General features: G+C 52.6%; 2 protein-coding genes across 7 annotated transcripts in view; both read left to right on the forward strand.

Moving 5' to 3' along the window:
• The window catches only part of RBM17 (RNA binding motif protein 17), a 26,163-nt gene extending 26,026 nt beyond the window's left edge, over positions 1–137 (forward strand). For all 4 annotated transcript variants that reach the window (XM_039240370.1, XM_039240373.1, XM_039240372.1 and 1 more), the window contains one exon: positions 1–137. This exon is cut by the window's left edge and continues 158 nt beyond it. The gene's annotated coding sequence lies outside the window, so the exon portion shown is untranslated.
• A 25,117-nt stretch (positions 138–25,254) lies between these two features.
• On the forward strand, positions 25,255–96,381 carry PFKFB3 (6-phosphofructo-2-kinase/fructose-2,6-biphosphatase 3). 3 transcript variants are annotated; one of them, XM_039240364.1, is made up of 15 exons: positions 25,255–25,345; positions 77,222–77,347; positions 78,368–78,464; positions 79,055–79,121; positions 79,676–79,750; positions 80,069–80,125; positions 82,702–82,826; positions 83,537–83,744; positions 84,002–84,148; positions 84,288–84,392; positions 85,651–85,780; positions 86,608–86,670; positions 86,794–86,858; positions 88,525–88,698; positions 93,928–96,381. In XM_039240364.1, exons 1-15 carry the CDS (start codon positions 25,330–25,332, stop codon positions 93,970–93,972), a joined length of 1,500 nt encoding a protein of 499 aa, XP_039096295.1. In that variant the 5' UTR covers positions 25,255–25,329; the 3' UTR covers positions 93,973–96,381. The 3 variants fall into 3 exon arrangements, with proteins under 3 accessions (XP_039096295.1, XP_039096293.1, XP_039096294.1); XM_039240362.1 differs by lacking the exon at positions 25,255–25,345 and adding an exon at positions 69,861–70,286; XM_039240363.1 differs by lacking the exons at positions 25,255–25,345; positions 80,069–80,125 and adding an exon at positions 69,861–70,286.
• Positions 96,382–141,305: the final 44,924 nt, after the last annotated feature.

Raw genomic sequence — 141,305 nt, forward strand, 5'->3', positions numbered from 1 at the left:
CGAACGGAGAGGAAACAGGCAGCAGTCGGCCTTCGGCATAGACACACTTGGAGGGACTTCTGAGATACACGTTGACTGATCCCTTTTTTATTTTGTGGTTTTTTAAATATAGTATAAAAATCCTTTAAAAAAACCAATCTGTGTGCCTCTCTGGTTGTTTCTCTTTTTATTACCACTTCGAAGGGGATCCCATGTTTGCTAGGATTTCATGGTGATTCTCAAGTGCTTCCGTGAGACACCGTTTCTTGCACTAAAGATATCTAGAACATTTTGGGATATGGGGTTGCTTTGTTATCTTTTTCTTTCTTTTTTGACTCATTTAAATAAAACCTGCAAGTTACTAAACTGTAGCTTCATAAATTCTGTAATAAAGTGTCATCTTGGCAATCTGCCAAAGGTGAAAACGTTTGCTTTCTCTAACAGAGTAGTTCTCGCTGACCCCAGTTAGCCCTGTGACAGGAGCCTCGGCTGAGGCCCTGCCAAGCTGCCGTGATGACCGTTCGGATAAACCACCTGCGGCCAAGTTAGACTGTGGGGTCTGTGGCACGTGCGGGGTAGGCGGGTCAGAAACCATGGGTCTAGCGGGGGTCTTCAGAGACTCCTGCCTGGTCAGAATCGACATGCGGGTTCCAGAATTCACAGGTGCATTGTAAATGCGTGGCTCCTTAGGGGCCACGTTTCTACCGGCAAAGTTCACAACAGTATTAGTTCTCATGTAATTTTTAAATTTATAAAATTCAGCCGCATAGGCCGCTTCAACTGTTCTGACTGTTGACAGAATTCTAGATTGTGAAAAACGGCACTATTGGAGTGTGGTCGTGTATGTGGCTTAAAGGTGCAGCAGGACCACAAAAACAGATACTAGTGCTTGGTACTGAGGTTCATTGCCAGAGCGGGAAGCGCTTCCAGAATATACTGTGCCCGTGTTGTGTTCCTTGCTTGCTCGAATACTGCAGGTGGCCTTTCTGAGGCGACAGCTGGCGGGCGTGCACCCGTGCTGACCCCAGGGGGTCGCCGCTCGGAGGTGTGTTGTGACCCTTCGGGGGAAGGAAACACTCAACCCCAGGGATTCTTTGCATCCCTGGTTTGGACACATAAGGAATATTCTAACCCTTTTCAGAAAAGAATTTTCTCCTGTTTTTATTTAACAAATGGAAAAAACATTCTCTTTGGTGGTAGGTATTACTTTACTGCATAAAACTGAATTGAGACTCAGTTTCTGTGATAAAAGCACGCATGTTCTGGAAAGCAAGTTGGGGTCAGAGCGTATAAGGTAAAGGAATTTACGTAACTGGACATTTTACAGGAATAAAAGTCAGCAGCAGCCGGACTGAACACTGGCCTTGGGCTGACAAGTACCTAAACGTGCTTGTAATGGGTTACGTGCCAGTGGACCCACCATAGGCTGAAGATCCATTGAATACACCTACTTTACACAGCCTGGCCAGGCCTGCAAACGCGCCCACGGCACTCCCGTCAGCCTCCAGGTGGGCAAAATCCTCCGCACAAAGCCTGTCCGATAGCCTGGTATTGACTGTCTCGTGTCATGTACTGAGGACTGGCAGGACTTGTCGGTGGGTCTGTCTGCCCTCGTGATCGCCGGCGGCCTGGGAGCTACGGCTCCCCACCCAGCACCCCAGAGGGCATCGGACCACGCGTCGCTAGCCGCTAGCCCAGGACAAGAAGCATGTTCATATTCAAACTTCCAAGTACAATTTCAGCTGAATGTGTATCGCTTTTGCATCATCGTAAAGTCAAAAAATTTTAAATCCAGACTATCGGTGTTTATTATGACTGCTTAATTTGTGTAATCTCTAATGTTCTCAAAGTAGAAGTTCCAGAATGTCTCTAACAGCTGCACTGTTGTTCTGCTTTATAACAGACGTGGTTTATTTGCATCAAGGTGGCTTTTTCCAATGTTCTCATGATCAACGATGCGAGAAATGCAGGTGCCTTACACTACTTGGGTTTTTGTTAGCACGGGCACATCTTAGTAAGTACTTCTCTCCCCAACCTCTCCGGTTATTACTTGTTAAGTTATCCACGAATGCATTACTCATTTAGTCTGTTACTGGAAAGGAATTTCTGACCTTATGTTTCTAATTCTGCAAAATAGGGCTTGAGAAATTTAATTTCCAATATTAACTTCAATATAGAAATTCCAGCATAAATTAAATCAGTGAAGCTACAGTATAACTAGGAAGGTTCAGTCTAACAGACACTTGTCACTCGGGTGTGCAGGCCCCGCTGTGTGGGCAGTTGCCTACATCCACCTGTCTCCCTGAGGTGGAAACTTGCTTTCCCAGCCTGTCCCAGTCTTCCCATGACCCGTGACAACTCGGAGGCCATTCTCACACCGGCGAGGGCAGGCGTGGCCTTGGCCAGCCTGTGGTCAGTGGGGACAGAGACCTGTCATGTTGTAGTGGTGTGTGTGGTGGGCCGCGTGTGTGGCTGGCAGGCTTCGGAGCGGTTCCGAGGTGTGGTCTGGCTGCACTCTTGCTCTGTTCGAACCTCCCAAGTGTGACTGCGGCCAGTCTGGAGATTTCTTGTTTGCCGCCTAGGTGTGGGGGTGTGTGTGTGTTCCTTTTCTTAGGCCAGAATGTGTTCTCCTTTCACAACTAAGAACAGCTGATAAACAGTTGATATCTAGAATTGCAAATGCAGATCTTAATCTTAAAAGTTGCACAAGATGGGACAGGACTAAGGAGGGCCCACTAGGCTTGGTTAGTTGGTGAAAAATTGGTGAACCTAGTTATTTGGTGGCAAAACATTTTGCCAAACTGTTACTATGCTTTGGCCTGGAGACCGGACTGGTCTTAAGGGAAGGAAGAGGGAAACTGCAGAGTGTTCCCACGTGTTGGTCACTTCTTAGGCAGCTGTGGCTTTGGTGCCAGACTGTGTGGCTTCAGACCCTGGTTCTACTTACTACTGTGTGACCAAGTGCCTTGGCTAAAGATGGAAGTGATCATCGTACCTACTCTGGGTTGTCAGGAAGATGAAGTAAATCATATCTGGAAGGCAGATCCCGGGAGCATTGAGTACATGCAGGCTGCGAAGTCCTACAGAAGAACGAGAAAGACCAAAAGCCTGACTGAGGGGCTCTGGTTTGAAAAGCGAGTGCAGGAGGAAACCTGGCCTTGCTAGGAGAGCTGCCTGTGCCACAGCCTGCATCTCGGTTCCGAGTCAGCCTGCTGGCCTGGGGACCCGGGCCCGCATCTCGGTTCCGAGCCAGCCCGCTGGCCTGGGGACCGGGGCCCGCATCTCGGTTCCGAGCCAGCCCGCTGGCCTGGGGACCCGGGCCTGCATCTCGGTTCCGAGCCAGCCCGCTGGCCTGGGGACCCGGGCCTGCATCTNCCGAGCCAGCCCGCTGGCCTGGGGACCCGGGCCTGCATCTCGGTTCCGAGCCAGCCCGCTGGCCTGGGGACCCGGGCCTGCATCTCGGTTCCGAGTCAGCCCGCTGGCCTGGGGACCTGGGCCTGCATCTCGGTTCTGAGCCAGCCCGCTGGCCTGGGGGACCCGGGCCTGCATCTCGGTTCTGAATCAGCCCGCTGGCCTGGGGGACCCGGGCCTGCATCTTGGCTGGTGGGGAGTCTGAGAACCCGCTGGCGTGGGGGACCCACCATCGCTGAAGCTCAGGTGAGGACCCCACAGCCTCAGCAGTTCTGGTTGGAGACTGTAGTGCTGCACAGATGGAGTTGAAGGTGCAGCTTTCCCACTGGAAAGGATGGGTTTGACCTGCCCAAGATCACAGCCTTACTTCCTCAGTACAGGGGAGGGGACTGGCCGGGACCCCGGAGACCAGCTGCCACAGACCGTGCTCAGCTGAGTCCCTCTGGGTGAGGCCGTCCTGTTCACTCGGATTTGGAACACGCAGCTGCCCTGGTCCTGTCCTGCCTTTGTTCGCCCCGCCCTGTGTTCAGGGCAGGGGACCCGGCCTTTCAGCTGTAGATGTGTAGGGGTGCCTTTCACCCCCAAGATTCTGGGCTGGAATCAATAACTGGAAGAGACTTGGAGTCATCTCTAGGTCAAGGGTGAATATAGGGGAAGAACAGTGGATGTTTTGGGGGGAGCCAGAGAGGTTGGCCAGCAGACACCGCATGTGCCAGCATCTCCAAGGAGCTAAGGTTCCCTTTCCTGGAGAGAGGTATTAGGAACCGAGGTCTGGGCATAGGCGTACTCATGGCGTTCGGATGCTGCTTCTAGGCCCCCTCAGCTCACAGAGCGAGGGAACCTACGTGCGAGGAGTAACCCGTGTGTATGTAGCCATCCGGAAGTTTGGGAAGGTAAACGTGAATTCATACTGGTGTCTCCCAGCTCTGATCCCTGGCCTCACGGATCATTCTAGCCTCCTCCCCTTGCTTACGTGTAACCTCTTCCTCCCAAAAGTGAGAAGCATGACTCCTACCTTCTGCCATCCAGTTACTTGTTTCAATTCCAGTATACATAGAATTTCCAGAATTTGTAATCCAGAGCCTTGTGGGAAATGACTTTATCAACTAGAGTTATGGTGCTTTTGTGCAATATATCATGATTTCATTCTTTTTTTTTTACATTTATTTATTTTTGAAAGACAGAGACAGAGCACAGTGGGGGAGAGACAGAGAGAGAATGAGACACAGAATCTGAAATAGGCTCCAGGCTCTGAGCTGTCAGCACAGAGCCCGACGTGGGGCTCAAACTCACAAACCACGAGATCATGACCTGAGCTGAAGTTGGATGCTCAACTGACTGAGCCACCCAGGCGCCCTTGATTTCAGTCGTAAAGGCTTCACTGGTTTCCAATTACGTTAGTCAACCCTTTATCCCCCACCCTAACCTTCAGTAACAGTCGTTTTTATGTTTGTGATACGTTTAGACTTATCTGTCACATTCTAACCCTGGGATCCCCCAGTCTCCTAAGTGAGTTTTTAAATTTTTATATACATTAAGATTTACTCGGGCTTTAAGTCTTGCCAGGTTTTGACAACTGCTTTCCTGTTTCAGGCTCACCAGTACTGTATCATACAGAATGGTTTCATTGTCCTAAAAACATCCCTGTGCTGCACCTGTTTGTTTGTGTTTTTTAATGCTTATTTGTTTATTTTGAGAGAGGGCAGAAGCAGGGGAGGGGGAGAGAGAATCCCAAGCAGGGTGGGCACTGTCAGCGCAGAGCCCGACTCAGGGCTCAAACTGACGAACTGTCAGACCATGATCTGCGCCGAAATCAAGAGTCTGAGCCCCCCCCCAGGCCCCCTTCCCCTGCTCAGATCTCTCTCCTTTCCCCGGCCTGGCAACGGCTCTCTTTACTGTCTCCTGCCTTTTGCAGAATGTCATAGAGTTGGAGTCATAACGGTGTGTATGTAGCCTTTTCTGACTGGCTTCCTTCCCTTAACATTGCATATTTGAGATTCATATCTTTCTGTGGCCTGAGAGCGCGTGTTCATCGGTGACTGATGCCCCATTTTCTGGACGTCTACACATTCGCCTGTTGCAGGACATCTTGGTCACTTAGGTTTTGGCAGCTGTGAATCAGGTGCTATAAACATTTGTATGCAGGTTCTTTTGGGCCCAAAGTGTGGTAACTAGGAGCGTGACCTGGATCGTGTGGTTAAGTCTGTCTGGTAAGACTCCTTCATAGATTCAGACTCTCTCTGGACTGGCTACTCTTCTGGAGTGTGGAAACATTCTCAAGTTTCTCCGCTCTTTAGGGGAAAAAAGTGAAACCCTTGAATTTGTAGCTAGCTAGCCTCCTCCCTCGTGCCCTGCCTCTTTCACAAGCCCTCTGTGGCCACCTGTTGACTTTCAACACTTAGGGAGCAGGGATTGTGATTGACTACAGGTCACACCTCTGCTGCCACCAGCCCACCTCTTTGCTCTGTTAAAGATCCCAAAGATCTGCAGGAGCCGCATCTTAGGGGGTCTATTCACTCCTCTTTCGTGACCTTTTATGGCTTTCGACACTGTTAACCACTCCCTTCTTGAGACCACTCTTCCTGTTGGTGTTGCCTTATCTCTCACCCTTCACCTTCTCCCTCGGAGATTTTATCTGCTCTCCTGGCCTTTAGTTTCTGCCGTGACTAACACACGTCGTGATCTCAGCCAGTCATTACACAACTTCAGGTCTGCATCCAGCTGCCTGTTACACACGTCCCCTCCCCGCCCCACACACACACGTGTTCCAGCTTCACTCACTTTCCCCCTTTCAAACCCCACTGAGCTCTCTAATTTGGGGAAAAAAACCTCACCTAAGTGAGAAACCTGGGAGTCATCTTCGATTCCTCCTCCTCCGTTAGAGCCCAAACCCGTCTGTAATTGAGACGTGCGGATTCTATTTCTTCTCCATCCTTCGTACTCCGAGGGGAGTGCCTTGCTTTCAGAGCCTCCCATCCCTTGCCTGGAGGAGACGGTGGTCTCCTTGATCTGACCTTGCACTCTTCGAATCTGCCAGAGTAGTGCCTTTGCCGTTTGAGTTTACTCCTGCATCAAAGAATCTTCTGGTCTAGCCGAGCTTCGGCTCTGTCGACTGGTAAACCGGGGAGTTCTGCCCGGCCTGTGCTTGCCCACTTCCCAGCCTGCCTTCACCGGCGAGTCCAGCAGGTGGAAGCGCTGCAAGGGCTTTGCTCACGTTCTTCCCTGTGCCAGGAGGACTGGCCCTTTGCCTGTGTCCCCCCAACAGTTAGGTCGCACCTAGTGAATTGCTACTCACGCGGGGCTTACTGGCACCCCGAGCCTTACCGGAGAAGACGACGTCCTCTGCTCTGTATCCCCCCCACAGCACCTACTTCGAACTGTCTTAGCCGGGTCGCTCCTGGTCTCTGCCTCCTTATTTACAAATACATCCTCATGAGGCTACTTCCCACCAGCCCCCCTGCCCCCATTCTTGGCCTTCCTCTTCCCAGATGCGTGTCTAAGAATAGACTGAACTCCATCTCCACCTGCTTAGTTTCCATTCACTTTTCAACCCTGGATTTAAGGAGAAAAAGACAACACTGACTCAGGGAAACGGGAGGCAACACAGGACAGAAGGAGTCTTGGCCCCAGAGCCGCACAGAAGGCCCGAGAACCCCTCCCGGCGGGGACGGAGGACGAGGGCCCCTGGAAGGAGTGGGGCTGACTTGGTTGCAGGGGAGACTGGACCCCATGAACCCCAGGAAAAGCTGCGTACGAAAGTTAGCCATGGGGTGCCAGTGGCCCAGCCAGGAGTAGTGCACAACATGTTGTAACAACGCTAATACTCGTTTCTGATTGGGCTTTTAGTGTTGCTTTATGACTCACTTGAAAAGACAAATGGGGGGGGTCAGAAGGGGTGTTCAAAGGTTAACTCCTCTGTTTTCTAGGAAGTCAAGGGCTTGTTAACAGTCTGTCTCTCCTGTGTTGGGTTCTTTGTCTTCATTTTCTGGATTTCCTCTCTCTGGTGGAACTTATCCTCTGGTAGTTTCCTGAGAAGACAGATTTGGGAGATACATTTTGTAAGGCCTTGAATCTGAAAATGTCTTGATTCTGTCATCGTACTCATATAATTTGATTAAATACAGAATTCCTGCATAAACCCATTTTCCCTCAAAAATGTGCAGGTATCACACTACACTGCCCTCTTTCTTTAGTGCAATTGAGAAAATGAATGTCTGTCTTTATGATGTTTCTCTTCTCTCTGCAAGGTTTTGTGGATGGGTGTCTTCATTTGTTCTGCTCGGCGTTTGGGATGGACTTGTTCAGGCTGGAAATTCATGTCCTTTGAATTCCTGTCCTGGAAATTCTCCGCCTAATATTTGATGTTTGATAACTCCCTCCCCTTCCATTATTACATCTTCCTTCATTGTATCTCTTCCGGAGCCTTTATTAGTCAGTTTGTTCCACAGTTGGTCTTTCTATCTTTTCTCTTATTTGCTGACCTCTCATCTAAGGCAATAAGATAACAGAAGTGGTTGATTCCCGGACCAGAATCTTAGGAGTTTAGATGTGTCTGAATTATGGAGCTGCATGTGTTGTTTTATTTTTTAAAGCAGTGCATCATAAAGATTTTTATGTCTTTTGAAGAGCAACGAATATAATGACATTTTTATAAATACACATATACCGACAGTATGTGGCCGTTAGCCCAAGTTTCCTTCTAGAAGTACATTCCTCTTAGTACTCAGTTGTTTACAGATTTTATTTGCTAAATAAAGAGAAACACATAGACCTAATTCTGTGAAATGTGATTTAGTTAAGCTTCCTTTTTCACTTATCTGCTAGACATTCACAAAATAGATTTTAGTTTTTAAAGATAATCTAAAATTTTTTTTAAAAGTGGAGAAAGGGAAAGATTAGGGAACTATTTTACATGTAGAATGTCTTGGGTTCATACAACTGTGATAACAGAGAAAGTGTCATTACATTATTGTCCCTTTAAAAGTTATATGGTTTGCAGATTATTTCTTTTTGTTTGTTTTTGTTTTTAATTTTTTTCTTAGTGTTTTATTTATTTTTGAGATAGAGAGAGAGAAAGAGTGTGAGTAGAGTAGGGGGAGACAGAGAGGGAGACACAAAGTCTGAAGTAGCTCCAGGCTCTGAGCCGTCAGCACAGAGCCTGATGTGGGGCTTGAACTCATGGACCATGAGATCATGACCTGAGCTGAAGTTGGACATTTAACCAACTGAGCCACCCAGGCGCCCCAGCAGATTATTTCTAAGGGTACCAGTGACTTTTAAATTTGGAAACAGCTGAGTCTTTTTCTTTAGCAACCACCCTTTTCCCTCCTCTGCACTGTCAAGTGATATTAAAAATACCTCTTACTAAAACTCTTGTATTATCCTCTTCCTGTGATACTTTTCTCCCACTGCTCAAGTGTCCCGTCTATGCAGGGAACACATGGTGTTTTCAAGTTTCTGGTAAGTGAGCCCTTGTCCCTGTGGATGAGTTTGTGACCAGAGCCTGTGGGCGGGTCAGTGGCTTGCTGAAGCCAGAGCCTACGTGAAGGGAGGAAATAGGTCAACGGGAATTGAGTTGCTAAGGGAATTCTATTACAGATTTATCTTTGAAAAACAGAAGGAACAAATAGAATCAAAGTCTGATCATCTGGCAAACAGTCTTCAACTAGCAAAGACACACTTTGCAGTTACTTGGAACACTGTTCTTAGGGCTGTGACCGAGAACTAAGAAAATCACGCGGACACTGTATCATTTGGAAGCAAATGGATAGGCGAGTAATGATATGAGTACTTCACGAGGGGCCAGCTGTGTTGAGTCATTCTTTTTTTAATGTTTTATTTATTCTGAGAGACAAACAGAGGCAGCGTGAGCAGGGGAGGGTCAGAGAGAGAGGGAGACACAGAATCCGAAGCAGGCTCCAGGCTCTGAGCTGTCAGCACAGAGCCCAACGCAGGGCCCAAACCCACGAACCGTGAGATCATGACGTAAGCTGAAGTCGGACACTTAACCGACTGAGCCACCCAGGCGCCCCTGTGTTGAGTCATTCTGACCTGAATTTTGCATAATTATTATTTTTTTAAATGTTTGTTTATTTTTGAGAGAAAGCGAGCAGGGAGGGGCAGAGTGAGAGGGAGACACAGAATCAGAAACAGGCTCCAGGCTCTGAGCTGTCAGCACAGAGCCCGACATGGGGCTCAAACTCCCAAACCGTGAGAGCATGACCTGAGCCAAAGTCGGAAGCTTAACCAACTGAGCCTGAGTTCAGGGATGTTGTTCCTATTCTCAGTTTTTATTTTAATTTTTCAAAATAATATATACACATAATTCTAAAATCCACTGCGTGCTCAGCGGCTCACAACAAATTAGAACATCCCTGAGCCTCACCAGTCTTGTTACCTAAAGGAAAACGCATTCAACTCTTGTAATTGAATTTTTATGGCATTTACTTCTATTTCCAACTCGTTTTCTCATAAGCTATTTCTGATTTATTATTCGTAGACAATTTTCTAGTGATTTTCTGTTATGGGAAAGGAGGATTTGGCTCTCTTAAGCCAACTCCTGTCTCATTTCTCCCTCCAAATCTTGTTAAATATTTATATCAAAATTCTTTGTTAAAGCAATAGTCACTGCAGGCTAACTAGTACATAAATATGATTCACACACTATCCAGGTGGTATATCATGGTTATTTTTTAATATAACCTTTGGGTTTTCTGGAGTTAATAATAATTACCTAGTTTTAAAAAAATTGTTTATTGAATGTACCTATTTTAAGATTTTTCTGATTGCTTGGTGTTTATCTGCCATTTAATACTTTTCCCCCAGGTCAAGAATATCAATTAATCTGCCAGATTTGTATTTTTTCTGGAGGCTTCCCCCCAGAGTTCTCTGGCCTTTGCCCCAATTTGGACTGGTCCCTTCCCAGGCCTGCTGGACATTGTCATCGTGAGACTTCCCTTGGCTGTGTTTCATGTTGGGCCCTAATCTTTAGAGTCTTCTACCTCCTACATTCTTGCCTTAACAGAATACGTCCCCACCAGGCATCAGTGTAACTGAAAATTGAGAGATGAGCAGAGTCACAGACGGTATTGGAAAGGGACGAAGTTGACCCATACATTCTCGTCAGCTCATTGTTGCTGCGACAGGGAGGCCGTGATGGGGCAGGCTGTCGGCAAGGCCTGCATGTGCCCTCGAGGTTGGCAGCTGGCCTTTACATCACGAGGAGAGCAAAGGGCAAGGAGCCCGCCTAGTTAGCTCGACATGGCAATCATCTGACTACAACCCTGGCTGTTGTCTTCTTCTCCGAGTTAATGCGTTTACAGACCTGAGAGCTACACCACCACCACCGGGAGCATTCTGAGACCGTCTCCGGGATGGCCCAGAGGTTCCTCGCGCACAGCGGACGGGTCAGGGAGTGGACAGGCAGGGGCGAAGGGTGCAGTGGGCGACGGGGAAAGACGGAGGGAGAACCCCTGTGATAGGAAGTCTGCTCCGAGCAGCCTCGTCGACCAGGCCATCTTCCAGCTCCACCTCATCTGGCATTTTTACCAAGTTGTGAGGAAAAGCGGGCACTCGGGGCCCTGCTGAGGCTTAGTGAGGGGTGTGGAGAGGAAGGTTCTGGAAAGAGAATGGAGCTGCCCTCGTTCCTTTAAACCAGTGGGAATCAGCCATTTGCCAGCAGAATTTGCAGTTCCTCAGCGGATAGTGACATTTGAGCTGAATGGAAGAGCAGCGCGTTCTGCACAGTTAGGCGTCACCCGCAAACACGACAAAGTGTACCGTGGCCGCGTGCAACCCCTGGGGCCGCCACAGCAAATCCGCAACTGGGCGGCTTAAACAGAACTTGTTTCCTTCTCAGTCCTGGAAGCTAAGGTCCTGAAATTGAGGCGTCAGGAGGGTGATGCTCTCTCCGGAGGCCCTAAGGTGGGCCCCTCCTCGCCTCTTCCGAGCTTCTGGGGATTGCTGGCCATCCTTGGCATTTTCCGACTGAGAGACTTAATTCCACGTGTTGTCACCTACTGTCATCATTCTGTCTCCGTGTCTCTCTTCTGAGGACACCAGTCATACGGGATTTAAGGCTCACTTACTCCAGGACGACCTCTTCTTGACTAATGGCATGGGCAAGGACACCATTTCCAAATGAGGCCACATTCTGAGGTGCCAGGATGTAAATCTGGGGCGCAGGCAGGAGCTTAAATAAGAGTGTGCTTGTGTTTCCCTACAGAGAAGTTCCCAGATAAGCATCCAGGGAACCCTGAGGCTGATGGCTCTGTCACCCTCAGCATGCAACCTCCTCTTCACAGTCTGCAAAGGCCACTAAGTTCCACCCATCACGCCTGCCTTCCACCTGCGAGGAGGAGGGCTGGGGAGAAGGGGGGCTCACGAGGCACGTGCCCACCGCCCTCCCTGCCGCAGTGTGGTATTCGTACTTCCGTGGCTGTGGACGCACCTTGGACGGACGCCCAGCCAGCTGGGACGTGACCCTTTCTGCAGAGAGCTTGGCTTCCCGCTGACACCAGCTCCTTCTCTCTGAGGACGAGAGGGTGAGTGGGTCCCAGGCGGGTGGCCAGGCGGCGGGGCTTACTTCCCGCGACATGTGCAGGGACTAGTTTCCTACGCGAATCTCCAGGAGTCACCGTGCGTGTCAGTGGCTCTCGACATGCCTTGATGGTATGTTCTCTTGAAAAGTGACCTGTGTGTGTGGGACTCACAGGCGGGTGAAGAAGTCCTCACCCGACTTTTCTTCTTTAATGGGACCCAGAGCTGCTGCACTGTCTGTGTTAGAAGGTCAAGGGGAACGTTGGTGCTTCATGTCTACCCCTTTGCAAGCGCTACTGAAGAACAGTCCAGGCCCCCCATCCTGCTCGTTGCCCCCCAAGTCCACAGCCCCCCTTCCCGTCCTGCACCCGGGCCACAGAGCCTTCTCTGACTTCCAAATGTGTCTTCCAAACGCAGTCCCTTCCCTCCCCTTCCCGTGCAGCTTCACGAAGCCTCCACAGGGTGCCTGTAGCAATCCGGGTCTGGACGTTATCTGGTGAAGCCTCGGAGTTTGCTAAAAATAATACCTTGGGCCCCGGAGGAAGGAGGCCGGCAGGATTTTCTCACCGCCCGCCCACCTCGTCCTTCCCCTGGGCCCGTGAGTCGTCCTCTTCCCTCCGCTCACGGTCTCTGAGTCACCTGTGTGTGTCCGCCTGTTGGGGGTGTTCCGGCTGAGACGAGCCTCCCGTCGACCCAGACCGTGCTCTCCAGGTTCTCGCCGTGGTCCCGTCTTCCCCTCACCTCAGTCGTGTGAGCAGTTGCCAGGACCCGCCCTCCCGACCCTGTTAGAGTATCTGTGCACACGTTGTCAGGGCGTCTTCCGGGTAGGAAGGGCAGAGTCGTTTCTCAGCCCAAGTCCAGGACTCGGGGGTGGGCAGGGGCCTGGAGGCGACGCAGGAGGGAGCAGGTGCCCGCGAGGGTCCCTTTCCTTCGCCCAACCTTACCTGTGTATGTCTCTGTTTCACACGTTCCTCGTCTCAGACTAAATACACCCTGAATGGCAAGGCTTGGTCTCTGCTTGAGAGCTTCAACCAAAGCCACCCTTTGCCTTGAGGAAATGAAAACAAATCATCTTCTCAGATTCTCGGCAGACTTCATGATGGACAGCTGCTGACGAAACTCCACCGTAAGGGCAGTATGTGACTTCCACACTTGGTGACATCTCCCCAACTGTATTATTATTTTTTTAATGTTTATTTATTTTGAGAGAGAGCAGGGGAAGGGCAGAGAGAGAGGAAGAGAGAATCCCAAGCAGGCTCCAAGCTGTCAGTGCAGAGCCTGACGTGGGGCTCGATCCCACGAACCGTGAGATCACAACCTGAGCTGTAATCAGGAGTCCGATGCTTAACCGACTGAACCACCCAGGCGCCCCCCACCGACTGTATTATTTTTATAACAAGAAATATATAGGAATAAAGGCCATGCTTTCCCTCCAAGCAATCAGATGCCTGTTTTCTGACATAAATAAACCTTTCAACTACATGTCCTCCAGGTCACCCATACAAGCCCACATTCTGCATAGCAGGCCCCCCCCACCCCTACTAACGACAAACCTTTGGGGCAAACCCAAAAGTTGTTTCCAAAGATCGAAGACATTGCCAACTGGGTGGTGTCCACTGTGCTATTTGGCGGCCCTGAGAGAGCTTACTCGTGTTGAAATATCCCTCTTCCCTGAAGTAAGACGTTAGACTTCTTCATGGGGCAAGTCGATTTGGAAATAGTAGGTGAGGAAGGAACAGGGTGATGGCTTGCTTTTCTCGATGTTAAAAGAGGCCCTCTCTCTGCTTATCTGCGAGAATAACCATTTAAGCCCAGCTGTAATTTGTTTGTTGACTAGAGCAGGCTGAAAAAAAAAATATTTAGGGAAATGATATATTTTTATACCAGGTACATCCATCGGTGAGGCATTTATTAAATTAAAACAAGTGTTTATTAAAATTCTGTTAGGCAGTATGATAAATAGTATACCAGATGTCTCAAAATCATGTTGAAAATATGGGTACAAATACGGCTCTAAGATACATAAAGAATAGCGCTGGCAAACAGATGAAGGTATAATTGGCCCAAAAGACACATTCTGAGCTTAGAGGAAAGGTTATTTTTTCCCCCTTTTTCTGACTTTTAGAGCCATATTAAAACAAAAACTTCCAAAACGCAGACCCTTTCCGGGAACTGCTGAATGCTACCATCCACCCACAACCTCAGGTGTCCACCTGGCGCGTGCAGTCTTCCTTGACTCCTTCTCGGCCAGAGGTGGGCCACACCTGTGGCTCGAAGTTTCTGTCAGTTTCCAGTTGTCAGCGTAGCCCGAGCTGTGACGCCAGACCGCCCCCCCCCCCCCCCCCCCCAGGACAGCATGTCGTCAATCTCTGACCCATCTCGGAAATCTGAAACCGTTCATTGTAGTAAAACATTTAAAAAATCCTCAGTCCGAGATTGGCGCTTGCCTAGAACATTCGCTCTCGGTTTTAAGGACTAGGGCATAGAGAGGAGAAGCCATCGCCCATGGAGGACGCACCACCCGGCCATCACTGGGTCATTCTGAGCAAGACCAGAAGGCCTTCACACCCCCTCCCGTCCATACCGGAGCTCCGTGGGAACGCACACCCCCTACCCCTTCTTTTCACCCCGTTTCTGCTTCCCAGCACCCAAGTTCGAATTCTGCCTAATGAGATGATGGCAGAAATATCTGGGGTCTCTGAGGGAAAGCTTTGCCTTACTGGTAAAAGGGAAAGATGAACTGGTGCCCCCTTCCCACACCCCACCGCAGCATTCAAGCTTGGATGACGTGGACCTGGTGTCCGGAGACGCCGTGGCGGCCCGACCGGGGACAGAAGCCCTCTTGCTGCGTCGGTGGGACGGAAAACGCTATGGATTCACGGCACCAGCCCTGGGCTGCTTACGCGGGACTTCCGATGCCAGAACAGAAGCCCTTCCTTGTTTAGGTCACAGCCGACTGGAGTGTTACCAACGGACAGAAGCACCCGTAACTGATACAGAATTTGGACTCCTTATGTGATTGGCTCCCAGGATTATTTTCTAAATGTACATACAGAGCCCAGGAGGTCCTGCGTATTTAACTGCATACTAACAGATGTGTACCGAGCACCAAGCACCTCTGACGTGCCGGCTACCGCGCAAGACCGGTGATACCGAGAGGGACAAGATGTGTCTGGCGTGTCCAAGCCACACGGGAGTGCGAACACGTATTCAGCAAAGGTAGCTGTGTGGTCGACGCACTCGGTCACTTCAGCAGTCACAGCCACCTGCGGTGACGCGGGCTCTGGGAGCTGAACATGTGCACAGCGGCCGCAGGACTCGGCCTTCCAGGAGCCGCCCTCCGCCCACCCTGGCCGCGCGCCACACAGGCTCCGGGCTCCCGACGTGAAGCAGACATCGTGAGCAGGGTTACGGGGCGCTCCACATTCGGGGTAGTGTCACAGGGATGCGGGTGGGGGAGGGGGACAAGGCCTGAGGCACCTCGGAGGGCCCGCCGGCGTCACGGTCAGGGCCGTCTCCCTGTGCGGGGACGGGGCGCTGCGGGGCCGCCAGGCTCCTCCAGACTTCCTTGTTTCAGGAAGAAATGTCCCCTGTCCGGGGCCGGCGTCCCCTGTCTGCAGCCCTGTCTGTCTCGGGCAGTGTGCTGTGCAGCAAGTGCCTGCACCTCCCGCAGACAGCCAGTGCCCGTGCTCTGCCCCCTCGCTGCCCGGGTGCCCTTCTGCCCCCGTTTGAGAACCGCAATGTCAGGACGAGAGCTCTCTGGCACAACACGGCTCAGAAGGGAGCCCGCTTGTCCCCAGTCAGCAGTTAGTGGGGGCTGCAGTGGGGGCTGGAGCCCACTTCTCCTGGCCCCGTCCCTTCCGGGGAGCCCACTTCTGGCCCCGTCCCTTCCGGGGGGCCCACTTCTGTCCCCGTCCCTTCCGGGGGGCCCGCTTCTGTCCCCGGCCCTTCCGGGGAACCCGCTTCTGTCCCTGGCCCTTCCAGTGACACCGCCCAGAGCCCTGCTCTGGGGAATCGCCATGGCCTGAGCTGCTCCTGTGACCAGGGCAGATCCACTCGCTTCTGAGCAACAGCTCCCTCCCTTGGGAGCCACTCCTGCCGGTTCTGAGCGCCTTGGTTCCTGCGTGGGTGCCTCCTTCTGTCCTCCACGGGGGTGGGGAGGGGAGCCGGGTGGGGTACCCCGAGCACCCCCCATCACTGGAGCCCCACGGAGGGGGCCGTCCTGCCACAGCACAGCCACGTGACCAGGCGGGGTCCTGCTGCCCCCCCTCAGGAGGCCACCCGCCCCAGAGTTTGGGGGCCCCGCCTTTCACTCTGAGTGACGTCAGCACTCTTCCAGACAACTGCCCTTTGGCCCAAGCTCCTTGGAGTCTTGATGCCCATCCTTTCCAGGGAAGCCTTCCGGTGACCCCGCAGCTACTAGTGAAGCCCCCTCACCCCACGGGACTGTGGTGTCCGCTCCAGCCTTCACCGCCCATGTGCTGTCCTTGTCTGTGGTCGTTAGCCGCCCTGGGCCTGGGGACACTGTACTGCGGCCGGCCCGGCCCCCGGCCCACGGCACCATCTAGGGACTCGTTCCCGGGCTAATTCTGGAAGCCATCTGTAAGCAGCAAAGGCCTCGTAAGGGCTGAGAAGCTCTTCTCGGGTCTCATCTAGAAACTCCCCAGCAGCAGATGTATCACTTAGCTCTCTTTTTAGGTGTGAACACTTTATTGAAAAATAAATTGCAAAAACCACAATTCAGAAGGTCTGGAAAACCCTTATTATGCTGTGTGGTTTTTGCTGTCCTGATCACGGTCTTTCTGGTCGCCTGCGGACAGGAGCCTTGACTTGCTAACGTGATGTAACTGTTTCTTCATTGAGTCCTTTTTTTTTTTAACCATGTTAATCAGAGAGAGAGCACACACATGAGCCAAGGAGGGGCAGAGAGAGAGAGAGTGTGAAGCAGGCTTCACACTCAGCATGGAGCCCAGCGGGGGGTCTACTCACAGGACCCTGAGATCATGACCTAAACTTTAAGCTAAAAGGTGCAATGCAATTTTATGAAGAGTGTGAGCAGTGTGGGAACATTTAAAAGAACTTAGGTTTTGCCATATTTAGTTGGTTATTTGGCAAGGCTCGTGAGCAACCCAGAGTGTTCTGAAGTATAAAGTATTTCATAAATGCAAATTTTAACTGACAAGGCAACTTAAATAACTGAATTTCTACATGGGACCAGTCATCAAATTCCCCTAAACAGTGACTGTTAAATTTTGCTATGTTTTTATGATAAGGTTTTAAATAGAATAATGCAGCTTGAAGGTCTAAAAGTCTAAAAGTCTAAAAGCTTAAGGAAATCCTAACATTTTGAATTAGGATAAAATGCATATTAAAAAATAGAAATAGTTCCAAGCAGTCTTTTGTAAATATAGAAAAGCTACTCTCAAATGCAGCAAAGATATATGTTCCTCTAACATTAGAAATTCTCATTTTGGGGGCGCCTGGGTGGCGGTTAATCTTCTGACTTAGGCTCAGGTCATGATCTCGTGGTTTATGGGTTCGAGCCCCACATCTGGCTCTCTGCTGTCAGCATAAAGCCCACTTTGGATCCTCTGTCTCCCTCTCTCACTGCCCCTCCCCTGCTTGCTCTCTCTCTCTCTCTCTCTCTGTCTCTCTCAAAAATAAACTTTAAAAAAAAATTCTGGGGGTGCCTGGGTGGCTCAGTCGGTTGAGTGTCCAACTTCGGCTCAGGTCATGATCTCGCGGTTCGTGGGTCCGAGCCCCGCGTCGGGCTCTGTGCTGACTGCCAGCTCAGAGCCTGGAGCCTGTTTCAGATTCTGTGTCTCCCTCTCTCTCTGACCCTCCCCTGCTCACGCCGCCTCTCTCTCTCTCTCTCTCTCTCTCTCTCTCTCTCAGAAATAAATAAAACATTAAGAAAAGTTCTGCATTCTCTTTTAATCAGTCATTCGGTCCTCACACTGGGCCAACAACTACTGATCTCTGCAGTTTACAGGTGGGAAAACAGGCAGGGGGTGGGGGTGGGGGGAAGAAATGGCGCCGGCGGGTGGAAGGAGGGCCAGTTCTGGAGCGGGTCACGTATCTTCCATCGTGTGGCTTCCACGAGCTTGGTTGTCCACTGTCCAGTTTGCTTCTAAACCGCCCTCTTCACGGGTGAAGTGAGAGCCCACTGCGAAGACTTGCTCTTTTTCTCTGGAAGTGACGACGTGACTAATGTAAATCGCAAGGACGCTTTCGGGAGGAAGGCAGCGGCAGCTCCTGGGGCCAGAGTGGGTGGGAGTCGACAGCCCCCACTTGGCCGGAGCGGCTTCGCCCGACTTCTGGGAAGGAGGCAGCCGGGCCGCTCAGCCAGAAGTAGGTCCCTAAGACACTGAGGTCCGCGGGCCTGGGCTCCCGGCTCGGCTCACCCTGTGAGGACCGTGACGTCCCGCCCGCAGGACGATGCCCGGGGAGAACGCGGCTCCCTGGAGACGGGGTGTGGCGCGGTGAGGACACGGGCATCTGTTGGGAGGCCGGGCCTGAGGTCTCTGCTCTGTCCCTGTGGGGCCAGGCCCCAGGGCAGGCCACTCCCTCACGCTGGCCTCTGCGGGAAGCGGGAGTTGTCAGAGTGCTGAGAAAAGGGGACACGCTCTTTGTGACGACAACAAAAAGCCCGGTCACCTGCTGGTACGGGAGCGAGCTTCGCGGGAGCAGCCCGGTGACACGCCGGAGTCACTGAGGGCTCTGATGTTCTCGGTGGCTCTGTCCTCAAAGCAAGCCCGGCCCTGGGCTCCGTGGGCTTCGAAGGCCCGACTTACACCCTGTTCACCGCAGCCACTCTTCCCTTCCGAAGAAAGGGGTGACCGTCCCCGACTGGGGGGGAACTGGGCAGCGGCAGGCACGCACCCCCAGCTGCTGGCGCCTCTGAGGTGCTGCTGAGCACTCACCGCAGTGCTCCTCCCCTCCTTCCAGCGGGGACAGCGAGGGTTTGGACAGAATCTGTCCCCTAGACGCTGAATCCCGATGCCTGAAACGCCACAACGCGAAAGAGAAGAGATGATCATTAATTACATTCCAGCAGGGGCAGGGGTGTCCTTAGGATCCGGATCAAGCAGGAGGATTCGTAGGAAAGGAGACCCTCTCTGAGCCCGGTGAGACCGACCTGGTGGGCACCGGGGAGCCCGCGTCCTCAGGGCAGGTGGGCCGTGCCCCCCACCGTCCACAAACCTGTTGCCGATTTGCGCCCATTTATTTGGTTTGAGAAGTTTCTCTGCGGCAGCAGGGATCTCACGAGGGCCCAGGATTCCTGGCTCTGGTGTCCACAAACCTTCCCCGGTTATTGAGTCAGACACGACCCCGGTACCGCCGTGAACTTGCAGACAAAAGTGAGATCCCAGATCAGCTGAGCTAACGATGGGGAGACTATCTGCAAGCGCCGGCGTCCCTCCTTTACGGCAGGGAGTTTCCTCCACGGTCCCGGAGAAGGGGGTCAGTGTTCAAGGCCCAAGAAGCAATCCACCTGCCTCGGTCGGTGACCTGAAGACGAGCCATGGGCCACGTGGCAAGGGTGCGGGCGGCCTCTGGGACCCGAGAGCGGCCACGGCCGGCCGCCGGCTGGAAGTGGGGACTTTACTCCTGAACCCCAGGAACTGAGTTCTGCCCTTGGGAATGAGCTTGGAAGGGGCTTTCCCTCCAGTCTCTCATAGGGAACTCCCCTCCCAACCCCCCACAGCCTCGCAGTGATTTCAGCCTCCTGAGACCCTGAGCAGAGAGACCTTGGTCCTGCTGTGTGACTCCCCGACCGACAGGGTCGGGAGTGAATACGTGGGTGGTATTTTAAGCCACTAACTTGGTAGGAAGTGCTCCTGCTCATCGTGCTGCCTGGAAATGAGGCAGTTCCCGTCATTAATGGTAATCAGTAGCTGGTCACACAGCCAACTCAGTTTGGGAATGCTCTCATTTAGCGGTTCTGCAGCCTCTATAATTACTCTTTAGTTTTTTTTAACTTTTTATTCTTAAGTTTTTAACTTCCAAAAATATTGCCGAGAGGATAAAGAGTTCTCAAACGGCCCTCACCCACCTCCCCAGAGGTCACATGAACACAGTACAGGTATCGGAACCGGAAATTAATATTCTTCCTGTTTCACCAGCTGCATCTGGAAGTCCTGTGGTTCAGGAAGCCATCCAGGATCCCACATTCCATTTCCTCTCCGTGGCTCGTGAGCCACCTGTGGAACCCTTCCTCCGTCTGTCTTTGTCTTTCACGATTTTGACTTTTTTAAAATTTCTGAGAGAGAGAGAGAGAGAGAGAGAGAGAGAGACAGCGTGAGCAGGGGAGGGTCAGAGAGAGAGGGAGACACAGAATCTGAAACAGGCTCCAGACCCTGAGCTAACTGTCAGCACAGAGCCCGACGCGGGGCTCGAACCCACGGACCGTGAGATCATGACCTGAGCTGAAGTCAGATGCTTAGCCGACCGAGCCACCCAGGTGCCCCACGGTTTTGACATTTTTGAAGAACTGTTTGCTAGTTATTTTTGTAATGTCCCTTAGGGTAGGTGTCTCATGTCTCCTCAGGATCAAATTCAGGTTATGCGTTTTGGGGCAAGAATACTACCCACGTGGTGTGTCCTTCTGAGTGCATTGTATCCAGAGGCACCTGATGCTGATTTGGGCCATGACTGGTGACATTCACTTTGATTACGTGGTGAAGGTGGCCTCCGGGTTTCTCTACTGCAAAGCCTCCATCTTCCCCTTTGCAATTAATTACCTCGGAGGAGATATTTTGAGACTGTTAATACCCTGTGTCTCACGGCATTACTCCTTGCTCATTCTAGCCTCCACTGAGGGTTCTTCTGTGAAACAATCATTTCTCTGCTATTTGCCAACTGTTGACTTATCTAGTACCGTGATTCCTTCTACATCTATGAGCTGCGATTCTAGTCATTTCTATAAAGCCTAGGACTTGTGAGAAAGAGCTCTCCCTCCTCCCCTGTGTATTTACGCCAGTGTGGACTCACGGGTTCTCACCGTGTTCTCTGGGTCACAGCCCATGGCTGCCATGCCTTGTCTTCTTGCTCAGATTGTTTTGGAGGAACCCAGCACAGGTTGGCCCCTGTGTCTTTTGGATGTGTCCTCGTCATTTGTTGGTAGGTCAGCAAAAAGATTCCTTATTTTCTGGCACAACAAGACGTCCCAGGCTCATCTTGTGCTTTGCCGCTCCAGCTTTCCCAGGCTTTTGGCTCCTTCGGTTGGAGACTGGTATTTAGGAACCAACAGCCGGGAGTTAGATGTGTCCATATAACTGCCCTTAGTATTCACAGTTTTCTCTGATACTGTGGGTTGTCAACTCTTTCATAGTTACGTAGTTAGGTGTGCACACGCGCGTGTGTGCACACACACTCACCTCTTGGTAACGGACAGTTGCTCGTCCCCCAGTCCCCCGGATTTCCCTTGACCCACTCGGCCCAACATTCCTGGGCCAGCCCACACGCTCCTGCCCTGCGGCTCCCCTCCACGCTCCCCGTTCCTTCTCTCGTCTTCTGGGACCCTCCCCTGTCACTACCCTAGGGCCCCTGCTTCCAGCTCTAATACTACTAATATTACTAATAGTGGCAGCCACCTTTCACTGAGCACCTGGGCTCTGGGCCAATATGATTTCACGGAATCTTTACAGCAACCCGTGAAGAATGCATGACGCCCATTTTAGAGACAAAACACTGAGGCTCGAAGAGGCTCTATCATAAGCCTGGCGAGCCACGGCAGAGATTCTCAGCCAATCTCTTCTCAACCCGGCTGGAGGTCTGCTTCTTGGCAGGGCCCCAGGGGCCGGGAAGCTTGAGGCAGCAGGAGCTTTAAACCACCCGGACTACACCGAGGGGCACAGAATGGGGTGGCCGGCAGTGGGGACAGCCGCTGGACTCTCCACGCCGGGGCCTCTGGAGGGGGCGGGGGGGCGGCCCTCAAGTGCTTTATGGGCCCCGCCAGCCCCTGTCCCCAGGCACGCCCCTTCCTTCCTCCTTAACACACTCTTCTTTACCACTTAACCCACTCTCCCTGACCCCGACCAAATGTTCCCTCTTCCTATGGCCTGAATTCCTTCATTGGGGGCCAAACGTCACATTCTACAGCGAGAGAGGAAAGCCTCGAAGATGCACAGAGCTGCTCAGGAAAGGCTGTGGGTAGGGATGAGTTTTTGGGGTGGAAAGTGTTACATCTCAGCTCTTTGAGGGCCACCCTCTCTTTGGAGAGAGCATGAAAGCCTTCAGTTGGGAACTGGAAAAGAAACATGGGAAGGGGCCCTTTTATTGCTGCAGTAAGAAAACCAGAGGCCATGGCTCTGGCCCTTCCCGCTCTGCGGGGCACGGGGACCAGAGAAGGGCGGCTGGTGCCCTGGGAGAGAGGACCCCCCGATTCTGCTCTGGTTTCTGCAGGACCCTCCCCTCCCAGCCGGGTTCCACTCTCCCTGTTGGGTGTCTGAGTGCAGTCCTGGCTCAGAGAAGGAGAAGCCGCACCCTCATCACCTGGGAAGCTCGGGGCCCCACCCCAGGCTTCACTAGATCAGAAACCACCGCTGGGGCCCAGCCCTCGGTTCTTTAGCTTGCTCCCTGCCCGCGGGCTGGAGCAGCTCCGTCCTCAGGCCCGCAGGCCCAGCTGATGCTAGCTGATGCTGGTGACAGCTGGGGCCCTGGGGGAAGCCTGGAGCCTGCCCGGCAACCCGTGGTTTCGTCACCACTCCAGCCATTCGGCTCGACTCTCAGACACGCGGGCGCTGTGCTCAGAGCTCCTCGGAAGAGTGCGGTTCAGTCGACAGTCCGTTAGACCCAGGACAGAAGCTCAGCGGACACGACGAATTCCTTCACCCCGTGACTCACACTATATTGCAGAAAGTGCCTCGAAATACATTTTCGGCTTAAGATCGCTGCGAATCCTGCCTCCACGTCAGACCCAGAGGGCCACGCACCACTACCCCCGCCCATTGCCCCAGGCCGGGGCTGTGATTTGTTCGTAGCTCCTGCACAAATCCAATTTTTCAGGCCGCTCGTTTGTCACTTGTGCGAACTTGCCGAGGCTGTGGCCTCCCTTGTGCAAAGGACAAGCAGAAACACTCTTGCAGTTATGAAATGTCATCGTCAACCCTTGCTGGCGGGCTCTGATTGGACACGAAAGAGCAGATGTCCCCGGGGGTCATTAACGAAATCGCCCAGCATCAGGGAGGGCTGCTCTCCAGAGTGACAGACAGAAACAAGATGGCCATGAGTCCCTGTTCTTGTTCCTACGGGGGATGACGCTCAAGAGTGGAGACAGGGCTCCGTGAGTCTGAACCTGGTTTCCTGACATCCCTCCTGCTGCCGGACGGGGGGACTTACCACACCTATAGGCGCTGCTCTTAGGTGCCCTGCAGTTCGATCCAGTTCTGACACTAACTCGCTGCGCTTGGCCCGGACCCCACAGGGCAAGCAGGGGCTCAGTCCCGCAACACCGCGCCCCACCTCAGATGCCGGGGCAGCTCCTGGGTGCCCAGGTGCCCGCCTTTCCGTCCGACGTGCCACGAAGCCTGGGGGCTTGGCAACTTTCACTCTTTCAGGTTTGATAATTTGCCAGCGCTGCTCACGGAACCCAGAGAAGTGGTTTACTTGTTATCATCAGTTTATTGGAAAGGATGCAGCTCAGGAACAGGCAGATGGAAGAGAAGCATAGGAAGAGGTGAGGGGTGGGGGTGCGTGGGGCTTGCACGCCCCTCCGAACCCGCCACCTTCCCAGCGCCTCCACGCGTTCCCCAGCCTGGAAACTCTCCCAACCCGTCTTTAGGGGTTTTTATCGGGTCTTCATTACATGCGCTTGACTGACCGCTGGTGACCCGGCTCAATTTCCAGCCCCCTCCCCTCCCTGGAGGTGTGTGTGTGTTGGGGGGGTGTGATAGAGCAGAGAGTTCCCACCCTCTGAGCATGATGTGGTCTTTCTGGCCACCAGCCTCGTCCCGAAGCTACCTGAGTGTCCCAGCCACCAGTCATTTCACGAACACGCAAAAACTCTTACCACTCTGGAGATTTCCAAGGTTTTTAGGAGGCATGTGCCAGGAACGGGAAACAAAGACCCAGTATGTGTGTCTTACTGTATCACAATCAGCCACATGAGTCCACAAGGCAGGAGAGGTGCTGAGCACAAGGAAGAGGCCCCCACCCCCTGCCACAGTGCATGTCCTCTGGTTTCACTGTGACTCACTCACAGCCGAACAAATGCGAGATGTGCAGGCTTGCAGTTATCCGGCCGCAGATAAAATGTGCCTCCCTGGGCAAGTGAGTCCAGGGAGTAAAGTGCAAGTGTTACGGCTGTGGTGGGGGAAAGGGCAGAGGGACCTGACTGGGTCTCAGAGCACCGGCCAGCACCCCACTCCATCCCTCACTTCCTGTTCCTCTTACACAAACCAACACACCACCGCTTCAGCTCAGGATCCCCATCTCCAGCCAGGCCCGTGCAACAGTGTCTTTCCAGAAGGTTCTGCGGGGGCATGTTCCGGAGCCAAATGACAATACCTTGTCTGAACCAACACTTGACAGGGGCTCCCTTTTAATGTGGGGGGTGGAGTTTGGGCCACTACCCACAGAAGATCGGAGGCTGGGAACTGCTTCGGATCAAGAAATGATTAAAAACCCACTAACTCCCCACTGGCTCTGACTTTTCAGTGCACCTGGATTTTTCCCCCCACCTACATAGAAAGTGGGGAGTGGCATGGGTACCTTAAATATCAGGTCAGGAGACTGTTCCCAACACCATTTCTTCAAATTGTAACATAAAATAGACTCCATTTCTTGAGGTTACAGTTCCTGAAAGTCCAATTTTTTTTAAAAAATTATTTTTTATGTATTTATTGATCACCGTGTGAGGTGCTGTTCCAGGTCCCGGGGAACAGCGATGCGCAAGGGAGACACAGAATATTTGTCGGAGGTGATCACCGCCTGGGGTAGGGAGCAGGGTGGGGGGTGAAGAGCGCAGGGCGGGAGCCCCGGAGCGGGAAGGGTTTTCAACGCGGGTGGCCAGGAAGGCGGCCAGGGATGCACTTTGCGGGGGCTACTCCCTCCGGCCCTCATGTGATTTCCGTCCAAGGCGGCCAGCGTTCAGTGCCCGCGGGGAGCGCCCCTCGGAGGGGGGCCCCCAAGGCCTCGCCGGGAGAGGGCGGGGCGCCGGCAGCGTCGCCGGGCGCGCAGGGGTTAAGCGGTTTCCGCCGGGCCCGCCCCGGAGGCCGCGCCGCCCGGCTCGCCGCGGTCCCACCCTCCGGCTGTGACGCGCCCCGCTCTGCCCAAATATGTCCCTTTCCCCCCTCCCTCGCCCGGCGCCCGCAGGCGCCCCCGAGCCGCGGGGCTGGCACTCGGACGTCGCCCGGCCTCGGTGTCCCGGGCCGGCCCCGCGGGGCGCACCCTTCCGCGATGCCCTTCAGGAAAGGTAGGCGCCCTCCCCGCGCGCGGCGGCCGGTGCGCAGCCCGGAGCCCAGCCCGCGCCGCCCCGCGCCGCCCCCTGCGCCGCGCAGCCCTGGGACCCCGCGCCGCCCCCGCCCCCCACCCGGCGCCGCACTGCCGCCCCCTGCGCCCCGCAGCCCTGGGGCCCCGCGCCGCCCCCGGCCCCACCCGGCGCCGCACTGCCGCCCCTCCGCGCCGCCCCCTGCGCCCCGCAGCCCTGGGGCCCCGCGCCCCCCTGCCGCCGCACGTGTCCGGGCCGCTGCGCCGCGCGGGCTGCCCGGGGCCTGCGTCAGTCGCGCGACTTTGAACGAGCCCCCAAGTCGCGCCTCATTGAAGTTGAAGGTCGCGCGCGGGCTGGGAGCCCTCGGTGGCGGGCTGAGGCCGCAGGAGGGACTGCCGGGGCGCGCGGGGCTCGGGTCTGGGTGCGGGTCCTGCCGCCGCCCTTCTCTGCCCTCTGACTCTGGGGACGTCGTGTAACCACCCGGGGAGCCTCAGTTTTTCGGCAAAATGGGGGAACAGGGACGGCTCCGTGGGGACCGGTGGGACAGCGCACAGAGAAGCCGACACAGATGGGAGGCGAGGTCGGCCTGGCCCTACAGCAAGACCGCCCCCCTCCTTGCGCCTTGCACGGAGCCGCCCACCCGGGCCACCTACCTGCAGGCCTGGCATTTAGGCTTGTTCACCGGGGCGCCCCCTTGCAGGGGGCGGGGGTGCACAGGCCCTGTCAGCGCGCCCCGGATGCTCCCGTGCACCGCCACCCCCCCACCGCCCTGCGCCGAAAGGGGGATCCCTACTGTATTCGGCGTCGTTTTGCGGGCAGGGAGCTGGAGGCCGCGTCTCTGCAGAGCTCCGCTCGCACCTAAGCTGCCGGGCAGCTCGGAGCCCCGGGTTCCCCGGGAGATTCGGTTTTACTTCCGAGTCCGAGCCGTGCGACTCCTTCCCCTTTTACATTCGTGTGGGGAGGGGCTTGGGCCCTGGTGACCCAAACCCCCAGGCTTCCCCGCCCCGCCCCCCTGGGGGGTAACTCAGAGGACGTCCCCGGGGGCCTGGGACCGGGCTGCATCCCCGTGTTCTGCCCGCCCTTCCTTCCCTCTTCACTCGGGTTCTAGGTCAGTGTTCTGGTCGCACGCGAAGCCCTGTGGCCTTCGTCCCTTTGACAGGTTGCTGAGATGCCCAGGAGGGCTCCTGGGTGCCGGGGGTGGTGAGCGGGGAGAAAGCGCTGTGTGGCCCTCCGTCACCCCGGCCTCAGGTCCCCGGGGCACTGTCCCCAGTGTCTCCTGTGTGACACGGGGCCCTGCCTGGCCGCCCCTCAGGCTCTCACCTGACCTCAGGTAGCTGCGTCCTGAGCGTTGAGAGTCTGCTGTTTACCTTCTCTGCCGCCTGTTTCCTTGTGGCCTCTGTGGGCGACTCCCAGGCGGTGCGTCCCTGCCTTGTCAGCGGGGCCTGGGGGGGGGGGGGCACTTTCACATCAAGGGTTCAGTACCTGCGCTGCTAAATGCTGCGACACGTGCGACGGTGTCCCTCGATGACAGCACTAACCGGTCACACAGGACAGAACATTTGCAAACCGCTGAAGGTTAAGCTTTTCTCACTGCTGCGCGGAGGGGCAAGTCCGTTGCTCTGTCCCGTGGATGCGAATTCCTGAAGGTCCCAGGATGTAGTTGTGGGTTTGCGGAAGCCTCGGTGGTAAGGCAGCTGGGCTGGGGCTGGAGGGTCCCGGGTCCCGGCCGGAACCCCCCGCCTTGCTGGAGCGTGAGCCCCTCCGGAGAAGCAGGCACTAGTGGAAATTACTGGGGCATCTGGTTTGCTCAGTGTCGCAATAGGATGTTATCTGGAGCCTTGGGAGGTGGAGAGGTTCGCCTGTGGGGTGGGCTCAGCACCCTGTCCCTGGACCTGTCCAGATGGGGGACGCTTCAGTGCATCGGTTTTATTTATATATTTTTTGTATTTTGAGCCATCTGAATATATTAACTGCTCAACATAATAATTAAAAAAATAGGAAATGAAAAGCCTTTCCTGCTCACTCCCCCGCCCCTCACCCCAAGATGACAAGAAGCCCGATGGAAAAGGACTTTCTCCTAGCGTGATAACCTCTAGAAAGTTCCTTGACTACTAATTCCCTTCTGGTGCCGTGTTTCTGGGTCTTGACAGGTAAGGCTTTGGGACTGGCTCGGTCAGAGGCCCGTTGAGAACACGAGGTGTGCCTGCTCTTAGGGGCGAACGGGGCAGAGTTTAATAAGGGGCCTATTAGAGTGTTGTGGACGGGGTGTAGGAAGCAGAAAGAGAGTGCAGAACCCCGGCCATTACCACCCCAGGCCCAGAGGGCTGATGAGCCTGTGGCCTGATGGGAGCTGAGACTCCCTTCATGATCCTCAAGATGCAGCCTGGGGGCCCGGGAGCCCCTCCGTGTCCATGCAGGCCGGCCTGCTGGGGCGCAGAGCTGGGCAGACACCTTTGGTGGAGGGTGTATCTGGTGAGACAAACAGGTGACCAGCCCAGGATCTTAGGTGTCGGTCCTGGGCCTTGAGTATGGGAACACAGCTGATGTTTCTGGAGTGCAGAGTTCAGTGATTGCACGCCACGTCATTCCTCCCTCCCTCCCTCCCATCCATCCTTCCTTCTTTCCTTCCTCCCTCCCTCCCTCCCTTCCTTCCGTGGATCATCGCGAGCTGTGTCCCAGACACACGTGTGCACCGTGCTAGCCCAGTAAGACCCCTCCCTGTAGTGAGAGAGGGAGCACCCCTCCCTGTAGTGAGATGCCCGTACTCAGCCTCTCCAGCAAGGGCCACGGGGCTCCCTGAGGTCGGCTAGAAACCACCGGGCCTGGGCGGAGGATCGGAGCTGGCCAGACCTTCCCCACGCACAGGCGGGGGTGACAGTGGCCACGGTGGGGGAACAGCGTGGGGTCCTCTGCCACGTGGCCGGAAGAAGTAGGCTTGGAGATTGGTTTGGGATGGGAGGCGGAAGCCTGCTCGGTGGCGGCGGCAGGGAGAGCTGGGCCAGACCCCGGGAGAAGGCGTGGGTGTCCGGTGAAGGTGAAGGCCGGCGCCCCGCCGCCAAGGGGGGGTGGCTCTTCCTCCGTTACAAATAGGAGATGTGACTGTTCCTGAGATTTAGGCGCGGCTCTGCTAGAGGCTGGGGTCTCCGCGACGCTCCCGAGGTCCCCTTCTGGTTGAGAAGGCTGTAGAAGGGTCTTACAGGCAGGGTCCCAAGGATTCTGGCACAGCCCCGCCTGCCTTCGGGGGACAAGGGGAGAAGGGAATGACGGTAAGAAACCCAGCTAGTGTCACTGAGTGCCGTCAGTGGGCTCGCGGTCCTCACAGCCGCCTGCCGATGCGAGTGGCATCGTTTCCCTGTCAAGGGACAGGACACGCGGCTTACAGGGACCACGCAGCTTGACGAAATTCGCCGCTCGTTGTGTGCTCACCGGGCTGGGACTCTGGGCGCCTGCATCCGGCCTTCGCGGCAGGCCTGTGATAGGCCAGGGAGGAGCCGGCGGGGACGCGGCGGCCACGGGCACCGAGGCTGTGCAGTCCGGGCGGTCTGCCTTAGGAACCCGCGGCTCCTTGCACGTCCGAGAGGAGCCGAGGGACGGACGGAGTTGGTGACGCGCCTGGACGCGGGTGGCCCGCAGGATAATAGCAGCCCGCTGCCTCTCTCAGGTGGCCCCGGGCCACTGCCGTCGTTGGTGCTGATCCCGTCTCCCCAGCCCCGTGACAGGCCACAGCGGCGTGGGGAGCTGACCGGAGCCTGCTGGGCACGGGGCTTGCAGGGACGCTGAGGGAACCAAGGGGAAAACAAGTTAACAGCATCGCAAGGGATGCGACACGCCTGGAATTCCTGCAGCTCAGTCGCTTGCAACAGGAAATCAATTGCATTTCTTGCGGCTTTGCTAATGGGGGTCAGCATTTGGGGACCTTAAGCCCAGGCCTTCATTTCTCTCCCTGGGGGAGGTGCAGAGAGCAGATGCTGAGAAGACCCTCTCCAGCAGGGGTGGGGCTCTCCTCCCCTTCCTGTCCCGGGCACCACCCTGCACCCTGGGCTCTGTGAGGGCGGGCTGTGGTCTGGGGCATGCTCCCTGGCCCCCTTCCCCCCCCCCCCCGGGGGGCCTAGCTTCCTGGAGGAAGACCGGCTCCCTGGCCCTTTCAGAGCCGTACCTGAGACGTGCCTGCGGCATGCACCCCGAGCCAGCCGTGTTGGGTATGGAAATGCCCTGGGGTTGGGGAGAAGACACTGGCGGGAGCTCGGAGACCAGGTAGGGACCGGGCTGCCCCTGTCAGTTACTGGCTGGGTTATCTCAAGTCACTGGAGAGCACTTGGCCTCAGTTTACCCGTCTGGAAAGGGAGTGTGAGCGAAGATTCCCTCCAGATCTGACTCCATGTCCTCTAATCATTTGTCTGACACACACACATACACACAGTGTCCCCTGCTTCTTGGGCCAGCCATCGGCAGGAGGCCTTTGTCCCCTGCCTTTGTCCCCAGAGGCTGTCCCGGGCACGCTGGCCTGCCCTCCCCCAGTGTCTTCAGGAGAGAGACGAAGTTTCAGGCGAGTGGCACATGACAGAGTCATGGCCCGGTCTTCTCTGGTCTCTGTGTTCTTTCAGCTTTGACTTCAGGACTGAAATTTGTGCCAAAAGGAAGTTGGTATCGGAGTTCAATTTCTTTCTTTTATTCTTTTTTCTTAACGTTTATTTATTTAAATTTGAGGAGGACAAGCAAAAGCAGGGAAGGGGCAGAGAGAGGGGGAGACACAGAATCCGAAGCAGGTTCCAGGCTCTGAGCTGTCAGCACAGAGCCCGACGCGGGGCTCGAACCCACAATCCGTGAGATCATGACCTGAGCCGGAGCTGGACACTTAACCTTCTCCTTGACCTACTGAACCCCAGCAATGGATTGGATACAGGAAGCCCCCCCACCCCCACCCCGCCCCGAGGCTGTGGAAGTCATCATGAGGCTTGGGGACCTGGCTCAGTCCAGTCACAGAGCGAAGTTTCATCAGTCAGTGCGGGCGAACAGGAGCTTAGAGAGGCACCCCAAAGAGCCGTGGGCTTCGAAGCAGGAAGAAAGAAGGAGAAAGATCTTGTCAGGAGAGCAATACGTTTTGATGCAGACAGACTCCGGAGAGCCTGGCCCCCAGCACCACGGCTGCACGACCGTTCAGGGGTTTGGATGCTGGCTGGGAAGAGGGTACAGAAGCTTTGTGCTTCTAGGGAAAAAACTGGACCCTGTGCCTCTTATTTGTGGCCTCACATGTGGATTAACTGGGGAGCTTTCAAAAAAGTCTGATGCACCAGAAATTCTGATGTCATCATTTTGGGTTGATGGTTGGACAGAAGTTTTCAAGAACTGGCACTTACCCCAGAGTGCATGCGCACTGTGGTATTTCGTCATGTCTTCCGTCTCATTGAAAGGGATTCAGGTGTGCCTCCAATAAATAGATCGCAAGGCCACCCGTGGGGAGGAGCCCACAATCTTGAAAATACTGCCGTGGTGTGACAGCGTGTGCTGCAGAGGCTGGGAAGCTGAGCACTGCGTTTCCCAGACTCCCTTGCGGCTAGGGCTCCGGGTGTGAGGTGGGGTCTTCATCAAGGTCCGAGGGGTTCTGCTTCCAGGATTCTGGAAGGTACTGCCATGGAGGCGTCCAGCCTCTCAGCCGGGGCTTTCCGAACAGGCAGCCTCGGGAGGAGGCAGGGAACGTGGACAAAAGGTTAGAGCGCCCCTCCCCCCACACCCCCCTGCGAGAATACTCTCCTAACATATTGCATGGTCCACTCCTCACTCCTTTCAGTCTCTACCGAAATGTGGTGGCCATCCTATTTAAAACAGAGGCCTGCCCCCCCCCCCCACCCCGTGCAAAGGTCCTGTGGCCACAATGGGCTGAGTTTGGGAGGGAATATGCAAGCCAGTGAGGCCACCTTTAGAAAGATGGCAGGGAAGATACTGTAGATCAAGGCTACTCTAGGGCCTGGGCGTCTTGCCCTGAGTGGGATGGGAAGCCCTTGGAGGGTTTCAGCGGAGGCGTGGCAAACATAAACTTTGCTATCATAGGCCCTGGATGCAGGATGTGACTGCCTTCCTGAGAGTAGACTGTAGGGTGATGAGGGTGAATCAGGGAGACCAGGTGGGAGCCTGTTGGTGAGCTGTGACATTGGCTTAGGTCAGGCTGGGGGAGGGGCAGGTGGGCGTAAGTGGTTGGATTCTGAATGTATTTAGGAGACGCAGACAGCAGGGTTTGGGAGGGGCTGGATGCAGGGGAAGAGAAAGGATGAGTCGCGGGTGGTGACTCCTCAGCTGCCTTCTAGGAGGCATGCGGTGCGCACTGGTGGCTGTGGTCGCGGCCGGTGTTCGGGGCACTCGAGTGGCGCTCGGTAACTGTGCCGAGTGATCTCCAAGAGTAGCGAATCTCCCCAGGTGGCGGTTCAATCTATACCCGTGGTTCAAGAGGATCGGGGCTCAGCCAGGAGCCTTCCAGAAAGACCTATTACGCCCTGAGCCAAGTGTCAGGCAGACACCTCCTTTAAGAAAACACTGGCCTTCGCAATCAGGATCATTAGTGCCGCACATAGGGGGTTCTTTACGTTTGGGTGTGTTTCATGGAACGGACGCTGAGCATGGGCAGTTTCCAAGCCGGTAGAGACGCGTGTGCTGGGTTCTTCGTGTTGCCCGTGTCCCTATGTCTGTCGTACCGATCGCCAGACAATTTCTGTCCCTCCTTCGGTTTCCTTAGACCGTGAAGGGCTCAATTGTTGGAGAGGGGAAGATGCCGCTGCAGAGAGCCTTCCCGAACACACTCAGCCCAGCCACCCGCTGCCCACGTTGGCCCCAAACAGGGGGAGCAGCTTGACCAGGCTTGCCCGGGATGCCCCCCCGGTCAGCGTGGGAACCCGGGAGACACGGCTGCCTCGTCAGCCCCGGGCACACTGAGACACTGTCACCCCACTCGCCTCCGGCCAGCGCTGCGCCACGGGCCCGATGGCCTCATCGAGAGAAACCCGTGTCAGAGCTCATCGGTGCCGGAGTCACAGAAGGAGAGAAGCCAGGCGAACGTCACGGTCCTGCAGACTCGAAGGCGGCGGGAGACGTGTTTCAGCGCGGTTGTGCCAGCGGACGGAGAAGGGCATCAAAACAAGAGCCGGGTCAGCAACTCGCTGCCTCGTACTCGCAGTGAGGGATCCGAATTGCACGTTGGCTGGTGTGTGGTGTGAAAGGTCTACCACTTGGATGTCATGCTTTTTTATGATAACAGAGTGAGTCAGCCTCCGCCTTGCCATGAATCGTGTTTGCTGCAGATACATCGTTCCCCAGACATAAACGGAGAACACAAAGTGGAACCCGCTTCAAGCTGAAATCGTGATTTGGGCGAATCCTGGATTACGTAAAAGCTTTTCATTTGAATGAAGCAAAAAGCCATGATGTCACTGCTGCTGTTTTAAGGAAATTAATATCTTAAGCATATAAAACTTCAAAAAATTCATTCTGCAAACGCACGCCAGTAAGTAGTAAATAGCACGACGGTAAAATCATGATCGGCACTGCAGAGGAAGCCACCGTACGGAGCAGTGACACAGTCCTGGTCTCTCCGTGGTTATGCTATTTTCTCTGGCTTCTGTGAGGAAGAACCCAGCGACTCGTGACGCCTGTAACCAGGTTTGTCATTCGTGGGCATGTTGTGACAGAAGCTTCTGCGATGGTGACGTTCAGTCTGAAAGGAGCAGCTTTCAACAGCCAGATGCACACGCGCAGGAGAAGACGACATGAATTCTTGGGGCAGTCATGTCATGCAACGTTAGGCTGCAGTCTAGACGAGCCTCACGCTCCGAGGGAACGGCTGCATTCCATACTGTCGTGACCGTTTAAAAACTTGCAAAACATTCGGTGCAGTAAAATACTTAAAAGTTTTTTTTAATGTTTAATTTTTTTTAAACTTTTTAAATGTTTATTTTTGAGAGAGGGAGAGACACACAGAGAGTGAGTGGGGGAGGGGCAGAGAGAGGGAGACACAGAATTGGAAGCAGGCTCTGGGCTCTGAGCTGGCTGTCAGCACAGAGCCCGATGTGGGGCTCGAACCCACAAACTGTGAGATCATGACCCGAGCTGAAGTCGGACGCTTAGCCAACTGAGCCACCCAGGTGCTCCTAATGTTTAATTTTTGAGACGGAGAGAGCGAGAGTGTCTGGGAAGGGGCAGAGAGAGAGGGAGAGAGAATCCATGCAGGGTCCACACTGTCTGCACAGAACCCGGCTCAGGGCTCGATCCCATGAACCATGAGATCATGACCTGAGCCAAAGTCAGGAGTCAGATGCTTAACTGACGGAATCACCCAAGTGTCCCATAAAATATTTTAATAAAACACCTGAAACTAAACAATATGCTTTTAACCAGTACTAATATTTCTTTTTTAAATTACTTTTTTTAATGTTTTTTTGTTGAGAGAGACAGAGCACGAGTTGGGGCCGGTGGGGGGGAGCAGAGAGAGAGAGGGGCACAGAATTCAAAGCAGGCTCCAGGCTCTGAGCTGTCTGCATAGAGGGCTCGAACTGAACCACAAGATCATGACCTGAGCCAAAGTCGGACACTTAACCAACTGAGCCACCCAGGAGCCCCAAAAACAATATTTCTTTTGTAAAATTCAGCATAATGGCTGCTTCTGTCTGGAGGGAGGCGGTAGCAGGGATGGGGAAACATGCATAGAGAGTGAGAAGCTCAGACAGCGATTGGCTGGTGGATTTCTGCTGGTCTGTTGAGTCCCTTAAACTCACCATTCAGGGGACCATTCAGGGATGAGTAGGCGAGATGAAGCAAGGATCACAACCCAAACCTTTGTGCCTGGGACCCAAACACCAAGAAAGAACGAGGAAGACATTTTCCTCCTGCTTGTTAAAGAGATCAGCAGTTTCCGAAGCTGTGTTTTCCTGGTTCATGAAATAGTTGTAAGGCAAGCAGAGTGCCCTTTGTGCCCGCAGTCGTGATTGTTTTCTAAATGAAATGAACACACAGTAAGAGTGTAGTAAATCTATGGGGCGCCTGGGGGGCTCAGTCGGCTCAGGTCATGGCTCAAGCCATGATCTCTTGGTCCATGAGTTCAAGCCCTGTGTCAGGCCCTGTGCTGACAGCCCAGAGCCTGGAGCCTGCTTTGGGTTCTGTGTCTCCCTCTCTCTCTGCCCCTCCCCGCTCGTGCTCTGTTTCTCTCTCTCAAATAAACATTAAAAAAAATTAAATGGTAAATTAAAATTCAGTGGTAAATCTAATACTGAATATGGTGCTTCATGAAAATAGAACATAAGATTGTATTGTTAAATTTTAATTGCTTTTTCTATTGCTACCAATTATATTTATTTTTTTTTAAGCTTACTTATTTTGAGAGAGACAGAGACAGAGAATGTGAGGGAGGGGTAGAGAGAGAGAGTGCAGTGCAGAACCTGATGTGGGGCTCGAACCCACGAAGCCCAAACCAAGAGCCGGATGCTAACGCACTGCACCACACAGGTGCCCCTATATTTAAGTTTTAACAGGGAAATGAAATTATTTAGAGAGTCCATTTCAAGTGTTAGGTACTTTTAAGTATTAGGTCCTTAAAGGTAGAGACCCATGAGAGAGACAGAGAGAGAAAGAGAGGATGTTACAGTAAATACAGTACGTGATCCTGGACTAGAGCCTGGCCATTACCATGGCATTTGGCCAAATGCACTTGGAGTCCGTATTGTGTTCGAGTTAATTTCCTGCTTTTAATGGTTACATTGTAGTTATGCGTGTAGGCAAGCATCTTGCTTTTAGGTAATACACTTGGAAGTATCAAGAAGAAATGGGGCAAATTTTGTCTTCATGGTTCAGGAAAACATATGTCTGAATGTTTTTAATTTAAAAAATATATCATAAGTACTATTTTATATATATATATAAAATACATATTTCAAAAAGGTAATAACAGAGAATGGTAAAGCAGATGTGGCAAAAATTAACAATTGGTGAGTCGGGGTGAAGGCTGCATGGACATTCTCTGTGCCACTTGACATTTTTCTGTAAAGTTGAAATTATGTCAAAAGGAGAGGTTACAACCGAAATGAGAGACGCTGGGTCACCTCTCTAGCCACATTGCCTAATGCCGTCCCCTTTATCCCCTTCCTTCCGTCCTTTGGTGTGGCCTGGGGCCACGTTCACACTGCCTGGAATATTCCTCCCTCAGAGCTTTGCGTGAGGCTTCCTGCAAAGCATCAGCTGATTCCCGCCTCCTCCGGGAAGCCTTCCCTGACCACCTTTCTGAGAGCCGTCCTGCCTTCCCATCACTCATTTCTTGTTTTTTCTCATCCCATTTCTTTTTTTTTTTAATATTTTTATTTATTTCTAGGAGAGAAAGAGAGAGAGAGAGAGAGACAGCATGAGCAGGGGAGGGTCAGAGAGAGAGGGAGACACAGACTGAAACAGGCTCCAGGCTCTGAGCTGGCAGTCAGCNGAGAGAGGGAGACACAGACTGAAACAGGCTCCAGGCTCTGAGCTGGCAGTCAGCACAGAGCCCGACGCGGGGCTCGAACCCACGAACCGCGAGACCATGACCTAAGCGAAAGTCGGACGCTTAACCGACTAAGCCACCCAGGCGCCCCCTCATCCCCCCATTTCTGAGGGTACAGGCAAGGGCACAGCAGTCCCACTCCTAGGGGTAAGCCCAAGAGAAATGAAAACGTGCACACAGAAAGATACACATGAACCATCGGAGCGATGTTACAGAACCCCCACGGTGCAAGCAAGCCAGGCTCCACCAACGGGTGGGTGAATAAATTCCATACACCGCAGTCCGGCACGACAGAGGAGTCACGTATCTACAAAGCAGAGGAGTCTTTGAAAACGTGCTAAGTGAAAAAGCTATTCACAAAAGATTGTTTGATTTCATTCGTATTTAATGTCCACAAAAGGCAAATCTGTAGACATAAGGAAGGAGATCGTGGCTGCCTACAGGTTAAAGCGGGAGGGAAATGAAGGTGTGACCGCTCAGGGGTTCCTTTGGGTAATAGAACGGTCCTAAAATTGTGACGTTCACACAAATTTGTGAATAGAGAAAATGCACTGGGTTGTGTAGCTTTTTTATTTTTTGATTGAAATTTTTGTTTAAACATTTATTTATTTTCGAGAGAGAGAGACAGAGCGTGAGCTGGGCAGGGGCAGAGAGAGAAGGAGACGCAGAATCCAAAGCAGGCTCCAGGCTCTCAGCCGTCAGCACAGAGCCCGACGCGGGGCTCGAACCTATGAGCGGTGAGATCATGACCTGAGCCGAAGTCCGACGCTCAAGCGACTGAGCCACCCAGGCGCCCCTGGATTGCGTAGTTTTAAATGGGTGACTTCTAGCTCAATAACAACCGTTCCAAAAAACAAACCAACAAAAAGGACTCATTCTCCTCCATGGAAGCTGGTTTCTTACCCTTCGAGAAGCAACCTTTGTCCCCATTTCTGGATAAGCAGCAAGGTACCAAGATTCTACAAACTGTCAAGGTGAATGGAGGACCGGGAGGAGAGGCGAGGCTGGGTCCTGGGTTCCAGGCTCCCTTGTCTTCTGCCTGGTGCATCATGTCCGTGTCCTTCCTGGGAGCCCAGCCTTGGGGCCGTGAGGACAGTGGTTCCCGGCCTGCGCACGGCCTCATAGCAGCCTGGGGACCTCAGAGAGTGCTAGGGAGGTACTGGGCAGAGAGAGACCTGCTGTCCTGTCCTGTGATGGCTCTCCTGGTCATGTGACTTCTGACTGGTCACCTCACCTCTCTGAACCTTCATTCTCCCATCTATAAAATCAGAGAATTAGCTGGATTATCTCTTCCGGCTCTTGTATGCTACGATTCTAGAGATTCTCTTTCAGCCGCCATACTGTAATTATTGGTTTTTATAATCTACATTTGACTTTTAGCCTCCAAATGGGTATAGTAATGATTCTTAAGTTTAACTTGTGATGCATATAGTGTTTTTAGCCATCTCAGTGGGTATCATGAAGGTCTTAAAAATCGGGTTTAATTAGTAGGCCTTCGTCATCCCCTCCACCAAACCTGTGTCACACTGGACTCCGGAAGAGCGTATGGGGCCAGCTGCAACCCATCAGGACGAGCCATTCCCTGCCATAAAGTGGCACATCTCTGTCATACTCTGGGGTCAGTAAATATCTTGTCCTTAGCGAGTCCAGCGAAGTGGTTCACAGCATGACCAACGTCACTTTGTTGTTGTTACTGGCTTACATTTTACATCTCTTTAAAGCTGAGGTGTAATATCTATACAGTAAGTGTGCAAATTTCGGTTTTTACACATGTGCGTACACCTGTGTAACCGACACCTAACTGAGCTGTAGAACACCTCCAGCGCTCCCAGAAGGCTCCTTGGTGCCCTTGCTGTTCAAAACGCTTCTCAGCAGAAAACACTCACTATTCTTCTGACTTCTCTTATTATAAATATGTTTGCTTGTTCTTGAACTTCACATAGAAGGAATTCTACATTAGTAATCTTTTCAGTGTGATTTTTTTCCCCCCAACATCCGGACTGGATTTTTTCTCTCTTGTTGTGTGTAGAAATCCTTAGTTCATCTTCACTGCCATGTAGTATTCTGTTGTGGGAATAGACTGCGGTTTGCCCCGTCCATTGTTTGTATTTAGTTTTATTTTAATTTAAAAAATTTTAAAAGTTTTATTTGTAAGAGAGAGAGAGAGAGAGCGTGAGCAGGGGAGGGGCAGAGAGAGAGGGAGACACCGAATTTGAAACCGGCTCCAGGCTCTGAGCTGTCAACACAGAGCCCGACACGGGGCTCAAACCCATGAACCATGAGATCATGACCTGAGCCCAAGTCAGACACTTAACCGACTGAGCCACCCAGGCGTCCCTAAGTAAAATATTTTTTATTGTTTATTTTTGAGAGAGACAGAGACAGAGCATGAGTGGGGATGGGGCAGAGAGAGAGAGAGAGGGAGAGACAGAATCTGAAGCAGCTCCAGGCTCTGAGCTGTCAGCACAGAGCCCGACGCGGGGCTCGAACCCACGAACTGTGAGATCATGCCCTGGCTGAAGTCGGACGCTTAACCGACTGAGCCCCCCAGGCGCCCCTAATACTTATTTATTTTAAGAGACAGAGCGCGCACATGCGTGCTACTGGGGCAGGGGCAGAGAGAGAGAGGGAGTGAACGAGCAGGGGGGAGGGGCAGAGGGAGAGAGAGATTCCCCAGCAGGCTCCGCAGGCTCCGCTGCCAGTGTAGAGCCCGATGCGGGGCTCGAGCCCACAAACTGTAAGATCATGACCTCAGCTAGACTGAGCCATCCAGTCTCCTCCGATTCTTTACACGAACAGTCTCACGGCCTGCTTTTCCTTGGGCGCACCCCTCCCTCTCCCAGCTCCGCCCTTTCTCAACGGCCCCTCCTTTTGTGTGTTTGTGCCCCATCTCCGAGGCCTCACCCTTCAAGCCACCGCCTGCCTTCAAGGCTCACAGCCTCACAGCCGCAGGTAATTGTGATTCTTGGGCTATGATTTGTGTTCATCCCACGTCCCCAAACTTGACCGTAAACTCCCTGGGCAGTGCTCCTCCTGTCTAGCCGAGGGCCCGGTAAGATGATTGAAAACTGTGTTGGGGTAATTTATTTATGGGAACATTAATCCTCCTCTGCACGAAAGATTCCTCAAAGCATGTCATTCCCTGACTTGAGATTCCTTAACTCTCCATTCATGATTAAAATTTCAAAGTGCCTTAGAATCTTGTTCTACTTCCTTACAGTGACCAATCGCATGAAAGGTGTGGCGAGGGGAGGCTGATGTGCTGAGGGAGGGAGGAGTAGAGGCCCGGGAAGGCTCATGGCTTTCCCAAAGTCCTTTGCAGCCGGCTGGTTCGTGGAACTTCCAGGCTTTATGTCTTCATGTGCAGTTGAACCTGTAACGTCGTTCAGGTGACTTGTTTTGGGGTGTTTCATTTCATCGTATTCTCCATCGCACCTTTCCTTCATCCCTTACCCCCCACCCTGAGCCCCCCCCCAACAAGTCACACACTTAGTTTTCAGAGGGAGGCCGCTTTGGGTTCCACGCTGCTTTCTCCACGTGGCTTCGATCGTGTCCTAAGTTATCCTGGCTGGGAATTCGCTCCGTCCCAATGACCTAGAGCGTCAGGTGGACGGTGAAAATGAAACAGAGCCTCGGCGAGGGTGGCCCTGCGCTATGCACAAGGATCCGCGGTAGGGGGGTCTCCCCTAGAGGTGTGGGAAGGGTGCAGACGTCTGTTGGACGAATGGACAGGATAGGCTCTCCCGGCCTCATGCGACAGAAGGAGACCCCGGCTGTTGAAGCAGCAGCTTGAGACGCATCACGGCAAACGGCCAAAGGGAGCCGACGTTTCTGGAGACCTCTCTGACCCCCGTAGCCTCCTAATAGCTCGTGTCCAGGGTGTTCTTCGTGTCGGAGCAGAAACTGCAGAATCCGCCCTCCTTCTCACAGCCGGTTGCTAAAGCACCGCGCCACCTCCCCCCCCACCCCGCTCCCGCCACCTGCCTCTCCCAGCATGGCACTGGCCTCCGAAGGCTCACTCTGCTCTGAACACCGGATAGGACACCTGGGACTTAGTGACTCACTTGCCACAGACTTGTCCCTTTAATTTCATATGTATCTTATTTGTGTTTCTATGCAAACATGCAAACTTTGACTTGTACACATTTGATGACTCAGAAATACGGTTTTCTGGTCCGCCGAGCATGGATTGCGTGTGAGGAAAGTCCTGGTGTGTGAAGGCAAGGGACTGCTGGCCTGGGGTTTTCCTTTCTGTCTCTTTCTGCTTTAAAAAATGCCCAGCCTTCCGAAAAGTTGCAAGAATGGCATAGAGAACAGCCTGTATCACTGAGATTCACCCGCTGTGGCATTTTACCATCTTTGGCCTGCAGTTGATTTTGTTGATGTCGAAAAACCAGCCGCAGACACCCTGACACTTCATTCCTGAAAGCTTCCGCGTGTTCTTGCCAAGAATAGGCGTGTTCCCTTCAATTATCACAATATGCTTATCAGCCTCGTTGGAAACTCAACACTGACGCAAGACTGTTACTAGTTGCTGGTCCATATTTGAATCGTCTCGGTAGAGTATTTTATAGATTCTTTCTTCTTTTTGTATCTAGGATCCAATCATATGTCACACATTTATCTACAAGCCTCTATCTAGAAGAGTTCTGCAGCCTTATTTATAGTGTTATTTTAATGATAACTGATATTTGTGAAGATCCTGGTCATGTCTTTTGCAGGGGGTCCCTCAATCTGGAGTTGCCAGATTGTTTCCTTCTTAGATTGAAGGTTAACATTTTTGGCAAGAACACTGCATACACGATGTATATCCTTCTTACTGGCTTTGCATCAGCAGACTAAGGTGTCAGCTTGTCCCTTTAACAGTGATGTTAAATAACTTTGGTCATTTGTTTGGTTCACTTATAAAGATAACTTTTCCCCTTTGCAATTAAAAATGCATCTGTGCAGGGACCCCCTGGGGGGCTCCGTTGGTTAAGTGTCTGACTTTTGATTTCGGCTTAGGTCACGGTCTCACGGTTCGTGGGATTGAGCCCCCCGTCAGGCTTCTTGCTCACAGGGTGGAGCCTGCTTGAGATTTTTCTCTCTCCCTCTCTCTCAGTCCCTCCCTCCCTCAAAAAAATTAAACATTTAAAAACTGTATCCTTTGGGATCACTCACAAAGTGTGAGTAAAGTGCTCTTGTGGGTTTTAGCATGGGTTGATGATTCTTGACTGGAACACTTCTTATCGTGGCTAAAAATGAAAATGTACATTTCTGCCATCCTTTCAACCTTTACTGGTTGGCATTCTTTTGTAAGGAAGAGCTTTCCTGCGCACCCTCCCCTTTAACATAGTTTTCATTTCATTATTATTAATAGTAGTAACAGTATTAGTATAGATTCAGGGATTTAAAAAATTATTATCACACATGTTATAGTCAACCCATTCCTGACATTACTCATTTCAATGCTCAGATTGTCCCAAATTGGGATGAGAGCCCTCTCAAGCTGGTTGCTGTGTCTTTTTGACACCATTAGTTTCTGAGTTCTTTCTTGTATTCCAGCACAAGCCAGAGGACCCAAGGTTAGCCAAGGAGCCCTGGTTACGTTCAGTGGAGAATGACAGTTGGAAACCAAGGTCTGGGCTCTGGTGTGTTCCTTGTTACGAGGGTATCGTCGTTTCTAGGGCCCTTCCGATGGACAGAGCTGGAAAACATGTTTTTGAAAATCATAAATTCATATGGCTCTTATTCCAGTCCAATACCAGAAAGTTCTTCCTCTCTTTCCCCCATTCTGTATTTTGCATCCTTCATTCGCTTTTTATATTTTCCCCAGGAGTTTGAAAAAAGTCTTGAATCTCCTTTACTCCTGGTCTTATTAATTATGAAAATAAAATTCCTCGTGATCGATGTCTGTTTCCTCATAAGTGATGACATTCAGTAGATCACAAATTTAGTGCAGAGGTGAAGGCTCATGCCCTGTGTCCTGGAGCTCTAAAAAAATACCTGCACAGATAGGTGAGTCTGGAGGGAAACACAAGCACGAATGTTACGTTTTTTTCCCCCAGTTTCCAGTCATTTCACCATGAACGTATGTTACTTTTAAAATAACAAAATGGGAGTATTTTAAGGCAGAAGAAACCTATATCGCTTGGACGTCAAGACGCACTCTGGGCCTACATTTCGTAGGAAAGGAAAAATCCTCTTCCCGTCACCCATTCAGATTCTTGGCCGAGACTCCCCCCGCCCCCGTAAAAACTAAACAGGAGGAAAAGCCTAGTTCTCGTTGTGTATGTGCGCCATTCACGAGCGCCACCGTGACGCGACACTCACAAGACCGCCAGGCAGGTGAGGCCCAGGGACCATTCTGAGCCGAAGGGAAGGGAAGGGTCGGGGCTTCGGAGGCCAGGAAGGCCATCCAGCTCGCGGGGGGCAAGGCCCCCGTGGAGTGGGCGCAGTCCTGGCACCGCCCCTTCCCATGTCCCTTCCCCTGCAAAAGGGTCCCTCACACACTTTGCAGCTCCTGTGTCTGCAGTTGCTCAGAAACAGTCACCACACAAATCATCGTGTGCCAAACTTTGGGGGGGGGGGGCGCACATTCAGGTCCCGTGCCATGACCTCCTAGGAGCCAGGCACGTGGGCACAGAGATGGCCAAGGACCGAGCGGCGCTCCCGGGACGCCTTCCCCAGCAGCAGGTGGAGGAGGAGCCCAGGCTCTGCACGCGCCTGTGCCCGGCAGCCGGGTTCCCAGGGCGGCGCCCCCGCCCGCGCCGGTTCTCGGGTCCCCGGGTGGGGACGGCGCTGGGGGCCAGAAGCCGCCTCGCCTCGCAGGCCGGGGGCGCCGCGGAGCCGGGCGGCCGGCCGCCTCCCTCGCCGCTGCCGCCGCCGCCGCGCCCGGCGCTGAGGTCGGCGGAGTCCGGCGGGCGGGGGCGAGGTCAGCCCGGGACGCCCGGCGCGGGGCGGGGCGGGGCGGGGCCGGCGGCGCGTGCGCGCGGATTGGCTGCAGGCGCGGCGCACGGGCCGGTCAGCGCGCGCCCCGCCCCGCCCCCCCGCGCCGCACGCCGCGTTCACGTGGCACCGCCCCAGCCTGCCCCGCGCCGCTCGCTCCGGCACGTGGGCGCGGCGTGCACCCCGCGCAGCTGCGCGCCCCGTGGCCGCCCGGCGCCTCTCCGCCCCGTGGCCTGTTTTCGTTTCGCCGGCGGGGGTTCCCGCCCCCCCTTAGGTCTGGCGCGGCGGCGGGCTGCCAGGGCGCCGCGGGAAGTAGGCCGGCAGGTGGCTGGCGGGCGGGGGCGGGGGCGCGCCCCGGAGGGGGAGGGGCTCGCGGGGACGCGGTACCAGAAAGTCGCAACGCGGGAGATTGCGAAAGAGCAGTGTTTTTCTCTTCGGGGAGTACGTAGTCCAAGTGCCCGACGCTGCTTTCCCCTCCCGTGGCGCCGCGGACGCGGTGTTCCGTGCGACCCCGGTAAACAGCCGGCACAGGTGCTGTGGGTGACGCCCTGCCCGGGGTCGCGGACCTCCGTGGGCCCGGACACCGCAGCCGCCGCCTGAGTACAAGCCGCCCCCGCCCCTGGTGTGGGGCCCGGGCTCAGACGGCAGGCTGGGGGCACCCCCCCCCCCCCGGTGGTGGCCCCACGGCCGAGAATGGATTGGGACCTTGGTTGCGACGGCCTCTTCCTTGGGAGGGTTTGGAGCGCACGTGCAGAGTGACTCAGCGGGTGAGGGTCGGGAAGCCAGGCCCTGGGAGAGGTGCCTGAAGAACCGGGGGGGTTCGGCTCCGGCCAGACGGGCCCCCGGGGCCTGCGAGCCTGTCTGCAAGTATTTGAAAGTCTCATCTCATGGGATCAGATCTGACTGGTCTCGTGCTGCCGTAGGGGACAGAACAGAGCTGTTTACGGGGGTGAACTTCAGGTCAGTTCCAGAGAAGGGCAGGGATGAATGTTTCTTGGGTTCTCTCCCCCGGGACCAGGTACAGCTAGGTGTTTACATGTGTGGGTAAGAAACTAGGGGAGCTAAGATTTGAATTTTGCTCTGCCAGGACTCCGAAGTCGCTGCCTGTCGTGGTGCGTTTGTTTTGATGGAATGGGTTACTTTGGGAGCAGTGCCAAAGGGTTTCTGCATCGCTGGAACCCACTGGACTGGAGGATTTGTTCAGCTGTGTTTAGCCGCGTCACCGATTCTCTGCTTGGGCGGAAGAGGGAGGCTGCCCTGGGCCAGAGGAGGATGCCAGAGAGAGGGGGCCGCCTGCCTCCCGGCAAGTGAAACTTTCCAGTAGGGTACATCTCTGACCCATTGTGCCTGTGAGTGCTCTCCATCTGGTTAGCACAGTAATCTTGCCTTTGGGTTTAACAAATGTGATCGCGGTATCCAACTGTCACCTGACATCCTTACTGCTTCGTAGCCCTTCCTTTTTTCAAATCTGATGTCCCTTCCCCTTGTCCAGCCCCTCTACCTAGGCCAGACTGAAAGTGGGGCCAGTGCACTAAGCGCTGAGGAGTGGAGGAGTGAGTAAGCTGGGCTCATTTCAGCCCCGTAGGCAGCGCGAGATACAGTGTCTGGAAAGGTCAGGGGGAAAGGACCTGGGCTGCTCTGATTTGTTGCTGTGTGGCCCTCGGTGTCTGACAGTGCTGACCTAGAGCCTGTAGGGCAGATGCACACAGGAGGGAAACTTGTCTGAAGTTCGGGAGTCATTTTGTGAATCAATAGCTTCGCAAGAGTTCTTTAGGAATCTCCTTTCACCTCTTACTCCAAGTATTGAATTGTCCAAAACAAAAACCGCAACAGCGTCCCTGGAAGGAAGGTGAGAGACTGACATGGGTAGAAGGAGGCAGTATCTGGTTTTTCTGGGCTCTCCGGCAGGCAGACCAGGTTAGTTTCTTATCAAACCCCAGCCAGAAAATACCAGATGGAGTCTCCTTCCCCTGGAGGGATTTGCTGGAGGCAGAGTTGGTCTCCTCTCTGCGCTGGACATAATTTGCAGAGTTCTAGAAGGTGTGTACCTTCCTTTCGGTAAGTCCCTGGTTATTCCTTCCTAATGCCCTGGGTCTTACGTGTGCCCTCCGCTTCCGGGGTCCTAAGGCCATGGAGATCTCCCAGGTAGCCTGTCCAGCCCAGCTGAGCAGTGCTTCACGTGTAAGAGTAAGATCTAAGCAGTGATGCAGAGAAGGTGAAATTTCTGTCTGCCTGCACATTCTGTCCTGCATTCTCCTCTCTCAGATCCTTCCTTAAAGATGATTCTTTAAGGGACTGTAGCTCAGTTTGCATTTTAACTGGTCTCAGAGATCTTTAGCTCAAGGGGTGGCACCCTAACGGTGGGCCTTAAGGCTTAAACTTAGGAAGAGGGTGGGAGCGGAAGTTCAGATGCGTTCTTCTTTCCTGGGCCTTTCGCTGTCCCCACCCCAACATCCCCCCCCTCAGGGCAGTTCAGGTCAGGCGGCTGTGGACGTGAAGGTGGGAAGACTCCTGAGCTCCCTGGTCATCCCCCCACACCCCGCCACCATCTTTGTATAAATGAATACAGGGCAGGTGTGGATCCCCCCTCCCGCCCTAGGCTCTGCTGCCACAGGGAGGGAGAGCGAGAGTGAGAAGTTGCGCCTGGGCTCTGCAAGTCAGACTTGGGGGTTCAGACGCCGGCTCTGGCAGGTGGGAGCTGTGTGACCTTGGAGAAGTGATTCACCTCTCTGTGCCTCAGTCTCCTCACCTGTCAGGGGCACGGGGTGGTTGTGAGGACTGCAGACCTGCCTGGCGTACGCTGGGTGCTCCAGATGCTGTTTGTTCCTGACCCAAAGGGGCCCTCCGTCCCGCAACGGCTGCTCCGTGGTTGCCGTCAGCACCGCTTCTGTGTGAGCTTAAGCGGCCTGGAAGACTCCAGGATGGGCGGCCAGCACAGCACGGCTCCTGCCGCAGGTGCTGACTGGTCCTCAGATCAGGCCGTCTGCGGGGGACTGACTCCCGCCCAGGACAGCCCCGCCCAAAGTGCTCCATAGCGGGCCCCTCTCCTTCCTACCAGGTGGCCCCCCTCCATACTCGGCCACGAGGTAACTGGTTGGGTGGCTCATGTGCCCGGGGAGCAGAACTTTTTCCATCCTTTCTCACTCTCCTACCCGTGGGATTGTGAGGGGGTCTCTGGTGGCGACAGGCAGAGCAGGATCTGAATTGCAGATATCGGAGGAAGAAGGCGGCTCCAAAGTGGGCTGAGTCATTGTGGTTGACAAGAAGGGGTGGGAGGCAGGCGGTGTCCACAGACCCCGAGCAGACCCCTCTTTCCATGCGGCTTTTGATGGTGTTGATCTTGCGTCTTCGTATCTGTGCCTTAGGCTGCCTTGGTGGTGAACTTGCCCTTGCTGACTGGTGGCGTGGGGACGCCTGAGGGACAGGGGGAAAGGGGATTGTTTGCTGTAGTCTAGACAAAAGCTTCCAAGTGTGCAGGGTCTGTAAAGATACTCATAAACAGTTTGGTGCCCCCTAAATGTTACACTGGGTGCGGGGGGAGCCCAGCCGCTGAGCTCTCGCGCACGAAATCGGCCACAGGCTCAGGCGCGATTCCGGGGAGGGCTGCTTATAGGGTTTCGTGGGTGTGCATTTCCCACGCCTCTCCCAGCGTCTGGGGGTCTAGATACTGAGGACACTGAAATACAGGTTGGTAATATGTGCGGCTTGCTCTCTGGAAAGCCTTTTCCTACTCCCTGTTCATAGGAACCTTAAGTTAGTCACATTTTGGGAATGTTCTTTTGCCTCAGCTTTCCTGGACTTGTGTTTGTGGTTCTGAAGTGGTGGGATTGGGGGGTGGTGGTAGGCCTCCAGGGCACACCCTCTGGTTCTCCAGTGAGGAGACCGCTGGGTTGGTTTCAAGCAGAAGAATCACGTTCTCTAGAGCTCTGGAAATAGATGCTTCTCGCAGGACAGAGGCCGTGGCATGCCTATAAGCAGTTTATAAACCTCTGTAGCTCTTGACTGTCACCTTATCTTGAGCGACTTCTTGGATGGTTTGGTGATCTAGAAATGAGAAAGAATACTGAGTGTTTTAACGTAAAGAAACCCGCCCTCCAGATTTCGTCTGGATCCCCTCTACCCCCCCCTCCTTGTTTTCTTTCTTATTCTTCCAACAAATGAAAGGCAGAAGATCTTCATTTAAGTGGGACTAGAAACTTTCGGCCACAAAAATTCCTGGGGCTGTTGATGACACCAAATGGGAAGATTGAGAACAAAAGTGGGGTGTGGGGGGCATTGCGAGATAGAAGGAGCGTAAGGAGGAGGTGGTTTCGAAGCTGGGTGGGTGCGGGACAGAGGGGGAAGACGTTTCCCACAGAGGAGATTGCCAGTACCTGTCCCATTAAGCCAGGAGCCAGGAGCGCAGGGCGCGCCTCACGTCCTTCCGTGGCCCCCTAAACAGAGCTTTGGGTGCAGGAAGAAATTATTACACCTTGCCTTTCTGTTTATTTTAGTGCATCCTTTTAAATGTATAATTTTTGCTTCAGTTGTATGATCTCTGCCGTATAACCGCACAGCAGCACGTGTATATAATACAACTAAAAATTGCCCTTTTGGGAGTTCATAGCTCGTGGTCACAGTTTGGATGCTGCTGCTCAGAGAAAGGATGACCGAGCAGGGAAACAGCCTGGGCTTCTCACACTTGGACACGGGATGCATTGTGGTGTTATTAACACGCAGACTCGGATTCCCTAGTTGTGGGCTGGAGCCCCGAATTCTGTGATTGGAGCTGACCCAGAAGCAGCGAGATGGATGCTTCTCCTCTTTTTGCCGCAGCCTCGCACTTGGCGTCTTAGACGTGGCGGAAACCCAGAGGCCCCCCCCGGGGGTCGGGAGCAGATGCTCTGGCTTTTCCTTTCCTGGAACTCCAGGGCCTTACTCTTGACGCCGCGAGGAAGCCCCACGCACAGCGGAGCAATTTGCCGGCACCCGTTCCCGTAAGGGACGTGTTGTCGTCACAGGTCACGTGATGTTAATTTGCTTCTTGGTGCAGATGGTGTCTGGAGCCCACTTCACAGAGAGGGAAGGTGCTGGGTGCAGCGGAGGAAAGCCGATGTCTGTAAAGTGTGGAGAAGAGGTGCGCTCGCCACACGGGCGGCCGTCCCCTCTCGCTGTTCTGTGCCCCGCCCACGTCAGTGCCTTCCTTAGCTCTCCTTGTCCTCATTCGTGGCACCGGTGACACAGGTACTACGGCACCTCCTGCTTCTAATGTCAGCCGGGTGCATGTCAACACTGCTGCTTTAACGTGGCCATTCTTCTGTCACCACCTCGAGGTGAGGAAACAGGCCCTGAAGAGGTCAAGTCACGTACCTAACAGCACAGGGCTTGTAAGCGGTAGAACAGGGCACACTCCGCCCACTGTGTGCCCGGTGTTCTCTCTGCTTGAACCCAATCTGCCTGTGTCCTGGGAGCCAGGGAGAGTCAGGAGGCTTTTATTTTTGAGGACCTAAGTTCTCATTCGCTCATTCATCAAGCAATGCCGTGTGCCTGGTACTAAGTGTTCAGGATTGAAAGATGAACAAAACAGTTGGTGGCCTTAAGGAGGGAGATGGAGAAGCAGAGATGCATTTAGCAGACTGAGTGCTGTCCCGAGGTCAGGTCACTGCGCTGGGCGGCAGGGGGGTTCCCCTTGCCCACGGAAGGGGCGGCACAGAAGGTTGACTCATGTGTCCGAAGTGTCTCTGAGGGGTGATGAGTAGCAAGATCTCCCTGCCAGCAGGGAGATCAGTAAGCCGACATCAGGAAGTTTCCCTTAATCCAACCCAAATAGAAATGATGGTAATTAATACGTTTGAAACTTAATAAAGATAATCCTCACGGTGTGCTCATTAATTGCTGTGTCTTCTTGCCAGACCAGCTGGTGTAATCGTTATGAATTGTCCCTCTTGAACCCCACAAATATTCTTTGTTTTGAAATTGACTTTGCTACTGATAGAGCTACTCCCTTTTCCATTGATGAGCGTTTGTGTGGCGGGTTTAACTTTTAACCATCCATGTCTTTATGGATTTCTTAGGGTTGGGCTTGCCTTTTCTTTTTATCCAGTGTGATTGTGTCTTCGGATTAGTGTTTAGACCATTTACTAACTGGCTTCAAGCACAAGAGCCAAAGGGGAACAGATGGGAGGTGAGAAGGGTCGTTCCTCCAGCCTGTTCTGAGCCAGAGTCTGGATGTGGGTTTGGCCTGCTTGCTCTAAAGATTTCCTCAGTAGTGGGCCTCACAATCAGTAGCCTTCTGGGCGTGGGAGCTCAGGTTTGGAGTGCTCGTTTGAGAAAGCAATGGCCAGTAGGTGCAGCCACGCTCTCCGGGGCTCCTGGGTGGGTCGGTTAAGCGTCCAACTTCGGCTCAGGTCATGATCTCGCGGTTCATGGGTTCGAGCCCCTGCGTCAGGTTGTATGCTGACAGACCGCTCAGAGCCTGGAGCTATCAGGTTCTGTGTCTCCCTCTCTCTGATCCTCCCCTGCTCACGCGCGCTCTCTCTCTCTCAGAAATAAATAAAAAAAACATTAAAAAAAAATTTAGAAACCACGCTGTCCACCCTCATACCCTCATCCCACCTTGGGAAACATCCAGCTTTCCCCCTGGCATCCTTCTCTGGCCTGAAAGAGCTCCCTGGCCTCACCACAACACCTGACAGTGGTGAAGAGCTGATTAATTTGCAAAAGAGGTTTACTTATGTAGGGCACACGGACTCTGTGCAAATCGGACGGTGCTTTGGGTTGGGGTGCGCGGCCCAGACACGGCACACGGAGAGCCCCTCCGCAAACAGGTTTTCTGACTCTTTACCTCAAGCCTACGATGCGATGGCCAGGGCGATGTGACACGTCCTGTAGCAAAAGGGATTGGCCCCGGGTGTGGGAACAGATGTCCTTCTCTGCGTCCGCACCATCCTAAGGGAGGGCCATTCTCCAGGGGAACATCCAGACACCCCGCGGATGCACCCTGTCAGGGCCCAGGCCCCTTCCGGGTTGGGAGGGAGCCACAGAGGTGTGATTTCCAGCACCTTACGTTGGAGCTAACGACCCGGGGTCTGAGGAGCAGGGACCCCTGAGGGTAATGGGCCAGCTAGTGGACAGGGAAGCAGGATAGATGTCCATCGAGGCCCTGAGGGCGGGGTAATGTGCACGTTGGCCCGAGGCCAGACCGCTTGAATGAGAAGGAGGAGCAGAAGCAGGTCTTTCACCTCCACCTGACGGCTCCTGCGCCCCGTGCCTCCTGACGGAGGGCCTCTCGCGGTCCTGCGTCGTCACCACCTGGTGAGCCCCGTGAAGGCTCGTGTCCCTGCCCATCAGCCGTCACGCGCCACGGTCACTCGGGCCTTCCCGGAGCCCCCACGCACAGCCTCTCCGCCCGGACGCCCTCCTCTTCTCTCGCCCCCGACCCCGTACCGCTTCTGGCCACGGCGGGCCGGGATGCCATGGGCACGCAGGGCGGGATGTCATGGGCACGCGGGCCGGGCCGGGATGCCATGGGCACGCGGGCCGGGCAGGGATGCCATGGGCACGCAGGGTGGGATGCCATGGGCACGCGGGCCGGGCAGGGATGGGAAAGGAGGAGAAGCCGTTTCTGGAGGAATGTGCAGAGCAGCAGAGACGTACGGGAGGGGGGACGTTTGGGGGAATAAGCGGGTCGGGGGAACAGAGAGGAGGTGGGGTGGGGGGAGAGACGTGTCTCGAGAATTCCTGCCCCCCCCCCCCTCGGTAGAGCCCTAGGGGAAGCCAGGAGACGGTGAGGCTTCCCGAGCGAGCAGAGGAAGAAGAGATACAAACACCGCTGTAGGAGACGCGGCGTCCGGGGCGCGCCGGCTGGTGGGGAGAGCCCGGGCGAGGCTCTGTGGTGTCATCGGGTGGAGGGGGCAGCCGGGACAACGCCGGCGACCGGTGTGAGCACCGCACGGAAGACGGGATTTGGCGACTCCTCGGCTGTGGGCACTGGAAGTGCTTGAACCTGCTCGGTGCATGGAAGGAGGGTCCCAGGTTACCCGGCGGGTCTTACCCCAGCCCGTCCTTGTCCGCAGACCTCCCGGAGCCTCAGTCTCCCGGTGTGGAAGCTAAGGGGATTCGATCCCCATGACTCACTCTGGTCTCGTGTGGGATCCGGTCTCAGAGCACACTTTGCGGACCCAGGCCTGCCTCCCAGAAGGGCCGAGACTTCCCTGACCCCTTCCCGCCTGGCCACACAGCCACCGTGTCAGTAGGGCTGAGGCCCGGGCAGGCCTGGGTGAGCCGACCCGAGCCCTTTGTTTCAGGGCCCCCAGGCTGTGAGTGGCTCCTGAGCCAGGGCAGGGCTGGGGGCGAGCCTGCACCTTGCGCTCCCTGGGGGGCCAGGGGTCCCCTCGGCTGCGTGGACGCGGCATTCCTCTTCCGCAGCCTTTGCGGGCGACACCGGGCGCGTGGGCCTCGTGTGTCCTGGACCGCTTCCATTTTGTTTCCTTCCAGCTGCGATGGGTTGGCCCCAGCCCCCCACCCAAGTCCAGATTCCCCGTGCCTTCGCTTTCCACGCACGGCGGAAGGTCTCTTTTTAGTAGGGAGAAGTATGAAAGGGGTGACGAGTGACCAACAAATTGTGAGATTTCGTCTCAGTCTTGCTACGTGCCCTCTTTCTTGGCGGTTTTGGGCACTTTTGGGGACAGAACGCTAGCTGTAGCAGTAAAAATCCCAGCGTGCCGAGCGCCTCTGATGTGCCGAGATTGTTCTGCGTGTTGGCTTGCGTTCCTCCAATCCCTCATTCCCGAGGAGGTGCTGTTCCCCAGTTCCGATCTTACAGAGGGCGCCGCCAGCCCAGGATGATGGCGCGTCACCGCCAGAGAGAACGTGGCCCAGGTAGTCTGGCTGCAGAGCCCTTACTCAGGAAAGGGTTCTGTTCCCACATGCATAGGTCCACAAAAGTCACCATGGAGAGAGGAAAAACACTAGGCAAGCAAACCAAAAACGGCTTATCATGGAAACAATTACGTGTTTTATGATGTTCATAAAAGAAGCTCGTCTAGTGGCCAGAAAGCAATGAAAAGGCACCCGACCTCCTTAATCATCTAGGAATACGAATTAAAGCCAGAGTCAGATACTACCGTATACCTGCTTTCGACTGCTCCGTACCAGAACGGGGTAGAAGGAACTCTCATGTGGAGTGAAGATGGATGAAATCACTCTGGAAAACCATGTGGCAGTATTCACGGAACACGTGCGTGTACTATGGTCCAGCAAGTCCAGAAATACCTTTCTGTGCGCCTTGACACACCCGTACAGGGCTGGTCTCAGCATTACTGAGACAGCCCCAACGCAGGAACCCGTCCATGTACCATGACCGCAGATAAATAAATTGTAGTGCATTGATGCAACGAAATAGTCTAGATCGATGGTAGTGAAGGAATCTTAGCTGTAGGAGGCAACATGGAAGAGCCGTGGGGGCAGAATATTGAGTGAATAAAGCCGGACCCAGTAGAATGCATCATGTGCTCTTCCACTGACACAAGGTCCAGACCGAACAAGCAATCCGTGTTGTTAGAAGTCAAGATTCTGGTTACCTCTGGTGTGTGGGCTGGCGGGGCGTGGGAGGCTTCTGAGGTTCTGGTCAGTGACCTAGTTCTTGAGCTGAGTGGTGGTTGCTCAGGTGTGTTCATTGTGAGCAGTTATCAAACTGTGCGTTTTTTATTACATTTTCTTAATGTTTATTTTTGAGAGAGAGAGACAGAGCATGTGCAGGGGAGGGGCAGAGAGAGGGAGACACAGAATGGGAAGCAGGCTCCAGGCTCCGAGCTGTCAGCACAGAGCCTGATGCGGGGCTCGAACTCATGGGCCATGGGATCATGACCTGAGCTGAAGTCGGATGCTTAACCAGCGGAGCCGCCCAGGCGTCCCCCAAACTGTGCATTTTTACACGTTAACACTTATGTTTAACACGACTTGGGTGATAGGAAGCCTGGGTTCTGGTCCTGCCTCCCGCTACCTTGCGAGTGCGTTGAGCAAATAACCTCAGTCTGGATCCGCTTTCTGCAGAATCGACGGCTTGGACCAGATCAGGGTTTGCAGATCCATCCTGGCCGCAGAGCCTGGAATGTAAGCATATGAACCAGATTGTGTGGTTTGGGGTGAGGACTGGAAGCAGGCGGCCCAGGGGCTGTGGCTGCTGTCTGGCTAGGGCTCCACGGGCTCCTGGACCGCACGCTTTCCTGGGGCCATGCTTCCTACCCCTGGGGAGGTGGCTTGGGGGCTCCAGCACTCAGCCTGCATGGGGGTACTTCAGGACTCCATTGTTCTGTGGTGGCTTCCCTTGTGACCAGTTTCCTAGCTCTTCAGTAATCTCTAACAGGGGCGACTGACTCGTTTGGTTTTCCTTCTAGTGGATGGAGAAATTCAGAAGCTACTTGGTGACTGAAATGCAGCCATTCACATTTTAGTATGAATTTCCTTTATCAGATTTTTGCCCCTCTGGTAGTAGAGTTCAATAAATCAGAATTCATGGAAGTTTCTGATGCAGGGATGGGGTGTGGATGGTGAGAGAGAGACCGGGTAGTGCATACATCACGAACAAGAGGAGGAGAGTAGGAAGAAGAAGTAGCCGTGCAGGGGTGTGGTGCACAAGCTGGTGGCTTTGAATCCTAACGCCACTTCTGGGAGAAGCAGGGCCTCCTGAATCTCAGGTGGGGCCCCTTCCCCATGATCTCCACGGCCAGCTCTCCACACCAGCCCTCTGTACCCCCTCAAGGGTGCGGGAGGGCTGAGCAGCAGGCTCCTGTGCGGTGGGCTAGGATTGGCGGGGCAGCAAGCCCCCTGCTTGGCACCCCGGGCCTTGGTCCTCGGCTCGGCATCCACCACGGCAGGCTGCGAATAGGGAGCCTTGATGGTGCAGCCAGTGGGGGAGGGAGGGGGAGGCGAGACCCCTGGAGTGGGCCCAGATGTGGGTGAGGTTGGCCATCGGGTCTGAGTCCAGGGCCAGGAGGGCAGAGGGCTGGGGCGCTGCCAGACCGTGCAATACCTTTACCAGTGTCGCCGGGGCCCTGCTTGCCGCGCCCCAGGGTCAGCCCGAGTGGCTGTCTGTCCCCGTGGGCCCATCCTGTTCACCTGAGGCCTAGGAAGTGGACCCCGCAGGGTGCTGAGTGCGAGTGTGTCCCCGCACAGGCCCACGCCCCCCTGCCCAGCCCAGTGGACTCCGTCCCCAGGGACTTCCAGCGCGTGTCCCTGTCTGTTGGGTGAAGGCCTGGGTGGAAAAGTGACCTCTCAGGGGACTTTTTCATCCCATGAAAGCAGGCAGGAAGGAATTTTCTCTGGAAACTACCTAGGAGTTGAGAACCCGAAGAGTTTATCCAGCCGCCTTTGAAACCACCCCCTGCCCCCACCCCCGGCCTTCATTCTCAGCAACCAGCCAAACACAAAAGGCTCCTGGGCTCGTCGTGAGCCGCGTGGAGAAACAGCCGCAGGCAGAGCAGGGCCAGGGCCTCCGGGGGCTTCTTGTTCTGGACTCAGGAGTTGCCGTGCAGAGACCGCTCCAGAATTACTCCAGACCCCGCTAGGAGCTGTTCGCTGGGTGCTTCCCACGCGTGTACCCCTCGTTTCCTCAACACGGTATCAAATATTTGCACTTAGGTGTCCTGTGCTGCTTCCCTGTCCCCACAGTGCCAGCCCGAGGCTCAGTGCGTGGCCGGCCCTGTGCTCGGTGTGGTGGCACCAGGAATCCGTTCCGCTAGCCTCTGGACTCACTTGAGCAGCTTTAAAGAAATTGCAAAGCCTGAACCCCACCCAGCAGTTCTGATCTAAGCGGTCTGGCATGGGGTTTGTAGACTCGCTATTTATTTATTATTGTTAGATTTTTTTTTAAGAGAGAGAGAGGGAGAGAGCAGGGGAGGGGCAGAGAGAGAGGGAGAGAGAGGATCTCAAGCAGGCTCCAAGCTTTCAGCTCAGAGCCCGACGCGGGGCTCCACCCCACGAACCGTGAGATCATGACCTGAGCCGGAGCCAAGAGTCGGTCGCTTAACCGGCGGAGCCACTCAGGCGCCCCCCAGACTCGGTATGTTTTCAGAATTTCCAAGTGGATGATTCTTACACAGCACAGATGTTGAAAACCATCAATCTATATTGTGGTTCAGACTAAACGATCAGTTTTGCGTGTTCACCCCGCCCCCCCAGCCGCCAGGTTGTTTAGTGTATCAGCCTGGCATCTCCATTTATTGAAGCCCAAGATAAAAGCTGTTGTAGATAAAGAGCCAGGAGGCCAACTTCTGGCTTTACATGCAGACTCTCATGGGAGAAATACTTCGGTGACCAGAGGGCTCCACAGGGCTTCCCTGTGAAGTGTTACTCTTCCTAGCTGCCTACAAGGCCTTCCAGCTCCTTCCATACTTCCTCATTTGATCTCCCCATTGCGTTGGAGAGGATTACAGAAGCAGCCGGCTGGTTTAGTCCTTAATCCGTTTACAAAGCGTCCCAGGAGAGGCTATTTCTGCAGGTAGCTCAGCTCATCCACTTTACACGGACGCCGTAGAATCCAGCCCCGAAGTCTTGACCTTGGCTCCATTTCCGGGGCCGCAGTCACTGTCGGAGCCTCCGGCTCCCCGGCCTGCATAAAACGTGTGTGGTACCTGGTTTTGAACCATGAACCACTGCTTGACAGGCTCATCGTTTTAGGCAGAGCCATCCAAGTCGTACAGTGTTTTCAGGGTCCCAGAGGTCACAACATGGATCAAGCAGTTCCCTTTTCCGTCGCGTCCGGAAAGGGCTGAGCGGGTCCACGTGCCCTCCAAACAAGCGTGCGCAGCATCTCAGGGACGACTCGCAGAGATCTCTCAGCTGTGGGACCTTGTGGAAGGAAGCTCCCTCTGGTCTTGTACGTGAACCCATTTAACACACTGTAGCAGCGTCAGAATCACCCACATTGAGCCACAGCCTTGCCCTGTGCCTGGCCGACCACAGCAAAGCTGCTGAGACCCAGAAATGTCTTCTCCTTTCAGCGCCTTTCGCCCAGCCTCCAACGGGGAGCTGCTGGGTTCTCTCACACAGCCGTCTGCCCACAGGACACACCCTCGTTCATACTTGTCACATTGCTGTCTGGTTAGGTTGGGGGGACATGGTCCCAGGCAGCCCCCTCCTCTGCGATGACCTGGGACTCCCGGTGGCCCTTCCTGCCTGAGGCTTCTGGCAGACCTTCTCCATCGCAGAGCTGCTGCCCTTCTTCCTTTCTTGCCCCCCTTCACCAGATTTTTAGATATATTCCTTAAAAAAATAAAAGACTTCCTTTCTGGAGGCCAGTGGGGCACATATCTGATCTGCACTGGAATCCCTGTCGTGTGACCTGGCATAAGAGTTTTACGTCTCTAATCCTGGATTTCCTTCTCTGAGCGTAGTGACACTTTCCAGTGAGTTCTTATCACGTTATAGTGACTATACAATAGTCTAAAATACAGGAAGACACACACACAAAACGAAAATGAAAGCTACTATGATTCAGGGCGCCTGAGTGGCTCCGTTGGTTAGGGGTCCAGCTCTTTTTTTTTTTTCTTTTCTTAAGTTTATGTATTTATTTTGAGAGAGAGAGTGGGGCAGGGGCAGAGAGAGGGAGAGAAAGAATCCCACACTATCAGTGTGGAGCCTGATGTGGGGCTCGAGTTCATGAACTGTGAGACCATGACCTGAGCCAACATCTAGAGTTGGAGGCATAACCGACTGAGCCCCCCAGGTCCCCCTAGCTTCCTATATTTTACAATTAGCACGCGCTGTTTGATTTGCTTCAGTGGCTCAAGGGAAACGTGAATTTTCAACAGGTAGATTCCAGAATGGCATTGTTGCCGTTAGGTTTGGAGAGCCAATGCATGAACATCATTGATCTTGTCTCAGAGCAAAGTGTGGTACCTTTCTCACTTGGTTAATACATAATGACATGTAATAAATGACCGTGTGTCCCTTGAAAGGTGTGTGTTGGAAAATTGCGTTATCGGAACGGGACACTGGGGTAGAGACTGCTAGGGTCCCCCCAGCGCCCGTCACCTCCCCTTCCTGAGTGGCAGCGCCCCGGGCAGTCGGTCCCGCTGAAAGACTGCCTTCCCCTATGTTATCTTTCAGCATAAAGTTTTGAAACAATAGCCATGTCTTGGTTTGTTGCATAAGAACGTGGATTCTACGTGGGCAGCTTCCGAATCTGAGGGAGATCCTTGTGCAGAGAAACACGTGGAAGAGTTGTTACCGTGCTGTGCACCTTGTGAACTTAAACATTTTTGGGTTGCGATTTTTCATTTTGAAATAATTTCAGACTTGCAGGCAGTTTGCAAAAACAGCACAAAGCATTCCAGGATGGCCTTCACCCAGATTTTGCAATTCTTAACATTTTCCCTACTTGCTTTATGCTTTCTCTCTCTTTCTCTTTTCCCCCTTTCCCTCGTTCCTTCTCTGCCCGTCCATTCACCTACCCGCCCATCTGTCCAGGTCTGTGCATCTTTCTGTCCACTCCACCCACGCGCCCACCCACCCTACGTACCTCAGAGAAGTAGAATCAGACAGTATTTGTCCTACTGTGACTGGCTGATTTCACTTAGCGTCATGTCATCTGGGTCCATCCATGCTGCAGCATGTGACAGGATTTCCTTCCTTAATTAGGGCTGAATAATATTCCATTGTATGTGTAGACGCATTTTGTGTATCTGTTCATCTGTGGATGGACATCTGGGTTGCCCCACGTCTTGGCCGCTGTAAATAATGTGATTATGAACACGGACCTGCCATATTCCTCAGGGTCCAGGCCATTAATTTTTTTTAAGAATATCACTCGGGGTGGGCTAGTTGCTGCTTCATGATTAGACTCAGGTTCTACATTTTACCTGTGAAGCAGCGGTGTGTTCAGCGCATCAAATCGGGAAACACACGATACTGCTCTGTTCCGTCTCTGGTGACGTTAACCTTGATCTCTTGCGTAGGATGATGTCTGCCAGGTTTGTCTACTGCAGGTTACTCTTCCTTCTTTATAATTAGAGTATTTTATGGGGAGATATTTTGAGACTCTGCGTATATCCTGCTTCTCAAATTTTCAGTCACTTGTTGATTCTTGTCTGAAATAAGAATTACTGTGGTGATTACCAAGCGATGACTTACAAATTCTGTCATCCCTTCTCTGTTGGTTAGTTGATATTCTGCTGTAAGGAAAAGGGATCTCATCTTCTGAACTCGGTCATCAATTCATTCATTCATTCATTCATTCCATAAACAGTTGAATGGATTCAGGGATTCTCATTTTTCTCAGGATTATAGTCTGTTACTATGAATCACTCATTGTGTTGCACATTTGGCCAGTAGAGACCCCTTAAAGTAGGTTTGATTGTCTTTTTGGATGTAGGCTTATCATTTTCTCATTAACTCTTTACTTCAACATCACTGTTCCCTGTGCTTCCAATGATCAATTATGGGTATAAATTAAATACTAAATAATTGAAGTTAAATCCATTTAAAGCTGTAGAAGGACCAAACCCACCCCAGCGGCCAGAGATGTTCCATCTATGAGAAGCCAGCAGAATGTCGGGAGTACACTCCTCTGGTACCCTAACCGCTGCGCCCGCCGTACATGCTCAGCTGCTCTTAAAAAGCATCACCCAGAACCGAATGCAGAACCAGTGTGGTCTTACCACGGGCGATGACAGACCACCCTGTTCTGTCACTGGAACACGGCGCACGAATGCAGCCCAGCTATGGGGAGGTCGGCATTGTTTTCCAAAAGCTGCACTAAAGCCTGTTGCCCTTGGTTTAGCTCTAATTTTAGAATGCTTCCCACCAGGAGAAGGGAGAAGTGCAAGGGGAAGAGAGGAAGGCAAGGGTGCCCGCGCTGATGTGGCAATCCCAGAGTTGCACGCGCCGCACCACGCGAGCACGCCTTGCAACACAGCCCCCGTTCCCGACCTTCCCCGCCGCGGGCTCCCTCCGTGGCGCGCCTGCCCTGCTCAGCAGGAGATGGTCTGCGCGTCTGTGTCTGTTCTCCCCAGTCCTGGGTCAGGAGCCTCAGTTGTCCTAACTTGGGCTCTTCCCCTCATTTTGTGTGGGTGCTGGGTGGGGCTGGGGGTGGGATGTAGTCGATCTGCTGGGGAAACCGAGGGATGGAGGCCAGATCCCAGAGCAGTCAAGATTAGAGGAAGTCTCTTCCAGCATCTTAAGCATCCACCTTGGGTTGGGGGGCAGGACAACTCAAACATTCTCCTCTTTGCGAGTTTGTGGAGCACTTCAGTCTTTCCAAGAGCGTTTTTATTCATATCTGACTGGAGCCTCATAAGTGCCTCTCCAGGTGGACACGGCAGGTGTTGCCCCTTGTCTTACAGATGAACCGGCGGAAAGCCACAGCGTGTGGCCGTTGCCCACGCCAAGCATCCTGGAGCGGGCTGCTTCCAGTCCGCAATGCGAGCCGTGCTGGGTCATTGTAATGAGACCACTCTTCACAAGCACACGGAGACGGGACACCCCGTACATGCCCGACGCTTTGGTGGGCTCCGCTGGTGCAGGGATGGACCGCCGTCCCTGCTTTGAGTTATGTCTGGTCTAGTAATTACCATCCAGTTTCTACTTCATTGAGAACAATTAGGATCGTTGGAGACTGAGTGACTGGGAGGCCATGTAGACGGCCCATCAGCAGATGAAGGCACTGAGTTCCAGGGAGGGAAGTCCTGCAGCCCGGAATAGAGGGGGCAGGCACCAGTTAAAGTCACATGATACAGAACCAAGCGTTTTACAGCGCCGGGTTGAGTGGCATTTAGCACGTTCATAGTGTGGTGCATCCACCCCTCTGTCTGGCTCCAGAATGTTTTCGCCATTCCTCAAGGAAGCCCCGTCCCCATCAAGCAGTCCCTCTGCCCTCTCCCCTCCTCCCTGCCCCGGCAGTCACCAATCTGCCTTCTGTGTCTATGGATTTACCAATTCTGCAGATTTTATGTCGGTGGAGTCATATGATACATGGCTTATCGGGTCTGGCTTCCTTCCCTTAGCATAATTGTGTTAGTTGGCTCCGGCGGCCGCAACAAAATCCCCTTAACCCACAGAAATTAGTTTTCTCACGGTTCTGGAAGCCGGAAGTCTGGACTCAGGTGGGGTTTTTCCTGAGGCCTCTCTCCTTGGCTTGCCGATGGCCGCTGCCTTGCTCTGTCCTCGTACGGTCTTTTCCCTGGGTGTGCGCGAGCCTGGAGTCCCGGTGCGTTTCCAGATTGCCTTTTCTTGCAGAGGAATTAGTCAGGTTGGCCTGGGGACCCACCCTAACCTCATTTAACTTCTTCGAAGACGCTGCGTCCAAACCCAGCCACGCGGTGAGGTACTAGGGGCTTGGAGTTCAACATACAGGTTTTGGGAAAAAATAGTTCTGGTCAGTAACGGCGATGTTTCAGGGTTCATCGTGGGGCAGCATGCTTCAGGGCTTTGTTCCTTTTCATGGCCGAGTAACATTCCACGGTGTGGGTAGACCGCGTTTTGTTTACGCAGTCCTCTGCAGACGGACTCTTGGACTTCAGGCTACTGCGAATACTGCCACTACGCCCACTGTCTTTTTACAGAGAGAGGTTACTGGCATTGGGGGGTGGATGGGAGAAGGGGGCCAGGCAGGGGGTGGACGCTGTCCCAGCCACTGGTGGTGGGCAGCTGGGGGCATGTGCAAGGTCCAGCCTGCTGTATCAGGTGGTTGCTGGCACCACCGTCCCCCTGAAGCTGTAAACTACACGGGTGTCTGGCGAAAAGCCGTGTTGTTATGAGCTCGCCACAGGCCAGTGAAAGCCGCCAGGCCCTTGGCCTCCTTTGCAGGCGTAATCGCCGTCCGGGTGGCCTACGCTATTCTTGGCATCCCTCCCTTCTTTGCCCAGCACGACTGAGGGCTGAGTAGTCGTTTTCTTACTGATGAAGACACAGCCTGAACTATCAAAATCAACCCCAGCGCTGGGGGACGTGTACCTTGCTCCTTGAGCAGACCTGTGTGCCGTTTATCCAGGGAGGAGCGCTCTCAGCATCTCTCACCTTCTGGAAGTCACATGGTCGTCTTCTTAGCCAAGGGGACTTGTCTCCAGTTGCCTTTTCACCTGCGACTTGGGAGAAAGTGTCGTGAGGGTCATAGAAGAGCTTTAGACAGGGGACCTCAGGGGTTTGTAGCAGCCGTGGTTTCTCCCCGCGATGGGTCTGCCCAGAGGTGCCGCTCCAGTTTATCTGGGTCTTACCGCCCTTCTGGATGTTTCCTTCAACGCCCCTTTGTCTTGTGTCTATAAAATATTGTCATTGGGAAACTATTCTGGGAAGGGACAAAGCCCTGAGTGTCCCCGGGCATGTTTCCATGCTTACAATGAGAAGAAGGAAGATGGAGGTGAGAGAGAGAGAGAGAGAGAGCAGTGGCCAGCCCCCCAGCCATGCCCTCCCGGGGGGCTGGCTGTGTCTGGGTGGGGTCGCTGTGGCCCAGGGTCCGGTCCTCAAGATTTGTCTCTGTAGAATTGGGTTTTAGCAGTGCGTCCAGAGAGAGTCCCGCTTTGGGAGACTGAGTCACAAACCGACTGGGAAGACAGTGGTAGGTCTTTATAGATTGCCCACTTGATAACGTTTCCAAGAGAATTAGGTTACAACCGCTGCTTGGAATAGATGGTTCGAGGCAGATGGCCAGGAAGTTCTCCGTGAAAGAAGGGAAGCGGTGGTGCCTCTGGGAGGGTGGGTAAATGGTGGTTCTCTCTGCAGAGGAGGCGAGTGATAATTCGCAGGCTAGTGTTCACGGTGGAACAGAGCAAGTAGCAAGTGGGCGGCTGCTATGGCTGCTCTCGAAGAGCCTGGGCAGCCTGATACGTGTCCGTCCCTCGGTGAATTCTCCAGTAATTTATTCTCACTGCAGATGATAACTTTTCTCGTGATATGAGGGTCCCTTCCTGCGGCATGTAACTCAGGGAAGGGTCCCAACACCCCGCTCTTTTTCTGCTCCCCTCCCCTCCCCACCGCCCACTACCTCTTGTTTTCAAGCTTTGAGAGGAATTTTCCAGAATGAAGCTTTCTGGTCTGCCCTCCTCTCCCAGCTTTGCAAGGATAAACACTATCTGGGGGAGGGAGGGAAGGAAGAGACGTTGAAAGCCAAGTTGTTTGAAACCTACCTCCATGCAGGGGCCTGTCTTCTAAGCTCTCATTCATCCCCTCTTTCCTATAAATCCAGTCCAGGGATTCTGAACCTTATGATTATTTCGGGGCCCCCAGATCATTGCCTGCCTGCTGCAACCTGTCCTTAACACAACAGCCAGAGGCCACTCTTTAGACCCGTGTTTCCTGCAGGCTCCCCGCGGACGCATCTCTGCTCCCGACACTCAGGGTAGACACATCCGCGAACACGAATGGATTCAGGGATGTGGCCTCCCTGCCCTAGCGGGGTATCCGGGGCGTCGCTCCGTCTTACTGCCCTTCGGTGGCGTCCGGTCTTTCTCAGAAGAGGAGCCGGTTGCCCGGTGGGTCTACGAGGTGCTACCTGACGTGGCATCCTGCCGCCTCCTTCTGCGGCCCCCAGCTCCTCCCGCCCGGCTCTGTCCCACTCAGGCTCCCTCTTGCTCCTTGAGCCTTGTTCCTCTTTCCTCTCCTTGGATGGCTCTTACTCCAGACGTCTGGAAGGGTGGTCGAAGGTGTAGGCTAATACACGGAACGTAAAATAGCTCAACTTGTTATAACACGATGAAACGGCAGTGTTTTTGGGCCGATGAGGTTAACTAAAACGTAACTGATATTGGTTTCACCTGTTTCTTTTTACCGCTAGGAGATCTTAAGCTATGATCGCAGCTCCTATGGGAGCACCACCCTAGAGTTCATGCACATGTCATGCTATTGACAACCCGGGTGAAGCAGCCATTCTGTAAAACTATATTATTAATGGGGCGCCCCGGTGGCTCAGCTGGTTGAGTGTCTGACTTTGGCTCAGGTCGTGATCTCACGGTTCGTGGGTTCGAGCCCCGCATCGGGGTCTGTGCTGAGCGTGTGGGATCTGCTTGGGATTCTCTCTCTCCCTCTCTCTCTGCCCCTCCTCTGCTCGTGCTCTCTTTCTCTCTCAAAAATAAATAAACATTTAAAAACTGTATTAGTAACAATAGAAATTTGGGGTTTCTCTAATAATTTGAATAATGTAGATGTAGGAGTATTTCTTCTTTCTTTCCCTTTACTAATACATTGGGACCTCTTAAAACCTTTGAGAAGTACAGAGCACCCCAAGGTCTCCTCCGCCTCTTTTTTATTTTTGTTTTTTAAGGCTGATGCAGTTTTATTTCACAAAACTGTCATTTCTTTCTGAAGTTACTCTCCTGCGCTAGCGGCCGTGAGCCTTTCCCACATGGAAAGGGGGAAGGTCCTCCAGCTGTGCCTGTGGAAATACAAAGTGTGTGGATCTTGGGGGGGAGAAGCTGGCATCGTTAGATGATTCTTCATCTTTTTCCACATTACAGCCAAACACTAAGGCATTTTGAGACCGTCATCAAAACCACTTGGGTTCACGATTTCGTCAGCAGCATTGTTATCGGGAAGGAAATCGTGCGTCGCACTTGGAAGGTGATTGAATTGGGAGAAACTTACAAGAATACCAGGCTAGTTGAAGATCATGTTTTTTTTATTCCTTGGCTCATTAGCCGTCTGATCACAGGCAAGTGGTTTCACAGTTTGAACCTCGGGGCCAGTAGCTGTAAGGGAAAAAAGGTAGGAGTGAGTGAGTGTGCGCGTGTGCACACACGCTGTGTGGGCACTGGGACCTTCAGAAGTGAAATCATAGTTCTGACGAGGACTGCTTCTTACTTGTCCTTACACACCCCAGGACAGGGGCAGTCGTGAATTCTTGTTCGTGTAGCTAGAAGTGGGAGCTGTTGACTTCATTTCACGTGTCCTCTTGAACTTGGAGAAAAACCACAGAACCCCGAGATGAACGTGACGTTGCCAGTGGATCCGTCCCCGTTATGTGCAGACTTTTCTCACCTAGTACGGACCTATCCGCAGCCCGCTTGTACCTGCCGCTGCTCTCTTCGTTCCCTGCTTCTGTTCTCCTACATGTTATTTCTCCCCTCTGGTCTTAAGGTACAAGCTCTTGGGCCTGGGAGCCTTTTCTCTGCAACGCTGAGCGTGAGGCTGGGCACAGAGCACCATGAGGACAGTTGGGTGCCCACCCACTTCTCTTGCCTGGCTGGACCCAAGATCATTGGGACCCCGGGGCGGGCTGCTCTTGCAGCATCTGACGCACCCCGTCACTGCTGTGAGTATCTAATGAAGGCCCGCGAAGACGGGGGCAGCGGGCTTCTCCAGTACTCACCCGTCTGTGTGCTCCTTTTCCCTCAGGGAAGGACAGGATCGGGGCGGACTTCTCGGGAGCCCTCAGCCGAACTCTGCGTGACTGTCCTTTCCGTCTTTTTTTTTTTTTTTTTTTACAAATAGTTTATTGTCAAATTAGTTTCCACATAACACCCAGTGCTCATCCCCACAAGTGCCCTCCTCCATGCCCCCCCCACATCCATCAGTCCTCAGTTTTTGTCCTTTCCGTCTTTTGTTTGAAACATGCCCATTGGTGACAGAGACTACAAACCCAGAGAGATTCTCCCAAGGATGTACTCAGGGCCCAGAAAGAGAATTGTTTCCCCCTAAATGAAAGCACAGCTTAGGCTTGATTCCTTTTTTTCCAGGGCACAGGATTCTTGCAAATTTCTGTTTGCACGTGTGCGTCATTTGCAAGAAGCAAAGATGTTAGGAGCACATGCAAATCGCTGCTGAGCGCTTGAACTCCCTTTCCGCCCGTTCTCTTCTCCCTCGGTGCCTGCGGCTGCACAATCTGGGCATTTTTTGTTTGTTTTTTTTTTTCAGAATTTGAGGAAACTGAACTATCACTGATTTTACATTTTTAAAAAACCTTTATTTTGAAATACAAGGAGTTACAAAATAGTTCACAGAGTCCCGTACACCCTTCACCCAGCTTCCTTTATCGGTGACATCTCCTGTGACATAGTAAAACACCCAAGCCAGGAAATTAACAATACCGTTAACTAATTACAGAATATCTGGTTTTTAAAAGGCACAAATATTTTGAAGTCATAAAGCAATACCTAAAAAATTCTTTTTTAATGTTTATTTTTATTTTTGAGAGAGGGAGACAGAAAGGGGGGGGAGCATGAGCGGGGGAGGGGCAGAGAGCGAGAGGGAGACACAGAATCCGGGGCAGGTTCCGGGCTCTGAGCGGTCAGCACAGAGCCCTACGCTCTGTGAGATCATGACCTGAGCCGAAGTCAGACGCTTAACTCACTGAGCGCCCCCCAGGTGCCCCTAAAGTAATACTTTTCAAGCACAGATAATTTGTCTGGATACTGGGTGAGGAGGTCAACAAGGAGTGTGAAATGCTCTGAAAGCAGTCGCCGGGCTTGATGAGGAGCACCGACGGGCAGTTTGAAGAGCCTGGTCCCAGGTTCAGGGACGTGTCCTGAGGAAAGGGAAGGTCTGCAGAAAGCGGGGTAGCAGAGCTTGGCCAAGGGAGATGGAAACTTCCTAACTTGCTGCGAGACTCTCTGAGGCGTCAGCTGCACACTTTGTGTCTGCTCACCCAGAGCCAGGCTGTGGCCACAGAGGAATGTCGTCACAGCCTCATACTGAGACATGCAAGTCCACTTGATGGGGGAAGAGCATGTGACACTGGTGGAGACATAATGATTTTTTAAAAACCTATTTTAATGTTTATTTTTGAGAGAGAGAGAAAGACATAGAGAGGGAGGGGCAGAGAGAGACACACACACACACACACACACACACACACACACACACAGAATCCGAGCAGGCTCCAGGCTCTGAGCTGTCAGCACGGAGCCCGACACTGGGTTTGATCTCACGAACCCTGAGATCAGGACCTGAGCCAAAGTCAGACGCTTAACTGACTGAGCCCCCCAGGCGCCCTGACATACCGATGTTTTTAAAGGGACTTTATTATTTTTAAAGCGGTTTTGGGTCCACAGCAAAACTGAGAGGGACGTAGTGGGCTGTCCTACGCAAAGCCCCACACGTGCATAGCGTCCCGGATTATCAAAGTCACTCACCAGAGTGGTGCGGTTTTGCTAAGGACAAACTCGCACGGACGCGTCATTGTCACCGAGTCCATAGCTTACCTTGGGGTTCCGTCTTGGGGTTGTGCATATTCCGTGACTTTGGACACATGTGTAATGTCACGTATCCACCACTGTAGCATCGTACAGAGAAGCTAACCACCCTACATAACTCCTGCGCTTCTGCTAACCGTCCACCCCCCACCCCCGCCCCGGCTGCCCGCCCTTGGCACCCCGCGGACTTGGAATCATACGGTGTGTAGCCTTCTCAGATTGGCTTCTTTCACTTACTAATATGCACATACGTCTCCATGTCCTTTTGTGGCTTGGTGCCTCATTTCTTTTTCGTGCTGAATGGTCTCCCGTTGCACGGACCACAGCATCTTTATCCATTCAGCCGCCGGAGCCCATCGTGGCTGCGACCTCTTTTTGGTGATTATGAATGGAGGTGCCATAAACCTCCACGTGCCACTTCTGAACTGGGTTTTCAACCCACCCGTGTGGCATTGTGTGGGTATTGGTGTCTGCGTTCCCGTTCGTTTGTGTTCCTGCGTGAGGGACAAACATTAGCAAAAAAATCAACCTCTCTTTTGTTTTTTGGATGGACGGTGAGGTAAGGGTTTATTTCCCTGTTTTATTTGGTGCCTCACTTCACTCTCTCAGACATGGGATTGTTAAAGGAGCAAATGACGACACTTTGTGTCTAATTAAGACCTTCGGATGGCTCCCAGCTTGCCACAGCTTGTTCTCCGATCCTCTCACTGGGGAGGGGGTGGGTATAGCGCGGTTTAAAGGTTTCAATCTGGCTGGCTGGCACAGGATCTTCCAAGCAGAGTCGCTCCTGGCTGCTCAGCAGCCTCGGGGAGCAGGGGTAAGGGTTAGATGACCTTGGCTGACAGAGCGAAGGGAAGGTCACGGAGAAAACCACTCCTGCCATCTTCCGTGGAGTATCCACCTCGCTAAAGAATTCTCCATCCCACCTCCACTAGGCATTATTGCACAAGCTCTTTCTCTGCTCTTTTCTGTCAAACAGCTCAGCTGGTCTGGGTGAGGGGGTCTGAACCACAGTGTGGTCTTCCCTTCCTGAGACTACTCAGCGCCCAGGGGTTCAAGTGTGCCCATCACAAGGCCCCCCGGGAACTATCCCATGCCTGCGTCCAGGGAGGGGAGAAGAGTTCCCAACTGGTGGTCGGGACCTTTGAGTGAGTTCCTTACGCCCTCTAACCCCTAAACTTCCCTTTACTCAATTAAAACAAGGCACTGGCTAGTCTGGAAGGTTCCATCTTGCCTTCATTGTGTCCAGGACCACAGAGTCCCCCCTGGTACTTGGAGCTGTCCTGTCTGTAAAACACAGAGAAATTTGTGTATCAACAGCCTTTTCTGAAGGGGCGAGTGGCTGATCACCAGGTTGGTGGCGGGGAAGCTGGTGGAGGCTGGAGCCTTTAGCAGAACGAGGGGAAAAGTTCGGAGGATCCTCGGCTCCACCAGTGAACTCTGAGCTCGTGCCCTCCTGGAATTCGGTCGCAGTGGGTTGTTCATAGACGGTTTTGCAGTGAAGCAATTTTGTCCCCAAGTACATTAGGGTAACTGTACATTAGGGTAACTCAGAAGGATGCTACCTTGCTTTATTTTCAAGTGTGAATTCCTCGTTGAACCCCGGGTGTTCCGCTTTCTGTGCACTTAGGTATCAGGAGCCTAGCGGGGGTGGCCCGCCCTCATCAGGTGCGGGAGGTGATGAGGGAGAATTTAAGTCTTTGGGGGACCCCGCAGGACACAGAGGCCCAGGGCGCCCGGACGCACAGGCGGGAAAGTGAGCAGCGGCGGCGGGTTCCCTGCGGGGCTCCGGCTGCCTGCTGCGCTCAGAGCTGGACCCCGCCCGGCCCCTCACCCAGGTCAGGGCCGCGGAGCCGAGCTCCCGCTAGCCAGGACCCCACGCCCCCTGAGCTGAAACCCGCAGCGGTCTGCAAGCCTGGAGGTTGGCGGATCGCCGCCGTGTCCCCGTGCCCCGCCTGTGTGTGCAAAACCTCCTAGGGGAAAGTAGGCTCGCAAGGACACGGATTCTTCCCGGAGGGGCACGCGTGGAGGTGTGCAAGCCCCGGCCACGGGCACACGCGCGGGCCCCTCGCCGACCCCGCGGCGGTGCTGCGCCTCGGGCCGGCCCACTCGGGTTGCAGGAGTGGCGTGGGCCCGCCCCGGGCGTTCGAGGCCGTCCCCTGCGGCATCTGCTCCCACTGCAGAAAAACAAGTGCAGTGCGATGCACTCGGGTTTCTGAACAGCTGCCCGACAGCCGAAACCAGACAGTCAGCAAAGCTGTCGGAGGGGGGGGGGCGGGGACTCCGGGAGGGGAGGGGGGGCGGTGCTAGCAACACGGTCGGGACGCGGGGGGCGGGGGGGCTGGGGGGGTTGCGCGCGCTGGGCCGCGTCGGGGACTCGCGGCGCCCCCCCTCCCCCCCCCCCCGAGAAGGTGGAAGGCCCTGGCTTGGCGGGGTGCCCGGAGTGGGGGCGGGCGGGGGGTCTGGGACCCCCGGGCGGTGGGCGACGCTCGGCGCTCCCCGCCCCTGCGCGGGCTGGCGCGCAGCCGGGGGAGGGCTGGGAGCCCGGGAGGGCGGGGCGGGGCGGGGCGCGGTGCCGCCGAGCCATGCGGGACGTGAGCGACGTGTGGCAGGCTGTGCGCGCCCCGCTCTGCGGCCGTGTGGCTTCGGGCCGCGCCGCCGGCTCCCTGCGCGTCGCGGCGCCGTCTCGGAGGGAGGCCCGCAGCCCCGCGAGGCGGGCAGCGCTGCGGTGCCGCTGTGCCGCGCGCTGCACTCACATGCCACTCTGGGTGCCGTCAGCCCCCGCGGAGGGCTCCCCGGACCTTCACAGGGGGGCCGGCGGCCCGACTGCACGACTGTCCCACGCCACGGGCTGATGCAAAACTCCGAAGACCGTGGAGGCAGGAAACACACATACACACCTAAAAAACAAATGCCGAGGAAGAGGTGCGAGCTGGGCTGGAGAAATGTGCAGTTTAGGGGGCTGCACAGGCAAGGCGCCACCCCCCCCCCCCCGGAGTTATTCCGGGGCCTGTGGTCAGGTAATGAAAAGTAAAACTCAGAGAAATTAAGGTCTATTGAAACTATGATAAACGGTGATCCTGAGAACCAAGGTGCCTCGGTCCTGTGCCGTCCCGCCGTCGGGGGCTTTCGTGTCCCCTCCCGAGTCCCAGCCCCTTGGGCCTCTCAGCAGCAGGGTGGGGGACCCCGGGTTCCAGGTCTGCGGGGCTGGGTGTTGGGGGAGCGATGTACAGCACAAGCCAGGGTTTCTAAGGGATTTAGGAAAGTGGACGGGGTAGGGACGACGGACCAGGGAAGCCCCCTCCCCGCGGGGGTCGGGGGTCGTAGGGGGTGAGACGCACAGGTATCCAGGAGCACCGTTGCCAGGGCGTCACCCAGAGACCTATGCCCCATAGGGCACCCTTTCCCCCGAGGTAGCAGAGACCCCCCCCACCCGCACCCCCGAAGCCCCTAACCTCTCTCCAACCTGTGGGTCCTAAGCCTGGATCATCCACTTGACTGTGCCTGATCTGGGGTGCGTGTTAAGAATGTAGAGTTTTGGGGTCCCACTCCCAGAGGGGCCGGGCCAGTAGGACGCCCTTTAACCAGCATCCAAAGTGACTCGGCTACGGGGACCCAGGGACCGCACTGGACGGCGCCGCTGCTTTCCTCCCAGCACAGCCGAGGTGGTTATTCTGGGAAGCTGTGCTAGTCGTTTTTAGGGGGACGTAGGAGGGCGTTTAGGGAGTGGGGCTTTTTAGCCGCAGCTGAGTTCAGGGCGTCATCCGAGGCATTGCCGGAGCCGGGCGCGCTGCTGGTGCCGACCTGCAGGGGGCGCCAGCAGGCCGCCTCCGGGCCGGCCCCCGCCCCTCCGCGAAAGAGGGCTGGAACCCGAAGAATGCGTCCCCGCCCCGAGGGTGACGTGTGCGTCCCCGTGGGCTGACTTAAAAGCCCCGGCCCGGCGCGAGGCATCCTAGCCGAGCTGGAGCCGAGGCGAGCGGGTGGGGAGGCGTCCGAGCCGAGCGGCGACTGCGGCTGTCACTGCGCCCCGGGCATCCCGAGGGCTCCCCGAGTGGCCGCGCCCGGCCCTGCGGCGGCGGCCCGGGCAGCCCCAGCCGCCGGCCCCCCGCGCAGCGCCCGTGCAGCCTCACGCCCCGAGCGGTCGTTCGTGATTGAGCACAAAGCACGTTTCCCCGAAGCGGCGCACGGGCGAGCCCCCGCGCCGCGCTCTCGCGCACGCACCCCCTCTTCCCCTTTGTTTCGGGGGTCGGCAGGCTCTCCTCCCCAAGTCTGACTTCTTCGCGGGGGGCGGAGGCCCGCCGAGTCCAGGCCGTGAAGATGCCCCTGGAGCTGACACAGAGCCGGGTGCAGAAGATCTGGATCCCCGTCGACCACCGCCCCTCGCTGCCCAGATGTGAGTGCAGATTCGCGCGGGGGCCGGGCTGCAGGGCAGCGGCGCGCGGCGCGCGGGGCCGGGCCATTGTGTGGCGGCCGCCGGGGCCGGGCGCGCCCCGCTCCTCCCCGCTCCTCCCCGCGGGCGGGCGGGTCCCCCTCGCCTCGGCCGGGGTGCGGGCGCCGCGCCTCCCCGGGCGGGCGTCGGGGGCGCTGTGGCCCGGCCCCGCCAGCCCAACCCCGCGGCGCCCGGAGCGCAGAGGCCCCGGGGAGCTCCGAGCGCGCCCCGGCCTCCGCGCCTGCCGCCGGGGGGCGGGACGCGCGGGCCTCGGCGGGAAGCCCCGGCCTCGGGGCCGCCCGGCGCCCGCGTGTGCCGCGGCCGGAACCGCTCTCCCGGGCGTCTGCGCGCCGAGCGCGGCCGGGGGGCGCGGCGGGCCTCTCCGCCGCCGGTCTCTGCGCTTCGCTACCTCCCCTGCGCTCTGCCTCCGCCTCCTCCGCACCTCGATCTGTCTCCCGCTTTCCACGCTTCTCTCTCTCGTCTGTAGCTACGGCTCCCGTGTCGTTTTACTCTCCGCTTCGCCGTCTCCTTCTCTCCACCCCGTCTTTCCCTCCCTGTCCCCTCGCCCTGCTCTCTCCTTTTCCTTCGGTGTATTTACTGTCCCCCCGGAACGAAGCCTGCGCTCCCGGGTCCGGGGAGGCTCCGGGTCCGTGACCGCACACTTGGCAGCGGTTCACGCGCGCGCACGCTCACACTCACACACTCCCCCGTGCTTGGAATTTGCTGGCAGTTCACCTTCCTGCTCTGTCATCGGCTGCAAATGCTTTGCAAAGCTTTTGCCTTTTACCTTGGGCCCCGTCCCTCGCAACGCAGGCAGCCACCTACTGAAAGGGTGGTCCCCGGGGTTGGAGGGTGACCCCCCCCAGGACCTGCCAGGTGGGCGGGGGCGGTGGAGCGGGGTGTTCTGCTTCAGGCAGGGTCAGGTTGCAGAGAGGTAAACACGGGACCCGTGGGCCAGTCCTGAAGGTGGCTTCCAGGAGCGCAGGGCAGCCTGCTGGCCTCTCTGCTGCCACGTTTCCCAGGGGATGGTCACCGAGGCCGTGGTGACAGCTTGCCACCTCAGGCTTTGCCCAGGTCTGAATCACCACCCCTCCCCCGCCCCCCCCCCCCCAACAGGAGGCGGGGAGAGCCGGCTCCTGGCTCATCCTGGCGACCGAGGCGGACACTGGGGGCCGCTCCTCCACCACCTGGCCCCCTGTGCTGGACCTGAGGGTTCTGGGGGCCTCCGTAGCCTGAGCGAGGGCTGGTTTCTTTGCAAGGTGGTCCCGGGGTCCGTTTCTGGCTCCCAGCCCCCTCAGATCCACTCTGAAACAGCTCGCTCCCCTGGGGCTGGCCACAGTGACTCCCCCGCTCCCCCGTTGGTCGTGGGAATGCAGTGCCTTCAGTCGTGCGGGCGATGCGGCCACCACACGACCCCGACACGACCCCGCCCTTTTTGACTTTTGAATAAAACCAGTATCTGTGGAGCACTTTGTAGGCTGTAATGGGTCACACAAACCTAGTTCGGTTCTCTCTCTACGGAAGTACGTGTTTCTGTAGCTATGGTGTGTAGGTTTGTAGGTGCTCACATGGGCACACGCTGAGTGGTCCCCCGAGGTTCAGGGTGGGGGCTTGGGGTTGGGTGTGGACGGCACTGAGATTGGCTGGCGTCCAATCTGTCGTGTGAGTCGGAGACACGCAAGCGTGCATTGATGCTTCCTTCTTCCAGGCTCCGGGGACCCATCCATTAGCCTCCATCAGTTTGCACGTCTCACACGCAGATTAGAGATTTGCCTAATATCCCTGGTGTGTGCATGGGGGGGGGGTGCTAAAGTGGATGGATTAAGTCTCTTAGTCTCTCGTCCCCGCCCACTGCAGGAATCCCCGTGCGTGGCTCTGGGGTGTAGTCTTGGACACATTCTTCCTTATAAAAATGCCTGCACCCTGGGTATTTATTACATGACCTTATTTCAGGTTGTGCCGTCTTTCTCGGTTTATACAGTCACATTTGTCCCTCATCAGAAGGGGAAAAGAGGGTATTTCTTGTTGCATCTTTCCTGATTCCCTTCCCTTGCCACCATCTCTAATGGTACTGGGAAACTTGGATGTTCTTCCTTCTAAACCTGTTACCGTCTTTCTAAGCAGTGTCTTAGTTGAGAGTCGACAGCAGATTCCCCTGAGGTTTATTCATTAAAAGACGGCGCGGTGAGCATTACCGTTCATGTGCAGAGGACAGTAGAGAAACCAGTGGAAGGCTCTGGGCTGCCTGGCTTGACGATCTTTCTGGGGCTAAAGCACATCAGTTGGGTGTCCTGTTGCTACATGCACTTGGTGGTAAGTGCTTCTTACAAAACCTGCCATTTCCTTCAAATGCAGATTGGTAATAGGACTTACTGACAGGGAAGTAATCAACAGGGAGGGTCAGGATTGCCTGGCTCCCTATGCTGTTTGTTCACCATCACTAAAAGTGGGGGCCCCTGGGTGGAAGTCCTGACTTATTTGGGCCAGTTACTTATCCACTGGGGACTGGTTTTTACAGTCTGATACATTCCATACTGCCTACGGTTAGACTTTCATCTCGGTAGGGGCTCAGACCCACTGATGGTATTCCAACTTAAAGGAGGTAAGGGGGACGTTCTGGAGAAATCTCTACCTTACCCTTGGCTGGCCACTACACTTTACAGCAGTGATTCTCAGACTTCACTGTACTTTGCAATCATTTGGGGGAAGCTTGGGGGAAAAAAACCCCAGAAAAATCCCTATTGGTAGCCCAAGCCAGGTTGTTAGACGTCCTGGAGGTGTGGCCCGGCAATCCTGAATTTTTTAGAAGCGTTTTCGATTCTGCCACTGGTGGAGAAGCAGGAGTTCGGTTTAGGAAAGGGCACTTGAAGAATTGCAGGTGAGAGAGACCCAGCTGAGCCCCAGTTCCGCGCTCACGACGTGTGCAGTGGGCCCCGGCTTTGCCTGTGGCTCTCCGTCCCCTCACGTCTGGAGTGACGGAACGGGCTGAGCCCGACGGGGCTGTTGCAAGAAGCAGCTCACACGCGCCCCACGGTCGTTAATCCTCCGAAGAACCTTTTGGAGCATCTCCACTTCACAGGCAAGGCAGCTAAGACGCTGAGAGATCAATAACTGGGCCAAGGTCCGAGGAAGGGGCCGGGCCCGGCTACTTCCAACACGATTTCTTTGACTCCCAGCTCCGCTCTCTCTGCCGCTGTGCTGTCACCCGCCCCTCAAGGCTGTCCGACGTCTCTAAAATGCCCATTTCCTTCCCGTTGCCGACAGAGACCACGTCAGTCAGGAGGGCTGTTCGTTGGACACAGGTTAGTTAGGCGTGCGTTAAAGTGTGCATGCGAGCTGGTGAAGGAGTATGGTACCCAGCAGTGGGACCGAAGAACTTTCTGGGCCCGCATTCTGTCATCCTGGGGCCAAGTACGTGAAGCCCGTTTCCCGGAGAGCCCCCCCCCCCGGGCGGCCCAGGGTAACGTGGGGTCACAGCAGGTCTTTCTGTGCGGTACTGGGTTGGCCCTTGCAAACGGGGGCGTGCCCCGTCTGCACCTGCAGCCGTCCGTCCGTCTGTCTGTCCTCCACGGCCCTTTCATTTGTTTCCCTGGAACGTATCATCGAAGTGTGATTACCTGCTGCCCGAAAAGAATACCAGTGACGTGGCATCTTTGGAAGTTGCCATTTTCGAGTGCCTGTGGATAAAAGAAAGCCTGCGGGAGGTGTGGGAGCGACGGAGCGGCTTCTAACTGTGTATTTTGCTTCCTGAGCATGGGGTGTGGGTGGCAGTTTGGGGGGCGAGCTGTGGAGCCCCTGCCTGTGTCAGTGCATGACACGTTGTCAGGGACGTGAGTCACTTCATCTGGGGCCTGGGGCCGGAATGGGAACCCTGGAGTCCAGCCTGCTGTGTCCAGGACACGAAGGGTTTCGCCCCGGCCGGTCCAGGGCTGGCCACTCCGGTCACCGGACGCTGCGCTCACCGCCCTCGCCAGCTTGGCCGCCTCGTGGTCGTCTGCTTTCCTGTGTCCACTTGCCCACAGGGAACGCACACGTGGCCGGTGTGCGTTACGTGCTGATCCCGGTGGGGCTGGGTGTGGGTGCGCAGGGCTGGGCTCGGGCTGCTCAGCGATGCGCACTCTGGCTCCCCGATTCGGATGGCCCCCCGGGGACCCCTGGCACCAGCATCAGCCCCTCTGCTTTCATCACGGTGTTTATTGCGCTGCGAAGCGACTTTGCTGGCACCGTGTCTCTTCCCCACCCCAGACCGGACGCTTCTCAGCACAGGACTGTGTCCACCTAATGCCCTGTGCCCACGGGGCGCCTGGCGCATGTGTCTGCTGAGCGAAGGGGTAGATGGAATGACATAGACTCGAGGGTGACTTCCCAGAACTTGGTGGCTTTCTGTGATCTTTTACTCAAGTGACAGCCTCAGCCTTGGATGACACGTTAGGCTTGAGCTCCACCCCTCCCCGCCCCACCCCAGACTGCAGCCAAGATGTTTACAGTCCCTTAACCCAGCGATCTTTAAACAATCGCTTCTCTAGCCTTTCAACATAGCGAGCGTGTGTGTATCCCTTAAACATGCTTACGGTGACATCTAAGTTTCACATCTAAATGCATCTGAGTGTAAAAACTGTTTGAGGGAGGGGGTCCATAAAAGTTAAAATACTAAATGTTTGTGAAAGATGAAATGAAACACCCAAGAGGTTTTAGCAGAGTTTGTTTAACTCCATACTTCCCTCCCCTGATCCCTGTGCTTGCTGGGGGAAGAGGAAGATGGTGTGAGAGGTAGAAGGAGGCACTCTTCTTCCGTGAGTTAACAAGGTCCGCAGAGAAGAAGAGACTGAGGGTCTGAGGGGAACTGAGGCAGGGGCAGGTGCTTATAGGATGAAGGCACTCGAGATAGCCTGTGAGTTTACACGAAGGACACGGAGGGATGTGGGTGGCTTAGCCGGAGTCTTCCCTGCTGTTTGAGACCCAGGAGCGCCAGGGTGGAATGACAGCCACAGCGCCGTGGGCAGTTCCGCCGAATCTTGTGCAGGGAGCCAGAGGAAGGGGGGGACGGCTTTCGCTTTGCCAAAGAAGACACTGATGATTTATTTGGGTTTGCGATTCAACTTGAAGTTTTGGCGTACGCTGTTTACTCTGCCGAGCCTTCATGGGAGCTTCCGCTCGAAGCATCTCCTGCTAGAGGAGATTTGCGCATACGGTTACGTGACAGTAGAACTGTTTTGATCAACCGGCCAACCTCTGCCTCCGCTTACTTGGCATGAGTCCTTCGAAAGTTTTCCGTGCATGTGCACAGCTGAGGGGTGGGAGGGAGGGAGCGGGTCCATCTGTCCCCGCACGTTTGGATGCTCTCGGGGGCAGTGGTGTGTGGGGACGTTGGGTAAGACCAGGGGCCGGCCCGTGGCGTGAGGGAAGGATCAGGAGTCAGTGATCCCGGCGTGTGAGTGAGGAGACCTCTCGTGTGTCCCCTGGCAGCTGACATGGTGCACATAGTAGGGCGTGTCTTACGTTCCCCCCTGGTTTTCCGGAAGGCCATCACTTTTCTTGGGACTCACGAAAACCCACTGGTGCTTTTGTGTGCTCACACCGGGCAGGGAAATGCCCGTCTGCTGGGAACGCGTGCATTCCCAGCACTGGGGGCCGGAGAGTCCCAGCCACGGGCTTCTGTGGCTCCTCCGTGGCTCCTGGCCTCCTGAAGGCCTTTCTTCTTCCTCCTCGCTCTGCCTGGAGAAGCTCACTGATGGTCTAGAGGAGGAGGAAACAGCCCCTCGGCGTTCTGTCTGCCTCCTCCCTGCCCCCAGCCCACAGGTCAGAATAACATGGTGGTGTTTGGACCTGTGATCTCCGCTTGGCCAGAGGCCGAGTCTGGGCCATGCGGGGGGCGTCCAGCCTAGGGAGGGTGTCCTCTATCAAGCCTGTGCCTGTCTGTGGCCTGGGGGCTCTCCTTCCGTCCCCACGTGGCACTTCCTGGCTTAGAGAGAGACGGAGCCCTGTCTACGTCTGGCATCTGCCTAGATCTGCGGTGTGGTCACAGTAGCTTTGGCTCGCCGTGTGGCCGCTGCCCGGGAGCGGTGGCACGTAGCTGACCCGGAGGGCGAGGTTGACTGTGGTGGCCAGTGAGCTCCAGGCAGTGCCGCTGGGCTGGGAAGGGCAGGTGGCCAGGCTCGTGCGTCACTCTTGTCACCAGGATGCTGGAGTCACCTTAGTCTCAAATGCAAGACACCAGCCAAGGAAATACGGCACCTTAAGTTTCCAGTACAGGGCTCTTTGGGCTGCTTTCTTCTCTTTTTAAAAAATTTTTAAATGTTTTATTTCTGAGAGAGAGACAGTGTGATCAGTGGAAGGATCACAGAGAGAGGGAGACACAGAATCCGAAGCAGCTCCAGGCTCTGAGCTGTCAGCACAGAGCCCGACGCGGGGCTCGAACCCACAGACCGTGAGATCATGACCTGAGCCGGCTGGATGCTTACCCGAGTGAGCCACCCAGGCGCCCCTGGGCTGCTTTCTTAAAATCCAGTGAAAACCTCTCTCCCTGGTGTCTTATTCTTGAAATGTTTCTCCCACTGTTAACCTCGCCCCTGCCGGTGTTGGGGAATCCCTTCCTGCTCTGGGGTTAGTAGCGGGGCTCCTGGCTGGGCTCGGGGCCCTCAGGAATCCGTTGGGAATTTGGGGTTGGGACAGTCCCCCTGTCCCGCGTGGCCTGAAAGCAAGACGGAGACTGGGGGCGGGGTGGGGCTCTGGCCAACAGAGGGTCGAGGTGTTGCCGGACTGCAAAGCGCCCAGGGCTCTGAGGTGGGCACGAAAACGGGGTTTCTGCAGAATTCTCGAAGGTCCGTGGCGGGGCACTGGCTCTGGCGCATGGACGCGCACGGCGTCGTGGCTCACAGCTGACTGTGTTCTCTCCGCAGCCTGTGGGCCGAAGCTGACCAACTCCCCCACCGTGATCGTCATGGTGGGGCTCCCGGCCCGGGGCAAGACGTACATCTCAAAGAAGCTGACTCGCTACCTCAACTGGATTGGCGTCCCCACAAAAGGTGAGGCTGTGCGCCAAGGCCAGGGTCGTGACACAGAGTGCTTCAGTCTCGGGCTGGTCTGTCCCCTCAAGCGAGGGGACCCTCTTTGGCCTTGTCACTCGGCGTGCTGTGTACGCATCCTTACTTCGTGCTGCCCCACAGCCTGCCCGGCTCAGCCTCCGCCACCTTCTGGCCTCATGGTCTATAGGGATCTGGGCCCTTCCTTTTTTTTTTTTTTTATTTTTTAAAATTTATTTTTGATAGTGTGAGCAGGGGAGGTACAGAGAGACAGAGGGAGACTGAGGATCTAATGCAGGTTCTGTGCTGACAGCACAGAGCCCGACGTGGGGTTCGAACTCATGAACCGCAAGATGGTGACCTGAGCTGAAGTCGGATGCTCAACCGACTGAGCCACCCAGGCGCTCCTGTGCCCTCTAAGTTACTGTAGCACGTAGTTGTGACTTTCCTCTGCTGACTGTCCTACAACGCTCTGCACCATTGGTTACCTTTATATGACTCTTGGCCGGGTCTTTCCGACTAAATGGGAAGTGTCGTGAGGTGGGGGACGAGGTATCACATCCACTGTCCCCCACAGTGCCTGGTGCATTGTGTCGTACGGTCACTGTCCCGTAAATGCTCCATGCTTCCCCGGGTCAGCAGACGAATGGTGGGTCTGGGCCCGGAGGTAAGGGTGACCCCCAGCGCCATCCTAGGGCACCGTGCGCAGGAATCCCTCTGCCCCCGTTTTCGCCGGACACGTGGCAGCTTCCGCTTCACACAGCCTCGTGGAGCCGCCCCTGCAGACAGGGCAGTGGGAGACGGTCTGTGGGAAAGCAGGGCGGCCTGAGCGGCGGCGGGCCTCGGGGAGAATGGGCTGCCTGCCGGGGTCACAGCCCTGGGCGTGGATCCGCTCTCCGGCCTCCATGTCTTAGTGGGACCTCACCGAGGCTGGTGTCGGCGTGTTGGCCGGGCTCCCTTTTAGAGAGCGGTGGCTCCTTCTTCCCCGGGGGGAGCTGAGGGTCCTCGCCTTTGTCCCCACAGTGTTCAACGTCGGCGAGTACCGCCGCGAGGCCGTCAGACAGTACAGCTCCTACAGCTTCTTCCGCCCCGACAACGAGGAAGCCATGAAAGTCCGCAAGTAAGGCCCGAGCTGCGGTGGGAGCCTGGACTTGGGTGCTTTGCCTCCCGAAGCCGGGTTCTGCCAGGGAGAGAGGAAGCTGGCCTGCGCGTGGCTTGGCCGTGGCCGCCGGGTGTGGCCCCGCCTCCGGGGGTGTTAGGACGGGCCCGGCCTCCGTGAGACTCGCTGCTTCCTCTGCTCCCAGAGGGTCGGGTTCAGCTGCCGGTCGATATGGATCGAGGCGACGTCGCCATTGTTTTTGTGGAACACCTTCCGCTTACCTTTGAAAAGGAGTTTTCTTTGAAGCCCGGGGTGGTCGGGAACCCCAAGGGCGTGGTGCTCAGCCCCGGCGGTGTTTCAGGGCCACCGGGGACCTTGGGGGGATCGCGAGGCGGGCCGCCCCCCGCACGGAGCCGTGAGAATCCACGGGCCGGAGCTGGGCGTCGGCCTCCTGAGGGCTCCCCGGGAGAGTCCAGGGCGCAGCCGGGCGCGAGCCCCGCTTCCCTGCGTGGATGGCCGCCCCCCTGCTCGCTGGGGTGAGCGGCGGCTTGCCGGGCCTGCCCCGTCGGCCGGGCTGCTCTGACGCGTGCCTTCCCTCCCTGTGTGTGCAGGCAGTGTGCCCTGGCCGCCCTGAGAGATGTCAACAGCTACCTGACGAAGGAAGGGGGCCAAATTGCCGTAAGTCCGGGGGAGGTGCCAGCTCTGTGTCCGATGCCGTAGCACAGGGTGCCCTGGAGGGGGAGAGGTGTAGACACTGACCCGGGCAGTGCCGAGAGCCGCTAGGGACACCTCAGATAGGGACTAGTGCCTCTGGCCTGACAGCTGAGGGGAGCAGGCCCCTAGAGCGGTGTGGGGGGGGTGGGGGGTGGTTAACTGGGGGCAGACCCGGGCACGGCCGGCACTGTGCTCTGCTCGCCCCTCCCCTGTGCTGGGGGGCAGCTCCCCCAAGGCGGGCTGGACAGGGGGTGGGGGCTGCTACAGCAGCCGGGCCCCTCCGCTGCGTGTGGCTGTTGTTTGTGCGCCCTGAGTACCCTTCCCGCCTTCCCTGGGTCCGTCCCTCGGTGCTGGAGGTAGTGGGGGGTGGGGGTGGGGTGGGAACAGGGCGCCGCCTGTCCCGGAACTACGTTTTCGGCTCACACCTGGAGGTGACCGCCCTCACCTGCTTGTGGTTGGGTGAATACTGCTCATCCCCAGCTTGGGCTCCCTTCACTGCCTTTCTGTCTCCCCGTCAGGTGTTCGATGCCACCAATACCACCAGGGAGAGGAGACACATGATCCTTCATTTTGCCAAAGAAAATGACTTCAAGGTGAGCGGAACTTCGGTCTGGCTCCGGGGCACGCGGAGCAGGGAAGGCTCCGCTGACTCCCGGTCGGTGGCGGCTCTGCTCCTGGCCGGGTTCTCTACCCGCTGCTGCTGCCGCGTGGGATGGGGCCTGTCCTGTGGGGGTCTGGGGGGTTACCCAGGCTAGGGCGTGGGCCGGCGAAGGACTCAGGAGTGAGCAGTGGTTCGTTTTAGGTGTCTGGGTGTTCGCAGGTGGGGTCCGCGGATGCCACGATGACCCCGCCATCCACACTTTGTGTGTCACATCTGTCGTTTCCCCACTTCCCTCCTTGCTTGCTTCCAGGTGTTTTTCATTGAGTCCGTGTGCGATGACCCGATGGTTGTGGCCTCCAACATCATGGTAAGAATGCAGGACCCCGCTCTGGGGTGACAGTCTGAGGAAAGTGGGGGACGGCGTGCTGGGGCCCAGAGCAGCAACTAGTCCCTGAGAACGTGCCGGCTCTCCCAGCCCGTGGCTTTGTCTGAGACGTGGGATCCGGGGAGGTGGGCGGGGCGGGGCGGCGGTTCATCCAGAAGCCTGTTCTGTGGCCTGCACCGGCTGTATCTGGGGTCCTTGCAGGCGGCCGGCAGAAAGCAGCCTTCGCGGGACCTGAGAGATAAAGCAGGGGCCTGGGGACAGTTTCTGTGAGTGGCAGTAGCCTGGCAGCTGGGCGGGGACAGAGGGCAGCTCACCCTTCCGGACGGAAGGAAGGCAGCAGGCCGGACGCTTTGGCTGTGAAGGTCAAGTAGGGAAGAGCGAGTGTTGATAAGGCTTCACGGGACACACCGGACTGAAAGGCGGCCCCGCACGTGCGGGGAGAGCAGAGGCCGTACAGCTCTTCCTGCCGCTGCGTCTGGAACACACGCTTCCCCTGGCCCGGTGCCGAGGGGAGCTGCGCACACAGACCCAGGGTAACCGGCAGCTTAACCTGATTAGCTCTTAAGTTTTGCCGCTTGAGAGCAGCATACCCTGAATGGGAATAGTTACCGTGAAGACGTCACCACAGGTCACCTTCTCGCACAGGTGGTTTTCTGTGCAGCTTAAATACGCGAGGCGAAGAGGTGTCTCTAACGAAAAGCAGGTGTGACGCTCCCGCAGGGAACGCTGGGGTTTGCTGTGTTACCAGCGCACCTCAGGGGGTTCCTGAAGCTCTGTTGGCTGCCGATGTTGGAACTTTTCTCCGAGGCAGTGGGAATGGGTACAGGCGTTTCTAAGAACCGAGTTCGTGGTTCAGAAGGGGCTATTCAAAGTGTGGGAAATCCAGATTCGTTTCAAGTCCAGAGGAAGAGGCTCAAAGGACAGGGACGTAGAACAGAAGTTACTGTAATCTGGACACAGGACGATGTCCCTTTAGTTTCGTTCTACTCGTTCCTCTTGGTAGCGAAGCGCGTTCATTTCCGCGGTGAGCCGTCGGCATGTGCTTGATGGGGAGCTCACCACCGATCTTATCCTCTGTTAACACATCTGGTCGTTCGACCCTCCGTGTTTGGAAATCTGTGTCTCCGATTGAGCCCCAGAGCAGCTTTGCGGCATAAGCCTGCCCCCCGTGCTCTCTGGTGGCGGCCGTGCTAGGAGGAAGGGATTTGGGAACTGAGATTGTTTTTTCAACGTGGTAAAATATACAGTTTACCACCTTCACCGCGCAAGTGTTCAACCCTGTGGCGCTCAGCACACTCCCTACTGTGCGCCGTGGTCACCACCGAGGATGCGCAGAATCTTTTCATCTTCCCACACTGAGACTCTGCACCCGTGAGGCGCTGACTCCTCATTGAACTCAGGGTTGTTTTTTGTTTTTTAACATTTATTTATTTCTTTTGAGAGAGAGAGAGCCCTTGAGCTGGGAAGGGGCAGAGAGAGAGGGAGAGAAGCAGAATCCCAAGCAGGCTCTGCATAGTCCGTGCCTGATGCCTGATGCACGGACCGTGAGATCGTGACCTGAGCCAAAATCAAGAGTTGGACACTTAACCTACTGAGCCACCCAGGTGCCCCTGAACACAGTTTTTGTTTTTTTTTAAAAGAATATGTATTTTTAATATCTGTTTATTTTTGAGAGAGAGAGAAGAGAGAGAGGGAGACACAGAATCGGAAGCAGCTCCAGGCTCTGAGCTGTCAGCACAGAGCCCGACGTGGGGCTCGAACTCACGAACTGTGAGATCATGACCTGTCCAACCAAGCAAAGTTGGACACTTAACCGACTGAGCCACCCAGGCGGGCGCCCCTGAACTTGGGCTGTTGAAGAGGATCTGCCTCTCCCGTGGCAGCGGTAGTTGTTCTAGAGGAAAAGAGCACGTGCATTAACAAATTCTGAATTTCCCTAAAACTTGCCAGGTTTCTCAGACCTCCTGTTCGCCTATAGGGGACGGCGAGCCTGAGGGTCGTTTCCTCTCCCTGCTCTTCCCATGAGAGGAAGCCTCCAGAAGGACCAGGCCTGTGGTCCCGGTGGAGAAGCACTAGTTGGGGAGCCATTACAGGCATGTGGTGCCCCATCCGTGGGTGTCACCAGGGCGAACCCTTGGGACAGGGCATCACCAGCAACTGGGGAGCGTGCCTTTGCTAACTGACAGCCCACCTTGGTGTGGGGGACGTTGCAGACACGGGCCCAGAACTCGAATTGAGGGTTGGCGGCCTGGTGATGACCTGGCTACTGGGTTGATCCCAATTCATGGCCCCATTCCGATGCGTTCAGTAGGCGCCTGTGGCTTTCCTGCGTCCGCCCTGGCAGGGAGCCATCCTCCGTCCGCAGGGCGCCCTCTCCGTGTCCTCGCCGGGTTATGACTCACGCCCCGGTGTATTTCTTTCTTTCTCTTAAACGCCGGGTGGGATCGTCGTCACTCTGAGCTGGCCTGTACTTCCCCTGTCCGCGAGCCCCAAACCCGCTTCACCTAAGCAGAAAGCCTCCAGCGTGATTCATCAGCTGCCTCTCTGTGGTGTTACAGGAAGTTAAAATCTCCAGCCCGGATTACAAAGATTGCAACTCAGCAGAAGCCATGGACGACTTCATGAAGAGAATCAGTTGCTACGAAGCCAGCTATCAGCCCCTCGATCCCGATAAATGTGACAGGTAATAACTAAGAGGCGACTGTTTCTGAGTCTCCTACTTTGGTAGGGTTTTTTTTTTTTTTTTCCCAGTGTTTTCATGCCATCCACACACAGCACCTGCTCCTGGATCCTTTTATAAACTGTCTTCTAAAACAACTTTTAAAAACTCCCTGGATTGGGGCGCCTGGGTGGCTTAGTCGGTTAAGCGTCCGACTTTCGCTCAGGTCATGATCTCGCGGTTCGTGGGTTCGAGCCCCGCGTCGGGCTCTGTGCTGACTGCCAGCTCGGAGCCTGGAACCTGCTTCAGAGTCTGTGTCTCCCTCTCTCTCTGACCCTCCCCTGCTCACGCTGTCTCTCTCTCTCTCTCTCCTAGAAATAAATAAAAAAAAAAAAAACTCCCTGGATGTATATTCCACATGACTGTTTCAGGCGCTAACTGTGTAGAAGCACGTGTGAGCCCCGCCTTGTCCCTGTCCCCTTGAGGCGTCCCTTCTTTCTGCTCTGGTCTCCCGCCTTCCTCTCCCCTCTTCCGACCGCACGCCGCTGCGGGCACTGCCCACGTGTCCTGTCTCTGAGACAACAGATTCCGTCTGCACCCTCACGCCATGGGTCTGTGGGCGCCGAGCCTCTGCGATCGGCCCCCGGCCACAGGGGTCTACACCCGGGCTGGCTGGGCTGGGCTGGGCTGTGCTGTCATCAGGCTTCTGATCCGCTGGTCGCCTTCCCTCGCAGGGACCTGTCCCTGATCAAGGTGATCGACGTGGGCCGGAGGTTCTTGGTGAACAGGGTTCAGGACCACATTCAGAGCCGCATCGTGTACTACCTGATGAACATCCACGTGCAGCCCCGCACCATCTACCTGTGTCGGCACGGCGAGAGCGAGCACAACCTCCAGGGGAAGATCGGAGGGGACTCGGGTCTGTCTAGCAGGGGCCGGAAGGTAGGGGGAGCCGGGGGCATGGCGGGGGGGACTCGGGTCTGTCCAGCAGGGCCCGGAAGGTAGGGGGAGCCGGGGGCATGGTGGGCTGCCGAGGGGCGAGGCGTGTGAGGGGAGGGTCTCTGTGAGGAGGCTGTGCCTGCAGGGGCTGCTCCTTGACAGCAGAGTCACATCCCTGACGCGGAGCGGGACTGGTCCGCCGCTGCTTCCCCAGGAGGGGCAGCAGCCCGAGTCAGGCCGTGTCCCCTCGTCCCTCGCAGTTTGCCAACGCCCTGAGCAAGTTTGTGGAGGAGCAGAACTTGAAGGACCTCAGGGTGTGGACCAGCCAGCTGAAGAGCACCATCCAGACGGCGGAAGCCCTGCGTCTGCCCTACGAGCAGTGGAAGGCGCTCAACGAGATCGATGCCGTGAGTGCCCGGGCCTGGCCTTGGCCGTGGGGCCGGGGAGCGGGAGGGCACCGAGGTCTCTCCCCGCGAAACGAGAGGCCTCGCAGACCCGCGCGTGCTGGGGTGAGCGGCTCGAGGTGACCCCTGGGTGTCCCACCAGGGGGTCTGTGAGGAGATGACATACGAGGAGATCAAGGACACGTACCCCGAGGAGTACGCTCTGCGGGAGCAAGACAAGTACTACTACCGCTACCCCACCGGGGAGGTACGTGTGCGCCCCCCGCCCGCTCGGAGCCACCGCGTGTGCTGCGCGCGAGCCTGTGACGGGCCAGACCGCGGGGGCAGGGGCCGCGGGGGAAGGTCTCCTGCACCCCGCCTCCCTCCTGACGCCTTCCGCTGCCTGTTCCCGGCACTCTCACTACCGAATCCGGTTTTCCTAAACTGAACCGTGTAAACAGCTCCAGGAGAAGCGAAGTTGTATTTTCCCGTGAGCAGCGGTGAGACGTGCGTCTCTCAGACGAGCACATGGTGACTCGGGAGACAGCGGTCAGGGGTGACCACTCACTCTGCACGCCGCTTCCCCCTGGGCTGCAGGCGCGATGGCAGTGGGTCATCTCAGGTCGATGCCGCGTGTAACCTCGCCCTCTGGCTGATGCCGCCTCCGGGCGGGGCTCTGGGGTCGGCTGCAGGCAGCCTGGTGACACCTGGCGGGTCCTTGTTGCCTGCGGGCCGTCGCCGTCTCGGCGTCTGTCATGTCCCCGTCCCCTCCTGCTCAGGGCTCTCTCCTCCTCTGTGGCCTTCATTCCTGGAACCTGATTCATGAGACAACAAGGGAGACCACAGAGGGACGGGCGTGGATAGGAGCCTTGGTGGCCTGAAAAGCCACATGCCCACCCATTTTCTTTCCATTTTTTTTTTTAACTGGGAGAAAATTCACACATAATATAAAATTCACTGAAGTATATTATTCAGTGGTTTTTAGGTGTATTCGCAGTACTGTGCATTACCAGTAATTCTAGAACATTCCATCACTCCAAAAAGAAACCCCAGCCCGTCCCCCCTCCCCCAAGCCCTGGCAACCAGGGGTCTACTTCGGTCTCTGTGGAGTTGCCCACTGTGCACATTTGACAGAAACGGGGTCAGACAACACGCGGTCCCACTGTGGGTGACTTCTCTCACCCAGCGTGACGTTTTCAGGGTCCCTCATGTTGTCAGCTGTGTCTGGACATCAGTCCCTCACTCGCCCGCGTGGAGAATTAGGAGGCAGCCGTTAAAGGGGGGACAGGGTGTGTGCGTCCTGCCAGAGGATTATGTCACATCCTCACCAACACAGGGACGGTCTCCCTTTGCTAGGAAGCCAGTCCCCAGCGCCTGTGATGGCTGTTGATTGATTATTGATTGCTTGCCTGCCCTCTGGTTTCTAATGGGGAAAGGGGCGTGGCCGAGGCGGCAGAGCCCCGCCCCCGCCCCGCGTGCGCCTCTGCGCCAGGGCACCGACCCGTCCCTGTCCCTCTGTCTTGCAGTCGTACCAGGACCTGGTGCAGCGCCTGGAGCCCGTGATCATGGAGCTGGAGCGGCAGGAGAACGTGCTGGTCATCTGCCACCAGGCCGTCCTGCGTTGCCTCCTCGCCTACTTCCTGGATAAGAGCGCAGGTGCCGCCGACCCCCGAAGCCTCCTTTGGGTGCTGGGGGCACTGGGGGGTGTTCCCGGGAGGGCAGCAGAAGCTAGCCTTTGGATTGGCGGTTTCCGCAGTCTGGTGCCTTCCGCACAGGACCCTGGCTCTCCCCTGCGCTGCCTCCGGCCTGGCGCCTCCTGGCGGCGTCTTCAGAGACAGCGTGGGCTCTGTGGGCTTCAGGGCTTTGTCACACAGCCCCTTGCAGGCCTCCGCTGCTGTGGCCTCAGGGCCTGGGGGTCGGGGGCAGCCCACGTCTACAGAATAAAGGGCCCAGAAAACTCTTAATGAGACTCTAAGATGTAAACCTGTGTCTACCCAAGGTTCACTTGAATCCTGACACACCTAACGTGTTCGGGGAATGATTTTTTTTAAGTTTATCTGTTTATTTTGAGAGAGAGATAGGGAGGGAGAGAATCCTAAGGAGGCTCTGAGCTGTCAGCACAGAGCCCGACGTGAGGCTCGAACGCGTGAACTGCGAGATCACGACCTGAGTGGAAACCAGTAGTCGGACGCTTAGCCGACTGAGTCACCCAGGTCCCCTGATATATTTTTTTTTAACTCTAATGCATGATGCACGGGCGGGCTTGGGGTTTGTTTTGATTCTGTTCCTTTGGCTAGCTGTTTTTCCTAGGCCGCCCGCCTTGAGCAGGGGGCTGTGTGTAGGGGGAGGAGGAGACACCCCAGTCTCCTGCTTGGCCTGGACTCCAAGGGCACCGATGACACGCAGCAGCTCTCCTTGGGGACTTGCGTGTGTCTGTCCTCAAGGCTCCTAGCTGATTGTGAGGCCTTTTCTCTTCCTTTCAGAGGAGATGCCGTACCTGAAATGCCCCCTTCACACCGTCCTGAAACTGACCCCCGTCGCTTACGGTGAGTATGGGGACTCGGCCCCAGCCCAGGTGTCCCCTGGGATGCTGGCTCCTGGTGGCTCTGGGGCAGTCAGCGGCCTGTCCCCTCTAACCAGAGGCCAACCTCTGTCCCCACTCCGTCCAGGCTGCCGTGTGGAGTCCATCTACCTGAACGTGGAGTCCGTGAGCACACACCGCGAGAGGTCAGAGGTGAGTGTAAGCCCCTGTCGATGGCTCCCCGCACCCCCATCCTGGCTCCGCCCCCAGAGGGTCTCTGTCGAGTGACAGGCCCAGGGGTGCGAGCGCTCGGGAGATCCCCACGTTGCGGTGCCTGTGACTGGACCTGTGTCTTTCAGCGGGGTCTCTGGCGTAGTTTGTTTGAAGTTGGCCGGCCGTGGTGACTTTCTCCCCTGCTTTTCTTCAGCAACCCCTGTGCCTTGTCTTTATATGTGGCTTCGTGGCATCTTCTCTCTCTTCCTTTGCATGCTCCCCCCACGCCCGCCTGTTTCGACTTAACCCATGCTGTGAGTGTTAAAGAGGAAGGTCCCTCCTGCTCCTCACGCGTAGCCTTGGCTCAGTTACCGTCGTCTTTCCCTCCGGGGCAGTGGAGACGCCCCGAGTTCTAGAGTTACTGGTTCGGACGAGATTAGCAAATCCACTCGGGTGTCCGTTGCAGGCTCAGGCACACAATTAGCAAGAAGTCGGAAATCGTGGCAAGGAGGTTGGGCACGGGGGGTGGGGGTTTCTGCAGGAACCCCCGGGCCTGCTTGCATCTCGTTTCCCAGGCAGGCCCCTCACCTCTGCGGGGCGGCCCGGTGGGGACGATGGCTGCCCCGCACGTGGCTGGGAAGGACCGTTGGGTTTACTTTCCACCGAGTGTTAGACAACGACGCTTGGCCATGTTCCCGTCTGAGCAGGACACCTCTCTGTTTCCCAGGGAGCCGGGCCGGAAGGTTTTGGCCTTAAAATCCCAGCTTCCACCAGCTCGTGTGGCCGGGGCGGGGTGGGGGCCGCAGGTGGGCAGCCTCGGCCTGTGACAGCCCCCGCGCGTGAACGCGGGGCACGGGGAGCCGCATTTCCTCCCGGCCCGACTCCGCCAGCAGGGCTGAGCCCGAACTGGGCTCCGAGGGGCCCTGCACACACCTCCCTGTGCAAAACTGGGGCAGCGTCTTGAGGGAGGCAGACCTCCACCCAGGCAGGACCGGGGACAGCCCTCGCTCCATTGTGCTGGCACGTGGCGGGAAGGCTCACGTCCGGCCTGGCCTGCCCGGGCTGCGCACCTCAGGTTTCTGCACCGTTAGGCTCCTGGCAGGGGTTGAAGCCGGCACTGCTCCGTCCTAAGCGGGAGGGGAGAGTGGTGGCGAGCAGGAGCCGTTCCTCGGCTGCTGTAGACCCTCCTGGCTCACAGTTAGCGCGGGGAGCCCGGCACCGGCCCCTGCTCCTCTGTGCCCGCAGTGGGCACCTGAGCCCCCCACCCAGGCCTCCCTCCCCTGGCCTCGGCTCTCTTGGAGTCTGGCGGCCAGACTTTTTCTCCGGCCTCGTCATCTGCCGTCTTTGAATGTCCGTCTCTAGAGCTGGTCTTGTGTGCTCCCCTTGCTTTGTGAACGTTGCGCTTGTCAGAGTGGGTTTCTTGGAACGTTCGGGAAAGGGGCTCAAGAGGTCGTTCCTTGTTTTTGCGGAATTGGAGCCGGTCCCCGGGGCCAGTCACCATGATCGGTCTTGTATCTGTAAAATCCAGAAGCAGAGTTCGGTTTGGTTTGGGATTTTTTTTGTTTGGTTGGTTTTTGTTTTTGTTTTGTTTTGTTTTGTTTTGGCTTATTTACCTCCCCACTCCTTGTAACTGTCGCCTTCTCTCTTTTGTCTTTGTCTCGCTTAGGATGCAAAGAAGGGACCTAACCCGCTCATGAGACGCAATAGTGTCACCCCACTAGCCAGCCCCGAGCCCACCAAAAAGGCTCGCATCAACAGCTTTGAGGAGCATGTGGCTTCTACCTCCGCTGCTCTGCCCAACTGCCTGTCCCCGGAGGTGCCCACGCAGCTGCCTGGACAAGTGCGTTCACCCCCTTCCCTCCTCACAGTCAGTCTGGGCTGGGAGGAGAGCGGCCTCGGGCAGCATGTGCTGGCGGTGGGCGGGGGCGGGGGAGGGTGGGGTCGCCCCCCACCCTGGGGTCTTCCTTGTCGACCTGAGCGCGCCCACCTCTTTCCTGAAGAGCAGAAGAAATGGCCGAGTATCTGTGTCCCACTCACATTTCTGAATACTTATTTTTGTTTCTCAAACAAGATGGAAAACAAAGCTCTAGAAGTTTCCATTCAGCTCTGGGCTGTTGGCCATGTATGGCCTGAGGACGTCTTTTCTGTCCCAGGCTGATAGCTGAGGACCTTCCTTCTGTGCTCCCTTGCATCCGGGCCCCAGTGTGTCCCCCTCCAGAGCCGGGTTAGAGCCTGGACAGTCAGACTCCCAGCATGGCCTGGGAATAGCCACTTTCTTCCATCACGTAGCTTCCTCAGCAGGTAGTAAAAACACCGGCAAGCGAAAACCTACCTAGAGTTTACTTGTGTCATTTGCTGTGAGGATTAAAAGCTGAAAGCTCTTGGCTGCCAGGCATTAAGATTTATTTTCAGAAGAGTAGCCTTTTCCTCAGTGACAGCCAAGAATCTTTGCCAACATGGGAGACGCAGAAACTCCTAGGCCACCGTGAGGCCTCCTCCCACCTCCGCCTCCACCCACCACGTCTGGGCTCTTCCCAGATAACTTGGGGGCTGAATTGTGAATCGGACTTAGGAGCTCAGTGCCGAGGCCCGCGGAGTCTTCTGCGTTTCTCCGCAAGCTCATTTGACTCGTGTGGTATCTGGAACTGCGATGTGGGGGAGAGGGCCGTGCAGCCTCAGGGGGGCCACCCACCCTCTTCAGGCCTCAGTTTCCCCATCTGTGGAATGGGGGAGTAGCACCTCCTGCAACAAGCGGGTCCGGCCAGGTAGTTGTGCTGAGTGGCCCACAGGCCCGTGGCCGCCCCTGGCCCTCGCGTAGGGTTTCATCGCGTGTTTCTGTGCAGACTGAGAACTGAAGCCATCTGCCTGTGACGTCCAGTTGTGGTGGAGACTGGGGGCGGGGGTCACAGTCGGAAGTTCAGCGGCTGCCGTCACGGACACGCAGGGGCACCGGGCCGGGCCGGGGGGTACGCAGGGCTGACGGGACGGGCGCGGAGGGCGCGTGGCCGGGCTCCCCCGACTTGGGCGGCACCGTCCTCGGAGGTTGCCGCGGGGTGGGCCAGGCTGGGGGGCCGGACGGGGCTCCGTCCCCACGGAGGACGCCGTGGTTTCGAACGACCCGGGGCCTGTTCCTGTCCCTCTACTGACCTCTCTCTCCGCTTTTTCTCCTGCAGCCTTTGCTAGGGAAAGCCTGTTTGTAAGTATTTTTCTCTGAATCGTTTTGCGACGCGCCCCCTTCTTGCTTGCCGGTTTGGCCTTCTGTCTGAAAATGCTGCGGATGAGGACAGTTGTGTCATATCTGATAGAGAACGACGGGGCCGGGGGGGGGCGGGCTCACGAGTCGGTAGGAAAGGAGGCAGGCCCTGTGGCCTGGCCGTCCTGGGCGCGTGCGGCCGCCGGCACCTGCTGCGTACGGCTGGCTTCTTGCGCGCCCCTCGGGGGTCCCAGCCACCAGTGCCCGGCGGTGGTCCGTGGCTTTTTCCTTCAGAGTCAGGTTTTGGTGCCAGGCCGGGTCTTCTGCTCGATGCCTCGTCTTTTAAGTCCTGTGCGCCCCCTTGGAGGGACTTGCATGTGAGAAGGAAATGTCTGCAAAACAGATAGAGGACGGACTCCTTGTGGGGGGTGTGGGGGTCGCGGCCCTGACCCCCCCTTCTGTCCCAGCAGAGGCTCCAGGACCCCGACACCCTGGGAGAGCGGTGTTCTGCTCGGGTTGTCCTGGAGCAGCACAAGCTTAGCCTTAGTGGTCACGTTCAGGATCAGGTGCAGCGTTCCAGTCAGACCCTTGGCCTCCCCTCTCCTTCAGCCGGAGCGCGCTCTGCAGGGAGTTTCTGGTTAAGTGACTGCTGGGTAATTCAGCGTCTCCGCAGAAGGGCCCCACCCCAGAGGGGGCCCAGGCCTTCCGCCTTGGGGGGCCACTAACAGCCGTCATGAAACGTCCTCTCCCCCAGCCCCTCAAGTCACACCTCCCGCCCTCCCTTCTGCCGATTCAGTTCCTTTGACTACTTGTTGCAAAAACTGAACTGGCTTCAGGAGTTCAGGCCGTCGGCTTCGAAGTGTGACTTGTTCTTGGAAAATAGTAGTGGAGCATCGCGCTCTGATTACGGGGCACCGCCTGAGGTGAGGCATATTTTGGGATGCTTTGCAGCTCACTGAGAAAGTGCTTGCTCACGCATGTTCTGTGTCTTCAGGCCTTAAAATAAGCCCAGGAGGTCTGCAGGGCAGCTCTGTCCCTCTTTACCCGAAGACCAAGGGGGGGGCCTGCCCCCGGCCGTCCGGCCAGTGACTCGCAGAACCAGGACTCAAACGGGCTGACGGCTTTCTCTCTGCTGGTTTCTGGGAAAGGTCAAGGGACTGTTCCCCCATCCCTGTCCCGGGCAGCCGACCTTGGCAGCCTGCGGGGCACCGGGTGGAGCTGTTGGATTTCCTTCCTGGCTCTCGCAGCCTCCCCACGCAGCTGCTCTCCACGGCTCGGGTGTGTTACTGTCCGTCAGACTCCGTCTTAGAGACGAACAGCCCCGTGTCGGCACCTCCTTGAAGCCAGGGGTGGCACACTGAGTGCGTCTGGGTCACGAGTTCCCCTTGTGTGAAAACAGGCCTTTGGATCTGGAGACTTCCATTTTGCCTCTGTGCATCTCCTGTTCTTTTTGAGCTTGATGTTGCCAGGAAAGAACTCTTCCTGCTGGGAGGGTCCCCTCAGGCACACCCCCACCTTCTCAGGTTGAACTTGCCCGGCTCCATGGCTCATAGTGCCTCTGGCTAGAATCCTTCCGGTTCAGCAGAAGCGTCTCCTCTGGACCCGCCACGCCTGCATTCCGCTCTGGGGTCCCCGCGCCCAGCCCGGCCTGGGAGCGCGAGCCCACGTCTGGGATTGCAGACACCACACTCCACTGCTGAGGCCGAACTGAGCCGGGCCGGGCCCTTGGTTTTACCACCCTCCCTCTGTAGCATTCTGGGCGGGGTGACGCCATCTCTGCTTCCTGGTCCGTCAGGTAGAGACGGTGGCACTGAGAGGTGATTTGACGCAGAGAACATAGGCCGGCTTAGCAGAGTGCCCGGCGCGAGGTCAGTGCGCAGCAGACAGTAGCCGTCACCGTGGGGGAGACAGTGCCCTGCGCCCTGGTGGGTGCCCGAGGCCCCCGGGCTTGTGCTACTCGCTCTGCATTTTGACGTCCCCCATCCCGTCCCTTCCACAGAGGCCCGTAGGTTTCTTCTCCGGAGTGGCAGGAGCACCAACAGCCTAGGGAGTGCGGGGCGCCCTCGGGGTCTTAAAGGTCCTGGGCTGGTAACATGATCATGGTCACACATGGTCACGACAGCCCAGTTCAGTGCAGCGCCCGGCAGCTCCCCTGGGGGCCGCACCAGTGCTCCAGGCCAGCAGCCCCCGGCCGTCCTTGATTGTTAAGTTTCAGATGCACACTGAAAAGAAGATAGCACTAAAGATGTTTTGTTTTGTTTTTCTTTTCCAACATGTTTCTTCCCTCCCCCCTACTATGCTTGAAAGACGAACTGTTTGTCACATTTTCTCAAAGTTTTCTCCCTACTAACCTTGGAAAGGTAAATGGCTCGGTGCATGCCCCTCTCCGTCCCCTCTGCATCTCCCCCCGAATCATGGCATCTCAGCCTGTCAGGGCATCTTGGTCTGTGTGACGGCGACGGGCCATTGTGCAGTGTGTGACTCATACACTCGTGCCGGACGACTCGTGTCTTTCAAGAGCAGCACCATTGTCTCGAGATCCTCCCTTCCTCCCTCTTTCTCGTTCCCTCCTTCCCCTCCATGTGGCCTGAGCCAGGGCGCCATGCGTGAGTGAAGTGACGTGGTCCCCGGTGTCATTGTTGCATCTGTCATCCGTGGGCGCTCGGGGCCTTGGGCGTGATATGTCTGGGGGCGGGTTGGAGCCGGCAGGTGCGGCGGGACCTGGCGGCATCCTGGGCTCCTGCCCTAGCGGTGGGGGTCCGGGTGCAAGGCCACAGGGTCCTCCCGGGAGACCCCGACGCACAGACACTGATGTGCTCGTGACTGGAGGGTCGGGTGGCCTGGGCGGAGTCGGGCTGAGAGCAGCCTCAGGTCTGAGCGCGGGTTCTGCGAGCCTCTAGGCGTTTCCTCACCGTGGGCCCTTGGTTCTGCACGGGAGGGGACGGGCCGCCGTGAGCCCTGCATATCTGTGTGCCCGGCAGCCACGCTGCCCTCACCCTGTCCCTTAAGACAGTCTGGTGGAGACCCTCAGGGAGGGGAAGATCACTTACAGAAATGACGTCTCCTCTCTTGGCGGGCGGATTCAGGTTGGGCAGAGAGCCAGCTGTTGTCTGTCTCCAGCTGATGGAAACACTTTTAATGTTGAGAGAGCTCGTGAGCAGGGGAAGGGCAGAGAGAGAGGGAGAGAGAGAATCCCAGGCACAGAGCCTGGCATGGGGCTCGAACTCGGGAACCATATCGTGACCTCAGCCAAAATCAGGAGTCAGATGCGTAACCGCCTGAGCCAGCCGGGCGACCCAAAAATAATTTTTAAGGGGTTTTTGCTTCCGGCCCGCTTCTCAGGGGTGGGACTGGCGGCTACGGTTGCTTTTGTTAGGGGCTTTAGTGACTGACACCTGCCTTCTCGGCCTGGGCCCGCCCCTGCGACGTCCAGTCAGCCGCGGGCACCTGTGTTCTTGCTGCCGAGCCCGTGTTCCCGGAATGCGGACTCCGGGGACTGGAGCGCACGGTCTACTTGAACCTACTTGAACCCTGTTGAGAGGAGGGTCCAGGACCCTGGGTGTGGGCGGGGCCATCTCAAGGCTCCAAAGGGCCGGAGGCCGGAGGCTTCCCTAGGTGCTGGCACTCAGTGCTCCCCAGAGCTCTGACCCACTAGGACCACCCTCCTCTCTTCCCCACCTCCCAGAGGCAGATGCCTGGCCTCTCCCGGCCTTGGGCAGCCCTGGGCTTGCTTCCTTTCTCCTGGGGCCACGTGCGGGGGCGGGGGGGGGGGGGGGGGAGGCAGGAGGTGTCCCATGCATGTTTTTAGTCTAGAGACGCCTAGTCTACGGGAAATGACCGTTCTGCTTCCCCGCCCCTCTCTTCTCCCGGAAACAGAACATGAAAAGCACCCAGACCGGCATCGACTCCAGGACCCACTGAGGCAGACCCTCGGCTCCTGCCAGCTCTGTTCCTGCAGCTTCTACGTAGTGCTTTTCCATCTGCCCAAGGCCAGCCATCCCCAGGACGTCTTCTGGAACAGGGCGGGTGAGGCAGAAGAGGGGCCTGCCCGACAGAGCGCCATGCCCCCGGGAGGCCCTCACCGAGTGTGGACCCCACCCCACGCCCCCCCGGCCTCGTTGACCCCCCCACCCCAAGGCTCGGAAAGGAAAGTGAGCAGTGGAAGAGGTGAGAGAGGGCCCCGAGGAGGGATGTTGGCCTCCAGGCTGTGCCATTCTGTTGAGTTTCTGGGATCCTGACCTGGTACGTTCCAAGCACGGGGAGAGGACCCTGGCCCCGGAATCCTAAAACCGAAGGGGGCCTAGTTGCTGAAGAAGAAGGGATGTTGAAGACTGTCACAAGGCTCTTCCGTTGCCTCTTGAGGGCAGGACCCTGGCACGTGCTGGGCTGGGGCCGGTCCCGGAGGAGGAGGTGGGTGAGGGCTCTGAGCAGGACTCACCTGTCACAAGCAGCCGCCATATGGCGTCTACACAGCTTCCAGCCTCCGAGGACGCTAACTAACGCACAGTGTGGCGGTGCGGGCAGAAGGAAATCTCTGCAGGAACAGCCCCGGGGCTTCACCCCTGCTGCAGCTCTGCTGTCTCTGCCCTCCTGCCCGTCCGAAGGCCGCCTTCCGGCACCCCCGCCGCCCCCACCCCCACCACCCCCCTGGCCACGGGAGTGGCTTGCTTTTGCACTTTTTAAATGGCAGAAGGCGGGGCCTGAAAGTTGTACCTCCTCTTGAAGAACTCAGATGTTTGGGGTTTGTGCCCTTGGGGGCTGGGGCTCGGAAAGAACGTGGTGAGTCAGGCGTGCCCGTGAGATGGGGAGCTCGGAGGGACCCCAGGAAACCAGCTTGAAAGCAAGTCGCTCAGATCATGGCCAGGCTGACCCGGGGGGTGCCACAGAGGCGATCAAGGGTCACCTCCTTCCTCCAGGATGTCCACCGCCTCCGTGTGCTTCCCAGGTGGGGACCGTGGCCCCGCGGAGACCTTGCTTGAGGCCACGCCCTCCAAGAGGCTGTCCGTGGTCTCCCAGCAGGACTGAGCTCAGTCCACTGAGCTCTCCACGTCCTGGGAAGAGGCGGTGGCTCGAGTCTCAGACGAAACGATTTGGAGATTCCATGGCAGGATTTGTCCACATGACCCTTTGAAGGATCTCTCAAAGCTGGTGCCAGAGGTCACTTCCCCTTGCTCGCCCTCTGCTTTCGAGCCCGACGGTCTCGCCCCCTCTTGTCTTATGAGACCGGTACCAGGAGCGCCGTTGTGGGGGCTTGGACACCCAGAGAGGGCGCCGGACCACACGTGTTCTCTGGTTGGGGTTCAGTGGGAAACTGGGACATGCTGTGGATGCCCTACAGTCAAGTTCATGGGTTTCACAACGAAACATTCAAATCCCACCCCGCCCCCACCCTTCCCCAACCGGGCACCGTGCCCGAGGATGTCTGTGCATCTCTGTTTCTGTGTCACCAAAGAAGGGCTCTCCTCCCTTCCCTGCCTTCTGAGTCTCGTCAGACGGCGAGCGTGCCCGGGCACAAGCGTGTGCTTGTACGTTGGCCTTTAGCAGCCCCGCTCTCGCGAATGGCTTCCTTACGTCCCGCTCTCCGGCCCCCTTTTCACGGCGGTTGTCGGAGCCCTGGCTGGCTTTGACCCTTAACCACCGATGCACGTGGGGCCGCGTGTGGGGGCACCGCCCGCCTCCGGCTGCTGAGGTCACTAGGGAAGCGAGCGTTCTGCGCATGCCTCGAGGGGGTGACCGAGCATGACCGCGGCCGAGGAGAGAGACCTCAGAGGGTGTGGAACACTGCCCAGCTGAAAGCCGCGATCCCACTTGGGGCGCCAGATGGACGGCGTATTTGACCCGCATTCACGGGGCTCCTGCCACCCTGACTGTTGCCTCTCACCCCCCGAGACCCCCTGAAAACTACCTGGGACCAATTTTGTTAACTTGGCTGTTTGTGGGTGGGTTTACCCTTCTCCTCACTCTGTCCGGAGACCGTGGGCAAAGCCCATCGTTGGTGGGGAGAAGAGAAATGGCCACACCGACGACCTTTTTTGTTTGTAATACTTGAAATTTATTTTTTTATTATTTTGATAGCAGATGTGCTATTTATTTATTTAATATGTATGAGGGAGCCTGAAAATAGAAAGCTGTTTAGGTCGGATGTAGTTGTTCGGTGGTTGGTTTTGGGGGGGCCTTTCACGTGTGACTTGTGACTTCTCTGTGTTCTGTACAGTTGTCTGAATTAATGACCTGGGATAAGGCTGTGCCAGCTTTCAAACAGGGGATGCTTTTCAGAAATTTGTATATTTTGCAGTTGCCAGAATAAAATACCTGGTTGAAATACGCTGATGACGTGCACCTCTGGTCCTTTTTTGCGGGGGGGGGGGAGGCGGGAAGAAAAGTCTTTAGTTGATGCTCGTGGTCCACACACCAGGTGTCTATCACTGGTCTCCTGACCGACCAGCCACCCGACATCTTTAGACAGGACGTACGGGTACTGCTTGCTGGCGTCGATGCGTTGTGGTTGACCAGATGCCATGGTTTACACCAGGGCTCCCTCTGGTTCTACGGGATTTGGCAAATGCATCCCCATACGGGTGCCCCGTTATTGCAAACACAGCGCCCCATCAGTCTGGCTTCCCTTCACCCCGTATCCTTTCTCCCCAGCCCTTTGGACAGCAGCAGTGCTTCTCACGCAAGCATTGCCCAACCTGAGGCACCCTGGGCAGGATTCCCGGAAGCCATTTTGTTTCAGGCTCTGGGTTTTCTTCCATTCCCTGCCCTTCCCCCCACCCCCGTAAAGCCGCTTTGCAGTTTCTGCTGGGGGGAGACCCGGAACCACTCTGCCACGCCGGGAGCACGTTCCGCTCCTTCGCACCTTCATCCCTACAGATGAGGAAGCTCACAGACAGGGCTGAGGGCTGACGGGGGCCCGGAGCGTTTCCTTCACGCAGGGTATTGGTGATGCACGGTGCCCTCACTACGGCCCCCACTGTTACCCTCCAGAAATAGCCCTTGCTCCCCAATTCGTCTTTCTGCAGCCCTTACGCTTTCTCACCTCCAGGTGCGAAGAGAGCGGGAGTCAGCAGTTTGGCAGCTCCATTAGAAACAACTTCTGAGTTCTCTGTACCCAGAGTGGCGGGCAGAGCCTTTGGATTAAGGGCCTTGTCTGGTGACTGGGGTGCGAACACCTCCGTGCGGGCCGGGCTCGACCCAGCCTGCAGGCCAGCCTCTCCTCTGAGCCCACGTTTCAGGGCTCACCGTGCGTTGGGTACAGGGCTTAGAGACTGTGGATACAGATGTGGGCCTTTGCCCCTAGGTTGGAGCCAGTCTCTCAGGTTATCTACCAAGGGAATCAGGAGGCCATCCTGAAAGAGGGTGTACACACACTTTACAATCCGGGGCCTGTTGGGTGATGGGAACCGGCAAGTGCGATGACCTTTTGGGCAAACTCTGAGACCCATCTGTGTGTGACCTTGGGCCAGAGCTATAATTACTGCACAAATATTGATGAAAGGGTGACCAGGTGGGTGAGTTGTGGGGAGGAGGGGGCAGAAAGCCGTAGGAAGGTGAATACCAGAAGGAAATGGATTCAGTTACTGAGGTCCCGGATGTGAGCCAGACACCCTGTGGCTCTTCGTACCTTGAAAGCCAGAGTAGGAATCCCCCTGTAGCAGATAAAGTCATTATGCCAAGTACTACCGGCTACAATGCTAGATGAAGGTGTAGTTAATGATCTTCAATGATCCTCAGGGCTGCCCTGGGAGCTGAATCTGCTCTTGCCAGGCTCATTTTACAGGCAAAGACTTTGAGACTCCCTGAAGGTAAGTAACTCAGCCCGGAGCCTGGCAGGCAGATTTTAGGGGTTCAGATCCAGGTATCTGGGACTCTAAAGCTTATGGCTTTAACCGCTGTAAAGTGTCACCCCCACCTGTCCGTGGTCCTTCCACAGTAAGGTGAGTTAGTGCAGCAGGTGAGGCCTCAGGTGGGCTTTAAGCTGCCTGCCTGTCGGGCCGGGAGGTCGGGCTGTCCCTCCCGACGTGCTCCCTGTGGTGCTCGGCTGCTCAGATGGCCGGGGTCTTCAGAGAAGTCCGCAGCAGCAGCAGCAGCAGCAGCAGCAGCAGCAGCAGCAGCAGCAGCAGCGCATGGCCCAGATTTGTGAAGCCCCCAGGTACTACCCCCAAACTCTTGGCAGAAGTTCCTCCGAGAGTCATCATGTCACTGCCAGGAGGCAGCAGATGGCACTGGGCCGTAAGGTGGGTTCCAGGGAGGGGTGGGGAGTGAGCAGGGGAAGATTTGGGGGGTCCACCTCTCTGAGAAAACAGCTGGGAGCTTTGCTCTCAGCAGGGTAGGGTGGCACCTGCATTTAAAAAAAAAAAACACCTTTTTAAATGTTTTACTTATTCTTGAGAGAGTGCAAGCCAGCGAGGGCCAGAGAGAGAGGGAGACGGGATCCAAAGCAGGCTCCGCACTGTCAGCAGCGAGCCTGATGCGGGGCTCGAACTCCTGAACTATGAGATCATGCCTGAGCTTGCAGTCCAGACCCGCCGGTGGGAGCCTCCAGCCAGCCCGCCTCTCCTCTCCCTCTGCCCTTGGCTGCTTTAACATTTTTCTCGCCAGCATCATTGGGGAGATTTTAACTTGGGGTTATTTAATAAACAGAACTGGGGAAATTAGTCCACTCTCTGAGAAGAAAAAGCTAATCAGATCACAGCAGTGCACCATCCATTTTGACCTAAGTGTTAAAAAGGATCAAACTGTTGAAAAGGAGAAGAAAATCTTGGGTGCACAAAAATTTAGCTTCAAAGCAGTAAGAGAACCCACAAAGGAAATACTTAGATTCCACAATGGAGCTATTTTAACTTCAAAGTCATTAACAGCTATTGTAAGCAAAAGGAAAACGGCCTGCTAAGAAATTTTGCAACAAATCAGACCCTCCAAATTGTCCTAAAATACAAATCAGAGGCACATCCAGAGTGATCACAAAAACATGGAGACTACTAGATTCCCAAAGGCTTTTATTCCATCTTTACCTCAAACCTTTGCAATCTTATTTAAGTGTTTATTTATTGCAAGAGAGAGACAGCAGGGGACAGTCAGAGAGAGAGAGAGAAAGAGAGAATCGCAAGCAAGCTCTGTGCTGTCAGCAGAGACCCCGATGCAGGGCTCGAACTCCCATTCCGTGAGATCATGGCCTGAGCCGATATGACGAGTCAGATGTTTAGCCGGCTGAGCCTCTAGGCGCCCCTGCAATGAAGTCTGGTGGAGTTATGCCATGAAGGTTGTTTTATACACTTCATTTTGAGCTCACAGTTTTCAACACAGCGTGAGTGGGTTCAGATCGAGATGTTCTCAGCATGTGAGCAGGTCTTCGCAGTCAATGCACTGATGGCCCAGGTGATCTCTATAAAGGCAACTGGCCTCTCAACCTACGGGCTCTGACAGCCTCCTACGGCCATATGAGAGAGAAACCCTGTAAAGACAATGGAGGTCCCTCAAAACGTGGCACTTCTGCCACCTAGGACGAGAGGCTTCTTTCTGCACATTCCTGGAGAGAAGTCTTTGGAGATACTCAGTAGCGCGCCTGCCAACGGCGGCAGCCTTATCTGTTGCACGTGAGATTCAATGTGTGGCGGGCAGGCTGGGTTGGGGGAGTGTTGGAAAGATGGCGGATGGTGGTGGAGACGAGGGTGGGCCCAGTGGAGAAGTAAGTGTCCCCCATGCACAACATGTTTCAAAAAAAAGAGAGGGCGCCTAGATGGTTCAGCCGGTTGAGCGTCCGACTCTTGATCTCGGTTCAGGTCATAATCCCCATGGTTCATAAGATCGAGCCCCAGGTGGAGCTCCGTGCTGACGGTGCGGAGCCTGCTTGGGATCCTCTCTCTCTCTCTGCCCTCTCCCACACATGCATGCTCTCTCTCTCTCTCTCTCTCACTCAAAATAAATAAACATTAAAAAACATACTTCATAACACTGCATTGTCAATGAATCCTTGATGCTGGCGGCGGTGGTGGAGGTAACAAGTGAGCTCTCTGTTTTCAGTTCCCTGAGGCCTAAACTAAGCCGCAGCATAAGAGAAACGCTGCTTTGGACGCGCCGGATGAACTGAGTGAACTAAGGATGCCTCACCTGTTTCTTCCGGAGACTCCATCTGGTGAGGAGGCCCTTAAGGCCTGGGTGGGACTCCATTCCCACGTCCTGGCCGTGTGGAACCCAGGGGCCGGGGCGAGGGGAGGCGGCCAGCCTGGTGGGCGACGAATTGGTGAGGCTCCCCCAGGCTTTGGAGACGGAGGGTCCCGGGTCCATCCCTCCACGCCACCACGTTCTAGATGCGTGGCCTTGGAGTTACCTGTCATGTTTTTTAACTTGCTTCCTGTTCCCAAAGCGGGGACGTCCATACCACGTTTTTAAATTATTAGATTCACCACTGACTTGTTACCTTTTCGTGCAAAATAGAACACACCGTATGCACATCCAATGCAAGACAAAATCCAGCTTTTGGAAGTGTTAAGTGAAGACAAAAATTCTCCTTAGAAGGGGAGAAATACCATAATTACTTTCCAGGCGTTCTGTGAGGATGGAGTCTTATAAATGAGGAGACCTTGACAAGTTTCGGGCACAGAAGGCAGGACCAAAACGCTGGCTACTAATCTAATAGCACCGGGCACTTTAAATGCAAAGTAGATATTGTTAGACCCACTTTGCAGGCGTGGAACTGAGGTCAGGAGAACGTAAGGAGCCGGCTTGATTTTGCCCAGCCACAGCTGCGGGGAAGCCCGCGTTGCTCAGACTGCCGGCCCTCGCAGCCTAAGAACCACACAGCGGAGCCGGGTCCTGCTGGGTGAATCACCAGCCGCAGGACTGGGTCGGAGTCCGTGTGGCAAGCAGGCTTTGTGTGCTGGGGCTCTGGAGAGGTCTGTCTGCATCTAAATGAAGAGCAGATTTTCTTTAAAGGGCTGTGATTCAGGGTGATCGCCGAGGCCTACAGACCAGACATCCAGTGTCTGAGATTCTGTGTTTTCCCCTTCCCCACTCTCTTCCAAACAGCTTCTGGGATCCCCTATTCCTGGGGCACACAAAGACTTTCCCAGGGGTACCCCCGCATAGATAGTTTTAGGGGAAAAGGTTTCCAGATCCTCGACATCCATATTCACTCTTCCTGAAGCAGCCGGAGAAGTTTGTTCACCTCTGCAATTGCCGTGGTGTTTCTCTGCTTTGCAGACAAAAGGCAACCGCCCCACCTACCCTAAAAGCAGTTACTACAGTGCCTCGCCCCAGGGTGGGGACAACTCGGGGCACCCGACAGAGGGAAGCCTCCTTTAATGGGGAACCCCTGATACGGTAACCCCCAGGTTTCCTTCCTGCACGGGCTCTCTGGGGAAGGTGGAACCCCACAGCTGTCAGCAGGTTTGAATTGAGAACAGGTGAAGCACGCTAAGTCCCTGCGGGAGCCCCCCAACGTTCTGGCCTCAAGATTCCTTCACACTCTTAAAAATTATAAAAGGCTCCAAAGAGCCCTTGTTTTACACGGGTTACTTCTACTCAGATCTAGTGTACTTGAAAACTATGAACTTTTTTAAAAGTACATGTACTTAATAATTTATCTTACTGTATTTTTTAAATGATTATTTATTTTGAGAGACGAAGAGAGACAAAGCAGGGGAGGGGCAGAGAGAGAGAGAGAGAGAGAGAGAGAGAGAGAGAGAGAGAATCTCAAGCAGGCTCCACACTATTAGCGCAGAGCTCAACATGGGGTTTGATCTTGCAAAGCAGGAGATCATGACCTGAGCCAAAACCGAGTTGGACTGAGCCACCCAGGCACCCCTGGCCCAAGAAAATTCTTAGAGCATTAAAAAACTATCAGTCTAATAATGACAGATAAAAGTTTTCTACGGTTCTAATTTTATTTGAAAACTTGAAGTTTCCAGCAAATACTGTTAGTTGTTTTCCGTAGTGATAACTCACTGTGTTTTTGAGAAACTGTAGGTATTGTTTTTATAATTTAAAGCCCCCCCTTTTTTTGGAAAGTGGAACTCTGATAACTCCTATGCATAAATCCTTTCAATGGCCACCCATTCGTTTCCCACACAAAAAGGACAGGATGTTACCATGGCAACAAAATCCCCTCTTAATCCCTCAGTAATGACCTCCAGTCCCCGTAATCTCAGCGTCCACCATCCTGAGCCATGCACTCCACTCTTGAACCTCTTCACTTTCCCCTCTCTCTGCCTGGATCTGAAATCGTTCCCTCCAATTCCAAGTCCCGCTAGTCCTTTAAGATTTAAGTTTCGATATCTATCTTTGGGTCTGTCTTCCCTTCACTTTCATGATGGTTAATTTTATGTATCGACTTGACTGGGCCATGGGATATGCAGATATTAAGCCAGACATTTTATTGTGGGTGTTTTTGCAAGGGAGTTTCTGGATGAGAGTTGCATCTCAATGGGTAGATCTCCTAAAGCAGATGGCCCTCCCTTCTGTGGGTGGGCCTCACCCAATCTGCTGAAGGCCTGAATAAAACAAAATGCTGACCTTCCCCGAGTAAGAGGGAATTCCTCCTGCCTGACAGCCTTTGGGGTACTGGTCCTCTTCGGACTCAGCCTGAAATACTAGCTCCTCCTGGGCATCAAGACTGCTGGTCTTCATATAGGAATTACATCCTCAGCTCTTTTGGGTCTCCAGCGTGTTGACTCATCCTGCAGATCATGGGACTTGTTAGACTCCCTTTCTTCTTAAATATACATACATGTAGTGTACAGGCTTATAAGTAGACCATTATCTGGTCGTATGACAACACGGAGCTAAGTGTGGGGTGCTCTGAGAGTCCAGAATGTTGAGGTGTCAGGATTATTCTCCTAAGGACCAGGACAGGTGGGATGTATATAATATATATACATGGTAAGTGCTCAGCAACCAAGCTCAGAGTGAATAAGATGATGGCAAATGAGTGAAGGAAGGGCTACCATTTGGGAACCCTTATCCTGCGGTTCGGATTCCTTCATACATTTCTGTCTGCCAACCAAGTTTCTGACTTGATTGATCGCATACCACATTCTCGGCTGCCATTCTGATCATTTAGTATTTGTTAGATACTATAGTGTCTATAGTATCATACAGCATAACCACTATAGTGGCCACCAGTGGACAAAATGGAGCCCATGCAACTGCATTTCCCTGTGACCCCATGAGTCAGGTGGGGGCCGCCATCTCCCTAACTGCTTTTCCAAGAATCTGGGTCCAGTTGATCTTCTCCCAGTTGAACCCTCTCTTTGCTCAGACCACCATGACTTATTTAGCACAGTAGTCTTTCAAATGGTACTAGATTTCCCCCAGGGCTTTAGGGAAGACTTCCTAAGACGTAAAGGGAGCCATCATAGTTTGTGGCGAGCTCAGGTCTTCAGCCCCATGTGTATTCTGTTGCAAAGCCAATCGGTCCAAGAATGTGCCTCTCACCCTTCTCAAATCCCATCTGGCTGCATCGTCCTGGCATGTAAAAAATTCTAGGGTACAACACAAAAAGTAAGACCCCCCCTTCAGTTATTTAATCAAGGCGGCATAAGCCCTGGGACTTTCAGCCTTTCCCTGCCTTGTGTTTATTTCTTTACAAGGAGAATCATTTTGTTACATTATTCTGAATGATATATGGTAGACTGCCGTGGTAGGCATAGTGATAATTGTGTTTCAGTGTCTTGTCCGCTTCCACTTCTCCACTAGTATCACAGGATATAACTCTCTTGAGAGAGCTTCCTTGAGAGCAAAGCAGAGAACATCAGTGAGAAATACTGAGTGATAAAAATGAAACCATGTTTAGATATGAGAGGTATTGTCAATATTCTCTTGTTGGAAGGAAAAATGCCTTTCAACAGTGAAGCAGCAGTGTGGGTCAGCCACACAAACTCGTTAAAACGTGATGGGAGAGTTTTCTAGAACTAAAAGTATTTTCAGAAAACATTGAAAAAAATCCCTGCAGATTAAACTTTGGTGTTATTTCTTACAGTTTTAAAGCTCCCTGACCATGGCGTCTGCAGACATACAAATTACTCTAAAATAGTTGAGTGAAAATTCACACACACACACACACACACACACACACACACACAGAACGAACAGTAAACCAACTGGGGTACAGTGTTGGCCACTGGTAGGTCTAGGTAAAACGTGTATAGTCTTTTCTATTCTTATTCCTGCAACTTTGCAATATTCTTAGAACAGTTTTGCAAGCAAAAGAGTGTTTTCTCAAGTTCAAGTCAGAGGGAGTTACTCCCCCAAATGTTAAGTAAAACAATGTACATCAGTATGAAAAAATGATAACTTTTACATCATCTTTACCACTTCTGATCTCCTGAACAGTTTTCTTGAGCAAAACGGGGGAAAAGGCTATGTGTTTATTTTATCTTCAGGAATGCAAAGGTTATTCAAACAGTTTTTATTCTAAAACTAAACTCCGAAGGTGTATTCAGAGTTGGCTTTTTTTTTTTCTTCGCTCGAAGTCAGTAGATTCCCAAGGACTGGAAAAGATAAAACTGTTCGGTGTTTCTAGCAAAGTCAAAAGGGTGAAATCATAAACTTGTAGATCTGTAAAATGTGTAAAATAATTGCTTCTTAAAGAGTCTGTGCCGTCTAATGCGAGATTAAAACCTATTTTATTAAGTCATAACATGAAATACTTATTCTGGTCACCATCAGTCCTCATAAGTTTATCTTCTAAATGTGTAGTAATGTCTCCCTCCTATTAACGAAAATTTAAATTCTGTGCCTGCTGCCCAGCAGATTAGATTCTGTTTCATGAAGTATTTGTAGAAAAAATCTGAACTTGATGGTCAGTGAAAGCAATGAAGCCACCTCTTGTTTTTATTTTATTTCTGTTTTATCTTTTAAAAACAAAACTTTAAAAAGTTATTATCCATACTTTACAGAGTCAGTGTTTGTTTGGAGTTGCCCAGGATGCCTGCGTTCTGGGGCATTTGTGTACTCGCTGGCCATTAGAATAAAGTCCATGAAGTTAAGGAAGAATTCATCAAGCACTTACCATGTGTCTGCTGCGAGGAGGCTGGACATTTGCAACCTGGCATCCCTAGATTTCTTATATTTATTTTATTTTATTTTTTAAAAAATTTAAAATGTTTTTATTTATTTTTGAGAGAGAGAGAGAGAAAGAGACAGAGTGCAAGCAGGGGAGGGTCAGAGAGAGAGGGGGACACAGAATCTGAAGCAGCTCCAATCTCTGGGCTGACGCGGGACTCGAACTCACAAACTGCAAGATCATGACCTGAGCCGCAGTCAGACGCTTAACCAACTGTTACCCAGGCGCCCCATAGATTTCTTATATTTAAAATGAAGAGCTTAGCCTCAGCTTTTTTTAAAAAAACTTTTATTTTTAATTACCTTAGATTGACAGAAGAGTTGCATACAGAGAATTCCCGTATGCCCTTTAATTACTTTCCTCATGTTAGTTAACATCTTACAGATACACGGTACAGCCATTCATACTAGGAAGTAACATTCATACAATACTATTTTAACAAAACTGCAGACTTTATTTGAACTCTCCCATGTTTTGCCACGAATGTCCGTTTTTGGTTCCAGGATCTCGTTTCAGGAGAACTGAACTAACTGCCATCAGTTAGCTGTCCTGTGTCTTTAACCTCGGCGGAGCTGTGGCAATCCGTCGTTCCTTTTCTGTCATGGCCTCCGCACTGTGAAGAGTGCTCGTCAGGTGTCCTGGGGACTGTCCCTCAGTTTGGGTTTGTCTCCCGTTTGCTCAGGGTTGGATTAAGGCTTTGCCTGTTGGGGAACACAGAGGTGAGGTGACTTTCTTGTCACACTGTGTGGGGGGAGAGGTTATAACAACAACATGACTTCACTGGTCATGTTAACGGATCATTTGGAAGGTGGCACCTGGCTTTTGCCAATGTAGAGTTAGTATTTTTCCCACTGTCCAAGAATTTGCGGACATCGGTTAAAATGTCACCGTAACTAATACATATATCGGGAGAGATGCTTTGAGGACATAAAAATACCCTGTTTTTTAAAGTTTCGGCCTCTGATTTTTTAAATTAACTAATTAATTAATTAATTTTTAAAGTGTTTTATTTATTTTGACAGAGAGAGAGCATGTGAATAGGGTGGGCAGAGGGAGGAGGGGCAGAGAGAGGGAGAGAGAGAATCCCAAGGAGGCTGCACACTGTCAGCGCAGAGCCCAACATGGAGCTCAAACTCAGGAACCATGAGATCGTGCCCTGAGCCGAAATCAAGAGCCAGATGGTCAACTGACTGAGTCCCCCAGGAACCCCTCAGCCTCTGAATTTAGCACCCATGAGCGGATTTTCCTCGCAGCAATTGCTGTGATGTTCTAATGGTAATTGTCTACTTCCCTCATTCCCTTTACATTTATTATCTGTAACTCTTCCCGAAGGAAAATGTGCCCCTTCTCCCCCTTTAAGTACTTACCCAACCACATATACTATGGTCGGATTTCCCAATGGTATATTAGTATGGAATTGTGGATATTCCTTCGTAGATGAGTTTCGTGTTTCTTAAACTTTGATCCTTTGATTTCTGTGAAGATACGCCTTCCACCACCCGGATATCAGGCACCTAATACTATTCCTGACTGGGCGGGAGGCGGTGACCTGACTTGCAAGTCAGCATCATCCTGGCTCACACTTTCCTCCCGGGCCTTCTTTATTAGGGAAGATGGCACTCGGGCATCTGGGCGAAGCCTGCCGGTTGCAAATACTCTCCATGTGATGCACTGAAAACAGCTCTGCAAATGGCACGTTCTGTGACGGTCCAGCCTGAGGGTTCAGTTTTTCCAGCGGCGCTTTCCAGTGTGACTTGGGAAGGGCGGGTCACCCCCACAGCCAGCTGCAAGGGGCTGTGGCCTGCCTGTTCTGTGACAGTCGATGACTTGTTCTGGATACGAGAGCTGGAAAATGTCTTTGGACTTGACAGCTCCTTTCAGAGCTAGGAATGTGATGGATTCACTAGGGATGCTCAGGCCCTTAAAGGTCCAGAAGAGCCAAGGGAGCTGTGTAGAGAAGGTGAGAGCTTCAGGTTTTACTAAAGAAAAAGGGGGAGAGAGAGAGAGAGAGAGAGAGATTCCTTTAAAAACCACATTGTAATGTTTGGAAATGGAGCAGTTGAAGGTCCGAGGACAACAAATTGAGTATCTTCTGTCCAGCCCCAAGGAACGAGGGAAACTTGATCCAAGACTTCTTTGCTTTGCTGTTAAACTCCGGAAGGCTTCAGTGGATGCACATACTGAGGAGTGGCAGGTATAGAACAAGAAGAGAGAAATAAACCCCCTGTGACAGCTTCTGAGAAGCCCGGCCCTCCCTCTGAAAGGGTCAGAGACCTGGCCCCTCTGAGCAGGCTGGCCTTTGGGCCCCATCGTTCTGATCTTTGCACATCTGAGCCATAGATGCTGAGAGATCCGCCCCCCCCCCTCCCCCCGCCTCGGGCCTCTTTTTCTAATCGCTTCGGAAGGAGGCGTGACATAAATTGCTATTTGGCATTTGATGACTTAAGGGTCTGGGACTTAAAGCGTTGGCTGTTTCCTCAGCTCACGGCGGAGGGAGGACAGTGTGACCTCAGCTCGGCTGTTTGGGCCTTTTTGAGCCTCAGGTGCCACACCAAGAGCAGGGCACCAGGCCCCTGACCGGGACCAGGAAAGCGCCGCCTCCAGGGACTGAAGCACATTGGTCACCTCCACCCTCAGCTCGCCAAGCTCGCTGGACAACCACGGGCCGCGGGAGCCGGGTTCCGTCCAGCCGGAAGGGAATTTCTAGAGACACTACAGTGTCCCTGGAGCGATCCGCTCGCTCACTCTGTCTTGGGGACACATTAACTCTATTCCAGTTGAGACCACGCCTGAGCGTGTGGGCATCGAACCAGGCGACGCACTCACTGGGGGCTCTGGGTCGTCGGCCGGACCCTGAAGTGCGCCTTAGCCCAGCCCAGAGTCTGGGGTTTCCTCTACGGGCAGGAGTAAGTGCTGTGGGAAGCAGATTATATGTGGACAAGCAATTCTTGGTGTTTTAAATCCACAGCTCATAAAGGATTAGGGCTGAGGAGCCACAAAGGGCAGTTAAGGACAAAGGCATATTGTGCCACCGTGTGGGGCCCTCGTCACTGCGGGAGCACGAAGACCTGGGTTAAATCAGGTTCTTTCATTCACGCGTCCATTTGTTCCTTCATCCGTTCACTCAGAATTCACGGAGTCCCTCTTACAGGCCAACACGACGTGCTGGGAGGAACTTTTCCAGAAGAGGCATGAGGAAAACATTAGTCCCTCGCGAAGAGAAATGCAAACATGTTGTAACATGAGCTTTTTAGTTCTAGAAGCTTAGAGACCAAGGGCTGGGAACCTTGAGGTGCTCTCGTTCAACAGAGGAGGAAACTGAGGCTCATGGAGGGATAGTAATTTCATGCATGATAGCAGCTGGGACTAAGCCAGCTTGCCCCCCCCCCCCCCCCCCCCCCCCCCCCCGCAATCTGGCTCTTTTTTCCATGAGAGTTAACCTCTGGCAAGAGAGGGAGAGAAAATGGTGCCACAGGACGAGGCAGAGCTCTGTGTGGCTCTAAGAGGAAAGTTCCAGGCTGCCAGACATGCTGCTACTGCCAGGAAGACCGTCTCCTTCCCCTCCTGCAAGCCGGCCCCTCCAGCCCGTCTCAGAGACTCTGCCCAGGGTCCCTGGGCCCAGCGTTCTCCTGACTTGCCTCTTGGCGGGGTCCCCTGCCCTGCCTCACCCCAGCTCCCGAGTCTCCCGTTTGAAGGGTAAACTCACCATGCGACTTGCACCATGAAACTTGCAGTGTATCCCAAAGAAAGGACAGGGGGAGTTTGCACTCAGATTAAAACCACAGGACACAGCCCTTTCATCTGAGAGCAGGCGATCACTTTGACGTGACCATGAGACTTTCTCAGGGGCTCGAGAACATTAGAGACAAATACAGCAGTTTTGCCAAGTCGGGTGCCCAAGAGACCTCTTGAGATGGCGACAGCTGGCACGTGTAATCCAGGTGGCTGGCGGGGGGGTGGGGGGGGAGTGTCTGATATTTGACAAGTCCCATGGAAAGGCAGAGAGAGGCCTGAGGCCATTATCTAGACAAACCAAAGGCAGTCTTGCCTGTATTTGTTCATTGGAAGCAGCAACAAGATGGCTGACTAGTTTATCTTCGTGCTCTGCTGGGCTCACAGGGGTCTCCGCTCCTGGGAGGCATCATGGGGGGGGGGGCCAGTGTTTCATTGGGGCAGAAAAGTCTAGTTCGATCTCTGAGGGAGAAAACATTGTCAGCCAAATAAGAAAGAGGCAATATTTCTTTTACTTTGGGGGCCAAACCTCACTCTAAAATGGAAGGCCTTTGCATCTCAGACAGCCCGATTTCATTGCCGAACAAAGCTCTCTTCTTTGCGGGGACGAAGGATGAGGGCTTCAACAATTAGCCCTCTCAAAATGTAGGTCTATAAAAACAACCGGCAGGAAATGGGCAATGACATCCGTCCGCCCACTGCTGTGGGCTGGTCCAGGGGAAGGCAAAACAAAGGAAAACACATCTAGTTGGTTCAAGAGTTCAGCTCTCCCTTCATTAAGAGAAAAAGCCATCTCTCTTTGCCTGGCCCGTCCAGCCCTCCAGGCCCATTCCACCGCGGTGATGTTTTACCTTCCAGATGCTTCCTAATCGAACCTTTGTAGTGTTGACGTGGGCATCTTCTGTCTCTTCAGCGGTCCGTTTGGGTGCTCAGATGGTTCTGAGAATCACTAGGAGCAGGAACTTGGTGTTCATACTAGAGAATATATGAAAAATGGTCCCAAAGAATAAACAGAAGCAATATCTGAATGCCCACTGTGGGCGAGATGTTTAGTCTTAGAATATAGCGCCGAACCTTCTCCGTGCCTCTATGAGCTGATTCTAGGTTCATTTTCCATTTTCCATTGTTAAAAAACAAGACAACAGGCTCCAAATGGAGTCACTTATGCTAAGCCCCACGTCACCAAACAGAGACTTCATTGCAGTGTGGGTTCTCCCAGAAATGGGATCCTAAATTAGACAATTAGGAATCTCCTGAGTAGCACCGGTGAGGATATCTGCCAGATAGACCCCTGCTATCTTCTAAGGAATGTGACCTTGCCATTATCAAGGTGCTTTTTCGCCTAGTACAACCTTGTTCCAGCTCCATTCTGCCTATAGAAGACATTCCTTTTGTACAGCACCTCGGGGTTCCTCTCTCTCTTCTAGATTGGATGTTTATTCTATTTGAGTGGGTTTTTCCACACACTTTCAGAAATCATAATAGGCCTCAGTTTATCTTTTAACAACATATATGAGAAACGTCTGGCTCAAAGGTTAAATAATTTGAGAGCTTGAGTAATTCACCCTAGTTCGCACAGATGGCCGTGGGTAGAAAGGGCATCAAACCAGGTAACCATAGTTGCCATGTGGCCATAAAGCCAATGTCTTTGTTTTTCTGCTGGATTCAACTTGATGAGAGACAAGTCAGTGAGTTTCCAGAAAGAGGAGAAGCCCTGTGGGAGAAATCTTTTGAGATGGGAGAATGGACCTTTTCTGTCATTTTTGTTCATGTGATCTCCCTGGAAATGTGATCACTTCCATTCTCCAGGGCCAATGGTAAGGTATGAATTCCTCTGGCTTGGGAATGCCATTCTCTCTCTTTTATTGGAAGTGTTATATGTGTAATTTAAAAAATGCATTTAATTCCTGATATTGAGTTCTTAAAGACTAACTCACGGGAGTGTATTTAATCAATCACCCTGTGAACATTTATTGAATCCCTACTACATGTAAAGCACTAAGCTTTTATTTATTTATTTATTTACTACTTTAATGAGTTTTTAAAATTTGAGTAGAATTAACACACAGTGTTATCTTGGTTTCATGTGTTCAGTATAATGATTCAACAATTCTATACATTCCTCCGTGCTCACCAAGGGCTCATGTTTAGTCCCCTTTATCTACTTCACCCCCCCCCCCGCCCCCCACCTTCCTTCTGGCAACTGCCAGTTGGTTCTGTTTAACAGTCTTGTTTGTTTGTCTCTTTTTTTCTTTGCTTGTTTTGTTGCTGAAATGCCACACGCGAGTGAAATCATATGGTATGTGTCCTTCTCTGCCTTATTTCCCTTAGCATAATACTGCCTAGCTTCATTCCATGTCACTGTGAATGGCAAGGTTTCCTTCTTTTTTATGGATGAATAATTTTCCATCGTATATACGCACCACATCTTATTTATCTGTTCATCTGTCAGTGGACACCTGGGTTCTTTCCATGTCTTAGCTATTGAAAATAGTGCTGCAGTAAACATAGGGGTGCCTGTATCTTTTTGATTTAGTGCTTTCATTTTCTTTGGGTACGTAGCCAGTAGTGGGATTACTGGATCATATGATAATTCTATTTTTAATTTTTTGAGGAACCGCAAGAGCTGCACCAATTTGCATTCCTACTAACAGCACACAAGGCTTTCTTTTTCCCCACATCCTTGCCAACGCTTGTTTTTTCTTGTGTTTTTGATGTTAGCCATTCTGACAGGTGTAAAGTGATACTTCACTGTGGTTTTAATTTGCATTTCCCTGATAATAAGTGATGTTGAGCATCTTTTCATGTGTGTGTTGGCCATGGGTATGTATTCCTTGGAGGAGTGTCTTTTCAAGTCCTCTGCCTATTTTTTATTGGATTATTTGTGGCTTCCTTCCTTCCTTCCTTTCCTTCTTCCTTTCCTTCTTTCCTTCCTTCCTTCCTTCCTTCCTTCCTTCCTTCCTTCCTTCCTTCCTTCCTTCCTTTCTTTCTTTCATGATGTTGATTATGTGAGTTCTTTATAAAACGAGTATTAACCCCTGTATCTGATATGTCACTTGCAAATATACTCCCCATTCCTTAAGGATTTTTTTTTAATGGTTTCTTTCACTGTGCAGAACGTTTTTATTTTGGTGTCGTCCTGATAGTTTAATTTTGCATTTGTTTTCCTTGCCTCAGGAGATCTATCTGGAAAAATGTTTCTATGGCCATGTCAAAGAAATGACTGCCTATGTTTTCTTCTAGGAATTTTATGTTTCAGGTCTCACATTTAAGTCTTTAATCCATTTGGGGTTTATTTTTGTGGATGGTGTAAGAAGGTGGTCCAACGTTCTTTTGCGTGTTGCTGTCCAGCTTTCCCAACACCGTTTGTTGAAGACGCTGTCTTTTTACCATTTGATATTCTTGCCTCTTTTGTCATAGATTAGTTGGCCAGATAAGTGTAGGTTTATTTCTTGCTCTCTATTCTGTTCCATTGATCTGTGTGTCTATGTCTATGCCAGTACCATACTGTTTGGATTACTATAGTTTTGTAGTATATCTTGAAATCTGGGATTCTGATACCTCCGGTTTTGTTCTTCTTTTTCAAGATGGTTTTGGCTATTCAGGATTTTTTTTTGTGGTTCCTTACAAATTTTAGGATTATTTGTTCGAATTCTGTGAAAAATGCTGTTGGTATTTTGATTGGAATTGCGTTAATTGTGTAGATGGCTTTGGGCGGTATACATATTTTAACAATATTGTTTCTTCGAATCCATGAGCATGGAAAGTCTTTCCATTTGTTTGTATCATCTACTGTTTCTTTCATTGATGTTTTATAGTTTTCAGAGTCTTTCACCTCCTTGGCTAAGTTTATTCCTAGGTATTTTATTATTTTTGGCACAATTGTAAATAGGATTGTCTTCTCTATTTCTCTTTCTGCTACTTCATTATTAGTGTATAGAAATGCAACAGATTTCTTTATACATAAATTTTGTATCCTGTGACTTCCTGAATTTATTTATCAGTTTTAGTAGCTCTTTTGGTGGAATCTTTAGTGTTTTTTCTTTTGTTTTTTAAGATTTATTTTATTTTTAGAGAAAGAGCATGAACGGGGAGCAGGCAGAGAGACAGAGAGAGAGAATCTTAAGCAGGCTCCATGCTCAGTGCGGAGCCCCACACGGGGCTCAATTCCATAACCCTGGGACCATGACCTGAGCCAAAATCGAGAGTTGGATGCTTAACTGGCGAGCCACCCAGGTTCCCTGAGTTTTCTATACATAGTATCATGTCATCTGCAAACAGTGACAGATTTACTTCCTCCTTACCAATTTGGATGCCTTCTATTTCTTTTTCAATTTGGATACTTTTAATTTCTTTTTCTTATCTGATTTTTGTGGCTGGGACTTTCAGTACTATGTTGAATAAAAGTGGTGAGAGTGGGCATCATTGTCTAGTTATTAATTTCAGAGGAAAACCTCAGTTTTCCATGACTGGGTATGATGTTACCTCTGGATTTTAAATATGTGGCCTTTATTATGTTGAGCTATGTTCCCTCTAAACCTATTTTGTTGAGAGTTTTTAACATGCATGGATGTTGCACATTCTCAAATGTTTTTTTATTTTATTTTATTTTTTTGCATCTACTGAGATGATCATATGGTTGTTTTTGTTTTTTTTTTTTTTTATCTTTTCTCTTGGGATATATCATGTTGATTGATTTGTGAATATTAAACAACCCTTGCATCCCTGGAATAAATCCCACTTGATTGTGGTGAATGATTTTTAAAAAACATTTTTTAATGTTGGTTTATTTTTGAAATAATTAGAGAGAGAGAGAGAGAGCATGAGCAAGGAAGAGACAGAGAGAGAGAGACACACACAGAATCTGAAGCAGCTCCAGGCTCCGAGTTGTCAGCACAGAACCCGACTCGGGGCTCAAACCCGCAAACCATGAAATCATTACCTGAGCCAAAGTGAGGCGCTTAACCGACTGAACCACCCAGGTGTCCCAGTGAATGTTTTTTTTAAAAAAATATCTCTTTGGATTCAGTTTGCTAATATATTGTTGAGGAATTTTGCACCCATGTTCATCAGATATACTGGCCTGTAGTTCTATTTATTGTAGTGTCTTTATCTGGTTTTCACATCTGGGTGATGCATACCTCCTGGAATGAATTTGGAAGCTTTCCTTCATCTTCTGTCTGTTAGAATAGTTTGAGAAGAGTAGGTATTAACTCTTCTTTAAACGTTTGGTAGAATTCACCTGTGAAGACACCTGGTCCTAGACTTTTGGGAGTCTTTTGATTACTGATCCAATTTCATTGCTAGTAATAGGTCTGTTCGTTTTTCTAGTTCTTTCTAATTCATCTTTGGAAGTATATATGTTTCTAAGAATTTATCCGTTTCTTCCAGGTTGTCCAATTTGTTGGCATATAATTTTTCATAGTATTCTCCTATAATCCTTTGTATTCCTGTGGTGTTGGTAGTTACTTCTCCTTCGTTTCTGATTTTATTGAGTCCTCTCTTCTTTTTTATAAATGAGTCTGGCTGAAGATTTATCAATTTTGTTGCTCCTTTCAAAGAACGAGTTCTTTTTTTTTTTTTTTTTTTTATTTATTTCTAGGAGAGAGAGAGACAGCGTGAGCAGGGGAGGGTCAGAGAGAGAGGGAGTCACAGACTGAAACAGGCTCCAGGCTCTGAGCTGGCAGTCAGCACAGAGCCTGACGCGGGGCTCGAACCCACGAACCGCGAGATCATGACCTAAGCGAAAGTCGGACGCTTAACCGACTAAGCCACCCAGGCGCCCCTCAAAGAACGAGTTCTTGATTTCATTGATTTGTTCTAGATTTTTTCTCTCTATTTCATTTATTTCTGCTCTAGCTTTTATTATTTCCTTCTTTCTACTGACTTTGGGTAAAGCACTCTGTGGAATGCTATGAAAGACACGAAGATGATCTCTATACTGTGCCTGAGCACTAAGAAGAGGAAAGGAGATAAAATAGTTTGAAACAAAAATCTAACCGAAACCATAAGGGATCAAACGAGCATGTTGAATTAAGCCTGTGTGTCTTAACTTTGGCGACACACCAAAATCACCTTGTGACCTCTACAAAGTGCTGAGGTCTAGACCTTACCCACAGGGGTCGTGTTTTCATTGGTCTGATGCCCCCTGGCCTCCATGGTTGTTCTTTCAAGTTTCCTAGGTGGTTCTAACATGCAGCCAAGGCTCAGAGCCATTGAACAACAATAATCCAAACTACCTTTTCCAGCCTTCAGATTGCATAAGTCTAAACTGATGTGAGGAAACCTTGGATGTTCAGGGGGTTGGGATGGGAGGAAACCACTGGATTATTTTACCTCAGTTCAGCTTCACAGGGATTCGGTATCACCTTCCCTCAGTCTACAGCAACGCCGTCCCTCCTCCCAGCCATCCCCATCAGGGCCTCCAGAATGAACCGCCATCTGCATTCACAGGGAGGAGAGACTCTGCTCCCTCTAGAGTTTAGTCTGCAGACCAGTTTGAATCCATGGTTCCCAGTAGCCTTTTTTTTTTTTTAAACCAAATATGTTTTTGCTAGTTTATCTGGTTTTCTTTTTCTTTTTCCTCTTCCCCAAGGGTTGTGGTGGTGGGTGTGGTCGTTTCTTCTGTATTCCAGTTGGAAGTGGGTCTCTCTTAGGTGCCGGGAAGCCCTGCACAAGAGAGGCATGCAAATTGCCATACGGGAAGATTCATCTGGGGGCAGAGTCAGGATGAGTTAAATTTAGGAGAGCCAGGATACGGGCTGGAGGGAGGATGTTGTAAGAATGGAACGGAAGCTGGTGAATGAGAGGGATATTATGAGAGAATAGGCTTCAAGCTCTAGGGAAAGACTCAAATTCATGTCTAACTCCGACGCCTGAACTCTTCCATGTCCTTTGTGTAATTGGCCAAAGGAAGCTACTGTGCCTGCTGAGGGGCTAAGAGAGAAATAATGCTCTTTGGCTCGAGTTGTTACCTCGGTGTGATTGTAGAAGACACTTTCGGCTCCTGGGACTCCTCCCGTGAACTCGGTGTTATCTGAGAATGAATGAATGATTCAGAAAACTTATGCCGAACTTGTTGGGATGGGCGCTGGGTGTTGTATGTAATCTACTCCCGAAACCAATATTGCACTGCATGTTAACTAAAATTTAAATAAAAATAAAAATTAAAAAAGGAAATGTATGCCAAAACTCATGGTAAAATTATTAGCAGGTACCTACAACATCCCCTATAAAAGTCTCCTTTGTGCCTTTTTTTGGTGGCGTTTGTCATTAACAGTGTAGACTTTCTGATTGGTGATCGGATACATGAGCATGGAAGACTTCTGTTTTAAAAAGTGCGTTTCTTCTAATTCAGTGATTCAGCTTCTAGAAATCCATCCTAAGACATAAATGCAGGCAAAGATTTGTGTAGAAAGTTATTTATAATAAAGATAAATTTAGAAATGATTGAAATTTCTTACATTAAGGGATTATATATGTATGTGAAATCATGCATATATGATTATAAAAATATCTGAAACAACTAAAATGGCCATCTTATGGAATTGGTTAAAAAACTATAAAATAAGTGCACCTGGACAACTCAGTTGGTTAAGCATCTGACTTCAGTTCAAGTCATCATCTCATGGTTTGTGAGTTTGAGCCCCCCATCGGGCTGTGTGCTGACAGCTAGCTCAGAGCCTGGAGCCTGCTTCAGATTCTGTGTCTCCCTCTCTCTCTGCCCTTCCCCCACTCACATTCTGTCTCTCTCTCTCTCAAAATTAAGAAACATAAAATTTTTTTTAAAGTATAATATATTCATGCTATGGAAAACAGCAACTATTAAAAATAAGGAGATAAACATACATGTACAGATTTGAAAAGATATGTAATGCATATTATTGTATAGTAGTGTGTCATTTTTGTCATATACATATGCTATTTATATATATTATATGCTAATTTGTAGAAAAAGCCCTATATGTTTAGAAGGATATGTATCAAACAGTTAATCGAGCTACGTTAGATTTGGAGGTAAAGTGGGTGGAAATGATAAAGCAGGGCCTTTATGTTTTACTCTATAAACTTCTATATTTGGATCTTTTACAAGCAGAACAATTGTATCTATTACATATGGGAATTGAAAATAAAATCTGGAAAACCAGAAGAGACTCTTAAATACAGAGAACAAACCGAGAGTTGGTGGGGGGAGGTAGGGGGGGATGGGCTCAATGGAGGATGGGCATTAAGAAGGGACTTGTGGGGATGAGCACTGGGTGTCATATGTAAGTGATGAATCACTGGGTTCTCCTCCTGAAAGCAATGCTACACTCTATCACTTGAATGTAAAAAAATCACTTGAATGTAAAAAAATAGTAAAATCTTAAAAAGTCTTGAGTTTCAGTTTTCTTCCTCTGTACCTTCTCTTGAAGCTTGGCTGCTTATTGCAAGATTTTAAAAAAGCTACCTTTGGGGCGCCTGGGTGGCTCAGTCGGTTAAGCATCTGACTTCGGCTCAGGACATGATCTCACCACTCATGGGTTCAAACCTCTGTCGGGATCTGTGCTGACAGCTCAGAGCCTGGAGCCTGCTTCACATTCTGTGTCTCCCTCTCTCTCTGCCCCTCCTCTGCTCGCAGTCTATCTCTCTCTCAAAAATGAATAAATGTTTAAGAAAAAAAAGCTACCTTCTCTTCTAGAACTCTAACATGGTTGGTGTTGAGGTGAACTGGCGACCTGGTGAGGTCGCAGACAAGGTCGTCTGACGCAGACGGATGTGCTCTCCAGGTGAGGGTGACAGTGTGCCATCACCCGACAGTCAGGGGTGGGCTGTGTTCTGCGACATGAGTCGTTAGCTGGGAAAGACTTGTGTGGTTTCATCAGCCTCTGGTTCTCTTTGAAAGCAGCTCCCAGTAACATGCTGAAAGAAACCACATTAACACGAGACCGAGGTGAGCCCCAGAGAGAGGGTGTCCTTGCTCTGTGGCCATTTGTCACTCTCAGATCAGGGTCAGTTGTCTGGAATTGAAGGATTAGGGAACTACACTGTTGCCAGTGTAGACCAATTGAAAACGGCTGTCTCCTATTAACCTGGCTTTTTTGGCCGTTCATTCTCTTGGGCGCCATTTACACCATCATGGGGAGGGTTTACATCTATTTTTATTTCTAACCCCCATGGGAATTAAATAAAATTTAAAGCAACCTCTTTTTTTAAATCAATCAATTTTAATGCAAAAATGCAAGATATATTTTGTCTGGATAAGGTTCTTTATTATTTTTTAAAATTTTTAAATGTTTATTTAAATCCAAGTTAGTTGGGGCACCTGGGTGGCTCAGTTGGTTAAGCGTCCGACTTCAGCTCAGGTCATGATCTCACAGTTCATGGGTTCAAGCCCCATGTCGGACTCTGTGGTGACAGTTCAGAGCCTGAAGCTGCTTTGGATTCTGTGTCTCCCTCTCTCTCTGCCCCTCCCCTGCTCATGCTCTGTCTCTCTCTCAAAAATAAATAAACATGAGGGGCGCCTGGGTGGCTCAGTCAGCTAAGCGTCCAACTTCAGCTCAGGTCATGATCTCATAGTTTGTGGGTTCGAGCCCCACGTCGGGCTCTGTGCTGACAGCTCAGGGTCTGGAGCCTGTCTTTGGATCCTGTGTCTACCTCTCTCTCTGACCCTCCCCTGCTCAGGCTGTCTCTATCTCTCTCTCAAAAAAATAAATTTAAAAAACATGAAAAAAAATAAACATGAAAAAATAAATAAATAAATCCAAGTTAGTTAACATACAGCATAGTACTGATTTCCGGAATAGAACCCAGTGATTCATCACTTACATACGACACCCAGTGCTCATCTTAACAAGTGCCCTTCTTAATGCCCATTACCCATTGAGCCCATCCCTCCACCCACCTCCCCTCCAACAACCTTCAGTTTGTTCTCTGTATTTAAGCGTCTCTTTCTAGTTTGTCTCCCTCTCTCTTTTTTTATTTTTAAAAAATTTTTAATGTTTTTATTTATTTATGAGAGAGAGAGAGACAGCATGAACAGGGGAGGGTCAGAGAGAGAGGGAGATACAGAAACTGAAAGAGGCTCCAGGCTCCGAGCTGTCAGCACAGAGCCCGACGCGGGGCTCGACCCATGAACCATGAGATCATGACCTGAGCCGAAGTCAGACACTTAACTGACTGAGCCACCCAGGCTCCCCACTTTTTATCTTATGCTCATGTGTTTTGTTTCTTAAATTCCACATATGAGAAATCATATGACGTTTATGGATAAGATTCTTTCAACAGGTGTCTTCCTTTACAAGGGTGTAAACAGGAGAGCAATTAAGAGGAATTTTGTGTTGTTTCTCTTTGTCTGCAGAACTCGGCCAGGCTTTGCATTGAGCCAGAGACTGGATGTGCAGATTTCATGGGGTGAGGGTCTGGCTGGCCATGCTCTAGGCTCTAGACCCAGAGGGGCAGCTTGGGTGGGCCTGAGACTAACGCCATGGGAAAGAAGAGAGCTAAGTGTGAAAAACAGGTGACAACACACTGTATACTAATAACACTAGTAATAGAAATAATAATAAAAAGATAGTGCTGGCAGGTGATCCGAGGGGGCTTGACATTCACCCTCCCTTCTCTCTTGTGTTCCTTCTGCTTCTTTTTTTTTTTTTAATAGTTTATTGTCAAGTTGGTTTCCATATAACACCCAGTCCTCATCCCCACAAGTGCCCTCCTCCATGCCCGTCACCCCCCTTCCCCTCCCCCCCCATCAGCCCTCAGTTTGTTCAAGAGTCTCTCATGGTTTGCCTCCCTCCCTCTCCCCCACCATTTTCTCCCTTCTCCTCCCCCACGGAGGACTGTGTTCCTTCTGCTTCCAATAACATTAGCAAAGTGTTTTGGTGGAAAGAGCTGCAGGCCGGGACTGAGGAGAGCAGGTGGCATTCTCTGATTCTCCACTAATGACCTGGCTTGGGGTAAACCACTTAAACTCTGAAAACGAGTATCCCACATCCTGCCCCTTCGCAGTCTGATCGCGGGGTTTCCTTCTACCTCGAAGACCCCAGACCATATGCCCTCAGCCCTTACTTTGTCTTTTGCTCTTAGCATCAGGGCTGAGATGGTTTTTTTGAAGAAGATTACACTCTCCCCTTCCCGGATGGTTTGGCCCAGCATTCCTCAGAACCCAGGAAGTGAATTCCCTGGAATTGAGGACTTTTCTTTTCCAGGACAGGAAGGGGTGTGTCAATAGGAGATTAAGAGGTGCAGGTGAGTCAACCCTGCTTAGGTCTGTCATCCCTGATGAAAAAAAATCCCTGTCCTTGCTAGGATGTGGATGCTGGCAGGCAGGGGAGAGGCTGTGTGTGTTCCCGGCTGGTCCCAGGGTTGGGCGAGGGAAATACGTCTGCAGCGCTCCCTTCTTGTCCATCTCCGGCCAGAGACGCACCTACCACATCTCTTTTTTGCCCACGATGGCTGTGTTGTTGTAAGTGAACTGATCACCTTAATCGCGCTAGAAAGTTTCAAGGATGAGGTGGGGTTACTGCCACACATATTTTGTACGATGGAGATTCGTCATCCGGCAGCTTCATTTGGAAGGATTCAGTTGAGTAGAAATCCGTAGTCAGAGATGAGTGGGGCCTTTCAGATATTGATAGATCACATTCACCCATGAGGAGAGAAAAAGGAAGGAACCAAATTATTGCTGCCTGTTTGGTTCCGTGCCAAGAGAGAAGGATGTGGAGGAAGTTTCTACTCTGGTGATTCCCTGGGGAATAAGATAGTTTAGCTTATTTTTAAAGGTTTCCTAAAACAGGAATTCCAAACAGATTTCCACATGTCTTAGCTGTTCGTTTCGAAACGAAATACTCAATTCCCAGGAAATTTCACAGTTGTGTCAATGCATGAAGTCTCTCCATCAGCAAGGACTCATCTTTTTTTTTTATTTTAAATGTTTATTTATTTTTGAGAGAGACAGAGACAGACAGAGCATGAGTGGGAGAGGGGCAGAGAGAGAGAGAGAGAGATAGAATCTGAGGCAGGCTCCAGGCTCTGAGCTGTCAGCACAGAGTCTGATGTTGGGCTTGACCCCACAAATCATGAGATCATGACCTAAGCCAAAGTCAGACACCTAACCCAGTGAGCCACCCAGGCACCCCAGAGCTCATCTTTTTTATTGGGGACCATTGAAGGAGTTGGAAAAAGGTTAGACACTGAGACGTAAGACCCCGTAATTTCTCAGAGGACTCTTTATGAGTCATTGATCTGAAAATACGTCTACACCAGCCTCTGGGGAGGGTGTGTGATAATAACCATTGATTACTTAGGAATCTGAGAGCAGGGTGGTTCGGGAAGCTGCATGGGCTGAGCTCTTTGATCCTAACTTAACTCAGAGGAAAATAAACAAGCACACTGACTCATTTATCTTCATGGTTGCTAATAAAGGTAGTGGGTTGCTTGCAGTGGTGTTTACATTCTTATTTTTAAGCAATGTCCACAGGGGGCCAGACAGCTGACTTGACCACCAAAGCACCTGGTCAGAGTGGCCAAGTAGGGAGCCATGGGGGACTCTATTGTAAGAGCAGAGTGCAAATGTGTGTGCAGCATGGTCCGGGATAGAGAAATTCAGGCATAATCTGAAAGTCCACTAGCAGGAGATTAATTAGGTAGATGACAGCACATCCAATACCGTGGAATATTGTATGTCGTGAGTCATCTTCCTCGAGTGCACCCTGCAGCGAGGACTTGTCTGCATGTGATTTGTTGTGATTTATTACAGGAGTGTTGCTAGGAATGTAGGAAGAAGGAGGCAGGAGAGGGAAAGGGAAAGAAATCGAGTCAGGGAGTGACTTCAGACAAACCCCGGCACTCACCCGATCCCTTTGGGAGATCTCTGGAGTGTGAATTGTGCCCACTGGAGGCAGGGAGCTCCACAGTCCTACACGTGCTTGCTCCCAGTTCTCGGTGTTTACAGGGCAGGTCAAGGGCAGGCCTCAGCAGGTGCCCATAGCTAAAGTGAAGCGCATCTAAGTCAGGGGATGGACACGCACTGAAATGGTAGAGGGATTGGAGGGTTTGGTTAGACTCTACCTGATTACTCAACTATTTTTTTTAAATGTTTGTTTATTTTTGAGAGACAAGCATGAGCAGGGAAAGGGCAGAGAGCAAAGGAGACACAGAATCTGAAGCAGGCTCCAGGCTCCAAGCCATCAGCACAGAGTCTGACGCGGGGCTCGAACTCACAAACTGCAAGATCATGACCTGAGCCGAAGTCGGCCGCTTAACCAACTGAGTCACCCAGGTGCCCCTTAACTACTCAACTATTGAAAAGAATGCAGTGCTGAGTCCTCGCATTGAAAGTTCTTTCTGATAAACCCTGAGCAAAAAGGCAAATTTACAAGTAACACATTCCAGGGTGTTTCCCGGCACCCAACGATTCTCTACCTCCAGCTGGGTATCCAGTGATCCGGTTCAATTCTGACACCCGCTACCTGGAGACTTAGTCCCACAAGACCACCACCACAGCAGGTGGCAGTTACCAGGCCCAGGCTGTCATCTGTACTTCTGGCTGGCTGGTTACACACTGTGGGTCCCAGGATCCCCTCCTCAGGTTTGGGACTTTGTTGGACTGGCCCACAGAGCTCAGGAAGACACTTGTACCTACAATTCCTGGCTTATTAAAACGGCTACAGCTCAGGAACAGACAAATGGAAGAGAGGCCCAGGGTGAGGCATGTAGGAAGGAGCACGGAGTGCCCAGTGCCCTTTCTGGGTGCACCACCCTCCTGGCACCTGCCTGGTCAGCAACCTGGAAGCTCATCAAATCTCATGCAAGAGTTTTTCTAGTTCCTCCCCACTTCCCCAAGGTTGGTGGATGGAGCTGAAATTTCCAGTTCTCTAATCACTTGGGTCCAGCCCCATCCTGAAGCTACCCTACCTGTGTCACCTACTGGCATAAACTCAGGTGTGATCTAAAGGGCTACCTTATGCATAACAAGTCACTCCAGCTACTCAGGAAATCCCAAGGGTTTTAGGAGCTCTGTTCCAAGAACCGGGGACAAAGCCCAAATAGATTACTTATTATATGACACATATTTTTAAAAAAATTTTTTTAATGTTGTTTTAAAAAATTTATTTCTGAGAGAGAGAGAGAGACAGCATGAGCAGAGGAGGGTCAGAGAGAGAGAGAGGGAGATACAGAATTGGAAGCAGGCTCCAGGCTCTGAGCTGTCAGCACAGAGCCCGATGCAGGGCTTGAACCCACAAGCCATGAGATCATGACCTGAGCTGAAGTCAGACGCTTAGCTGACTGAGCCACCCAGGCGCCCCAATATCATTTTTTTAAATAAAAAAGAAATGTATGTATCTGTGCATGTAATGAAAAAAGTCTGGAAGGAAACAGACCCGCCTGTTCGTTGTGTTACTACATGAGGGCCTGAGAAGGGGGGTTGGAGGAGCAGGGGGAGATGTTCAGATTTATGGGCAAGCATATTATGCTTTATAATAGGAAAAAAGAAAGCAGCCTATGAGACAGCTGGCATATGACAATGGTACGTGCCTCTGTCATCCATGGGCAGCTCTGTCTGCAGTTCTAAGAACCAGACAGGCTGAGGGAAAGGGACATAGTGATTGCTTGGTGCATATCGTGATGTTTCCCTGCAATGAACAAAACTTTGAAGGCTATAATTACAGACAATACTGGACTAGAAATTGTGGCTTCAGTGGTCTCCATTCCGGATGCCTGTTTGTCATTTTAGGCTGTCTTAGGAAAACATGCTTTTAGCTGGGTGCCTCCTCTTCATGCTTGAGTCCCTATCCATTGGGCATTCATTAGTTTAGCCTCGACTCCCCGTGGGGGGTCTGTCTGGGTGGAAAAGCTACTCTAATACTCTGCCTTCAGCCTGAATTGGTAGCTCTGCCAGACACTTAATTTGTAGGTAAAATCAAATTAAGATCTGATAGTAGGTATTATAGATCCAGGTTGATATGATCCCTTCCTCTGGCCAGTAAACAACCAAAAAGAACCATGAGAAGGTCTGCAAAAGTGGCCGCCAACATCCCTATAATCACAGAGGCTGAAATAAAGTCTTGTATATGGTGTTGTGTTAGGCTCCAGGCAAAGAGAACTGCGTGGAGAAAGTCTCTTCACTTTGGAGCTGCGAGATTTGCATCAGACCAACTCTTGTTTCAGTTACCCACCCCGCCTTCAGTCTATCCATCCACCTACCCGCCCACCCATCTACTCACCCATTCATTCACCCACCCACCTATCTACCCACTCATCCGTGCACCCACTCGTCTACCTACTGATCTACCTATCCATCCATCCATCCATCCATCCATCCATCCATCCATCCATCCATCCATCCATGTTTCTCATAATTACCAAGAGAGTGTCATAAGCAGGCAATGTGGTAGGCATTCTTCTTAGTCTTTCAACATTTATCTGTAGCAAACACACCTGAAATTCACCTCCAACTTTTACATACAGCTGTTAGCATATATTAGAAACCATCTCCGGCCCTCTGACCGCTTTTCATTAGGGTGTGTTTTCTCTTAGTCCTGGGTTCATAGTTACTTTTGTCTCTCGGTGATATTACACCAGATAATAACAACCAGCATGCTTATTACCTGTCAGGTACTTTGCAAAACTCTCTATACACTCTATCTCATTTAATCCTTGCAGTGATCCTACGAGGTATGTATTATCTACATTTTAATCCTTTTTATTGTGAAATAGAACATATATAAAAACAGGTACACCACACAGAAGGTATGGCTCAATAAATTATCGAAGAGCAAAGTCATATATATATAATGAGGTAAAAAATAGAACATTGCCAGCACCCAGAAGCCCTCTGTGGGCCTTTTTTTCAAGTATCACCAACTTCGTACCTTCCAGAAGTCACTACTATCCTGACATATGTGGTAATGACCTCTGTTTTTTATTTTGTAGTTTTACCATGTAAGCATGCATCTCTAAACAGTATAGTTTAGTCCTGCTTGTTTTTTTATAATTTCTTTTTTTAATTATTTTTTATTTTTTTTATTAAAATGTTTTATTTATTTCTAGGAGAGAGAGAGAGAGCGTGAGCAGGGGAGGGTCAGAGAGAGAGGGAGTCACAGACTGAAACAGGCTCCAGGCTCTGAACTGGCAGTCAGCACAGAGCCCGACGCGGGGCTCGAACCCACAAACCGTGAGATCATGACCTAAGCGAAAGTCGGACGCTTAACCGACTAAGCCACCCAGGTGCCCCTATTTTTTATTTTTTTAATGTTTAATATTTATTTTTGAGACAGAGAGAGACAGTGCATGAGTGGAGGAGGGGCAGAGAGAGAGGGAGACACAGAATCCGAAGCAGGCTCCGAATCTGAAGCGGGGCTCAAACTCATCCGCGAGATCATGACCTGAGCCGAAGTCAGACACTTAACCAACTGAGCCACCCAGGCGCCCCCTCTGCTTGTTTTTTAAACATAAATCATACTATATATATGTTTTTTTTAGTGACATTAAATTTTTAAGCTTCATCCTTATTGTTGCATTACTTTTATACAATTCTCTTTTCTGCATGCTATTTCATCATATGAATACAGCACAGTTTATTTTCCAGTCTTCTATTTTTGGACATTTGTGATTCTCCAACTTGGGGCAATTATTAAAAATGCTACTATGAACATTCTTGCACGTGACTCTCAGTGAAAAGAGGCTGCATTTCGGTCGGATATGCAAGTAAGAGTGAAATCGCTTGGCAGTAGGCATGCATGCATTGGATTTGGTAGGCAATTTTCCAAACTGGTTGTACTAACTGACCCTTCCATCCATTGAGCCCCGGTGCGTTTATGGCACTGCATCTCATCTTTTTAATTCCAGACGTTCTGAGGGTTTGTAGTGATATCTAGCCTTGATTTTCTTTTGCATTCCGTTCGTGAAAAATTAGGTCGAATGCCTTTTTGTATATTTTTCAGACATTTGTATGTCACCATTTGCAAGGGATGGTTTGAAGTCTTTGGCCCTTTCACCAGCTTTATGGAGGCATAATTGCCTTTTAATTCTTTAAATGCTATCTTTTGATATTTTCAATGCAGTTTAACTCACCAAGCATTTCCTTTACAGTTAGCACTTTCGGTGTCCCACTTAAGAAATCTTTGCTTGCCCTGGGGCGCCTGGGTGGCTTAGTCGGTTAAGCGTCCGACTTTCGCTTAGGTCATGATCTCGCGGTTCGTGGGTTCGAGCCCCGCGTCGGGCTCTGTGCTGACGGCCAGCTCAGAGCCTGGAGCCTGTTTCAGTCTGTGACTCCCTCTCTCTCTGACCCTCCCCTGCTCATGCTGTCTCTCTCTCTCTCTCTCCTAGAAATAAATTTAAAAAATATATTAAAAAAAAAAAGAAATCTTTGCTTGCCCTGAGGTCCTAAGAATCTTCTTGCATGTTATTGGATCAGGCGTCACCGAGTTAGGAAACTGAAATTGCACCGTGTACAGCAGAGAGAATTTAATAAGGAGAAATGGTTACACGGATATCAGAGGCTGAAGACAGAAAAGGGAGCTTACAGCGACACAGAAATAATCATTTTGGAAAACAGGTGGGGCCTCTAGGAGAACAGTGTTACCAGAACCCTGAACTCAGAGACGTGATCCTTCGTGGCCCAGGAGGCAGGCGCGGGTGCTGTCTGCGGGTGCTGATGGCTCCTGGCTGGGAGGGACGAGGTGGGCTGAGCTGGAGGCTGGAAACCAGGAGCTGCCCGGGCGAAGGGCTGTGGCTGCCGAGATGCATACACAACAGCTCGCGGGCCGGAAGGAGGAAGGATCTTCTCAGTTTCTCCCACTTCTCAGTGCCCCTCTGGCAGCCCAACCACAGAATCTAGCAGGACACCAGTGGGCAAAAGGAAAAGTGTAGAAAGCATCAGCTCTGAATCACAAAGCAGAGAACGGAAGAGTGGATTTGGAGCAGGGAGACAAGAGCTTAGTAACTGGCACAGTAATCTTCTGGAAGCTTTATTATTTTGCCTTTTCTATTTACCTACAATCCTCCTGGAAGTGATTTTTGTGAATGGCAAGAGTTAGGAGTCTGGTGTCCCCCCACCTCCCGCCACCCCCCCCCCACCCCTCATCTCTAATTGACTCAATACCCCCTTCCTGGAAGATTGTCTTTTCCCCAATGCCCTCTGGGGCCATTTTATTTTAAATCTAGAGGATCCGTTTCTAGATTCTCTATTATATCCCACTGATTTAGTTGTTTAAACTTGCATCAATATCACTTTAATTAATGTAGCCTTAAAATAAAATTTGGTATCTGGTAAAGTAGATCCTCTTACTTTGTTCTGATTTAAGATTATCTTGGTTAGACTTGGCCCATTGGATTTCCATTTGATTTTAGAATAAGCCTTTCAATTGCCATAAATATCTTGCTGGGATTTCTATTTAGGCTGCATTGATTCTTTAGATCACTTTGGGGAATTGACGTCTTTACAGTATTGAGTTTTTCATCACATGAATATGGCTTATTCCTCGTCTTATTTAGGTTTTTAATATTTTCTCATCATGATACTTGGTGCTCTTTTGTTCTCACACATGTTTTATCACATATATTTTTAGGTATTTGTTCTTTCAACTTTTTATTTGCAATAATTTCAAACTTATAGAAGACCTGAGGAATAAATCTCTTATTCCCTGTACCCAGATGTGACGTCGGAAACTTGCCACATATGTTTGTCATTCCCTCTTTCTTTCTCATTCTGTCTATAGGTATTTTTATTTTTTACTTTCTAAATCATTTGAGAGTAGATTGCATAAATCAGTCCCCTTTACCCTTTAATATTAACATGTGCATTTTCTTTTTAAATTTTTTTAACATTTATTCATTTTTGAGAGACAGAGAGAGACGGAGTGAGTGGGGGAGGAGCAGAGAGAGAGGGAGACACAGAATACGAAGCAACTCCAGGCTCTGAGCTGTCAGCACAGAGCCTGACGCGGGGCTCGAACTCATGAATCGTGAGGTCATGACCTGAGCCAGAATTGATGCTTAACCGACTGAGCCACCCAGGTGCCCCTAACATGTGCATTTTATAAGCATAAGGAGAGTCTCCTATATAATTACAGTGAAGTTCTCAAGTACAGAAAACTTAGCCTTGATTTAAATCTTTCGTCTAAAGCAGTTTGCCTTCCAGATTCATCGGTTGTCCTAATAGCATCCTTCCAGTATGGGACCTAGTTCAGGAGCCCAGACTGCATTTCCTTGTCATTCTGTGCTTGTCTCCTTTGACGGGGTACAGATCCACGGGCCTTCGTGGGCTTTCACGATGCCGAAGGCTACAGGCCAGTTATCTTATTGGGTGTTTGTGAAGTCGGATTATCTAATGTTTCCTCACGACTAGAATCGGGTTACGCACCCCTGGCTGGAATATGGTGGCAGTGATGCATGCCTCTCAGGGTGTTCCATCTGAAGGCACGGGGTGCCACCTGCCTCTCACTGGGAACCGTTGTGATCACCCAGCCCAAAGCAGTGTTCAGTTTTTCCCCTGCACACGTCTTCTCGTTCCCCTTGAAGGTAACATGCAGGTCTGGGGAAAACACTAAGCCCTGAAGATACCCTGCTCCCTGTTAAACCTCTTCCCAGCTGTGAGCATCCGCTGATGATTCCTGCCCGAACCGATCTTTGCTGTAATGGTCGCAAAAAGATGCTTTTCCAGTGCTGCCACTTCTTCCACATTCATCAGGCAGCGTTCGACTCGACGTCAGCAGGAGGCCTCCTTCCTCCCTCATTTATTTCTTTGTTTGTTTCTCTGCTTTTTGTTTTACGGACTCATGGATTCCTATTATTGTCAACGAATTATAATCCATTACTGCCCTTTCTTCCTGTCCTTCCTTCCTTCCCTCCCTCCCTCCCTCCTTCCCTCCCCTCCCCTCCCTCCCTCCCTCCCTCCCTTCCTTCCCTCCCTCCCTCCCTTCCTCCCTTCCTTCCTCCTCAAATTGTCCCAGATTTCAGGAGGGAGAGCATCTTTGAGCTAACTCCTATGTCCTCTGACATGCCTGCCCTCTTTTTTAGAGCATGTCGTTACTTTCCAGCCCAAGAATCCATACTCATCTTTGCCTTCCCTGTCTCAGCACTGGAACCGGCTACGTCACCCCTGACCACTTATTCCTGGATCTGAATGGAGGGCTCTTCATGGCTTGTTCAGTGGCCAGGGCTAGGATAAATATACATGTGTGTGTGTAAATAAAACTATACACTAACTAGAATATATCTGCATATATTTATATTAATGTGTTATATCGATATATATATACAATTTATATTAAAACTATATATATTTATATTATGAGACATATAAGTTCCCACCGATAGCTCTAATTCCAAACAGGACAGTCACCTGGGACTGTCTCCATAATGTGTGGAGTCCAGTGCAAACTGAAATCTGGTTCAAAATTTATCCAGAATTTCAGCAACTAAGAGCGCTGAACCAAGCCCTCTGGGACCGCCTGCGTCTCACACACCCGGCAGGTTCTGTCCTCATCATTTCATATCTGTATCGTCCCCCATTTTCCATCGCAAGAATGCTCACGGGCAATATTGACACATTTGCTCAAGACTTTCCACATCATTTGGGAGCCATGTGCAAGATGAAGATGTAAGCCCTTTGTTCAACAAGGGGACAATGTCATCAAAGCTACTAAAATATAATTTTTTTAATGTTTATTTATTTTTGAGAGACAGAGCGACAGAGTGTGAGCAGGGAAGGGGCAGATAGAAAGAGAGACACAGAATCCGAAGCAGGCTCCAGGCTCTGAGCTGTGAGCTGTCCGCCAGCACAGAGCCGCACGTGGGACTTGAACTCACGAACTGCGAGATCATGACCTGAGCCAAAGTTGGACACTTAACCGACTGAGCCACCCAGGTGCCCCATCAAACATGTTAAAATATAAAGTGTCTTCTTTTCTTTTGTTGTCTCCTGATTTGTCATGGTGTTTTTCATTTGTTACTTCCTGTCATTCCAAATACAGAAAAATTAAGTGTAAGCTGTTAGCACGAATTCTGTTGTTCATCTTTGTATTGCAGAATGGCAACTTTATTTTTTTTAAGTTTATTTATTTTTGGGGTGCCTGGGTGGCTCAGTCGGCTAAGCATATGACTCTTGGTTATAGCTCAGGCCATGATCTCATGGTTTCATGAGTTCGAGCCCCACTTGGGATTCTCTGTCTCCCTCTCTCTCTCTCCCCCTCCCCCACTTGCACTGTCTGTCTCTCAAAATAAGTAAAATTAAAAAAATAAAGTTTATATATTTTTGAGGGGAGGAGGGGCAGAGAGAGACGGAGAGAGAGAATCCCAAGCAGGCTCTGCCCTGTCAGCGTGGAGCAGGATGTGGGGTTCTGTGAAATCATGACTTGAGCTGAAATCAAGAGTCCGGCACCCAACCGACTGAGCCACCCAGGTTCCCCTATTTCTTGATATGCTCACACTCTCCCAAGACTCGCTCCTTTTGGGTTGCTGATGAGGGAGGAAGGACTGAGAAGAAAGGGCACTCTGGGCTGTTGGTTTTCCCCTTCCTTCTGTGTCATCATTTTCATCATATGTGGTTGGTGACTGGAGGGCAGAAAGATGATGCTCAAGTTCCTTGGTCGTTGATCTTTTCTAGGACACATAGCCTTCTGTGTATAGTCAGAGTAAGTTCAGGGTCAAACAAAGCGTGGTTTCCTGGAGCTCTTTTCTCACTTACCCAGCTGCAGGCATAACACACTTTCTTTGCACTCTCTTTGAGCCTCCCTGAAGTCCCATGTGTGATGGCGTCTGTTGGAAGGTAAAATTGTAAAGAATTTCAAGATGGCGACAACAGAACTTTACACCAGGGGCAGGTCTTCTCGAACTCAGAGCCCTAGGTGACTGCACAGATTACAGGGCTCCTATTTTTCGCGGATTTTCTTAAGACTCCCCTCCCCACTCTTCACTCCCAAGGTCTGGAAGCCCCAGCAGAACTCCAGTGACATCCTTGTTGCCATTAGGTGCGTATTTCTCTGCAGTCGGGAGTTCCTCCAGATTCTGGCAATGCTGAAGGCATGAGTGGTTTATTTTCACCCCGTGATGATGTTGTTTTGGGGAGGTTGTATGGAGAGTTTTAAACTCAAGTGGCTGCTCTTATCCTTCAGATTAGGACATGTGTGTGTTTGGTGCTATTGTGAAAACTATTCTCTTTCTACAACAAAGGACGGTTTAATCAAAAACATTATTATTATTATTATTTTAGATGGGATAACACATTCACAAAGATCAAACATAAAGAGGTGAAAGTTATATTCAAGATTTCATTTTCTAATTATTTACTGCGGCTATGTAGAAATAATAATTGCTTTCTTAAAAAAATATCCATGTACCTCTGGACCTTGTTAAATCCACTTGCTAGCTCTTAATAGCTCATCTGAAATTTTGTTTTGTTTTGACATTTTACATAAACCAATTATGTAGTCAGAGAATGATGACCATTTTATTTCTTCCCAATTCTATCATTTCTCCACTTTTCTTGACTTAACTGCTGTTAGTTAGGCTCTCCAGTACAGCATTCACTGAAGCGAGGACAGTGGGCGTTTTCATCTCATTCCTCACGTCAGAAGGAAAGTGTGTACTTTTTCTTTTTAACCAATAATGTTGTTTTGTAGATGCTTTTTAAATATAAAAATAAAGAGTTAGCTTCTATTCTTAGTCTTCTATAAGTTTTTTTTAATGATGAACATATGTTGAATTTTATGCCTTTTCTGTGTTTATTGAGATGTCACGTGATTTTGACTGACTGATTTTTGAATGTTACATAAGCCCCGCATTCCTGGGATGAGCCTAACTTGGCTATAATGTATTAATTTCTCTATATGCTGTTCGATTTGGTTTACCCTTCCTTTGCTTTGTTTAAAATGTTATGTATGTTTTTGAGTAAGAATGGTCTGAAAGTTTCCATTCTTGTAATATTCTTAAGAGATTTTGGATCATTGTCCAAAAAAACCAAAACAAACAAACAAACAAAAACAAGTTTCAGGGGCGCCTGGTGGCTCTGTTGCTTATCTGACTCTTGGTTTCAGCTCCCGTCACGCTCTCGCAGTTTTGTGAGTTCGAGCCCCGCATCGGGCTGTATGCTGACAGTGTGGAGCCTGCTTGGGATTCTCTCTCTCACTCCGTCTTTCTCTGCCCCTCCCCTACTCACGCCATCTCTGTCTCTCTCAATATAAATAAATAAACAAATAAAATTTTTCAAAACCCCACAAATTTTAGATCGCTTTTTTCCTTCTTGGAAAGAGTTTGTGTAAGAGTTATATTATTTCTTTTTTGAGTGTTTGGTGGAATTCTCAGTGAATTCATCCAGACCAAGACTTTCTTTTTGAGGGGTTTAAGTCATGGATTCATTTACTTTAATAGTGACATGACTATATTTTCTATTTTATTGTGCCAGTTTGGGTAAGTTTTCTTTCTCTGGTAATTTGACCATCCATGTAACCTTTCATAGGGTTGTTTATAATACCTTCATAGTATATTTTCAATATGCGTAGGATTGGCCATACTGCTGCTTTTTTGTTCCTGACTTTGAATATATGTGCTGTCCCTAAGCCCTTTAAAGATACCATTCTATTGTCTTCCGTTGAGAAGTCTGTTGACATTTTATTTTAGGTCTTTATAAGATAATATGCTTTTTTTCCCCTCTTTCTCTATTTGAGATATTGCTTTTGTCTTTGATTTTCAGTAGTTTTATTATGATGTGCCTGGGGGTGGGTTTCTTTTTTTGTTTGTTTTTGTTTATCCTGCTGGAATTCTTAGGGTTTTCTGACTTTGAGATTTGATCTTCATCATTTTGGAAATTTCTCAGCCATTATTTCTTTAATTTCACTTTTTCCTCATTCTCTTCTCTCCTTCTAGAATTTCATACGCACACACACTAGACATTCTCAGTATATACTCTATTGCTGGCACCTGCTCTACGGTGCTTTCCACATGTTTGTTGCTCGGTGCCTTATTATTATGCTTTACTTTTCCCCTGTATGTTTTAGCTTTCTAATTGTCTCTTAAACTTGTCCGTAGCATTCTTAATTTGGGATACTGTATTTTCAGTTCTAGAACTTCCACTGGTTCTTTTCAGTTTGGGGGCCAAAATGGAAGTTCTCGGCTTCTCCCATCAGAGAGTTAGATCTGCACCAAACCATTTTGCACACCTAGGACACTGACCCGAGGATTAACACAACAATCTGCATAACTTGAGCCACAGAAGTCGGCAGGTGTGCAATAACGGAGAGGCGAACCAGGGGATAGAGGGTAGGGAGCTGTTTTTGCGGAGAGAGGACAGAGAGAGTGGGGAGAGTGCAGGAAAAACACTCCCCCCAAAAGTAGCTGGAGAGAAGGAGAAAGAGTGGAAACACAAGGCACTGAACAAGAAATCTGTTCCCCAAAACCATTAACGGGGAGAAAGGAGAGGGTTTCAATACCATTAGGAGTCTATAAACAGTGGAGCACAGAGTCAGAAATTCCAAAGCCCAGTGCCTGGTGGTGCTCTGGTGGGGAGGAGGGGCGCCTCCCCAGGAGCAGGCAGCGGGGTCCGAGGGGTCCTTGGGCCACATGGGGAGAAGCGCTTTCCCTGCTTGGAGGGTGTTTGGCAGAGGCCATACGGCCTCCCGGCAGGCAGGGGTCCCAGTGGACCCTGGAGAACAGCCACGTTCGCTGGTTCTTTTTTTTTTTTTTTTTCTTATTTATAGGAGAGAGAGAGAGAGAGAGACAGCGTGAGAAGAGGAGGGTCAGAGAGAGAGGGAGTCACAGACTGAAACAGGCTCCAGGCTCAGAGCAGGCAGTCAGCACAGAGCCCGACGCGGGGCTCGAACCCACGAACCGCGAGATCATGACCTAAGCGAAAGTCGGACGCTTAACCGACTAAGCCACCCAGGCGCCCCTCGCTGGTTCTTTTTAAAAGAAATAATTTCCATTTCTCGGCTGAAATGTTCAGACTTGCATTTTATCCCCTTGAGCGTGTGAAGACTTTTACCATTTGTGCTTGTTCACTGGGGCCCCTGGCTCGTTCTCTCACTGTGGATTACTCGGTGGTCCAGGGCAATTTAGACTGGTCTTAGGGAGGGACACATGACATTTCCTTTTCATTTCCAAGACTCCAGGGCCTGTTTTATCTGTGGTGACAAGGTCATGCTGTAAGTGCCTTTGCTAGGGGCGATGCGTTGCAGTTAAGAGGTTGGGGGCGACTGAGAGCAGAGAAATAGATCCAGTGTGTGGAGAGAAGAGGAAGTGAAGCTTAACCACTCTTAGAAGGAGACATCAGGTGGCTCATATTTCTGGCCACCAGCTGAGTCCTTCACACCCACACGACTTCAGAAATCAACATGTCAGGTGTGTAAGTTGAGAGGGTCATCTAACGTGACTATTGACACTTTTTAAATCTACTTTCTTTTCTTTTCTTTTTTTATTTTAGAGAGAGTAGGGAAGGGGTAGAAGGAGAGAGAGAATCTTGAGCTTGCTCCACGCTCAGTGCAGAGCCCAACATGGGGCTCGATTCCGTGACGCTGGAATCATGACCTGAGCTGAAATCGAGAGTCAGTTGCTCAACCGACCGAGGCACCCAGGTGCTCCTGATCTACGTTAAAAAAAAAAAAGGGTGTTTAGAGACTTGGGAACATGGGTCAAGAGTCCCACATTTTAGCCCCTAGTATGCTACGACCAGGCAAGTTGCTTTCCTTGTCTACACTTCATGACTGTCACTTCTAGAGGACCTAACGTGTCATACTTTGTCCTACGTAATATGAAAAGTACAGTATAGCCGGTACTACTTATTATGCTACCATGAAAGTAACAGTCTTGAGGTGTCATCAGAGTGATTGTGTCATCCAAGTGACGACCTTGCTCAGCACAGCTCACTAGGTATCAGAAGGCCCTTGCCCACCTCCCTGACCTCATCCTTCTCCCCAGTCATGCCAACTTTCTTTCTTTTAAAAAAATTTTTTTTAAATGTTTTATTTATTTCTGAGAGAGAGAGAGAGAGAGCATGTGAGCAGGGGAGGGTCAGAGAAAGAGGGAGACACAGAATCCCAAACAGGCTCCAGGCTCTGAGCTGTAAGAATAGAGCCCGACGCGGGGCTCAAACCCACGAACCCTGAGATCATGACCTGAGCCCAAGTCGGATGCTTAACAGACTGAGCCCCCTAGGTGCCCCGACCAACTTTCTGAAGCTCCCTTGACCTGGCCATGTTCCTTCCCCTTGGAACTTCGTCTGCCTAGTAAGTGTCCCTGGTGCCCTGCTGGCTAGTGTCATGTGCTCAGGGCAATCTTCCCAACGTCAGGACAGGCTCAAAGCCCTGTGAAATGCACTCATGAGACAGCACCCCTCTCTCCCGTAGGGCCCCCGGACTTGCAGTTTTACATTTATTGGTGTGATTATTTCCTTCATTCCTGCTCTCTTGCTAGAAGTCCACACCCGGGGGCAGGCAGCCTGCTGGTGTTTGCTCATCACTCTCCGCCCCGCTGCCTGCGGACAGGAAGCACCTGATAAATATTTGTCACCTGAATGAAGGAAGGAGCAAAAGCTTGTTAATTTCATTAATTTCATCCTAACTGTGGGTTTTGCCTATTTCTTGTTTTCTGAAAAGCTAGTTGGGCAAGACACATTAGGAACAGATGATTCAAATTATGAAAAAAAGGGAAGGATTGGTCTTTAAATGTCCTCAGCTACAAATAATTAGTATTCAGCCACTTCCACTGTCTGGAACCTGTTTCCAGGGCCAAGGGAGCGTGTGTTTAGAATTTAAACAGATTCTCCTAGAAACACCCATGCAATGCAATTGCTAAGGTAGCCAAGGAGGCTGTGTGGGTGAAAAATCTCTTTTCTGTATTTGTTCACTTCTTGTTTTTTTAAACTACAGGCATCGTAGTGAGGATCTATCTACTGGGTAAGGGAAAGGGGACTGGGATTTTCAGGAACTGGGAGACCTCTCCTGCCTCTTGCCCATGAGCTCGGCGAACAGGGGGTCTGTCGTGATTGCTGCTGCGTCTGTATTGGGGCTCGACGTGTCAGCACTGTCTGTCACACCTCAGATAAGATAGGGCTGAGGAATGTAAAAAAGTATCTTCTAGTTGATTTCCTGGTGCCTGTGGGATAGTCTTGGGGAAGTCCTCTGGTCACCAACAGACTCTGAAGGCAGCCTGTTGGGAGCGTGGGAGCCACGGGGCAAGAAGTCCAATGTAGACACGGCTGTGGGATGGCAGGGTGAAGGGCATGGTCGCAGTGCTCAGAGAGGGCCTGAGAAGCCAGTCGGTCTTTGAAAATCACAAAGCCACCTTCACGTAGGGAACACACCGCCCTGATTAACGCAGTGTTTCAATCAGCCATATCTGAGCTCCAGTCCTGGGTCAATACCGACTGAACGGAGCATTTCTGACACCAAATGTGGGCTTTTGTCCCGGCCAATAACCTGTGGTCTCACCCCACCTGGGTGTCTGCTGATTCACTTAAATTCTGACACTATCTGCCTGGGGTTAGCACCGACCCCACTGGGTAAGGGCTCAGTCCCACACGACTATCGCCCTCCTTCAGACACCGGTTGCTAACCACCAGCCTGTTACCTGTACTTCTGACCCTCTGGCGACATCGTGGGTGCGGGGGGCGGGTAGGGGGGAGGTCGGCCTCCTCAGGCTTGATACTTTGCTAAAGTGGCTCGCAGAACTCAGGTGCTGTTATCCATTTATCATAAAGGATGCCAGTTGGGAAGAGTCAGAGGGAGGAGATGCGTAAGGCTTGTGGGACGGGGTGTGGAGAGCCCCTGCTCCCTGGTGTGTCTCTCCCTGCACCTCTGCGCCATCACCAACCCAGAAGGTCATCTCATTGTTCTGTACCCGCCAGTGGAGGGGTCAAGGGGTAGGCCTGAGTGCTCCCCACCCCAACAGCCCCATGCTGGTATGATCTAGGGGCCCACCTGTGTGTGGCTTTATGCTAATGTGTGACCTCATTGGCATAAATTCAGGTGAGATCCAAAAGGGTGCCCTATGGAAAACAAAGGACGCTCCTATTACTCAGGGAATTACAAGGGTTTTAGGAGCTCTGCCCCAGGAATAGCGGACAAAGACCAAATGTATTTCCTATTATGCCACAAATACCCTCCAGCCATGTGACCTTGCGTAAGACGTTCAACTCTTAGCCCGCCGGTCTCTCAAGTAAAGTCACTGTGTGGAATGAATGAGGCGGCATACATACGACCCTTGACAGACCGGGAGTGGTCAGTAGAGCAGTTGGGATCCGGTCACCCCGCACCGCCACATGACCCTGTCCGATGCGTGGGTCTGTAAGGCAGGCTGAGGTGGCCTTTTAGCTCCCATACTCTGGACATATTTTTAAAGCTAAATTTAAGTGAACTTGGGTCACCTTGAAGGGCAGAGAGTGCCGCAAAAGGCACAGGCTATTGGAGTGGTGGGTGTGAATGTGGGAGAGGCATTTGTTTGTCTGCTGAACAAATATTGGTCAGTGTTGGCCACGTGCGGGAATCCGTGCTTAACACTGAGAAAATGGTGGGAAAGACACGCAATGGCCCCTGACCTCATATTGCTTATGATCTAGCAGGGGGGACAGGAAGGGACGTGGCTATTATGTGCCTCACTGCTGCTGTGTTTGTATTTAGTATGTGATGAAGAAGTGTCAAGTGCCAGGTTTATGCGATGTGGGGACTGTGACCAGCCTGGTGCGCTTTGGTAAATGGCTGATGGGGGCATTGTTCAGAGATGATTGGTGTTCCAGATATCACTTTAGGACTTTCATGTGATGATGTCCTCTGTTCCCTGCCTTGACTTCAAGCTGCCTAGTGGAGGTGATCATTCTGAATGCCTCAGTGAGACATGCGGGTGCTGGTTCCTTCCTTCCTTCCTTCCTTCCTTCCTTCCTTCCTTCCTTCCTTCCTTTCTTTCTTTCTTTCTTTCTTTCTTTCTTTCTTTCTTTCTTTCAATGGTTATTTATTTTTGAGACAGAGAGAGACAGAGCAGGTGCAGAGGAGGCAGAGAGAGAGGGGGACACAGAATCTGAAGCAGGTTCCAGAGTCTGAGCTGTCAAGCACAGAGCCCGACATGGGACTTAAAGCTGTGAACCATGAGACCGATCATGACCTGAGCCGAATCCAGATGCTCAACCAACTGAGCCACTCAGGTGCCCCTGGGGGTGCTGGTTTCTTGAGTAAACCCTAAATGACAATCTGATTTATGGATTCTGTCCAGTATATTGAAATATGTCTGTGTGGATCCCAGCAGCTCTCTGGTTTGACTGGTTTCCATCGGACTGGTTCCATGTCTTGGATTTGTGCATGCCCACAGCTATGTGGAAAGAGTCCATATCAGCTCTCTTGAGTACAGGGTCAGACTGGTGGTGGGGGGCAGGATTTCAGATTTGGTTACTAGGTCTGAGGTCAAGATTTATCAGAGAGTCTCTCAGAAAGAAAATAAATGGTGAGATTTCCCATTTTCCTAAAGTGTTCAAATGTCTTCTGTGTAGCACGTGCCGTCAAGGCTGTAGGCATGTTCTTGGAGACGGCAAGCGGACCCCCTGGGCCCTATTGCCCGCCACCTCGTATGCCTGATACAGGCGCTCATAACTGCTACAAAAATTAATGACGGAAGCAGCTTCCAGCAGAAAGTAAAGAAATTGTATCATCAGTGGCTCCTCTTCCTTCTCTGGGGCCAAAGAGCTGACTGCTGAGTAGATGAAAAGTTTCACATTCTGATGGGGCCTCAAAAGCTTCTGAGAGTATCTGCAAGGGAGAGTTAGCCATTTAACCTATAGCTTTGCAGCCCTTTCCAGCTTACAGAACACTTTAAGTCCTGAACGAGGCGCTGGGGAGTCCGTGTTCTACTGGCAATTTTGTCAGTTTCTCCACTGATCGGGGCCTGAGGCTCCTCGCGAAGAAAGCGTGGCGACTGGATGACGGTATGTGCCTGTTATGGGTTGAACTGCGTCCCCCTCCAAAACCATATCGGTTGGGGTCCTAATCCCCAGTACCCCAGCATGTGACCTTAGTTGGAGACAGGGTCTCTGCAGAGGTGATGAAGTTAAAATGAGGTGATTAGGGTGGGCTCTAATTCTATGTGCCTGGTATCCTGAGAAAAGGGACAAATTTGGGCACAGGGACCGAGATAGAAGGAAGATGATGTGAATAAACACAGGAAAAACACATTGTCTACAAGCCAAGGAGAGAGGCCTCAGAAGGAACCGACCCAGCCAAAACCTTGAACTTGGACTCGCAACCTCCAGACGGTGACACAGATTTCTGTCGTCTAAGCCACCCATCTGTGGTCCTTTACCATGGCAACCCCAGCAGGCTCCTATCATGTCTTTATGCTTTTTCCTGCCACAGATCTCTTCTGTGGCCTAAGATTGACCCTGGACCCCTTCTCATGATAATACATACGTATGAAAAATAACACATCAAATTCCTAAGAAGGTTTACTGAAATATAGTCATCAAAATACCAAACATTTGTGAAGAGGAACGTAGGTGCTACTGTAATAATGGATTCAATATCGAGAGAGAGGCAAGTCTAAAAGAACCATAAATTCTAAGTAGAGATGAAGGGTGAATGGTGTTTCAAGATATTTGCAGCAACTGTAATGAGACGTGACCACATTATGGTTTTTATAGGTACAGACGCAGGTGCTGCTGGTGTAGTAGGGTGCTGCATTCATGGGTAAGGTGCTAGGTGTCCGCTGTCGCCTAGCAGAGCAAGGATTTTTTTTTTCATCCAAGTGTACAAATTCCTGGCCTGGATGATGTCTGGGACCCTTGGAGATCTGTGATAAGCTGGCTCTGGATTATTCCCCTTGGAGACTGAAGTCCGTGGCTTCTCCAGGCGGGCCTTGGGGACTTGGTGCCAGGGGCTGGTGGTCATGCTCCACCCTCCTGCTGTCTGTTGTCATGGCAGTAGGGCCTATTTTTGTTTGTGGAAGTGGTCCCCTCTCAGGCGTAAGCAGCACGGTGCTTACTTCACAGGACTTCCCTGCATAGCTGGCCAGTGACTCAGCAGAGCACACCCCCCCCGCCCCCATCACTGCTGTATGACTCAGCTGAGCCTTCCTGGGGTCCCACACAGGCAGGAAGTAGCCGATTATCTATCTATCTCAGGAACTGCATCCCTGCCCTTGTGATGGAGCCAGTGGTCGATGAATCATGAGCCTCCAGTCAGCTGGTCTCCACTCACACACGGCCGATTCCAGGCACGGGTGTCTCCGGGAAGTTTCACATGAGCTCATCTCATTCGTGCAAATAACCACACTCTCCCCTTCCCTTACAGGTTCTTATCACACAAAAAGGAAGCCTCTGTTTGGATGTTGGAGTTTGAAAGGAGGGATTACATCACCACAAATAAAAACATTTTCTTTGTGGCATAAGGGAGGACACTGTTCTTCAAAGAAACACAGGGGTTACATGTGGAGATCCATGGATGGAATTTTGAAGGTATTTGAATGGAGTTATTACAGTGTTCCATTGATTCTAAGACATACCTCATTTATGCTTGAATGTCTCAGAAATCAGGATGTCTCTTACAATTCCTAGCGTTTTGTATTTGATAAAATGGGATGTGTAAAAATACAGCCTATTAGGGAATTGTAAAACTTTGGTATAAAAGAGAACCAAGATTTCTTGGAATCCAAGAGAAGGCTTTGGTCAGTCAGAGTAGATAGTCAGCCAAACGCTACCTTAATTTGGTGAGATTTTTGGCTTTTGAATCAGGTTTAGGGGGGCAGGTTTTATATATAGATACCAAACAGGATAAGTCTTCAAAAACAAGCCAGACAGAGGAATAGAGGGAGCTGTTATTTATTTGTATGTATGAGTCATAATGTGTTTTAGATCATACTTCAGAAATGTCTAAAAGTTCAAAATGGGGTTGTGGATCTATTTAACAAAAGGATTATGCTTCAGCAAAAGACAAACAAACAGACAAGAATCTCTGTATACCGGATTGCCATTTAACTGCTGGCAGTTTCCTTGCATGTTAATGACTAATTTAACTATTGACTACAATGATCTCAACTTGACCAAGGACCAACCAGATCTTTGCTTTCTCAGGGCAATGACCTCCAGGGAACGGCAGAAATGTCTCAGCTACTGCCAGATTGAATAGTCTCCAAAAAGGGAGAAATACTTGCATATTAGTTAAAAATTTTTTGAAAAATTTTGAAATCATTGTAGATTCAAGGGAGTTGCAAAACAAAATGCACAGGGCAGGGGTGGGTAGTCTTTGTGCTCTTCACCCAGCTTCCCCTAATAGTAACATCCTACACGACTATTGGACAATATCACCACCAGTGTGTCGATGTCGGTCCACAGAGCTTATCCAGACTTCCCCTGTTTTGGTTGCATTCATGGGTGTGTGAGTAGTTCTATGCAATATTATCACATGTGTGGATTCTTCTAACTTACTGAAGTCCATCAGTTCCATCACCATAGCTACCTGTGCTCCCCCTCCTCCCCCATTCTTAACCTCAGGCAACTACTAGCCTG

Source organism: Hyaena hyaena, unplaced genomic scaffold, assembly GCF_003009895.1.
Source record: "Hyaena hyaena isolate Hyena2069 unplaced genomic scaffold, ASM300989v1 scaffold_174, whole genome shotgun sequence".
Taxonomy (NCBI): Eukaryota; Metazoa; Chordata; class Mammalia; order Carnivora; family Hyaenidae; genus Hyaena; species Hyaena hyaena.

Coding starts and splice junctions, on each gene's coding strand:
- PFKFB3 (XM_039240362.1), top strand. CDS start 70,211: ATGCCCCTGGAGCTGACACAGAGCCGGGTGCAGAAGATCTGGATCCCC. Junction 84,393..85,650: donor ACCGCTACCCCACCGGGGAG/GTACGTGTGCGC, acceptor TCTGTCTTGCAG/TCGTACCAGGACCTGGTGCA. Junction 86,671..86,793: donor ACTGACCCCCGTCGCTTACG/GTGAGTATGGGG, acceptor CACTCCGTCCAG/GCTGCCGTGTGGAGTCCATC.